This window comes from Megalops cyprinoides, chromosome 20 (assembly GCF_013368585.1).
Source record: "Megalops cyprinoides isolate fMegCyp1 chromosome 20, fMegCyp1.pri, whole genome shotgun sequence".
NCBI lineage: Eukaryota > Metazoa > Chordata > Actinopteri > Elopiformes > Megalopidae > Megalops > Megalops cyprinoides.
The window spans coordinates 27,144,679-27,274,216 of NC_050602.1; the positions used below are offsets into that span (position 1 = coordinate 27,144,679).

Sequence of the window (129,538 nt, forward strand, 5' to 3'; positions counted from 1 at the left end):
CTGGGTCTGAACCGGACTAGCCACAGACTGCTATCTGAACGTGTAAGCACGCCTGTGAATCGGAACTGACACGCGTTGCAGGGCTAATTTAAACTGGGGTTCGAAACAGCTCTTGTCAATCAATTAACCTTTTTGCTTTAGACCACTGTCACAAACGCAAGCCCATGCTGGCTCAGCCTACTGCGCATATCCTGCTATACAGCCTACAGCTTTTCTTCAGATCAACTCTTTTTTCTGTTTCAGGAATTAGTATGGTGGTGTAAGTATTCAAACCTCAATGAACTTGAACTTGCATATGAGACAGTATAAAAAATGGAAGTGATGCAACAGGCATGACGCCGTGGTCCAGCAAACTGAGTAATTGTTTTTAACATACTACAAAATATTACAAAATACTGTAATAATATATGAAAAAGTGTCAATGAAAACATTTGAAAAGTACGGCTGTTAAGCGTGAGAGGCGGCTGTTCTGGATATAAAATGTTAAATTGGAGAACAAGTCTCTCTCGAAATGAGGTTGCACGATTCAGATCAACAGGAAACTCTGCGAAAGAGTGATTCCTGCAACCATGCAGTTAGTTTAGTTCCTCCGCTGTGGCCATTAAAACATGGGCTGTGGCGTGAAAACCGAAGCTTTTTCCGCTGCTGTACATACATGTGAGCGCTCTGTAAAGTCTGGTAAGTTAGCTAAAGTTACGTGACCAGCACACAACTCCCCCATCCAATTTGACATGCAAAACCACGGGGTATCAACGTCTTCTAAACTGAAAGCGGCAGCGTTTATATAATTCAGAAAAGTCACGTCTGCCTTGAATTCGACCCGCTACAGTAGCGTCGGTTCTAATAATGTTGGAACTCCGACACCAAAGTAATCTCGGTGAAAAAAAAACTACAACCTAAACTGAACATGAAAATGGCCAAAATGTCATTTTCAGCCAAAGCTAACTCCATAGCTAGGCTAAATGGATAGTTAGCTAGTAGTCAATGCTGTACCAAGTCCAAAACCAGACACCTGGCTAACGTTAATGTTAGCTGCAAATTAGCTATTGGAGCTAATTTGCGGCCAATTGTCAACTTTAGGCAAGAAAACACCCTTGCTCTACGTAATTCAACAAACGGCAGCTGAGCAAAAGAACTAGTCTGCGAGTCTCATCTTACCGTATATTCAGTGAAAATGAAGCCAACATATGTAAATACACGAGAATATGGCAGAAAAAAAACTTTGTTCTTACATGTCGCGTCTTCCTCCACTGAAGTTTCAGCCTTGCCTGCGAGCGCTTGTGGGTCGACGTGCGGTTGTGGCTTTGCGTTTACTGACACAGCGGAATGGGCGCACACCGCATCATTTCAGCGGAAAATGTCGCTGAATGTCGTTCATTACGGCATCTCTCTTTTATAGCGGAATGAATGGTGCATGCATCAAACCTTCAAACTCTCACACTCAAAACTTCAAACTGATTACGCTCATCTCACTCTTAATGACGCTATTAGGTGGCATGCCAGGGAAAGCAGGCGTAAACAACATTGGAGCGTTACTCTGCGGAACACGCCGTTCAACGCAAACAGCACCGGACTTTCTGGCATTCTGATGTTTCTCTGGGGATTTCACATCGAAATACTTTCCCCATACATTTTTAACGGGAATGAATTGAATTTCATGTTTATAGACACTGTAAGCTAGACTGTTTTTACTTTTAGAAACGAAGCAGTATTTGGCGTTGCAGAATAAGATAAGAATTAAGCTCAGAAACATTCAAGTAATGTGAAGCACTTTTAATCACTGTGTAAATCGGTACAACGTCGATATTTTTTGATACAGATATTAACAAACGCAACCATTAACGGTATTTGTTTTGTTTCAAGGACTGAGTTTCGTTTGCTAAGCTGCAGCGCTGCGTTAAGAAACGGTTTAAACATAAGATTAAGACCTCTGTGAGCTGCAACAACTGCGAAAGTCGCAGCCTAGATGTTGGAGGATGTTGGAGGCTTGACACATGTAACGTTGGATATGTTTGAGAATATAATATTAACATTATTGATTCACATCGGGTGCACTCTCACAGGATCCTAAATTTAAGATCGTCAGTGTAACCCGCTTCATGCTGTAAACGGACCAGCCCTGTCGGTTTCTACTTTTCAGATTATTCCGTTTATCTTGCCGTTTACCTTTAATAGATGTTATCTATGAAATTACAGCAGTTGAGGATAATATAGACACGGCATTATTTCTTGCGTTTCATGTATATTATAGTTTATATATATAGTTAATTGCAATAGAGATGTCACATACACGATTGTGTCTCTGGAAAGGAAAATCGTTTTTCACACGAGCTGTAGTGCATTGCAGTGCAAGAACAAAAACATCACCCATAAGACCAGCCTAATGAGGCCTGTCCTACAAAGGAATGAAATCAGGGGTGGTGCTTGGACATATAAAGCGATATATTCGATATGGCACGAACTGGTGTGTGCTTAGGGTACCCAAAGAATCAATTACCTTTCAGACTGCTTTTAAAACCCTGGTTAACTTCTTGAAAAATACAATTTACAAGAAATCAATGAAGCACACTTTTACAAATTTGAAATAATTTATTTGCTCCTAAGCACATAATATACACACAATTTTTTACATGTATCAATCAGTTTTTTTATATAGTTCTCTTTTGCATAGATGTCAAAATTACAATGTTGAAATGATTAAATCTGAAAAGGGATACAGACTAATGATTTTTCAAATGACCAAATCAAATCTCATATGGATGAGAGACAGTTTAATCAAAAACAAAAACATTTCAAAATAAAGACAAAAACAATCAAACCGTTAAAACTGAAAAGGCAACAGAAACTGGGCTCAGCTTCAAAATCAGAGGCAGCGTGTTAATGAAGTCAAAATAAATTTAAAATAAATACAATTAATTACTAAAAACACTGATATTAACTCCTTGCCCAACAAGACTAGAGCTTTTCTTCCACCTGCTTGGCTGCAGGCACAGATCCTTCCATCACTGGTCCCACAGACTCCTTCTGTACGGTCTCCTGCAGATGCACACATCACATGTACCTGACTGCTGATGTGAGCATTGAGCGCTAATCTCTGACCACAACTATGACAAATACATCATCAAGAAGAAATTTCAATGAGCTGAGAACAACAGGCACAAGGAGCAAAGAATTTCTGACCATAAGAAAGTCATCACACGTCACAAGTGCCGTAATATCAAAAGGTATTGCGTTGTTTATTCATACCACGCTACATTAGCCAATTCCATTCTGGTGGAACGGAAAAATAAAATTAATTATATATAGTATATATAATAATATATACAGTTGAGAAATAGTACAGTACACGTCTGTTCATGTATTCCACAGGGTACTTTGCAGACCTTGATAAACCCTGACCTGCACTAAGTAGATATCCCTCATTCTAAGGAGGTTACTGGCCATGTGATTTCCTCCTGACCAATAAGGTTCTGTGAAATATGCACCTCTCTAACATCCAGCTGCTACCTGCTGTTACCTGAAATCTCTCTCCATACATTTGCATTCATTCAGTAGAGACAGTGTCACACTTTCCATATAAGAGTATATGTTTTTTTTGGTCGAAAACAAAGCACTCACACGGTGTTTGAGGTAGGACAGGTAGGTGTCCCACCCCAAGGTGATGATGTTCACATACAGGACCCGGAACTTGGAGGGCAGGAAGTAGAAGTTGATCATCTGAGCCCCAGGCCAGACGCACCAATCAGCCTACGGGCAAAGACAGAAATGGGCAGCACAGAAACAAACCAAGTACATGAATCTTCCAGAGCAACCAACCCAGGAAAGCCTGACACCACTCACACATGCACAGCTCAATATGATGCACAACCAGAGGTCTGTAGGTTCTAATCTGTATTGTAACTGGATTGTGTACTCATCAAAATGTAACGCACTTTCCCTAGTGACCTTCTTGCCAGGCCACTCTCAGAAGAGAGGTGCCTAATCTCAAGAGTCTTCCTGGTAAATGCATAAAACAAAAACAATAATAATAATCCTATGCCACCCTGCGGTCTTCCCCTAGCTGAGAAGCTTCAACCCCTGCCTCACTTACACTCAGTATCCCCCTGGTGACCCTCGAACCCAGACCGCTGTGAGTGCCCCCTTCAGTTGGGGAACAACAGAAGGTTTTGATATGTTAGACATTAACCTAACAGCTAAAGTTGGACAGTAAGTGTTTTTTTATGAAGGCAAAGGCAGGGTTACCTTGTAAAACTCCCAGAACTTTCCTTTGAATTCCTCCCATCCATCAGACACAGTGTGGCCCTCCATCACACCCATACCTGGAAAAACGCAGGTCTCTCACCCATTTCCAAAAAGTGTGCTCCTATAATCTATGCACATCATAAGACAACTATATCTACTACTGAACCTCCTGTGTGCCTGTTTTTTGTTGTGGCAGAGCAGAAATTAGTGGCTTGTGCGAGTCCTGCGTAAAGCAGGTAGCAGAAGCAGTTTCAGCGCTGACGTCACTCACTGAGACTTAATTAGTTGCCGACGGAGCAAAATTGCTTTTAGCTCAACTGGTAACAGCGTTGGTCATTAGAACTTAGCTGTGCGATGGTTACATGTACATGTGTCCCAGACTCGAACAACAGTTTCTTTAACTGCAATATGGTTGTAAGACTGACTTGTTGATTCTAGCAGACAGGCAGCATTTCACTGTCGGCCAGTGTCCAATGACAGCACTCATATTTAGCACTTAGCGCGTACCCAGGAAGTACCAGGCTCCCATGGTGGGGGATGCAATCAGCTGGTCGAGCAGAACCTTCTTGGTGACGCTGGTTAAAGCCTTGCCGACGTAAATACTGTCCAGCCACAGGTACCAGTAATGCAAGACGGGCCCCATGGAGCATCCGACAGCGAACATGCGACCTGCAGGGGCCACAATATTCACAAGACAAAATACCACGCTTTGCAAACCCAAAAATTCTCAAAACGAACAGCTGAAACACGATTATTACATAAATAACTACTTCTTTCCACAAACATCTTACATCAAAAATCACCCCCAGGCGCATCGCATGTCAGGTTTGCGCATCACCCACGATGGCACGCTCGCTCGCAACTAACCTGTTCGGAACCAGTCATGCTTTTTTTCGGGAAGTCGTCGTTTCTCTCGGGTCTGCTGGATCAGGTCGCCGGCTGCCAGCATACCTCCGCAGCTCACCGTGTTCGTTACAATGAGAAACCTGCCCTTGAACAATGGCCTCCAGTAGCCAGATATCCGGACAAGAAACTCTTTACTCGACCGGGGGATCATTTTACAACTTTTTCACCTACGCAATCAGAAGGAACATCCGTAGCAAATTTGCAATGCAGACTACTGTAGCTACCAGGTTAGCTACCTAGCTAGCAAAATCAAGCGGCAAGGTTGCGCTTATGGCACGAAAGAACATTAAAAATGTCACCAAAAGGAAATTCGACGGACCAACGTGTCAGAGACACAAATCCATTAGTTAGATAGTAAAAGACACCGCTTATTTAGACATCTAACTTAGCTAACGTTACTTAATGACATGACGCCGGTATAAATCCCGGACGTAGTTAGCTGGCTACTGTGTAATTCACACAACCTGTGACCTCTGTAGCATCTCAGAAGGAGCAATCTAACCATCTGAACCGTTAAACAATAGCTAACTTATTCAGCGCAACGCTGGCTACAGACCCGCCGAAACATGCGCTGTTGAACCGTGATCAAAGCTTCCCTCGGTTCGAATTCACTTCACTGATGACGTCCGAAACTCCGTGTCACATGCGCTTCATGTCACGTGATCCAGGTCAAAGGCGACAATCTAGTGGGCGGAAATTCAATTTGCACTGAGCATCAAAATGAAAGTGTCGTCGCAGCAAAACCGCATTTAGGCAAACAGCGATATTTACTTCCCAGACTGAGAATCGTGGCAGGCTGAAGAGACCCAACAGCACGGGTTATGGATTCACGAAATTTCCTTCGGCTAGCCATGTAGCCAACGAGGACTGCACGCACTGTGCGTTTAATCAGATAATTGCATAGCTACGCAGACCTCTTACAACATAAAATTGTTTTGATCATCAGTGTTATAAAACTTCTATATACTGCTACAAAACTTGTCCTAATTGCAAGTTTATTCACCCACGGCGTGCCTCTCCAAGCAGGTTCTTCTGTAACACAGGACATGAATCCGTTTTTGGAACGTAAGCCTACCAACGACTTCTGGGACTTGTAGTTTACAACAACACTGCTAGACATTGACAGTTTGCGGGAACCTCTTTTTGTAGTAGTAAAACCTACTATTACAAAGGAATCACACATGAGTGTTGAACCTGTTTAGTTTTACTCCGTGCAGTATTTCAGTATTGCCTATGCCCAGTTACAAGCATGGCTTTTTAAAATGAAATTACGTAAGTTTCATGTGATTATCAAGAGATGATTAGAGTGCGTCGATCGAACTTACTCAACGCAGCTGCTGACGAAAGCAGGCGTTTGATCTCGTGTTACCTTGCTTGCTGTTTCGCACGCTTGCACGCAGAAGATGCACAGTGAGCAAAGGTTGTTTTTCCTCACAAGGTGGTAAGAAAAAGCAGACAAAGTCTACCTCTATCACCCATGATCAGACACACCCCGTCAGCACTTATGGGAAATGATCGAAGTTTATTGACAAAACAAATCAACTGGAAAAAACTGGAGACCCTGACCCTCCTCCAAAGAACTCATCTAATTTATATCTAATGCCTAATATTTCACCGTAATGACCACTCATGTCTGTACATTCTTTCAGACTGTTTCAACTCTTACCTTTTCATACCAAGTATCCATTTAATGGCCTGACTGAAATGAATATGCACTGAAAGCGTGGTTTGGCAGGTAGAAATCACTGCTGTGTCTGTAGAAACCGTTTCCTTTGGCATTATCACGTTTTTATCACTACTCCTTCGCCATCTCTGCTCTCTTTCCTGCCTTATTTCCCTTCAGATTGTTGCAGGATATGACAGGCAATTAGCCCTTCGGTTAGAAGAGCACTTCTCCTGTCAGACCACTGTCAGATCCTATCAGCCTCGCATGTTAGAAGCCTGTTATGTCATCACTGTAAGTGTGTTCTACCCGAGTCCCTGTCAGCGAGATGGCCTGCAATAGCAGCACAAGGCCCTCTGAGCACTGGGATTTCCAGAAATGGAGTCCCTCAGACCAACAAAGCAGCACCATTGACCTCTGGCATCGTATTAACAGCAATGTACTGACTAGGGCAACACAAATGCATCTTTATTATTTAATAGTGCAGGGGTGAGACCGTACCTAGGGCAAACATTCCCACTGAATGCACCAGGTCCTGACTCTGTAATCATTAAGTATCACATGGCATATGACAAAGAGCTGGGGGTTCTCCAAAATTCCCAACATGGCTGTCTAAACTGGGTCATCGGTTCATCCCCAGTTTCATTGGCTAAATAATAAATCCCTCCCAAGGCACCTCAGCTGATAGGTGATGAGCATTTTGATTGGTGTGCCTCAATCACTTTGGGGCTGCACATTGCAAGTGGTTAAGAATTCCATCCTCACTGTAAAGTTCTTTGTAAATCAGTCCTACCAAAAGGTGCTGCATGAATACTATTCATTACAGTGATTATGTCATAATCAGAACACAATATTCCCGCTGATCAGCAACTGAACCCAGAATTCTTGCTACATGATGAGCTGAAATGTTTCCATGTTGTCTTAGAATTTGTATATGTTATATACATAAGCTGTACACAGCCAGTAAGAAAACCTTGATCCATCTGATCTCCATTCAAGAAATTTCGTTCTTAGCAACAACCAAAAGAACCTCACAATGACAGCAAGCTAAGATGAAGCTGTGACCAGACGAAACTTAAAACAGTTTCTACCAGATTTCCAGATTCTCATCGGATGACAACCTCCTCTTAAAAAGAATTCACAAATTTAGTGGTTTTATTTCATAAATAAGTACTGATTTATTGCTTGCAGGTATGTTAAAGTGTGTATAAATGTAGTTGTCAGTTTAGGTTTGTTAATGAATTAATAAGAAATTGGTAGATAAATATCCCAGGGATGTAAAATCATTTATTTGGCAGGAGCATCTGAGGTCCAAAACTATTAAACAATTTCTTTAAAAAAAAAATGTTTGGATATTAGCATTTTCAATAAGGGACAAAAATAAAAAAGCTGATCATTACAGTGGATCACATCAGAAATGAGATATTGGGCATTTACAAAATGCTGTCTGTATCTGAATAAATTCATCAGTTATGTTGTCTACATGTGTACACTGATACGGGCATGTTGATTTTAACAGCGATATGAAAACAACAGTCAATAGTGATGGATAAGTGCAAAATGTCGCATGAGGAGTTCACCTCGGCCCGTGCTACAGTCCCAGTGCTCGTCAGTAATCATAACTGACAGAGGTGTAAGGTGCCGACGCCCATGTCTCCTTTCAGCAGTAACTTCGGTCCAGTTTCTGTGCAGCTCCAGTGCAGGCATCTGGCTTGGGTCCCTGGAAATGGGTTAACGAGAGTAGATAGCGCCCTCTAGTGTACAGAAGGACTAAAGCAGAAACTTGTCAGAATGAAATAAAACTGAACTCCCTTCTGCATTTTTCTTAGCCCAGCTAGCCAGCCATGTGTCAGGTCTGTCACAGTCTGCCAGCTTTGCATACATGTGAAGACAGCCCCCCCTCTGAGGAAAGTATCCATAGCCCCCCCGATCATAGGATGGAGCTTTGCTTGTTACCCACTACTCCCATATTTAAAGACTGAAGATTTAAAGATTGACTGAACAGGTGGATCCCCGGATGCTTTTGATTGCTTGGCCTTTGTGAATACATTATCTCAGTTTAGGGCATGGATGTCACCAGACCTGTTGTCAGACCTAAGGCACAACTGGTACACTCTCTCTATGCCTCACCATCTTTTACAAAACCTTTCATCACTTTGGAGAACTTTTGTTTCTGAGGGGCAGAAAATAGGCTCCAGTGATATTAACAGGTTCAGAGGTCACCCTCACCCCTGAAACTCACCTTATACAAGCTGCAGACCAGGTTGAAAAGAGATGACATTGCTTTCTGTTGAATGTCATCTGTGTGCTCCTGCAAAGACACACATGTATGCTATTCCATCGTTTGCAATGAAAATAATTGAAGCTGACATTGTGAAACTTTCAAAACCATGTGACAAAGGAGTGCATGGTGCAGTAGACACACTTTAAACTCGGCTCTTCAGGCATGTCAGTTTGAGAAATGCTGGTTTAGGAAACGGGGATGGTACACGGCGGGCCTCCCAGCGTTTAGCGGTCTCTTACCCCGTTGATGGTCACCCAGGGCACGTATTTGTGGGGAGGCTTCAGCGCCCCCGTTTTCTGGGCGTTCGCATGCATCAGCTTGTTCCCCAGGTCCCCCTTCACACACTTCATGATGCTGTCCCACTTTATGGAGGGAGCATACAGCTTCACACACTGCAGGGGCAGAGGTCAAAGGTCAGAGGTTAGACCCGAGAGGGCGGATCAGGGAGGCCGCATGCATGCTTTGTGTGACCGTTAGCAGCTGCACAATTTGCATGTACAAAATAAGATCAGTGTGTCACTGTAGCCGTTCAGCCATTCAAATTTTTATGGGGTTCACGCTGCAATTCATTCATATCTCACTTTGCCTCAGCTGTCCTGTTAAACATTTTCACAGCTGCGAGTCCGTTTCTGCTGTTGCTTTGACTACAGCTCATTGCGATCCTCTCCTTGAGTCCACAGCTGCATTAGTGTATGGTACTTACAGGCTCGCCGGCACTCAGCACGTCAAACGCCGACTCCATGCAGTAGATAATCTGAAAAGCTGCACTGCCCGCACAGTTCAGCACACACGTCTGAGGAAGAGGAGGATGAAAGTGAAAACGGCTTCAGTACAACCAAAAGATAAAATGAAAGCCATCATTTGCACTGAGACATTTGCACTCAGCAGATTTCAGCATGTAAAAGGAGATCTGGCGTTTCTAAATGACACTCAGAGGAGAAATGCGCGCATACACACACACACACACACACACACACACACCTCTTACCTCGATCATGTTCCCCAAACATTCATCCTCCCCATGCTGGCAAGTGAACTTGTACTTCTGCCCATCAAATGTCTCCTGCAGAAAGAGACAAGACAGACTAGACCCGGCAGTCCTTCACTTACAGCAGGTAAAGCGTCCTCTGGGGAAAATACCTTTTAAAAAGCACGGGCTGCGGCGGAGGCGCGGACGCGGCTTACCTGCGCGTTGCCGTAGGGCACGAGCTCCACGGCCATGATGTCCTGCAGCATGTTCCAGGTGGGGAAGAGCTGCTGCGTCAGGAAACCCCTGCAGCCGGGACACAGGCTCTCATAGTACAGCGCCACCTGCACCGACCCGGCGCCGCTGGGCCGGGTGGCGTTACGCTCCGCGCAGTGCAGACCAACCTGGCAACCAGAACAAGACATCCCATTACCGTCACTCACGCTGAACGACTCAACCGGCAAACGCTGACTACGTGTAAAAAAAAAAAAAAAAAACTGGACGGAAACCCCCTTGCTTGCTAATGTGGTCTGTTCTGTCATTACAGACGCGAATGGCTTGGATGGTTTTGAATTTGACAAGTGAAAGATGAATTTTTGAATTGATTCAGCACAACCCTCAAGAGCAAATAAAGTGAAAATTAGACCCATGTTACTTATTATAAGTAATTATTCTCCAAACGTACCACATTTATTCTCCAAACGCACCGCTTTAAAACACTGTCCAAACTTGTAATAATAACGCCAACGCAAAATGGTGTCTATATAGACCGTATTGCTAGTCTTCTCGTTTTAAATGGAGGACTTAAAGGACACGTTTTATACTCAGGTACACAGGGTGCCATTGTTTCCGCAGAATCCAAACAGGAAGGTATTCCATGGCAATGAGATTACCTGCCAGCTTTTGTCGCGGCAACATGCCGGCGAGCTCTAAGAACTTACCCCGCATTCTTCGGCAATCTCGGGAGTCTCACACCACCGCGACGGCGGGTATCCGCAAAACGCCTTTGAGAAGCAATTCTCTACATTCAGGCAGAGCGCAAGGCATGTAAAAACTGCCAACTTCATGTTAACGTACACGACAATACAACGATTTCTCCTCAGTCAGCGAAGGCACTGGTTTTGCGGTGTAAACAGTTCAAAAGTAACTCCTTCACACAGTGCACTTTTCCGGTCCATTCGCTATTATTTGACTTGCGGGAGTCACCACGTGACCATGGAAACCCGACACCCATTTCAGCCCCAGCGATACAACCATCACTTCAAATACATTAAAACCTGCAATATCACAACTTCTGCTTTTCACTGAGTCTGCACATCCTCACGAGATAAGCTGTGTCTGCATCATAAAAGTCACGCGGTGTCATGTTTTGCAGGATGGGGGACGTCGTCATCCTGCAAAGTCGTCATAAATAGCTACAATATGCGCGCATTTTACTGTTGCACGGTGGGACTGCGAGGGCAGACAGCTGACCTGTGGGAGGAAGAACTCGAGTCTGGGGGAGGAATGTTCTGCAACCTAAAGTCCATATCACATGGCTATGAGAAGCAGTCATATTGTTATAACTAATTATATCAGCCCTCATAACAGTTTTATAGACGTCCTTGATTTTATCAATTAGATGCAATACTGGTCTAACAGAAGATTTTGAATCGTTTACAAGGGATGTCAGCTGATGTTCCAACAACTTCTGTTAATGTTGCAAAGTTTTAAAACGTCTGTGTCGGGGTAACTACGGTTGGATTTTTCTTCCCACTTCTCGATTTGTCATTCAGTCGGTTCATGCCAAAATGTGGAGCAAACACAATCCGACCCATCCCTCTTCGGTGATCCACGAGCTCATAAACTCAGAAAACATCTTCGAAGCAAGAGGATTTCCACAGGGACCTATACTTGTTGATGCAGAAGGATGTTTCTGTGTTATGATGCCACACGTGGTCCCGCATCGGGAATGCTCCAGGTTTATGTCCTGATCTGAACTCCCTTTGGGTTGCTCTGCTGCTTTCGGCAGAGGTGAATCTCCGTGTGAACAGGTGTGTTCCTTGGGAGTGAGAAAAGTGTCAAATGACCGAGGAAAACCGACGAGCCCTGCAGAGCAGACATGGTGGCTAATTTGCAGGCCTTTTTGCCACCTGTTAAAATCGTCCTCTGCTGCGAAGGCCGCTCACTGTGCTGCGACGGCCTCTTATGGGCAGGTAAAAGGTTTGATGGCATGGTTCTCGGAAGGTTCTCAGAAGGTCACCGGAAAGCAAGTCTGCCGTACTTCCGCCTTCTAATGCGCGATTCCTGTTTATCAGCATTGCGGATTACTCTCCACATTACAACCTGACGTGGGTCTGGGAAAAGATTAAACATTATCTGACATGATACGAATAACGATTGAAATAGTTTTATATGTATCTGCTTTACTGTTTAACTAACAATTCTTTCTTTCCTGTAGGCATTTTCAATTAGCTCTGATTTCTAAACGCGTGGTAAAGTACCCAGTTACGCAGGTTAATGAGTATGTTGCTGTGAAATCTCGTCAGACCAGACGGAATGGCGACCTTTCTGCCCATTTCACCCTATAAAACTGGCTGTTGCTATGAGACACCGAGGCCGTACATTGGCATTTATTGCTGAAAATACTGGAAGTTGTCTTAAAGAGATTGTTGGCAAAATTTTTTAGCATGCACAATATTGGCATTATACTACTTTAACCACAAAATGGCGCTATCCTGTCATAATATTACAAACGTAAGGTAGTAAACGGCAGGGTCTTAATCCACATGCGAGAAAAAAAGCTCAAGTTAAAACTGTTAGGTTAACATGGTAAAACTGCGTTTTGATATTACTGACCATGCGTGTGGCCTGTTGATAACTCACTGAAGCATTAAAAACTAGACATTTTAAATACAAAACACAGCATATTTTTTCACCATTGCTTTATTTCTTGAAAGTACCTTACAAAACTTTGAGTACCAGTCCGAGACAAACACTGAAGCGAGCTGTACAGTGAAAAAATGCTGCATCTGATGACAGACTGGAAAAAAATATAAAAAATGAAAAATAAAAAAGAAGAATGATCTTAAGTACATAAAGATTGTGCACTCATCAGACCCCATCCGGTCAGACTGGACTGCCCACAGCGCTCCCTCCCAGACTCAAACTGCACGTCTGTGCAGAACAGGCCTTCCCATGCACCCACTGCCTGCTTCCACAGGGGAAAAATCCTCCGCTTTGGAGTCCACAACTCCACCGCAGGCAGCACTACAGATACACCAATGCAGGATTCACCGCAGCCTCAGAAACAATGGGGAGATCTGTGATGGTATACTGTCACATTTTCACTGCAGTATCCTCCAACGGTCAACAGCAATCGCATGGCAGATTATTGAAGATGACAATTCCATCTTCGTTGGAAGTTTTTCTATACAATAAACAATATGCTTACAGGGATTAGATCTGACAGCGAAAGGTAACCACAAAATTGGATCCAAAAGGTGGTTTGAGACACATGACCTCCTGAAGAATTTCAGGAATGAAAATACTGCCACTCAAATCAAACACACTTTCATTTTTATCATGAATAACTTTGCGATGAGGCTGAATCATCTCTGCTCGACTCAGAATATCGGAGAGTAAATTTCAGCACTTTTTCCGAGGTTACAGAAAATACACCTTGATGTTTGACTTTTTTTTTTTGTACAAATCAATCCCATTTTACACATCCCTTTGAGTCAAAGGTCAGGTCTCCTCTGGGTGGCAGAAAGAAGCTGAGCACCACTGCACTGGTGCAGGATGGGATTGCTTACAGAGGAAGTGTGAAAACACTTCATTACAAAATACTTGTTTTCACATACAGTCACAATATCACACATTTCGATATCAAATAGGGCATTAAACAAAACCTTTTTCTTCCACTCTTGCCCGCTGTTCTCTGGATGGGCACAGCTGTCAGACAGCACAGGTTGTGTTGAAGGGAAGGATCTGAGTGAGCTGATACCGGCCTTGCTGTCTGGCAGCGGAAAAGTTATTTTTGTTTGGAAAGCAGCGACACTATCCACTGCCTTTCTGCAACCACAAGGGAGCGCTGTTTCACAGGTATGTCAGCTAAAACCCACACGCTCAGAAAGCTCAGAAAGTAAACGAAAAAAAAAAAAAAGAAAAGAAAAATGAACCAAACAAAGTTTTACTGCTAGGGGTTCCATCCCCCTCTCTAGATGACCTAATGAAAGGGAATGACAGATCGATTTTTAAACATATATTTCTCTATTTGGTTAATTAGAGATTATAAACATACTTATTCTTACTGTACGTAAAAAGATCAAGCTAGCTTATTTAATAGATTCCATTGGGTTATGATGGAAAAAAAAAAATGAGCAAACAAGTCAAGCAAAAAAAAAAAAAATATACAATGAGCTTTTTAAAAAGCCAAATTCAAACAGACTCCATCAGGCACTAAAAGCATCGTCTTTACTTTTCGGATTTGTTCCGTTCACTCAGAGCTCTGTTGCCTATTGTGGGAGTGTTTCTCGCTTGCTACTTCCTCTGAAACCTTTACTTTACCTAAACAAATCATCCAGACTGATACAAAACTAAGCCTGTCTGTAGAAAATCCCTCCACATCAGCAGCTCTCCTGGGGTGTGTCTTTGTGGCAGTGCATTCAGCAGATTTTTACCATGGTAACCAGCCCTCCCAGCATCACCCTCTGTCACAGTGCTGGGGGACCATAGCGACAGTCCAGGTACGCTGTCTGTCTCTTTTACATTTCTGTGCATTTGATTTTGAGCTCACAGTGCACAAAGAGGTCTCATTTCAAGGACTGGGCTCTTGGATAGGGAAAAAAAAATAAACCTTAAAATGTGCGTTTGAAAAATACAGCAAAAAACGGATCAATTTTTCACAGCCTCTATTTTCAATAATCTACACATAATCATGTCTCTCCACTCTGAAGGCTCAGATTCAAGCACAAATTAACTGGAGTGGTTAGTGAGGGGTTAAAGTAGACTTTCTCCTACAGCGAATAGGAGTCCACAGGAGGACTCCACAGGACAGGGAGATAATGTAGGAGCTATAATCAGAGAGGAAATACATTTGGAATCACTTTTCCAAAACTCGACCAAACATGGATCCAGGAATATTACACACAAGAAAACAACAGGAGAACTCCACTAATATAGTGTCATGATTTCAGTATAACACACATCATTTCTAGCACCAAAAACATCCCCGCCCCCCACACTGGACCCCACCCTACACAAGGACATCAGACTTTACACTCAAGTCAGACTATTATATGTGCAAAATCTACACCATCCTGTCAACTCCTACCATGCGGAAGGTAAGCATTTTACCCCTTAAACACTTTAATCTTTAGTTCCACTTATTAAAAAACTACAATTAGTAAAAAAAAAATCTATTGGATTGAAAAAATAATTTTTTCAATCCAGCGGTGGGTTTATATTTTTGCCTCCAACAACAGGCCTGAATCTAGAAGACTTCCAGAACACAGAACTGGAACCCCAAAACTCATCATTCTACACTAATCTGTTCAGCATTGATTATCAGTTTCATGAATGATGTAACATTCTGAATAATTTAGAGTCTTGTACAGATTTTATTTTAAAATGAACCATTACTTGCTATTATCATGTATGATTTGGGGAATTTTAAAGACGCTGATTTAAGTGTAGGACAAAGTTCGTTCCCCTCCTCCAACTGTGCTCTCCAAAGGATATTATCCATGTGTCAGCATTCAGGAGGAGGCTAAACTAAGGATGTGGCAATTTTAGGGTCCAAAATATTTCACTGGTCACAATAATTCCTTCTTCTGGGGTTTCATGTAACATAAGCCTTCCAATGCAAAATCCCAAATACCCTTTTATCTTACAAAATTACCCGCCCCCAACCTCTCACGCACCTGCACACAAACACTTAAAAAAAGCTCAGAGAAGAGACTACGACCACTCCCTCTACTGATTAATGACAGACACTCGGTGCCTGTTTTGGGCAAGCATGGCAGCCCCTCTCCACAAACGGATAAACTCCTGAGAGCTCCACTGGCGATGGTCATGGAAGAGCTGAACAGTCATTGGCCAAAGGCACGTCTGGCAGCTCTGTGATTGGCTGTCGCAGCCCAAAGTGCAAACCCCCACGGCCACGGTCACTGCCACCACAACTTTCCGTCCCAAATCGACACCGCAAGAAAGGCATATCCTAAATCCATCAGAACCAGCCCTCACAACCTGATTTCAGTCCACAGACATGACAGGTTTCTTTAGAACACAAAATATTCATGCCTATTGTCAGTCTTGTGTCAACACTTGCTTTTTTAACGCTTGTTTAGTGAGAACACGGACAGGTCACAGAGAGAACTGCCACAGCAGAGAGACCAGACTGAACAACCCGAATTCCTCTACTCACACTCCAGAGTCAGGAGTGTCACATGACCCTGGCTTCAAGTTTTGATTGGCTGCTCTTTAGCATTTACCTCTACAGCACTGCTCTTGCTGTAGTTCAAGAAGCAGATTTGCAAGAAGATGACAATATAGACAAATCGGTTAATTCTGCTATGCAAAGAAAACTAAAAACTGAGACATATAATACCTCTAACTATACTGAGGAATCTGTTATTTGTAAATATGTATATATACACAAATGTATATATATACACACATACATAACTATGTGTGTGCATATACAACATATACATACACCTTTGACAGTACTAGTAATAAGTGCTTAGATAATAAATTTGAAGGAAAGTTTCCATGCATTCTTTTCAAGAATCTCTTAACACTGCATCCGTGCCAATGGAGCAGGAGCAGTCGGTTGTGTTACATGAAAAGATGTCCTTCATTTGGCTAGCATTAGCTTTACACCATGCAGAAGGTTCCTGGCAGATTTCTCTGAAAGAGCAGGAACAGAAACTAAACACTCTGTTAAAGGCAAATTCCATTCAGCTATCAGATTTCTAAATGCCAGTCAAATTGCCTTTTTGTTGCATACTTGCTGTGTAGTGTTATTTAGTATTTATTGTTTTTAATAACTCTACAGCTCTGTAAATTGGCTTGTGTCAAAAATACTCCATGTGAGGATGAGGAAGCACCCAAAGGAGGAAGAGAGAAGAGGGTCTGCCGAAACCAGCTGGCGGCTGGCTCTGAAAGTCCTGTGGACGGTGACAGGTCAAAGGTCAAAGACAGCAGCAGCTGTCAGAGCTGCTCTGCTCCAGTGCTGTAGGAGCGCTGGTCTGTCACCATGAAGAAACAGGAAAGAGAAGAATAAAAGGAGAAATAAAGGGAGAAAATAAAACGTTCGGGGAGCTTCCTCCTCTTCTGAGATACTGCAGGCATTCCACCCCAGCAGGTGCACAGACACTGTCAGAGGAAGCATCTGTCTGCCGCCCGCCCCGCCCCCACCCACACCCCGCCCCCACGCCAAACCCCCCATCTCCACACCCACGGCCCGACCCGCCCCCACCCACACCCCGCCCCCACACCAAACCCCCATCCCCACATCCACACCCCACCCCCACCCCCGCCCCACCCCCACACCAAACCCGCATACTCACACCCACGCCCCGCCCTTCCCCACGCCCCAACAAAGACGGGGCAGACAACATGTTGCTCTCCCTTTGAGATCTTGGAACGGGCTTCTTCTTCCTCTTCACTCCCTCAAACGGGAAATCTCTTCCAAAGAATTCCTCTGCACCAAACAGTATGCTAACGATACAACAAAACAAACCACCAAAAAAAAGAATAAAAGGAGACTATATCCACAGCAGCTTCATGGCATGAAAAGCTTATGAGGAGTGTGTCTGAAGCGGCTGCTGCCAGCCCTCTCTCCTCATCAGACTCCCACACAGGCAAGGCTGGCAGCTCTAAGGCTCAAAGCAACGGATCTGAGAGAATCTAACAGCCTTCTAAAAACCCACTTCCTAATCCAGAGCTTCCCTACACCCCCAAAACCCGAAACGCCCCCCCCGGGGCCGGGGGCGTACGGGCCGCTCCAGCACGGGCTCCGGGTCTCAGCGTCCCTGTCGACTTGGTGATTGATGTGCGGTGGGTGTTTTGGCACGGAGGGTGTCCCCGTTGGTGGGATCCGGGGGGGGGGGGGGGGGGGGGGGGGCTGGTGTCCCCGCCCCGGTGCTCATCTGTGGTGCTGGCTGAGCACTGGGCTGGTGAGGGTTACATTCAGAGAGTCGTTGTGCTGGACCAGCGATGCGTGGCGATAGTGCAGCACCAGCTCCTTCAGCGAGCCGTACAGGTTGTAGGGCTCGGCGAAGCCGTACCCCGTCGCGGTCTTGTAGATGACGCAGTGCTTGACGTCTCCGTCCACACTGCAAGCACACAGAGGAGGAGAAAAAAAAAACGCTGGCGGAGACACACAGCAACGCGGGCCAGAAAGCTGAAAATCTATAATTTAATTTCATCCAACTTAATCTGAAAAAGGATGAATTATGAACAGCTGCACTGTATAAAACTGACCCAAATAAATGGGTTCCAGGAAAAGTTTTCCTGTGCCAAAAAGCCTTGTGTGGTTGGTGATGGGGAGGAGGGGGCCTTATCTATTCTTGAACTCACTATCCAAAATCAAGTAACACTGACTGCAAAGATACTGCATTCACTGAACAGATGTATATAACATTATGCTCTGTCCCTGCTATTTTATAAGATGATGTCAGCGTCCATTATATATATATATATATATATATATATATATATATATATATATATCTATATATATTCAGGAGGGGACATGGCAGCACAAGCCATCCTCAAATCAAGCAGTGTCTCTCAGACATGAGGTGCATGAGACAGAGGCCTGCACAGCTGTATATCTGCTCTGTAAATACAGCATCTGTGGCTGATTGCATGGAGAGGAGTAGCTGACACTCACACCACGGAGCAGGCGAAACTGCCCTTCTGCGTCTGGCTGTCCCGGATCAGGAAAGTGCCATCACACTTTCCCCTCAGCAGCTCCTCTGCCTGGGCCCGCTTGATGTTCCCCACGTACCAGGTGAGCTCGTTATGATGAGGAAGATCCTCCTCCTCTTCGTCATCCATCAGCGAGTACAGGCTGGGGGAGGGCAGAGAGAGAAAGTTCTCAGCCAAACCCAGTCATGCTGAGCGTTAGGAGAGTGTACCTGCAGCTACCTGCTTCCAACTTCTCCTGCAGCCGCTCAGGTGGGGTAAGAGCCGTATCAGCATGAGTACTTTCAGGTGCGAGACGAACAGGCCTCAAACGACTACATCATTCAGGTGCGAGACGAACAGGCCTCAAACTACTACATCATTCAGGTGCGAGACGAACAGGCCTCAAACTACTACATCATTCAGGGGAGAGGTACAGGCCTCAGAAGCCCTGCACTGAAGGTAGAGCTCATACTCACTCCTCAGCTTCGTTGTTGATGCCCAGCCACTCGTTGATCTTCCTCTGTCTCGTCCCCTTCTGCGTGAGCCACCTGCAGAAGCCCAGAAACCATCAGCACTCATCCCCATAACAAACCCAAACCGTCAGCACTCATCCCCATAACAAACCCAAACCGTCAGAACTCACCCCCATAACAAACCCAAACCATCAGCACTCATCCCCATAACAAACCCAAACCGTCAGCACTCATCCCCATAACAAACCCAAACCGTCAGAACTCACCCCCATAACAAACCCAAACCGTCAGCACTCACCCCCATAACAAACCCAAACCATCAGCACTCATCCCCATAACAAACCCAAACCGTCAGCACTCACCCCCATAACAAACCCAAACCATCAGCACTCATCCCCATTACAGACCATCAGCACACTGAGTTTTGTTAGTATTACAAGTGCTACTCTACACATGTACAAACACACACACACGCACAAAGGGTATAATAATTAAATCATCTTCTGCTCCCCCTCGCGGGATCACTAAAAAACAGACATAATTTTACATGTGTCCGGATAAATCTGCGTTCTGCAGTAAAAACCATTAAAGGGGGATTTCTGAACGCAGTGCCGGGGTGGAGGAACGCAGAGCACAGCTGAGGCTTACACCAGGTACTGCTCGCGGGTCTTCCTCAGCTGCATGAGGTCGGGCTTCAGGCTGTTCATGCGCTTGTCAATCTCGCGGTTCTCGGCCGCCTGCTGCTGCAGGTCCTGCTCCAGCTTCCTCTTGCTGTCGTGGATCTCCGTCACCCGCGACTTCAGCTTCTCCGAGTTGCTCTGGATCCTGAGGGACAGGAAGGGAGGAAAAACTCCACTCATTTCTCAGATACAGAGATCATCCAACACTGATCCTGGCAAACAGAACAGGATGAAACACACACTAAAAAAGTGGAGTAAGAAAATGCTCGGAGCACTGCTGCTGCACCCGTAGGCAAGGTATTTAGCCCACAGTTGCCTCAGAAATCGCAACCTATGTCAGGCTCTGCCGATAAGAGCACCCACTAAACGTCAATAATGTAATGCAATGTAAAGTCGGCGGTGGGAGAGAGGCTTCGTGATGCCCTGCGTGGGCGGAGCACGCTGTCTCTCAGCGTTTCCCAGCATCCCTCTCTGTGTGGGTTGGCTCGCCTTACCTCTGGATCTCCTTGTCGTTTCCTTCCCGCCGGAACTTCTCGATGTACTCCTTGCTGTAGCGCTCCTGCGTCTCACACTGCTCCTCGAAGATCTTGATGGTCTCATTGAAGGCCTCTATGGCCGTGCGCTTCATCTGCAGCTCCTGGGGAGAGGGGTCAGAGGTCACGCAGGCGGTCACACACACAGGCGCTCCTCTGAGGGGTGCGGGGCGCGGGGCGCGGGGCGCGGGGCGCGGGCGTACCTGCGAGGTGCGGGTGTACTCCTCGTACAGGGTGTCGTACTCACGACTCTTCTCCTGGTACTGCTCATGATAAACCTTCAGCTGCTCGCCGACTGCCTCCACATTGTCCTCCTTCACCACCTGGTCCTGAGGACAACCCATCAATCAACCATTCAACCATTTTAATCTACAGCGCTCTCAATAAAGGCTGTGTCACAGAGCACATTACACACACAACACTAAACCAGAAAATCAAACCGGAACAGAAGAAGAAGACAACGACAGTCAACAGACAGACACTGAGCTTTGAGCCCTCATTTTAAAAGGGAAACACGGCGACTCGCGGAGCAGCTGAGGATTGGGGGGGTGAAGGTGTCCCGCAGGTGTGCCCGGCACACCGGTGCCATACCTGCTGGAATCTGGAGATGGGGTAGAGCAGCCGGGTGTCGAGCTTGGCGTTGTACTGTGCCAGGGACTCGTGCCGGTAGTGACTGATCAGGTCCACCACGGACAGGAAGGTGAGCGGCTCAGAGAAGCCATAGCAGCTCCCCCGATGGAAGATCTTTATCAGCTTATTATTCCCCCCCTTCCTGCCACACAGAGAGAGTCACACACAGAGTCAGAGACAGGAGTCACATCACAGAGTCAGTCTGCTCTCTCTCTGCACTGTGCTGATCAGTCTCACCGGTGAATGAGTGTGTCCTATCTGAGAGTGAGTGTGTTATCTCTGCACTGTGCAGGTGTGTCTTACCTGAGAGTGAGTGTGTTATCTCTGCACTGTGCAGGTGTGTCTTACCTGAGAGTCAGTGTGTTATCTCTGCACTGTGCAGGTGTGTTTTACCTGAGAGTGAGTGTGTACTCTCCCTGCACTTTGCTGGAAGCGTCTCGGACCAGGAAGGTGCCGTCAGCCGTGTCTCTCATCTTCTCATTCACTTCCTCTCTGAAACAGATGCGGGAGTCAGAGAGCCGCTCACGCCCGAACACAGAAGCAAACACATTGTCTTTTAGGGAGAGCCACAAGGCTGCAGGCAGTTTTACCTGGAAATGTCCCCCCAGTACCACTCCGCCTCGCTCAGACCACCGCTGTTGCCGTTGGTGACAGGGGGGGTCATGGCCTTGCTCTTGGGGGGCTTTGGAGGGAGAGCTGGGGGGGAGAGTGGAGAGGGGAGGTGACTGACAGCGGGAGTCCCCGACCTCATACACCGCTACACTCTGCTGCAAGCACATGTCAGTCTGTCTGCTGGGTGCAGGATTTCCTCACTCAGCCAAGGTTTAGTTTCATGAAAATGTGCATGTGAAAATGGCCCTCACTGAGGTGTGTGCAGGTACTCACCTGGGGGGGTCTGCTCCTGCTCCCAGACCCTCTCCACCAGCAACCTCTCCACCACCAGAGCTGGCAGCCCAGGCTCCGCCTCCACCCTGACAATCAAACACAGGAACGGAACAGTATGACCAATGGGGTATGGAGGAACTCCAGTGAAGAGAGGCAGGTTATCATGGACAAAAACTCAGCAAAAGGAGAGCCAACACTCGATTATGCAACTCAAGCCAAACTGGGTCAACCGCAAACCCAGCCTAATCACAGCTGACGCATTCACCCGAGGGCAGTGACGATGACGTGTCACCTGACTCCGCCCACCTGGCTACTAGTCACTGTCTTTTTTCCCCTCTTACGCAGGCGTTAAGGCCAGTGTGTGTTTTTTAGGGATTTTCCCAAGCTGTTCTGTTTGCATGCCTTTTTCCAAGCCACAGGAAACCAACTCTGCCTCTCCTGTCAAAACACACCACGAAACCCTGAACCCCTGATCCCCCGAACCCGCGGCCAGGACCAGCATGCACTGGGAGGGGTGCCTCTGACCACAGCTGCCTCTGTGTTCAGAGCCGTTTCCACTCGTAACTCGTTTGATTTTTTCTGTCTCCCGCGGCGGACCGGGACGCACGCACCCGGGCAGGGGCCGAGACGTGAGCAGTGAGTCACTCTCGGGATCAGCTCTCCTCGGCTGGAACTGACGATGCTTTTCCCCTGAGCTTCCCCGTAATGAACCCAGACCCAACCGGTGTGTTTCTCACGGAAAGCTGCATTCCTCAGTGCTTGCTCCGGGAACAGCAGGTCATTATGCAGTGAATCATATTTAACCAGCTCAGCCCGCGTTTCAGTTTTTCACACCCCAGAAAGAGCTGAGCTGATCGAGCGCCGGGACAGAGGGGCTCGTTTCACACAACTTTCTGCTCTGCCACAGAAACCAGCTGCTTCCTGCTCTCCATCCTCAGTCTGCGGCTGGTGATGAGTTTGTAACAGATTTCCTGGGCTGTGATCCTCACCCCTCCTGGCAGCTGTGGGAAATGAAAGGGTTAGCACCAGCAGGACAGGTGCGCACTCACCTGGACACGGATGTGCGGAACAGCAGCGGGCCGAACGTGCGGCCCAGGGTTCGAGCGTCCAGGCCGTTCCTGTCAGAGTCCTGGCACACCTGGCCCAGGTGCTTCAGAAGGTACTGCAGGGTTCGCAGGTTCTGGGGGGGGACGGCGGGGGACTCCAGGACGCAGCGCAGCCGGCTGCCGCTGTCTGCTGCATACTCATCTGTGAGGGACCAGAGGGTTGCAGGGTCAAATCCTGGGTGGGGCAGTGCTGCTGTACAGGTTCTGACCCCATGCCCCTCCAATAACTACCCCACTATATCTACCCTGGGTAGTATTTTACACTCATTCTGTTTTATTCTTTTTTTTGCTGGGCAAATCTTCCGGTTGAGGGAAGCAAACCAGCAATCTTCCGGTTACAAGCTCTTCCCCTCCACCCCCTGCAGTCACACAGGAGCGCTGAAGCGAGAGAAACGCAGCCGCCCGCTACACTCACATGCAGCCAGCGGCTATTCATGGCTCTGCCAGTCACACGGAGAACGTCAGGGAGGCGAGCACTCACTGGAGGATGGGTGCTCCTCCACCTGCCAACTCCGCGGTGCCTGAGGAGTCGCAGCGTGCCTGAGAGCGGTCAGACGAGGCCACCCTGCCCCCACCCGTCCCCGATGGGACGAGGCCAGTGTGTTCTGCCGCTGTGGGCTCTGAGAGACCGTGGGCTGATGACCCAGCCGGGTCTGAGCCTAGGCTACGGGCCTGCACCCGAGACGAGCGCCTTGCTGAGCTGCTGTGGAGCCCTTGACTGGCATTTCAGCTTCTGCACTTGGCAGCTGGAAGTGCTAAAGTGGGGGATTTGGCGCCACCTACCTGCTCCCTGCTGCACTGCAGCCTGCAGCTCCTGGTGGACGGAGGCGGGGATTACAGGGGAGGGCAGGTCCTGCAGGTAACCAATCACGGCCTCTGAGAGAGTCTGGATGTCACATGACCCTCTGTCTGCCCCCAGCAACTCTGTCTCTGTGAGAAAGGGAAGCGTCAGTCAGCCGGCACCTGTGGGCACGGCAGATCCCAGCTCTCCAGCAACCCCTCGAACGGCCCTTTCCAAAAGGCCTTCAGATAGGCCTGACACTGTGCAACCAGACACTCCCCCTGGGTTCTAGCTCGCTGTAAAACCATTTTCAGTCGCTTTTAGCCACCGCAAACGAACAGAGACAGACACTGACAATTTGATGTCCCATCTCTCAGTCATGATGGCTGTGTAGCAGGTATTGAATCCAGCAAATCACTTCTATAAAATGCACAAACTGCAGGCTTTATCTTCCTTTCTGCTCTGTCCTGGACTCACAGGCACAGACTCAAAGCCTGCGTAATCCACCTGCCAGTCAATACAATGCACTTTTACTCACAGCTTACCTGACTGAGTTTACCTGACTGAGCTTACCTGACAGAGGTTAGCTCAGTGGGGTTACCTGACTGGGGGTTACCTGCGTAAGCACGTTATCCACTCACACAGCTGAGTATGCACTGAAGCCCTGTGAGAGGGCACACAGAGGCATGCCGACGCCCTCGCTGAGGGGGGGGGTAGGATCTTACCGCTGTTCGCGGTCTGTCTCTCTGCCCCGGTCCTGTAGAGCGTCTCGCAGTCCAGCCCTGCAGCAGAGAGAGGGGACAGAGTCAGACCCTGGGACACCCTGTGGGCTGCCTGCTTGTTCACACAGCTGCGCTTGTGTGTCTGCATGGGATTACAGCCAAAAAGGAAAAACGCCACCTGAGGGTGACCTGAGCAGCCGTTTACACCTGCCAACCAGGACACTGATTATACCTGCACCATATGGAGCTGTGCTCTAGTCCTAATTTCTGATCACACAGACCCTGAACACCGCTATTATACTGAGAAAGGGTCTGAACTAACCTACAACATCAGTCCTGCTCAGGTCACATTACCGCACCGACATCATTCCACTGTGAGCCGCACACCACATAATAAAGTTTCACATTTGCAGCGCATTACTACAGCTGAAACAGACTGATTTTTTACACCATTTTTTTTCATGCAACATGTTCTTTCCAGATAGGCATTTGGTCTCCTGGGGTCTCAGTAGAGTTGGAGCAGCCAAGCTTTGTCACAGTTTGAAGGAAGCTCTGCTACAAGCCAAATTCCACAGTGCAACAACAGCAATCTAGCCTCCTTTCCAAGAGGTTCAGGCGTCCGCTTCTCAGTAGTGACACAGCTACTGAGAAACTGCTGTGCAAAGTTATTGCTGGCCATATGGTGAGACGGAGACTCAAGCAAACACGGTCAGCTACATCCCAGCAGCAGAACTGGTCCAAACCAACTTCACATTAAGAGCAGCGGTTAACGGTGAGCCATCCCTCATGCTGGATTTAACTGGTTCCCGCGGAGACCGGCAGACGTCCCTGAGAGTGACACCATTGCTGTGTGAGGCTGTAGGTTCATTCAGTCCAGAGTTTCCTCAGCCTCACTCCCAGTGCTCAGAGACAACAGCATCTAAACTGCTGGCTGACAGATTGATGAGCATCAAACACTGTGGGCTTCACAGATAACTGGAGCATGTTCTGGGGGGAGAGAGACAGACCCATCCCGGGTGGGGAGATTCTCCTGTCCTGTCTGCAGATAGCCTGAATCAAAGCTCTGCCTGGCTAACTGCAGCACTGGCCAGGTGGAAGAGATCAGAAAGCCCATCATGGCTTCACTGAAAGAGACCGTTTCACACCCAGAGCCAAAGCCAAGAGAGAATAAGACAGAACCAGTTACCATCGGTGACACAACGAAGCTTCATGAAACCCAGAATGGGTGGAGCTACAGGATGCTGTCAATCACTGACTCCCAACTCTCCAATCAAAGAGACTTTACTCTCCATGGCAACGCACTGTGATTTCAAAATCAGTGATTGACTGACAGCACCACGTATTCTGGAGGTCAGGGAGGCTCACTGTGCAAGCTCTAACACAAGCGCAAAGGTCTGTGCCTGCAGGAAGGCACCTCAAACAGCCAGGCTGAGAGGGACAGAGAGATCAATGCCTGTGCTACAGAAACACCCGAGATGACACCCCCCCCCACCAGCCCTGCCCCACCCTCAGTCAGGCAGACTGCTTTTTGCTTTTTATAGGCAAATATAATGCCAGGTGGGGCCATTTAGATAAGAGAAACACCTGATGCACGGCACTCTGGCACGGAAATTTCGGAGAATCCACAGGTGCTACGTGCTCTTTAAAGCACACGTTTTCACATGGCAACGCTGCTTCTCTCTCTCTTTCCCTCTCTTTCACTCTCACTCTCTCTCTCTCCTTCTCTCTCTTTCACTGTCTCTCTCCCTCTCTCTCTCGTTAACGAGTTGGGCACTAACACGTGGCCTCAGCCTCCAGACTCCTGAGCTGTGCTGCTCCTCACTGCCTTTCAGTGGCTGTGAAAGGCACACCACCTCTCCCACTCACATCGGCAGGGCTGTTATAGGGAGACTGGTGTCTCAGCGTTAAGGTCTGCAACTACACCAACAGAATGTCTGCTCCTCAAGAGGTAAGACTCACTATGTCTGCTGTGAGCACGCAATTCCACAAACGGTAGTGTCTCTCACTGACTGGCTGGCTCCCCCAGCACAAATGCAGTACATTAGTCTTACCACCAGGTGGCAAAAGAGTACTGACAAAAGGGGTCCATCCGTGTAGTCACAGCCCATGAACACTGACTGCAGAGTGAGGCTGACTGTAAGCACAGCACTGACAGCAGAGTGAGGCTGACTGTAAGCACAGCACTGACAGCAGAGTGAGGCTGACTGTAAGCACAGCCGGACTACAGAGTGAGGCTGACTGTAAGCACAGCCGGACTGCAGAGTGAGGCTGACTGTAAGCACAGCCGGACTACAGAGTGAGGCTGACTGTAAGCACAGCACTGACAGCAGAGTGAGGCTGACTGTAAGCACAGCACTGACAGCAGAGTGAGGCTGACTGTAAGCACAGCCGGACAGCAGAGTGAGGCTGACTGTAAGCACAGCCGGACTGCAGAGTGAGGCTGACTGTAAGCACAGCACTGACAGCAGAGTGAGGCTGACTGTAAGCACAGCCGGACTGCAGAGTGAGGCTGACTGTAAGCACAGCACTGACAGCAGAGTGAGGCTGACTGTAAGCACAGCCGGACTACAGAGTGAGGCTGACTGTAAGCACAGCCGGACTACAGAGTGAGGCTGACTGTAAGCACAGCACTGACAGCAGAGTGAGGCTGACTGTAAGCACAGCACTGACAGCAGAGTGAGGCTGACTGTAAGCACAGCCGGACTGCAGAGTGAGGCTGACTGTAAGCACAGCCGGACTGCAGAGTGAGGCTGACTGTAAGCACAGCCGGACTGCAGCCAGCAGCAGCACTGTGCATAAGTATAACATAAATATAATAAGTGGCCCATCCACATCCCAAACCTTCTGAGAGGAGGTAAAAGGCTCCTGAGGAAGGACAGGTAGCAACCCTTATTTCCTTTTTTAAATACTTGCTCGTAGAGGATGGGACACTTCTTCAACTAAACCACATACTCACTCTTGCCAAACACAGCTACCACTTTCTTTTTGTCACCTACAGCCTCAGAGCATTTCCCATCATACCTTGCTTCTCGATGGCCTCTACCAACTTCACCAGCACAGGGGGAGCACACTCTGGGGGGGAAAACTGCTCCGTCAGGTCCAGGACAGAAACGGCTGAAAACAAAAATAAAAAAAACTGGTTACACTTTTCAGCACAGAAGAGATTTAACATCCCACTGAGGATATGAGTAATATCACCATAATTACTGTATCACGCAATACTGAAGGAGGGAGAGCACTATTTGGAAGAAAGTACAGCAATACACTGCTGTATATTATATATTCTATGTCAAGGATGCAGAGTAACTATCTGGTAAAGGACAAATGGAGTAACCACTGATCACAGAGTAACAAAGGTTTCAGAACTGTTCAATTCATGTGCAGAACCCAGAACAAATCAGACAATGAGATTCAGATCAGAACAATAAAAAACAGACCTTCAGTCAGTTTAAAGTTTATCCATTTTGTTTTGGTTTTTTTTTTGGACTGCCCGGCCTCTGTGAGTGTCAGAATGCAAAGAAACAGATTCTAAACTTTTACTGTGCAACTTTTCCACTTCTATTTCAGTCCCCTTGGTGAGGTTTACTGCAAGTCAGACATGGAGGGTAATGGAAAGATTCAAAAACACAACTAAAATAAAATCTAAACTAAAAGTGCGCCTTTAAAAAAGTCTGAGAGGGAAAAGAGAGGCGCTCCCCTCCTTCCCTCCCCCCGCCCCCACCCCCGCCCGCTGCCTTGGCCCCAGCCCATTGCGTGAGTGGAGCACAATGCAGGATTTAATAAAACCCTGAAGCGGCAGAACGCTGCTGGCCGGCCGCCAGGGCCTCCTTTTCGGCCTCGCCACAATGAGCGCGGAGCTGAGCCGCCAGCGCCGCCGCCAGCGCCGGGCCCGACCGCTGCACATTATTCACACCGGAGTTCAGACAAAGCGCCGCGTCAGCACATTCCTCCCCTCCCCGGCGCTGAAACGCAGAGCCCGCTCTCCCTCTGTCTCCGGCAGACTCTCTCTCTCTCTCACTCTCTCTCTCTCTCTCCCTCTCTCCCTCCCTTTCTCTCTCTCTCTCCGTCTCTCTCTCTCCATCTCTCACTGTCTCTCTCCATCTCTGTCTCTCAGTATCTCTCTTTCTCTCTTTCACTCCCTCCCTCACTGTCTCTCCCTCTCCTCCTGCTCCCAGGCTGGGACAGACCCCCCCCCCCCTTCATTTTTAATCTCTGCTGTTTTGGGTACAGTTCTCCCTTCACCCAGACTGCCACGGTCACCCCCTCCGCACTGCTGTAGTGCTGGGTAGAGGAGGCAGACCAGAAAGTTCAAATAATTACTTCTTCTCTGAAGGGCTCTGTTCTGTGAGCTGTGGTTTTCCAAGAAACAGAGAGAAAGTAAAAGGAAAAGAGGAAAAAAAGCCTTTCCCTCCCCCCGCACTCAGCATTCCCCTCCCCCAACCCCTGCCTCTCCGCCTTCAAATCCACAGAACTGATCCTGGAACAGGCACGCAATGTACTCATACGCGCTCACGCACTCTCACACACACACACACACACTCATACACATGCGCACTCACTCACTCACTCACACACTCACTCACACACACACTCACTCACACACACACTCACACACACACTCACACACACACTCACACACACACTCACACACACACTCACACACACACTCACTCACACACACATTCGCACGCACGCACGCGCACACACACATAAGACCTCAAAAATTTCTACTTTCCATATGGTCACATTAAAACGCATAACGACTATCGGTCAACCTTCGTGGCTCCCCTCTGGTACACCTCTCAGGGACAGCCAGCAAAGGACAGGACAGACGAAAACACAATGATCCAACCACTCACACAAAAGCTGTGAAAGATGACAGGATAATAAATAACAATAAGGCTTCTGTGTGTTTAAACCGTAGCCAGCAGCACAAATGGTTCACTGCCAATGGCTCCACTGACCACTAAACAGAAGACAACTGCTTCTGGTCACACTGCACTCCTCTTCTCTTCCGCACAATGCAAGATTTAAGCTTTGCAGATTTTAAGCTTTTCTCTCTAAAATTCTGACCCCACATTTAAGTTTTACAGTGATTTCACTGCTAAAAAGGGAATTTACAACCCTGAGACCAGGAGGAACTCTGACTCATGTTTCCTGTGTTCCAGCACTGAGGGGGTCAGGGACCCTGAAACTGGGCAGTTGTGTTCTGACCTGTGCGAAAGCACATATTGGTTTGCGTGGTGGGGCCGGTCGACACATCGGCCAATAAGCACTTCCCACATTATTGGTTGAGCTGATGTGCCCTCTGTCTCCCAGCAACAGCTCTGCCGCTTTGATGTTCCCTAATGACGGCAGTCAGTGACCCCACTTTGCAGTCTGACCTCCTGGACCAAACCAACAGGCCTGTGGAATTACACACAAAGATATTTTTTACAAAAACATCATGTTGTATTATAGCAATTACAAAGCTAATTTATCAATTAGTTCAAGTAAGAGAAGTGAGAGGCTGAGAGTAACTGGCTGTTTACCTCGTGTGGTGAATGAAGGCACAGTGCTAGCTTTCACCATCTACAGGCTACATAAGTTGCAATTACCTTGCCCCATATGTAGGATAATGGATTCCGCCAGTGACATTACGATGTCAGAGATCACATTTCAGTGTTTTTTTTTCTTTAACATCCCCGTTCCAAATCTGCTCTTTATTTGCAAAACAAAAACCTCAACAAATGGAAAGCAAATTGGATTACAGTCCTTTACTTCCTCTGGTAAGTACTGTAACCTCACGCTCCTGTTTCCTGCGTGTAGCTACAGCAGCGAGAGCTGGCAGCAGGACACCAGCTTCACCAGGCATCTCGCTTTCATTTCTGCCGACCAACAGGCCTACTGAACAGCGATGGACGTTGGATGCACACAGGTTGCCCATTTGCTTGTCCGAGAGCAAACGTCTGCACCCCAGGCTGAACGATCAGGGTCCGTCTGTCTGAACCGATGGAAAAGCCTTTATCTGTGTCTGTGCTGACAGCTGGCAGCGGAACACCACATCGCGTTAGAGGCAGCGAAGGCCACCAAAATGCATCCGACCCAGAAAGCATGATGAAAGGAAGCACAAAAGCCAGCTGATACACCACTGACTGGAACATACGTGGCGGTCGTTTAGGTTTAGTATTTAGCATTAAGCATTTGCATGGCTGTCTTTATTTAGCTTTGATAATCCACCATTACCAGTCCATCGGCAACCTGCGGTGCCCTTCATCATTTTTACCCGACACAGAAAACGCCTCTTACTCCTCACAGGTATCATTAAACACTCAACCGCAGTCACTTCACGGTGCATTTATTCAACCCTCATCCAGCACTGTGCCTCAGCGTGAAAAGCAAAAACCAGCCTCCATCTGCATGCGGCTCCAGCATCAGACAGCCCCGCAGAGTGAGAGGCAGGCCCTCTGAATGAGCTGCCTGCCTGAAACTGTAAGCTGGACAGAGACGTGCTCCTGTGGCAGGTACAGCTGAATGACGTCCACCACCACCAGCATGCCAGCCATTAGCCTGTTACAATACAGAGGGGAGTGTGTGTGAGTGTGTGTAGAGTGGAGTGTGTGTGTGTGTGTGTGTGTGTGTGTGTGTGTAGAGTGGAGTGTGTGTGTGTGTGTGTGTGTGTGTGTGTAGAGTGGAGTGTGTGTGTGTGTGTGTGTAGAGTGGAGTGTGTGTGTGTGTGTGTGTGTGTAGAGTGGAGTGTGTGTGTGTGTTGAGTGGAGTGTGTGTGTGTAGCTCCAGTCCCCCCCTGTAGCTGTAGGCTTGCTGAAAAGCTGAGAGTGTACGGCCACTCAGAGTGTGTGAATGCACACACACCTCCAAATCCTCCCATGCTAATGTCCCTCTCACTGCCTTTCTGGAGATGGAGGGAGGTGTTTCAGGGCCTTCATTTACCCAAGCAATACCCCCATCCCCCCCCCACACACACACACACACACACACACACACACACACACACACACACACACACACACACACACACACACACACACACACACACACACACACACACACACACACACACAGTGAACGCCCTGCCCTGTGCTCTGGGTTTCGTGAGAAGGAATACGACTTTCTGGAAAAGCAGCTGCAGCCCTGAAGTCATCCTGGCTTTTTGGAAAAGGAACCAACCAATCATTTCCCGCTCACCGCGGCCAAGGCCGTCTGCCTCTTGGCAGGCCTGCAACTGAACATGTCCTGGGAAGCGGCGAATGGGAGCTGAGTCATGTGACCCGGGCAGCCAGCTCCATTCACGCTACGCTGGGCAGGTCTGAAGCTCTGCTCTGCTTCCAGAACCCGCTGCGGGAACGCAGTCACAAGGTAAACACGTCCCATCTGCGAAAGTAGCTCCTCTGTGATTTATGCAGCTCTCGTCGCCTAAATACAAGTTGTCACATATCAGATGCAGACTGAGACGTCTTTCAGGGGCTAGACTGCCATGCTGCAGCCAGTTAAAGCTGATCTGGAAAGCAAGGCAAGCACAGCATAGCAATTACTGTTCTTTTATAGGCTATTTAGTTTTACTATAATTCTTCCTTTCTGACAAACCCCATTTAGGCTCAGTCCAAGAGCTTTGGAGACGTGGTACTAATGTTCCAGACAGCTGGCTGCTCGTGCTGGATTAATTAATATCTTCTGTGTGAGCACCAGGCATTTGGGAGCACAAAGCGTATTAATGAAAAAAGTCCCAATGCACACAAAGGAGAACAAAGCTGCATTCCGTTTCCTGTCTACCCGGTATTGTGACATCACACAGTGGCAGAAATGCATTCCACAGGTGAGACTCTACCACCGGGACAGTAAGCAGGGTAGCAGACCAGCCTAGCAGACCTGCACCCCCTTCCACAGCCTTCCCCTCAGTCTTGGCAGAGATTCTGAAAAACCAAGCGAACTCGTTCAGTAAACGATGGTGGAATTCTGACTTCGTTTCACCAGAGAAGAGGTAAGGAGGGAGGGAGAGAGCAGAGGATCAACCAGACTGGCAAAACAGAGGGACAGAAGTGAGGGCAAGGAAAGCTGGAGGTTTGATTCCTCACTGGAGGGGCATACTACTTCCATACCCTCAAGCACGCCAAAACTTCACCGAGAAAATATCCACCTGTACAAGCAGGCCATGTGCATGACATGAGCAAGGTAAAGCTGCTCTGTATGAGGGAGTCCGAACCTCAAAACTCTCACCAGCTTCCTGGCCACGGGTATGGATCAGACACAGGGAGTGGTGTCTAACACCAGGGAGACGAAGACAAGGCAACATTTCAGCCCACAGGGGTCTGGTCAGTCATCCACCCATCCGATATCCTGGCGGAACAAAATACTGTCTCATCTGTGACTCCTAATAAACACTGGCACACGCAGCCAGACTCCACAGTGACTGCTAATCCTCCACTCGGCCCCTGCACCGTCCCATGGACGTGCACATGATCACCTGCGATCACGACCGAGCTGCTGGTCCCAGCCTGACCTCATCCCGTCTGCGTGCCGGGGCCGTCCCAAGCCCTCAGCCTCCCGCTTCCCACCCACTCTCCCTGTGTGGCCAACCGGCCGCTGTGCTGTGGGAGTTTGCCTGCTTGGTAAACATGCTTCGCAAACAAAAACTCTCACCACAGCCTTTCAACACAGACCTGCGGTACAGCGGAGGGGAGAAACAAGTGGACCACCCACCCAAACACTGAGTCAATGACAGACGGAGTCCAACAGCCTGCAGCATGAAGCGAAACCCTGCTAAATGACCCCAGCGCACGTCCAAGGCTCGTCCACGGACCGAGAAATCTACAGGAGGAAAAAAACGCAACCTCTCCCTCCTCACGCAGCCCACAGATCTCGGACGGAAAAGACACACAGGAGCTATAACGGGCACGGCCTCCCCCGCCCGGCGCCGAATTCTTCGAAAGCGATCCCCTGGTAAGGCACTGGGAACTCGTTCAAGAGGCCTCCTCTTTCTGAGAAGAGCGGAGTGCGAATGCTTTACAGCTGCCGGGAGACGGTGTGTGGGGGGAGGGGGGGGGGCGGTTCACAGGGCTGCGAAGCCACGGTTCATTTCCACAGGCATGAAAGCATGAGGCCAGTGAGAGAAGCTGGAACCTGGCTCAGCACTGCAGGGTTTACGGTGAGACTGATCCCCTCCCTCCACTGCCGCTGTCCTCAGACAGTTACACCTCACATCCATTTTTCATACCGTACGGGCGGCTTTGAAGGAAATCACTGCATTACACATGCTATCCCATAATGCACCTCTAACTCCTCTTGCCGTGTGACAGGCCAATGGATGTGACTCAGACACTGAATTACTGCTCTGATTCTTTATGGTACCATCACACAACACACAAATGACCACTGTGGCTACCCACAGGCCCTTGTTCCGTATTAAATGTGAACACGCTTCTACAAACCTGTAGTTCAGATCACCTGAACACCTGAACTGAACACTACCTTGGACAATGTAGCCACACAGCTGCTAGGAAGTCTACACAAGACGTATTAAAGTTATAATCTTGATAAATGGAACATCCAACCAAACCACCTTCCCAGTACTACAGCACAACTCTTGACTGAAAACGTACTTTAACGGTTCTATGTTTTCCAGAGGGGTTTCAGTCCTCCTTGGGAGACACGGCAGGCAGAAAATGGACCTTTATCTCTCTCCCTCTGCGCAATCCCCCTCACCCTAACGGCACGCGCTCTCTGAGCAGATGCAGAACAGGTGAGATTTTCGTTCCGCCGTGGAGAGTTTGGTCTTGGAGAGGCGCGGAGCTGGCTGCCTGCTCCCCCACCCCTCCTCTACGGGGAATGAATAGATGGCAAATATTGGAGCAGAGTCACATGACCGGGGAGGAACGTGCCACTTCAGCAGGAGACCCTGTACCTGATATACAAGCCCTTTCTGCAGACCAAGCCTCCGAGCCAGCCATGATTTACCGTTTCCTTAAGGGTGCATGGGGGAGGGGGGGGGGTTAAGGACAAACATAAAAAGGAGCAAAGAAGAGGGAGGGCAAAGGACACCATTGGGGGGGGGGGGGGGGGGTTGAGATGGAGGTGGAGGTGTGGGGAGAGCTGTGGAACATCCCATAACAGCAGAATTACTTAAGTGAATGCTACTCATTAGCTACACAACAATGACAGTTTCAAACGTCAATAAACATGTAAGGTGATATCACTGGGAAGAAATTTTCAGCAACAGCAGAAACTGTTCAGTTCATCACACCTGAACCTTCTACACCTATCCTGCAGGAGCACCTCTCTGAGGTCAGACACGTCTGAGCCCTGTAATACCTGCCCACAGGTCAGCTCACAGCCGTGCCTGAGCCCTGTAGTACCTGCCCACAGGTCAGCTCACAGCCGTGCCTGAGCCCTGTAGTACCTGCCCACAGGTCAGCTCACAGCTGACCGCAGACACCAGCAGCTGTCTGGGGAACACCGGCGGGGTTACACTGAGGTCAGAGCTAAAGTGCAGACCTCAGCAAGTCAGGTGGGACAGACAAGAACAGACAGAGAAGAGAAGGGGCATGCACTCAGACTCAGACATGCGTCCATAACTCAGAAGTGCAAGGCCATTTATTAAAATTACCCAATTAATTTTTTTAAGGCGTATTTGACATCTGAGGTTCTCTTTCTTCCCCAAATTGTCATTTTGAGTAACGTCTGGGGGATATTTTAACATCCACCAAAAAAAAAAAAAAAAACTGCCCACTGACTTCCACACGTCTTGTCATTTCCTCTAAAAATAAACAAGTCCATAATTTTCTGAAATTCCCACTAATTAGGGGGATAAACACCCTGCTGGCTGTCACCCAGAAACACGCACCGTTTGGGCTGGTCTCCCAGCGCTGGCGGAGGCAGCTGGAGTCTGCGGAAAAGCAGCGCTGCAGAGCAGAGCAGCACAGGCCTTGAGAGGGAACAGCGTGGCCAAAAACGCCGTGTGTCAGAGGAGACGAGAACGCCTTGTTCTTGGACACACCGTTCTGAAACTTTGGAAAGATAGCACTCACTGTATTGACGCTCAAGCCCAACCCCATAATGTTCTGCTAACGTTCTCCAAATGCTCACAATTTAAAAAGCTCTGCACACCGGACAGCTGCTGCACTGTGACCAAACGGTGGGCTTTTTCCTTTGCATTTTCCCCAAATTTTTTTAACTCGGCTACTGTAATTGCCAGTTGTAAGTTATGCTTTTCATGTTGTGACTGCCATCTGCATATCAGGCTCGCCTCACTACGATATCTGCACTTGGCGGAAGGCCAGTCTGAGGCAAATACAATCCACTGACAGTCACAGTAGGTGTACATGTGTCTCTTTCACACTACAGGTCCCAGAGTGCACCAGGAAACAGATGATGTCAGTGGACAGGAGCACCCCACTTGCAGGCACCTTAAAGAGTCGCAGGGTCCCAGAAGCTGACGAGGGAACCCTGTTTGGGCTATTTTGGGCTATCCACTCCTAACACTGATGGAAGAGAGCCGATTTGCTCTGCCACTGGGGGCTCCCGGGTGCTGCTGGCATTTGGCACGGCTGGACCAGCCACAGCCACAGGGTTCAGCCTGCTCTGTGAACTAATGCTTTACCTGTCTGAGCCACTCCGGAGCCCGGGTGGGAAGTTTTCAGAAATTTAACATTTTCGTGAAGCATGATACAAGTCGCTATATAGTTACATAAATAGTAGCTGTGTTACTGTACTTCATAAGACATAATCTACTACAGGTTGGGACAACTACAAAAAACAAACTGAAGTGAGACACAGAGGTCACATGGCTGGAGGGTGGAGTCAGAACCCTACCTTGCTGTGCAGGGGGCGGAGCCGGCCTGGGAACTGCTGGGAGGGGCCTCTGGAGACGTGGCTGACTGGACGGCAGTGACATCATCGCGGGCCCCACGTACTGGACGTATGTCCCGGGGAAGTCCCCCCTCTGCTTGGTACGCTCGTTGACCCCCGTGATCCAGCCCACCCTCTCAGGGTGCTGCTCATCCCCCTCCGGCACCCCCAGGGCCAGCAGCGACGCCTTGCTGACCATTAGCACGTCCCCCGGCTGCACGTCAATGTCCTCCTCCCAGTCCCTGCTGTAGGCGTATAGCGCCCGGTATTGGAAGCCCTCCGCGGCCATTCCTCAGATTACGCAGCGGCTGCCAGCAGTGGTAACGGAGGTAACGGAGAAAGGTAACGGAGGGAGGAAGGAGATGCTGAGGGTTACGGCCTCCCAGGGCGGAGTCAGGGCTGAGGATTCTCACTGGACAGGTCACGCCGAAGCCGTCACCCGAGACAGAGGTGCATGGCCGTGTGAAGGCGTGGCCGTGGCGCGGGGGGGAGGGATGGGGAGGGGGTGAGGACAGGGGGCGCAGACGGGCAGCCCGCTCAGTCCTGGCCTGTGTTGGCGAAGTGAAGCACCTTCCTCAGCTTAAATCCCCTGTTTAACCAAACGATGGAGCAGAGGGACCACGTTGGCAACATGCTCTTCACAGCAGCCAGAGATGCACTGTGGGGGGGGGGGGGCACTGAACCAGAGGGGGGGTCCGCTTCTGTCTGAAGGTGGGGCCGGAAATGCTGCTCACTCCTCCTGAGGGAGGCGCTCACGTCACACACCTGCGAAGCTCTCAAGCGGCACTACCTGCAGAAAACAGGGCCAAAAGGAAAAAGCCATTCATTTCCTCAGCACACAGTCTGATCCAGTATGACCTACACACTGTCCCTCACACACTCACACAGCTGGGCTATGCACTCTACAGAGGTAATTCGGGTTAAATACCAGGTCAAGAACACAGTGCAGTTTTCCAACCAGGATTCAAGCCAGCAATCTCCCCTAACCACAACCCCTCCTGTCTAACATTATGTTTTAGTATCTTCAACAGAGAACAACAGACTGTTGATTCAATTGAGGACAGTGCCCTCCTTCCTGGCCTCCAGGAATATGTTCATAAACACACAGACACACACACACACACCAGGGCTCTACAATAAACACAGGGTCACCCTTGTCTCTGGTGAGGAGCATAAAGAAGTACAAAAATAGTGTGTCAGTATGAGGCATTTCAGGCCAATGAGAGTCAGAAACAATGAGGGATTCAGTGCGATATTAAAACCCTTTACATTCCAACTTCAAAAGGCCTCCCTCGTGCTGATACCAGATTAGCACAGTTCAGCCAGACTCCTACGTACTGAACACACTTCCCTGTTCTCACAGACAAAGCATATTTTAGTCTGTATATGTTTTAAAAATATATGCAAGAACAGCAAGCGCCCCAGGAAATAATATAGTCAGGAGAATAGTAACTATAAAATATAAACTATATAATATTATTAACTACATTAACTCCGCGCGCGCACGCGCACACACACACACACACACACACACACACACACACACACACACACACACTCAGCTCATGCACAACTCCAGTGAAACTGCAGTGGTGAAAGCACTGGACATGATCTTATTACGACTTTGAATTTCTCTCATGAAATCTCTGCTCTTCTGGACTTGCGTAACTGTGAGAGTTGGAAATACACATATTTTACCCAATGCCAAACGTGCTGAAATGCAGCCACAGTCTGCAGACTGGGAAGCAAAGAGAGACCCGCACAGCAGAGACGTGCGAGACCAGAGGGTCCCAGGCCACAGAGCCGGTTTTTTCAGAGGGGCCGACTTTTCTACTCATTCGTTACAGGAATATCTAGACGTTTTTAGCACAGCCCTCTTCAGGACCTCCATTTGCAGAGCCCACAGGCCTGTCAGAGATGGCGCCAAAGACATCCTCCATTTCATTTAGGAGACAGGATACTGAACATGATAATCTGCAGGCTCTGTGACCCGGGCTTTTCCTGGGGAAAAGGAAGAGGCCAGGAGCAAAAAAAGGCCCCCCTATCTCTGGAAGAGCAAGACAGAACGCCAGGATGGCTGGGCCATGCAACAGAATCATTCTGTTTAGTTGCAAAACCTTTGGCATGTATATTTACTTCAGATGTCCTTTTGAAACACCAATACATTAGTATTCTATGGGGCTCCTAATGTAAACCAGCAGGGCTGGAACGCATGACTTTTACACACATGCAAACCGCAGGGCAGTGCAGAACAGCTGCCGTTAGCCCCAGGTTTATGATGCAGAATAATCCCATTAATATTCTCCACTGTCCCTCTTAATATTGCATCCATTAAACCTGGCATGCTGAAAAAGATGAAAAAGAAATGATTTATGAAAAGATACTGTCCCAGGAAAATATCCAGGGAAACTCAAACTAAACTTAGTAAAAAGAGAAACACAGAAAAAAAAGAGAATCTCAGCCTCTTCCTTATCTCATCACTACAACCATTCAAAGCCACAAATTATGAGCTTCCTGCCTCTTCTCTCTCTGCCATAGATCCCAAACCCCAGGGAGCTGGAGAGACTCAACAGGAAATGGCGCTCTCCGACCATCCCAATGAACCCATCCACGGATTCACACTGACCAGGCTCAACGTCACCAGGAGAGCAGGCACTGATAAGCTCTGCCTCTGAGGTCCACGCGTTTCCAACAACCTCTCACATCACAGATGACCGTCACCCCTGAAACAGCTGCCCCCCACCTGCAAACCGATGATTCGGGACACAATATGGGATGAGCCGTGAGCATCGACGGAGGCGAGCCCTGACGTTACGAAACGCAGCAGACATGTTGGTCTTCAGCTGCGGATTCAGCGGATGGGGCTGCCAGCACAGCGCTGCTCTGGCCTTCGACCTTCTACAACAGGTACCCGTGTGGGATTTCCCTGGTCTGATCTTAGTAAGAGGAGAAGGAGCAGGGTGAAAAAAAAAAGAACGCTCACAGCTGAAATCCGAGCACCAAAATGGAGATGCGTGTCAGGGATGCTCGGACCGGAGGCGCTGCACCCAAAGCCGCCATTCCACTGGAGGCGGAGGGAGCCGGGAGGACGCAAGCCCCCGTCTTTAAAGCTCTTTCCACACGTTAAGAAGAGTGTGGTTTTGCATGCAAGCTGATGAGTCACGGAAACAAGATCGCCTGAGTTTCACAGGGTAAATCTGCCCACGCAATAATTCAAAATTCAAGCAAAAATATCAATAATCCACTTTGACCTTTAGAATGCTGACTGAGCGCCCTTTCCCTGTCTGTGTTTGGAAGGAGTGTATTCTTCCACCCACAAACCCCCACTCAGGGTATCTCCACCGGGGACTTGGGGTGCCTCTGCCATCTCCAAAATTCACCCGCACCCCTCCGCTCTCTCCCCCACCTTCCTAACGTGACATCGCTCGCGAGGACGGACCAATGGCGGCACGCTCAGAGAGCCCCGTCCGAAAGAACAGACAGGAGTTTGCAGTAATAACACTCCTGATAACAACCATCCACAGAGAAGGCATTTCAGAGGGCAACACTCACCCCACCCCCGGGCACAGGGAAAACCGGACCGGCACACCACTGCGGGCTCACAGTTCCAGCAGCCTCCGTCCGGAAGAGGAAAAAAAAAAGGGCGGCCGTGGACACGTGGCTCTGGCATGCCCAACCACAGCCCGCAATCCTCACGCCATACCCCCCTGCCGCCCGCACCCCCCTCTCCCGAAAAAAAAGCCATTTCTTTGCCTCTTCCCTTTTTTCCGTTTATTTAAACTCCTCCACCTCGCTGCAGACAGAAAGCTCCTGAGCGCTCTGTGCTTGCTCGCTGATGTCATGGTCTTCTTGTGAAAAAAAAAAGAAAAATGTCACCAAAACTACTGTTACTACAACTTAACAAGATAATTATCATCAACATTCCAGCCTGCTGCAGTGAATGAAGCCTGCTGTCTGGGGTACCAGCTGGCATTTTCGTCGGTCACCCCTTTTTTCTACTTTCCCAGTTTGGACGGAGCACTTTCTTCACCGGTGTATCCACACAGACCAAAAAAAAAAAGAGAGAATTTTGAAAAATAAATAAATAAAAGCAGGAAAGTCACTGTTGCTAGAGAGAGGGGAAGCTAAGCGGTCTCCTGGATTCCTATTGGCTAACATGCGATCATGTGTTCAGGAGTCACCAGAGTAGCTCCAACAAATCAAAGAAATGTTCTAATATTAGAAAATGTATCTAGGCAGTGATCAAGCGTCTGACCTCATAACTCCACCTTCTTTACACATCAATTACTCCCACCTCAGAGAGCACGTGAATTCTTTTAATTTTCATGACAATGTTAAATATGAACATTATATCATTATATCACATGCACAAATAGGTCCTTTAATTTTTTTTCTCAAAATTTATGAAAACTCTATTGGAAATCATTCTTTACCATTTGACTTTATATAGTTGATTATATTCATATTGTGAAGAAAAAAAAACAATCATTTAACAAAAAATGTGCAAACCCTGTTTAATAGGTTTCCTTTGGCAGACTCTTGTATGCCAGACCAGGGAAGTCCCTGCAACCCCTTCCTGTCAGAGGTAAAAATGAGCCGGTGTAAAGGTAATAATACTTCAGTGCAGCTTCCTTTTTCTGCATGTCATCAGTTTTTATGCAGAGGCCACAGGCTTGACACCTGAATCTTCCAACATGCTGAGGAGTTGCATCCAACACAAATGATCCATCTCTGAACACAGAGTGCATAAGGGGAAAAAAGTGCACCACACCATCAAGCATAACTGTATTCGGAAATAAAGTCCTGCACGCTGTCCTCAAGCAATGTACTGCATGCAAACTCCTGAATGCACGATGAGGAATTCCAACTGTCATTTGTCTCTGATAAATGCTGAATCTAACTCACTGTACATCCTTATAATGAGCTTTTTAATATACTTCTTCGACGATTGTTCAATGAACAAACAAAACTAGTGCATTATTTTAAATTTCTTGAAAACAAAATAACCTTATAAAATTAAGTCCTTTGCCCAGAAGTTGCAAAGCACTATAGGCTTGGAACTATGTATCCATACAAAAAAAAAAAAAAACCTTATGGTACAAAAAAAAATAATGATGATGCTTTCTGCAAATGCATAGAGACATGTGGGGACAGTCTGTCTCACCGTCTCCAGGGACCAGAAGCAGATTGCTCTAATTACCCAGTGCTTTCATTTCCTGGGCCTAAATAATGCAGCTCATCAGCTGTTTGCAGGCCTGGGCCAGCCTGTAGGGCAGACTCCAGTCCATCTTGAATGCCAGGTGTTTCCTGAAACCTGCAGCAATCTACAGGAGTGACACGGTCTGCATATCCTCGGTACCTCCGTGGAGCCCCACGCCAGGTTTTAAAAATTATGCAGGGTCCTTACGCAATGACATTTGTGTCCATCGCCACTAGAGTAAGACGCTATCTTAGCGACAGTCGCGGAAGTTCACTTTTTCGTCCAGAGATTCACAAACAGCATAAACTAAGTTCAGCTACTTATGTACAGTACAGTAAATAACTAACTTCTGCGCGTTTGTAATGTTCTCAAAAGTTGCAAAATGGGAGCGACTAAAACGTAAATTATTTTATGTAGCCAGCTAGCTATCTAGCTACTAAGAAATTATGTTAGTGTGTACATTCGCTAACCAGCAAACCATTATAATGGAAAAAACATGCATACATTAAAATTCTTCTAACCCCGAACATTATAGCTATACTAACAGCTATTTTACCAGAATGCGGATCGACTAGGATCGCTTACCATCTGACTCACCTCACCTCATCCCGACTAGTTAACCTTAACTAATAGCCACTCACCCGAAATCGGAGGCGAGATTGAGATTTCTCAGCAGTCACGAATAGGTGAAATAGTTAATCTAGGATTTTATATTAATTTAGGGTGTGTGTGATTTTATATATATTAGTATGTATACATATAGTTGTAGTACATACAGTTATAGTATAATCTAGTTTATATTACTCAAGTATATTAAAATATTTATATGAAAAGCCAAATGAACACTCTTTGCTAGTAAGAACTCGTACTAGCACAATACTAGGAAAGATTATCTTAGTAACTAGCTATATGCAATTCATAGTGGCGTCTTTACAGCGATCAAGTGCGCTCACTTGCTAGATTGCAAACGATTTAACGCTGCGTTTTGCTGACGAGTGCAGTTAGCTAGCATCCGAGCAGCTGACCAAGTATTAAGTCCCAGCTAACTAGCTAAGGGAGAAGTTACTGGCTGGCAAAGAAAATATTTTTCGAGTCCCCATATATCTTGCAATGCAATCGTGCAAAAACAAGCGTGCAACTTTCTAACAAGCTAACATTAGTGCTTCGTAGCTAAAGATGCTGTGATCGCCAACTAAATTTGCGCAGACGCTGGTGAGTTATCCACAAAGTGGCGACCTGCAGATCTGTCGACAGCTGTTAGCAAGATAACCAGGTATTGACTACATGTGACGCAACTCAGAAGTTGGAGTAACGTCTGCAAACTAAGATCGCTAACTAGCGATATGCACAGCTCTGCACACATTTGTAACGTCAGCTAGTTTGCTCGCTAGCTCTTCCACCATTTTACAGTTCGGTGACATTACTGTAGAAATTTGCAAAGAACTTTTAAAAACTCACCCGCAAAAACTTTCTCCAGATTTCCCGAAGTGACGAGGGACCAACTCGCGCTGGCGAAAACCTAAAAACTAAATTTCCTTGCAAGGAAATCTCTTGTTGTGCACACATGAAACGGTTCTTTTCCTTTTCCTCGTTTCTGTCCGGTGCGCTCCCTCTTTCTCTTTATCTCTCGCCCCGCACATACCTCTCCTCTCCCAGCTCAGCCATGTTCCAGCCCCGCACAGAGGCGGGGGAAGAGAAACGCACGCGTGGGACCGGGCCCTCACGGAAACACACGAGCAAAGCCGGAAAAAAACGGAACTGTTACTGCTTGGGAAACGTGTGCCGTGGACTGTAGAAAGTTGTAGCGATTTTATTTAGTTTTTAAGGAAAAGGTTTAAGGAAAGGTTGAGATTAGAGAGAAAAAAAACAACTACCATAAGTCAGAAAGTTGGCAAAATACAGATGAAGATTTTTTTGTACACGTAAACTAAACTCACTTTTATGCTATTTTGAGTTGCAGCACTCGAAGGAAAACGGAGCTAGATACAAACCTGATAATCTCCGCAGACATGTTTGTTCATTAAAACAATTTTTAAATTGTCAATAAAATTTACTTTTCTTGAACAAACTATTTAAGAAAAAATGTTTAATTTATAGATATTAAGTACGTTAAGCTATAAATAAGTAAGTAGGCTAATGCTAAAGGTAAATTTCTTCCATATGATCACTACCCCCACCGCTCCCTCTCTAACCCTCATGATCTGTTGGCAGTCACACCTTAGACCCTTCTTCATTATAAGAACTGGAGTGCCCAGGAACCTTCGGCCAAACGATTTTAAGCCTGTGTGTTTCTGTCCGTGCTCCGCTGGGATATTCCGGAGCTACTCGAAGTCTCACACATGTCGCAACCGCTACATTATCGGGGCTATTGTCCGCAGCTTTCGTATTTGATATATGTTGTCTTCTTTATTCAAAAGGCATGGTGTGGTAATGTGGGTTGATAGTAAAGGAAATTATTGAGATGAAAACAGCTCTTGGGAAACTAATATTCACCATAAAACTCTAAAAATCTATAAGCAGACATTACAATATTAATATAGGCTAATTATGCAGACCGGACCTGTAATGTGATATTAATCTTGGAATATCATAAAGATTTTTAAAACTAAATTAGTAACTTCATTGGGCAAAGCCATGCGTGTGGTGGCGCTAGGTGCTGACGGTTTTGTCCACAAGGGGTCAGTGCAGGAGCGAGGTAGAGGCCAGGGAGACGGTCACAGTAAGCAAGAAAAGGATTGAACTAAATAAAGTGTTTCCTTTAAACACAGCTTGACTGTTTCTCTCTGCTTAATAATATACCTAGCGGGTTACCCATTGTGGTAACCGGCTGAGACATATCCTTTTACTTAGTTCGCTCTGAAAACGTTACAGCAAGCGTACATATTCCACTTTCAGTAAGCACTACATTTTAAGCTCTTCCCTGGATCAGAGATCTTCATCTTATTGAGCTTCTGATAAAAAAAAAGTGTGCAAACTGAGCCAGTTCCGAGATAGGAAAGGACCGGGATGGCCAATTTTGGCAGTTTCAACCCTGAAGAACAATCCCCTTTGACTACAAGTTTAGAACAGAGTGAGGACACTTTAAAGACCAGTTCAGCAGACGAGCTGGAATATACGAGGCACTATGATCGATTTTCCCTCTGGAATTCAGTGTGTCTGAAGGCAGTGCTCAGCGGGTCTGCTTGAAAGAGAGGAATTCTTATTTATCAGTCTGTCAAAGACAACTCTCATGAGAATAAGATGGAAATGGGGAAAAAAACAGCACTCAACTTATCAAACACCATCTGCAAATAATTTATTGTTCACAAAGACTGTTAGAGAACAAATTAGAAAACCCCTACATCCTCACAACAGCCTGGAGTAGGAATAAAGCTGGTCGACCTGTGAGATCTGCAACTGAAGGAATGAGTGACAAACTCCAAAATGTACATTTTCTCAGTTACACTCAGTCTCCCCCTAAAACAAGAAACAAGCCACTGTGCTTTGTGTTAAAAATGTGCAGAAATCCAGTTTATCTAATCTTGTCATCTATAACACAGGATGGAACTTACTGGTGAATACTGATGTGTGCAATAAACACACAGAACTTTGAGAACCAAACGAGTTGCTATAAAGGAGCAGGAGATAATTCAGATAAACCGTGATGAACCGTGATCTGTGATGCAGTGATGGCTCTGAAAGGAACCTTACTGGTCAGAAATTGTCCATATTCCCATATCATTCCCCAATCGCACACACCCAGCTCCGTGCCCAAAAACAAACAGGCCAAAAGAGCGTAAAAAAACAAACCAAAAAAAAACGGCGATTCAGACGTGAGAAGTGAATTTGCAGTGACACAGTTAAAATGGAAATGAATGAAGTGTCCACAGTGACATGACTCCACGGCAACAGCTTGCAGAAGCAGCAAGTTTGAGTGTGTTTTTTGTCTGGCCCTGGTCATGGTAAAACAGAATTAGCAGCTTAAATGACCCAAACGAACAGCAAGCTCAGGTGAAACACACCTGCCCCCACAACCAGAGCTGGGAAACAGGGTTCAGGGTACGAGGATGAGGGGAGCACACAGGTGTGCTTATACACAAGCGACACACTGACTACTGCAGGCTGGGTGACTGTCCCAGAATGCTGTGCAGTCAAGTATTACACACACTGGTGCCATGCAGTTTGAATAAAACAGACTTTCCAAAACTGAAAACTAAAAGAAAAAAAAAACACAAATACAATGATTAATGACAATGTCTTTGGGGGAAAAAAAATTGCTTCTGGTCCAATAGTCAGATGCAGAAATTGCTGTACAAGAACCACACTGCAGGATACATTTTATGAAGTGGAATCACGAAGGAACAAAAAAGCTATTTTTTAGGATTGTTTACAGAAGCTCTTGCTTCATTACTAACAGTGTAAACACTTTCTAATGTTACAGTCAGTGAGTTCATCAGACCCTCTGTACACCTCCATCCCACAGTCCAACTAAATTCCAGTGTCTTTCGTTTTTTGAAGTGTTCAGTGTACTTTTTGATATTTGGCCAATCCATTTAAAAACCTCAATAAACGCCTAATGGACTTCAGTCTTGCTGACCAGATGTAAATTAGGCTGGTGAACACTGCGCTCTGAACTGAGACAACGCATGTGCAAACGCCAAGCGCTCAGAAGCGGCGGCTGCTTCACCTGCTCATTTGGCACACAATCTGTTACTGTACTGAGGGACGAGCAGGTGTCACGCAAGGCAGGCCCAACATGTAACGGCAGGCCCAGAGATCACAAAAACTGCACTGGTGCTTATTTTCAGAGAACGTTCTAAGGCTGAATAAAATGGAGTGCTGATGCCCTGACAGGCGTCCTGCTTAAAGACTTTGGTCCCCTCTCTCCTCACCCGGGGTCCGTTTCACACTCTCGCTCAGACCAGCAGGGTCAGCAGGGCTACTCAGAGCATCACGTCAAGTTTAGTCAGATTACAAGGCACAAAAACACTACAACAAATCAGCAACCATTTGAAAATATCACCAGGGAAACGCACGTACAGTACAAAGACGCACACGTCGATCGCTTTCAAGTAATACACAGAGAGAGCGGGGGTAAACTGTGAGCAGTAAACTGCTCTTGGAGGGGGGGGGTCAGAGGACAGGGAGGGGTACACAGACGAGATGACATGGGCAGCTAACTTCAGGAAGGCAACAAATCAGTGTTTTTAAAAGATTCTACATCATGTTTGAGTATGAACACCATCAAGTTATTGGTGCAAAAGCACAGATCATGCCAAAAGAAATCATCTTACTTTAAACTCCTACACTTGCACTGGCATTAACTGAGGGTATTACTGCTCTAGATTATTACTAATGCATTAGTCAACATAAATGATATTAATTTTACAACAAGTGTCATACTCCAGTGAGAGACTGAGCTGAAATGGATGTTCTGTAGACCCTCTTTCCTCCACAGTAAGTCTTTCGGAAATTCTTGGTAAATGTATTTCTCATTTTGAGAGTGGGATAGAGGACAAGAGGCAACACATTTAATTTTTTAGGGTTTTACCCCTGACAAATACAGGCAAAACCTTCTGAAGCAAGCTCGACCCTGCAACATCTGGAACCAAGAATGGATGTAAAACACTGACCCACTGAAACACTGAACATGTGTCCATAGTTACCCAGCGCAATATCCTAACAAAAACCCTGTTTTTAGCACAAAAACATGAAGGTAAACTACCAGAGGTATGCTTTTAAAGGAGACAGTATAGTACTGCTGAAAAGCATTTGTGAGGCAGAGATACCTTTCAGTGTACACAACTGTATCGTTTAAAAAAAATAATAAAGTAGTCAGCACTCCCTGCAAAAATATGGAGCCCTTCCAGAATTAAAAGGAATAAATGCTAAAATCTAAAGTTTACATTTGGTTTCATTAAAATCATTTAGCCCTGTCTGAATACCTCTGTCTAAGACCTAGATCATCTGCAGAGTTCTCAAAAGATATGCGGTGTCCACTCCCAGAGCAAACCTTACCAGGAGCTACTGTATTTACAAAGTATTTACATATTAGACTGAGTCAAGCTTAACTCCTCCCCCCCATGCAAGCTCAGCAGAAATGCTCCATCATCGTACTCACAAATGCACCTCTCAGCCAAACCTTTCAGTCTGAGGTGAGACCACCGCAGTAACTGAAAACTTCACCTGCTTGACCCAGTCAAACGCATTCAACATACATTATTGGAAATTAAACTGTCAGAGCTGGAGAAATTAAAACAAAATTTGTTTCCCTTAGGGGCCGTAAAATGCATCTAAAAACGCTTTCATCCTGTGGAGTGTAACACTACGGAAGCGGATGCATTCCTATGACTTTCTTCCTTTGAGTTTCCTCCGAAACTCCGCCTGTATCCACTCGCACTGCCCCTTTGGTTCTGTGGGCCACGCCCCTGTCCTGCCGGCCAGCTCTGAGCAGCTCCCCGGGGGGAGTGGTCACTCCCGTTTGGTCACTCCCCCATCTTAGTCAGTGCCGCCCTCAGGGTCTGGTCTCTGATTGGCTCACTGCTGCTCCCCCTGCTCCTCGGAACCGGACCCCTGCAGGGTGATTCGGGGTGGGGCCGCGCCCCTCCCCTCAGCTTCCGCATGCCGCTGGGGCCACGCAGCCGTGATCCACGCCGCCCTGAACAAGTGCCGCCTGCTGTGGGCGGGGACGGGGGCGGGGCTTCCCGACACATCAAAGCTGGCCTCCTGCACCGCCTCCTGCTTCCTGAAGGAGTCGCGGCGCTCTGTCAGGTCCCGCCTCCTCACCACCACGGGGGACACGCCCCCACACGCCCCCTCGCCCTCTGAGTCAGCCCGCGCTCCGCCCCTCTCCCTGCGCCTGGGGGCAGGGCTCGGCTCGCTCGCCGCCTCCGCGCTGCAGGACCGCGCCGTGTGCCGCCAGGTCGCCGGGGGCGACGGCGTCCGGCCGTGGAAGGAGCGGGCAGCTCTGGGGGGCGACGGGGGGGCAGGGGACGGGGTGCAAGCCAGCGGGGAGGGGGGGATGTTGCCGGCGGACTTGCAGCGGGCTGCGCGGGAGAAGCGCTGGCTGCTCAGCTTGGACCCCAGGCCCTGCAGGGTGCTGGGTCGCGCCCGTGCCGCGGGGGAGCTCGGAGAGCTCGAACACGGCGATGAGCTCAGCGGGGAGCTGGTATCTGCGAGCACAGCAGAGATCACAGCGTCACTAAACTGCAGCGTTAATCACCACTCTTTACAGCAAAGGAGGAAGCCTGAGTCTCTGATTCTCTTAAAGCGAGGGATGCAGATTGTTCCTCCTATAATGAGCAAAATCAACTTCAAACAAAACAAACAAATGCACAATCTATAACACTTGTTGGTCTGTTTATTCATCTTAATATTAAAAGTATATTTGTTCAACCAAATATGTACAGAACAGAGTCTACTCTACTTGCTGTCAGTGGGTCAAAAGCCGTGCTGTTTAAAACCTTTTACATCCAGCAGCACAACCTGGATGAATACTGGGCACTAGATACTGTATGCCAATATTTTAATTAGTGACACTAACATGTACGGTAGTGCATGTACTTAATGACCTCCCATAGTTTTCTGGGCTATTTAGTTTAAAACTAGCACAGGTTGACTTGTGGTAGTGCTTGGAAAGTGTTGTGCTCACACTCTGGTCTGAGAGTGTTGTTAGCCTGGCCTGACACTGTTGCTCATTCAGCTTGGATGGACACACTTCTATTCTCTTGAGCTGGAAGTCCTTCTGTATAAGAGCATCTGTTAAATGCATGTGATGTGATGTAATGTGATGTAATGTCGTGTAATGCAGTGTAATTTAATGTAGTGTAGGGTAGTGTAATGTAATGGGTATTAGTGAGCGGGCTCTGTGGAGGAGATACTGACCCCAGGGGTGGTCGGGGGCGGGGCTGAGGCAGGGTGTGGGGGGTCCCGGGGAGGCGCTGGGGGTGGGGGAACCCGGGCTGCTCTCGCTGGAGGACAGGGAGTGGCGTAGGCTGGAGGAGACGCCGCGGCTCGTCTGAGATACGCTGCTCTGCTTTGACAGCCTCTTCAGCATGCTGCGGCGCCGGCTGAGGGGTCACATGACCACATTAACACAGCAGTCACATGACCACGTTACCACAGCGGTCACATGACCATGTTAACACAGCATCTGCCTTTGCAAAACCACACCTCATAGACCCTCCTGTTCTCAAACTCTCTCCTCAAATGAGCTTTTCCACTGATGTGTGGGGACCTTTATCAGGGCCACAGTGTGTGTGGGATGCTTTGTGACACCTCCCTCTGTCTCTGTCAGTGAAAGACACAGCACAGACTCGAACCCAGGTCTCGGCTGTAACACTCAGCCAGTGCTCACTACAGCTGACACACTAGGGAGTCTCAACTCCGAGACACCTAAAACAATGTCAGAGCAGATGCGTGATGACATCTGACACCTGATTAATTAAATAATTAAAAAAAAGGACAATATAGAGACATATTTAGCTTTTTTACTTGCAACAATATGAACCTTGTAATAACCTTGTGTTAAGACAATGATGGGGAGTGGTAAATTTTCATAGGATCTCTCAGGATCTGTCTGAGATCAGACGAATGTGCCAGTTCTGCTGTAAGGCAGTGGGATGTGGCTCCCTCTGGATCCGGTCCGTTCCGGTTCCCACCTGTCCTGGCCGTCCCTCTTCCTGTTCTTCTTGCTGCGGCGCGCCATCTTGCCCCGGCCGCTGCTCTTCCGGGCGGGGCCCACCCTGATGGACGTGTTCTCCAGCGCGGTCGTCTGCAGCGTCACCTTATTGCCACTCTGTGGGGAGGAGAGACAGCCTCAGACTCCACCCCCCTCTGCGGAACACGAACCCAGAGCGGCTGGATTATACCTGTCCCGCGGCTGCGGCGCTCACCTTCAGCAGCAGCTCCACCACCTCGGTGTGGACCAGCCCGCGCACCGACTCCCCATTCACGTGGGTGATGAGGTCACCCTCCCTCAGTCCCGCCTCGTGGGCGGGGCTGCCCTCCTCCACACGCTGCAACACATCCAATAGCAATTTCAGAGGGGCGGAGCATCGCAGAACTGGCAGAGCGCATGGAATCTCGTTAAAAAAAAAAGAGCGCTTAGATGGGTCTGCTGCTGGTGTGCTGGCTGGAGCGGGGTGGGGTGGTGGCTGGGACGGGGTTGGGAGTGTGTGTGTGTGTGTGTGTGTGTGTATGTGTGTGTGTGCGCGTGTATGTGTGTGTGTGTGTGTGTGTGTGTGTGTGCGTGTGTATGTGTATGAGTGTGTGTGCGTATGTGTGTGTGTGTGTGTGTGTGTGTGCGCGTGACGGGTTTGTCGGGCAGCGCTCACCGAAACCATGTGGTGCACGGTGTAGACGTCGCTCTCTCCCATGTAGACGCGGATGGCGCGCAGCGTGAAGCCGTACTTCCTCCCCGAGCTGTGGATGACTATGGGTGGGCGGAGCCTGCTGACGCCGAGGGAGGGGTCTCGGCTGGGGGAGGAGTCCCGGGAGGAGGGGTTGGAGGAGAGGGAGTGTGCGTAGGCGGAGCCTGGAGGACTGCCCCCCATGTCATCTGTGTGGATTTATGAGGAGAAACGTCACTGAAAGTTACCAGCAATGGAAACCTGCTTACCAAGAACTACAGAGCTAACTAGAAAAGGAGTTACACTCTCATTTTACACCACAGCTGGAGTGCTATAATGACCGGGTTGGAGCTCCATGGAAACCTCTGTAACTGTGAGGATCAGGGCTCTTAACCGAAAGGTTGCTGGTTCATGTTCTCTGCTGGGGCACTGCTGTTCTGGGTTAAGTCAATGAAGGGTAGAACTGTCTCGGTAAAGATCCAGCTGTATAAACGGGTAAAACTGTAATCTACTGTATGTAAGTCACTCTGGATAACAGCATCTACTGAATGACAACAATGTAACGTGTCTAAATTTGTTTCCATTGTTTCTACAGAAAGCTGCAGAGACCTGAGCCAGGCAAATCTACCTGATGTCACAATGAGTGACAGGGCGGTGGCAGAGGCAGATTTGGGGACCCTTCCTCTGGACGGACCCCCGGCTTTTTCGGGTGTCTCCAGCTGGTGACCCATGCGGCGGAGACCCCCCTGGTCCCGGGTCCGGGAGCGTTTGGACCCCATGCTGTTGCTGCGGAGCCGAATCCTCTGAAAGCTGGGCACCACTGCTGCAAGGTGCAACCAATCACAAGCCAGCTCAGCATCACTAACCCCAGAGCACAACCAATCACAAACCAGCTCAGCATCACTGACCCCAGGGCAGTACTGACATGCACACAATTCACTCAGTGCTGTTAATGTCTTAATATTTCAATAGTCAAGACTTATTCCTGTCACAAATCTTGTGCATTTTGTCCCTCAGTTATTTTTGCTCCTTGCTTGCTATTTTTCATTGTTTGCGTACTGTCATGGCTTGTTAGTCATTGCCACTGCTACCACTGCTACTACAGCTACTCCATCTCCTAAGAAATTAACTATAATCAGTAAATCAGCCTAAAAAATAAACTTTAATCACAACAACAGTAAGACAAATTTTGGAGACTGTCTTGACTGAACAGAATTGCTCTTCAGCATTTCTGATTCATCTCTTTATTTTTAGTGATGAAGAGTCCGGCAGGCCTTCCTCACCCTCGTCCTCAGTGGAGACAGTGAAGCGCGGCATGGCCTCCAGGCTGTGGGGGGCGCTGTGTGTCAGCTGGCTGCTGTCCCTCTCGCGCCGCGAGCAGCTGGACAAGGCCCTGGGCCGCAGGCTGGAAGAAAGACGAGGCAGAGGTGTCACAGAAGAGGCCAGGTGGGACACAGCGAGATACACAGGTACCCTGGGAGCTGGGCAGGTGGAGGTGTTGCTGGCACTGCACATGCATACTCAAGCACGAAACTCAACCTGATCAGCTTTAGCAAAAAGGCTCAGCTGTACAACTGATGAGATGCTCAATGAGACGCTGTATACAGAACACTATGGCGCTTCGGATAAAGGAATCTGTTAAGCTATTACTGTTACTATTACTAGAAGCTCATACTGTTATGCATAGAAATCCTTATAAAATCATGAGAGAGTCTGTAAAAATGTATTTTTCTTTATACAGATGATTGGCAGCTCCACCCTGAGCAGTTGAGCCAGATGAGCAGGTTACCCAGAATGCATTGCGACCAGCTGCTGAGAGACAGCTCCCCCTGCCCTCCTCACCTTCCCTTCTCCCTCTGCTGCGCCTCCTCGTCCCCGCCTCCCTCCCGCGGCCCCTCCCTGTCCCAGCGCTCGTCCTTCTCCTCGCTGCGGCTGCGCTCTGTGGAGGACTGGCTCAGGTTCGAGGGCGTGGCCAGGTGCTCGGAACTGCTGTACACCTGGTGCAGAGAGAGGAGCTGCATCAGTCGAAGCCTCCGAAGACAGCACCGCAGAGCAGGTGGCAGAAAGCCAGCGCAGGACTGCAGCACCGGGCCCAGTCTCACTGCTGCTGAGTGCAGCGCCTCTGAATGCACTTCCACACAGTTATCCACACACACTCCATCCACACTCCTCCGTCCATCCACGGGAATGCAGCGCCACATCAAACAACACGCCCACGAATCTCATCACACTTTATTCAGCCTGTGAACACTTACTTCCCACAGGGGCCAGGACAGCAGAATCCCTGGCCATATTCCAACACACACAGAGGACCCACCTCTTCAGACTGCATCTCGGTTCCACTTAAATCCCCACCCACTAGCACCTGCTACTTGCATTACTTGTATTACTTGTATTACTTGCCACTTATTTTCCTACAGAATTCATCATGTGTTATGCCTATTGTGATCTAATGACATTGTGATATATGGTAGTGCATGTACTTGACTTCTCATAGTGTCTCGGCTGACTGGTGTCATGTTAGCACAGGTTAACTTGTGGTCGTGTTTGAATGGTGGTGTGCCCACAATCACTGGTCTAGGAGTGTTGTTAGCCTGGTCTGACACTGTTGCTTGTTTAACTTGGACAGATACACTTCTGTTCTCTTGTGGTGAAAATAACTCTGGATAAGAGTGTCTGGCAAATAAATGTAATGTCATGTAATGTAACGCATAGTGATGTAAGGTAATGTTATGTATTGTGATGTGATGTAATGCGATACTTCTGGAAGCCACTGTTCACCGCTGCCCATCCCATACCTTGCTGAAGCGGTTTGACCAAGATGACCAGGATGACAGCTGGCTGAGCTCGAGAGAAGACCCTTCATCGTTGGTTTCATCGTCTTCGTCGGAGCCCAGATGGTGGTAACGTTCTGAGCGAGCTGAGGACCACAGCGACACAGCAGAGTCAGACTCCAGCAGTGCGCACACACACACACACACACACACACACAGACACACACACACACAGACACACACAGACACACACACACACACACACACACGACTTGGGAGGGGAAGGGCGCTACCTACTGTCGAAATAGCTGGTGTCATCCTCAGCCTCGAGCTGTGGAACAAACTCCGCTTTCTGGCGAAGCAGGCCGTTCCAGTCCAGGCCCAGGAAAAAGAGGTGCTGCTTCACCTCAGCAGCGCCCCCTAGAGGGTGGAGGAGAGACATGCAGAGCGAGAACAAGGGAGTCAAACATCAAAAACCCTGAACTCAACATCAAAACGGGTAAATAAATGAACGGTTCTTGCGTAAATTGTAAATCTTGCCACAAAAAAAGGCATTATATCCGAGCTTAAAACCGAGTGTCAGCTGATGGGGGCTGATACATTTAATGACCAGCAGAGGACACCAGAGGCTTTTTACTCCGTCTTTCACTATTTTGCTTTGGGCAGATAAAAAGCTCTTACTGTTTCTCCACCTTTACACTGAAGAGTGCTGAAGTGTTTGCACACTTGGAATAAAAGAAACATGACGGTCTTTACAACAGTGGCTAGTAGAATGTTGCATGTGTGTACAGCAGTGCTCGGGGGTGAGGTTTGGGGTGTTTGCCTGCTCGGGGGGGTTGGGGTTAGACCTGTCCCAAGGTGTGCTCGGGGGTGAGGTTTGGGGCGTTTGCCTGCTCGGGGGGGTTGGGGTTGGGGTTAGACCTGTCCCAAGGTGTGCTCGGGGGTGAGGTTTGGGGCGTTTGCCTGCTTGGGGGGGTTGGGGTTGGGGTTAGACCTGTCTCAAGGCGTGCTCGGGGGTGAGGTTTGCGGCGTTTGCCTGCTCAGGAGTGGGTGTTTTCGCGGGGATGGGGGGGGGGGCACACCTGTCCCGAGGCGCTCCAGTGGACTCTGCCTCAGCAACCGGGTGATCAGGTCCTGAGTGTCAGACGGCAGAGCGTCGTCCTCCTCCGGCCACGCGATGTCGTCTGTGCCGCACACACACACACACACACACACGCACGCACACACGCACACACATACACACACATACACACACATACACAGATACACTGTCACTCATTACACTCCAGACCCTGGACATTGATACCTATCTAACATCTTCTTACCTATCTAACGTTATCTTATGAAGCTTTTGTGCTGTAAATAGCAAAGATTCACAACCTAATTCTGTATTTTTGCCATGCTTTCATCTTATTTTCAGCTTATTTCAGCTTTCCTTTGCCAAGTACCCCCCCGCCCCCCCAACCCTCCCAGCGATCCTGAATAAACTCCGACAACCAGTATAAACGTTCTCATGAGATATAACATCTCTTTGTGGGGGGTGTCCTGTGGCAGCCCATGCAAACACGCAACCCATAAAACATACCCAACAAAACAAAGGGACTTCCCTCATGCAGCAGCTACTTCACTCTGTCTCTGAGGATGAGACCACAGAGTTCCTCAAACACAGTCATGCCTGTGGCTTTCAGATGGGTCGGCGGACTCCCATCATTAGCGGACCTCAACGTAAAGGCGTTTTTTACCCGGGCTCATTAAGTACCCTCAGAGAGCCCTGAGAAACGAACAGAGGTCACTGTTGTGCTTAACCTCCATCAGTGGCTAGTGGCTGGAACGGCTATCAGCCGTGTGTGGCTATGACCTGTGTGTGGCTATGACCTGTGAGTGGCTAGCAGTGTTCCTGCAGATAATCACGCACAGTGGCTGCAGTTAATGCAGTTGATGTCTTACCGCTGACCACCTGCCCGAAGAGCTCCTCGGGTGTGTCTCCGAAGAAGGGCACGCAGCCCACCAGGAACTCGTACAGGATGACGCCCATGGCCCACCAGTCCACCGGCTTGCCGTAGCCCTGGCGCAGGATCACCTCCGGGGCGATGTACTCCGGCGTCCCGTACACCTGAGGGACACGTGACACAGAGTGGAACTGTAGTCACAGGGCTGCGTTTCCATCAGGGACCGTTTAATCCAGCACAATATTTTCCATTGGCTGTTAGCAGCCCCGCTTGTGCAGTCGGCTCTGAAGATTTCTCACCAGCTATAACACTTTCAGGGCTTTTGCTGTAACCGTGGTCACAGGAGGTGACGCCTGACACATTAACAGCCCCCTCAGTACAGCCAGGTGAGCAGGTGGGGGGGGGGGGGCAGCAGTCCTACCTGTTTGTCCACAAACTCCCTGGTGTCCTTCTCCACGTGCCCCTCGTACAGGTTGTTGGTCATGTTCATCAGGCCGATCTTAGACAGACCGAAGTCCGTCAGCTTGATGTGACCCATGGAGGTGATCAGCAAGCTGGGCAGAGAGCAGAAGAGAAGGGGTTCATAAGGGGGAGGCTGTGGGGGGGTGGGCAGAATGAGACTCCACCCACACGGAACTGCACAGCGATTCTCCACCAGCTTCTGGGAGGAAGCCTCCTCCTGTGTGAGGCAGCCGTGGTCTGAACGCACTTGTCGGGTTTGAGGTCCCTGTGCACGATGCCGTAGCTGTGCAGGTACTCCAGCGCCAGCACCGTCTCTGCAAAGTACATCCTGGCCATGTCCACAGGCAGGGGGCCCATGTTCTTCAGCAGGGTCGCACAGTCGCCCCCTGCAGGCCGGGAGGACAGACAGACAGACAGTGTGATATGCTGTGATGATCCCTACACATGACATCATATTCTGTGGTCCAGGTGAGCTTCCTCTCTCTTCTGCATCTTCATGTAAGACTCTGTACTAAAGCAACTTCAAAGAATGAAAAAACACAGCAGAATAAACACATGCAATCCATACTCCGGCGAAAAGGCATCTGGAACGTGGAGCTAAAACCACAGGTGCATGCCTTTAAGAATCAGTGACAAATGCGCCCATTTCAGTGCCTGTCTGGTTTGTTCAGTTATCCCAAGGGCTCAAGTGGAAATAATGCACTCTTCCAGCTGACTCAGGATCAGCTGTGAGCTCTGGCAGACACACACGCTGATGGGGGCTGTGCCAGTGGCGGCTGATCTGAGAGCAGGCTCTGTGCACCTCACCTTCCACGTACTCCATGACCATGCAGAGGTGGCGGCGCGTCTCGAAGGAGCAGAACATGCTGACGACGAAGGGGTTCTCGGCGAAGGTGAGGATGTCCCGCTCCACGAAGGCCTGCTGGATCTGGTTCCGCAGGATCAGGTTGTGCCGGTTGATCTTCTTCATGGCGAAGCGCTGCCGGGTCTCCTGGTGCCGCACCAGGTACACCGCCCTGTCGCCACGGAAACCGCCATGCAGCACACATTGCATTATGTTACATTATTGTCCTTTAGCAGACACTCTTATCCAGGGCAACTTACACAGGTTTCAGTTTTACATGTTACCCATTTATACACATGGATTTCTACTGAGTCAACTGTAGGATAAGTACCTTTCCTAAAAGTACAGCAGCAGTGCCCCAGTGGGGAATCGAACCTACAATCTTTTGTTTACGAGCCCTGCTCTTTACCACTATGCCACACTGCTGCCCACTCCTAGGCAATGCACACAGCTCTCAGACGCAGGACAGAGCCCGCATCCACCCCCACCCCCATCCCCACCCCTCTGTCCCACACTCACCCGTATGCCCCGTTGCTGATCAGCTTGATGGTCTCGAAGTCGCCTTCCTCCGCCTTCCTGCGGGACGGGGTGCTCGTCGACCTGCTCTGCTGCAGCAAGGGACAGACCGTCCACACCGGGTCACTCTCCAAACACCTCCATCATTCCAAAGCTCACATTCATCCAGTGATAACATTCCTCACAGAGAGTGAGATGCATTACATTACATTACTATCACTATTATCATTATTATCATTTAGCAGATGCTCTTACCCAGAGCGACTTACACAGGCTACAGTTTTATCCGTTTACACAGCTGGATATTTACTGAGGCTGACGCCCCCAGCACCTGCATCTCCCAAACTGGGCATACCCAGCACAGTCTCAGGCGGGTGGGCAGATGGCCCCCAGCAGCACCAGCACAGCAGAGGAATGGTCACAGTGCGGTTCAGGAAACAGCAGCCTGCACCACACCCTGCTGTTTCACAGAGCAACACAAGGGGGCGTGCTCTCTAATCCCCATAATGTCATTCTTTAATGAGATTCACACTGTGCAGTGGTTAGAGCTCTCACCAGGGGACAGCCTTTGTCTAAATCTGTAAATGTCCTCATAAATTATAAACTGTAGGGCTTCCATGTGACTGGCGGGGGCTCTGCCAAAGGGTGTTCACTCACCTCAGAGTCGTCCGTTTCTGCTGCTGGGGTGAGATCAGAGTCATGCTGTTCCAGCTGAACCATTTCTGTAAGGACAGGGAGGAGGGAGGTGTGTCAGAATCTCTCTGTGTGCTGCAGTGATCTCAGAGAAGCATCAGATAAAGACTCCGCAGTAATAAGTCAAAGCAAGTAATTGATCTCTTTTTTATTTTCATGCGCAACTAAAATCCTAAAATCACCGCAGGGTGCTGAGAGCAGAGTGAGTGAGGAGGGAACCCTGGCTGACGCCCCCACCCCTAACGCAGCGCGCTGAAGCGGTTCTGTCGCTGTGCTGTGTACTCCGCGTTGTTTGGGGATGACGCAGCTCCGTTCCGTCTGGCAGGCGCTTCTCTGCCCGCACTCGGAACAAGCAGCCTAACTGGCTCAGCCAGGCGGGAGCCATGGTAACTGCATTTCAAATGGGCTGCACACAGCCCTGTTCAGAACGAATCCGTGAGGGAGAGTCCCAGCTCCGTCTGTCGCCTGGAGACTGCAGTACAGAGCACACACGCTCTCCTCTGCATTTTCGGCATAGCCTGGCTCTGAATCACTCCTGCTGAAAGCCACAGAGCAGCAGTGACTCAGGTCTCTCTCTGCTGCCTCAGTCTGAGCTTACATTGTGAGGAGCCAGTACTGACCGCAAAGAATTCTGGGAAAGGTCAGCGGTCAGGAGAGGGGTGCATAGGGACATTATGTTGCCAGAGAAAGACGTCATTGGGGTGGCTCAGTGCTTTATGCTACTTCCTGGGTTGATTTAAAGGGTTTCAGTTGAGGTGAGGTGTTCTCTGTGCTGACAAGCTCTGAGTGCTCACTTCAGAAACAGCTGAGACATTAGGTTTTTCCAGCTAAAGCATACAGAGAGATGGTTGATCTGAGGCACAGAGGGGGAGAGAGAGAGAGAGAGAGAGAGAGAGAGAGAGAGAGAGAGAGAGAGAGAGAGAGAGAGAGAGAGAGAGGGAGGGAGGGAGGGAGGGAGGGAGGGAGGGGGAGAGAGAGAGAGGGAGGGAGGGAGGGAGGGAGGGGGAGAGAGAGAGAGAGAGACAGAGAGAGAGAGAGAGAGACAGAGAGAGAGGGAGAGAGAGAGAGAGAGAGAGAGAGAGGGAGGGAGAGAGAGAGAGAGAGAGGGAGAGAGAGAGAGAGACGCCTCTGCACTTTTTGGGATCTGAGGTCGCACCTTCCAGGGGGTCCCGCGTCAGACCCAGCTGGCCGATGATGTAACGGGGGATGTCGGTCTTGATGCCCTGGCCAGCTTTGGCATGACCCTCCGCAGCCTCCAGAAGGTGGTAGAACTCTTCCGGGTCAAACTCCTGACAGATACATATCAATCACGTGTCACTTTGAGGGCCAAACGATGAAAAACCAGGAACGATGTAACAGTGACCCCATAATCAATTTACTCAGAAACAGCACAAAGACAGCAGACTGCATTCAGGGCCTAATCATACATCAGAGCTGTCTGTCTGACAGTGATGGACACCGTTCTGACCCAAACACAGATCTCTGTCTGGACATGATCTCATCCTGAAATAGATTCTTGTTTGGATGAAGATGTTTTTTTGTTTTTTGGGACTACAATTTCAACATGCACATTTTTATTTTCCTTCTACTTAATGTTGATCCCTGGGTTTGTCGCCAGATGACATATCCGGATGCGCGCCTATCTAAATAATAAAGCTTTTTTCCGGAATAACATCCTCAGTGTCTCCAGGGTCGAGCTGACATCATGAGAGTACAGCCAGCCTCACGTCCATGCCTGACGTGCAACAAAGTGAGTCACAAAGCGCTTCACAGCACCCCCCCTTTCCCCCCACACCCCCCAAAACGTTTCTCACCAGACACTCGAGGAGCCTGGCTGGCCGGGAGATGACTATGAGGATCTTCTTCACCAGCTGCTTGATGACGGTCACCTCCTCACTCTCCGAGCGCTCGAATGCCTGTCCAACAAAGCGAGGAAAGGGGTCTGATATGAATCAAATAAAAACACGAAAAAATTCATACTGCGAACTCCAAAACACACGATGACGATAATCAACCCAGAGACATTTCACTGTGTGCGATTCCGCATTTGCCAGCTGAGAGCACTTGATGCGTTGTCGTTAGTTACCATGTGCACCTCACAGGACCAGTCTGCGTTGCAACACCTCCTGTTTCAACACTCTCCCTGTGGCAATCCAGTTTCGTAAGAAGCAGAGAACAATCTGGTCAGTTTCACCTGGAGGCCGAGGGCCCTTTTAATTACTGCGGCACACCGCTGTCACGGCCAGAGCAAAGACAACGAGAGCACAGCGCAAACCCTGATCCTGAGCTACATGGCTTCACAACGAGTGGAATCAAACGATATATTAGATAGAAACGTTGCAGACATTTATTTTATAAAAAAACATGGACATACACTTAGAAATGTAATACACAAACACAGAGATAGACATAGACAAACTTCATTTCTGCATTTCACCAGGGCAACCTACTTATTGAGGATTTGTTTCTAGCTGTTACATGGACGGATTTTTACAGATGTAATTCAGACAGACTTCATTCAAAGGGAAGAATGGCAGTGAACCTCCAACCCTCTGATTTCACAGGTCATCTGAAGCGCTTTCTGCAGATTAATATTGCATGCGTGTGCATGGTGTGTGCGTGACACCTCCTTGTCTTACAGAGGAGTGTTTTCAGTGAGTTCTAAAATAACAGCATAATGTGCTGGATCCCTGATGTCACAGACAGTACTGCAGCACTGCTGGCCTGAAGGCAGTCAGACCTGGGGGAAGGGTGCCCTGCCGGCTCTGTATCTTGTGCATTTAAAATGGCTGTATTTTGAGTATTTTAATGGGTCACAATCACACCGATGCTACGCAAGATCAACAGCAATGCTGAAGTTAAACCCTGGGATTCCTGCATTAAGCTCAGACACACGCCTTGTGTGATGAGTGACCTTCTGGAAAAATAACAAGCAGAACACTGTGGGCCGGGGGGTGGAGGGGGGGGGGGACGGAAAAAGACATGATATACAAAGCCACAAACGCAGACGTCAAATCTACTTTCCGTCTCTTTGAAAAACAGAAACATTCCGACGCGCAGACCTAGCACACTCCGGGGCAGTGGAACGTCTCAGGTCTGCAGTGGAGACAGTCTGGATCACTCTGATACTGCGACTCAGTCAACATTACGAGAACGTTTTTGAGAACGGGTTTGTACTGTGTGTTCTCGTGGTTGGGAACGACATCCAAACCAGAACCCCCCTAGGGTGGGGGTAACACAGCGCCTCAGAGGCCGCCTACGACTGCTCTCTGAAGCATTATCAGCTCTGCATCTCACGGGCGCGGCCTGACAGCAACTGCTGCTCTGTGCTCAAAACTCAGCTAAAGGTTTCGTGGAAAAAGCCGTTATGTGTTCACACCTGAACTCCAGGGCAGGTGCGGGGTCACAGAGTGCCGCAGGGTGGCCTCCAGCCCGTCCACACTGGGCTCCACGCTGAGGGAAGAGCTCTGTGCATTTACTGCCGCTGTTGCAAAACTTCTTCCCCTGTTTGTTCAGCGGGTCTCACTAGAGGAACCTCGACCGGCGCTGAAAGTCACTGCAATTACAGCGTGACACACACGCCCTCCTGCCCTTACAAAATCACCATCAGCGTGAAATTCTGCTCACTGCAGACATACAGGAGCAGTGTGTGAGATGCGTTCTTACAAAATCGACCACTGCAATGTGGAGCTCTGATTGGTCTTGCCCCATGGGCTTGTGAACACTGATTGGTCTTGCCCCATGGGCTTGTGAGCTCTGATTGGTCTTGCCACATAAGCTTGTGAACTCTGATTGGTCTTTCCACATAGGCTTGGCTACTTTCCTTCTGCCTGGATGAACCCAAAACACACTGTATTACTACACAGCATAGGGATTTGCAGTAGGCCACAGTGGTCTGAAGATTAATGAATAGCATGCTTTCTACACTACGAGCAAGATGTTCAGATTATCCAAGCTGCTCCAGTGTTTGTTCAACCATTACCCTTCAATGCAGTAAAATGGCTGCACTTCCACAAGAGCAAATATATGTGTGTGGATTAGAGAAACGGGTAAACACAGAGATCTGTTACAGCATGTATGACAGCTGTGAGCATTCCTACTCACACTGATCCTAGACCACTATTCAAAGAGGAGAAAAATGTGGCACTTGACACTTCTGGATTGGAAAGTCACCTTTACTGGGAACAGAGTCTGTCACACACAGACAGACACACACATACACACGTTCCACACCTTTAATGCAAACACACACACACACACACGCAGTACCACACCTTTCGCCCAAACACACACACACACACACACACACACACACACACACACGCACAGCTCCGCACCTCGTGTAGCAGCTTGTCCAGTTTGTCCTGCAGCTCCAGGAAGTAGCGCGAGGTGACCAGGCCCTTGCGGGACTTGTCCAGGCAGTCACGGGCGAGCTCCACCAGCTGGTGCTGGATGAAGCCCAGCACGCCGTCCGCCAAGGGGACCGCACTGTCCGGGGAGCACTGTGTCAAAATCTCCTGCAGCCGCTCCTCCATCTGCACTGTGGCCTGCAGGGGGCGGCAGTGAGGCAATCTCACCCATTATAAAAACACACTGAAGTCACACCAATAAAACCTGAGAAACACTATAGGTTTACTTGGAAGAGTTTTTATCTGAGAAACACACCACAGCCTTCAAGTATAGCCCTCTCACAGTTAGTCAATGTTGCAGAACTCCTGGCCTTTGTGTAAAAATCTGACAAAAACAAATGAAAATACTGCAAAAGACTGGAAAAATTCATTTTTGTGACAAGAATTTCAAGATAACAACATTTAGAGTTACCTCCTTTTTTAAGCCAGTTGAAAGCCTACCTTGGGAAACCTCTCTCTGTACACATGATTCATCATGATGACCTCATTGTCAAACGAGCTGCTTGTCCGACCAGGGCTACAACAGGAGAGCAAGCCTGAAGTTAGAGTTCTGCAGAAAACCTCACACCACCTTTATTTTTGGAGTGTGCCGCACAGACACATCGTTCATGATCTAAATGTGATCTTTTATCTTATAAAAAACGAAACTAAAGACTGAGAAATAATCCTCCTGAAAGCTGAGGACACGCAGCCCTCCAGGAAGTGAGGCTGACACCTCTGTGTGAGGCGATGCACCAGAATCTAAAACAAAATCAGCACACAAAAGCACGCTGACCCTGGACCTTCTGCTCGCTAAAACCAAACCCATTATGTCTGTGCTGCAAAGGAGTTTATTTGGTTGCATAAATTTAATTCCCCAGGCTGATCTGCAGCAGCTGACCGTGTTTCGACCACACTGGCGCAGGAGCATGTGACCGACCGCACCGTGTGACAGACACTGAAACACTTTCCCGGGGCCGCCGGCGAGGGTTCCGGCTGGGCGTGAGTGTAAAGCTGGAACTGCAGGGTGACATGCTACCTCTGTGTAGCAGCTGATGCCCTTTACGCGGAGGAGGAGAGTGGAACAACTGTAACTGACGCTGAGGAGGAGAGTGGAACAACTGTAACTGACGCTGAGGAGGAGAGTGGAATAACTGTAACTGACGCGGAGGAGGAGAGTGTAACAGCTGTAACTGACACTGAGGAGTGGAATAGCTGTAACTGACGGGCGGCTTTTATCTGCTGCTGCGAACGCTCAGACGCAAGACACATCCTGAGACTCACACCCACCTGCTGCAGCCTGCAGCACATTTCCACCCCACCCCCGCACCTTGCCCCCCCCCCAACGCTGCACGCTGCACTCTGCAGAGACAGACCTGGGGTTCGCACCGCACCGCACCCCCCCCCCCCCCCCTTCCCCCCAGCACAGACCGTTACTCTGAGCTCTCCTTCTCAAACCCACACAAGCTCTCAGCGCAGAACCTTCTAGATCTCGGCTCCGGGGGCTGCCCACAAGGGCATCCCTGTTGCTGCTGCTGCCGGATGAAAGGAGCAGTGTCTGGCCTGGCAAACAGCTGGCGGGGAAATGGGTGATGAGGCCAAACACAGGACCCACACGCCCGCTCTTATCTGATCATTCCAGCGCTCTGTGCTCACAGCACTGCCACACAGACGCTCCAATGCCCCCTGTCAGCACAGGCCCTGAGTACTGCTCTGCGCTCAGGGGGTCACTTCCACACCACATCAGTTAAGACGTGTTCGCTTTTAACCTCTTCTCCTTCGACTTGAGTTAAATAAATATTTACTACTGGAAGAAGTTTCAGAGTCTGAGTTCAGGACCTGAGGGGACCATCCCTTACAGGAGGTCAAAGCTGACCCCACCTCAGTATTTACACCAAGATCCTCTTACCTGAATCCCTGACTGTCACAGAAAGGTGATTTTGGGATCAAAATGCTTCCTTACGCAGCTACCAGTTTAGAACTTAACACCTCCAATTGCACCCTGAGGGGCGTGGTCAGGGGGTAGCTGATGTCATGGGTCGTGACCCCCAGGGCCCACGGCTACAGAGCAGAAAATGAAAAGCACACCAGCACACTGCAACGTCGGGTTTCAGAGGCGAGGAGAGGCCCTGTTTCAGGGTGAGAGGGTGTGGTGGGTGTGGCAGGTACCTGAGGCTGCGGGATCGGGGGCGCAGGGGGGCGGGAGGCCGCGCCTCCTCGTCCTGCACGCTCTCCGTGCTGCGGAACTGCTTGAAGAGGAAGTGCAGCTCCTCCGGGGTGGGCTGGGACGGCAGCTGGGACAGCAGCTCCTGAGAGGACGACGAGGACTGCAAAACAAAACCCACCAATCAGGTTTCACAACAGTGGCGGTTCCTGGTCCCACCGGGCGGTGGTGCAGCACAGGGGTTAAGGGACTGAACTTGCACCCAGACTGCTGTAAGGAGGCTTCCTAGGGCCTGTGACTGGATCTACACCCCACCAGCTGCTGCTCTCTCCTCATACACCAGCAGGAGGTGGTTTACAGCCAAACAGAAGAGGTGCAGCTGTCTGCCTGCAAACATCACACAGACCTGTAAAACTATCAGCCAAGTCAAAAACAGATCACCAATCTCTACATTCCCATTGTGCTAGCAGGTAAAAATGTCATTTTCTCCCTGAATTCCAGTTGTGCTGACTGATCATTACAGGCCTATCACGGTAGGGAATTTTATCTTCCAAGTGAGTTAAGATTCCAAAGCTGTGGATTTAAAAACACTGTCACATTCTCTTGACTATTATCAGCATGTTACACAGGGCCAGCTCATAACCTGTGTCTCGCTAGCTCTGGTTATTGCTCTGGGGCTTGGCATTAGGGTTGGGTCATATCAACGATTTCCTGTCGTCACACTGTTCTGGAATGGAAAACAGTCTACAACGAAAAACACTGTGATACACAATGATATCATCATTAAAAAGGGAGGGGGGGGGGGGGTAGAGACTTAAGGTAAAAACATTCAACTTTCCATCATCACTACACTACTGTACTTAGACTGAAAAGACATCAACTTCAGAGAACCAACCAGGCTGATAGGTAAGAGTTCCTAAGAAGTTGCAGTTGTGGGGATTTTATCACCAGCGCAGTCCAATCTCCAATATCCAAACTCATGTAATCAGGGTCACTCACAACACCCCAACAGGTACACTTTCCACACTCCTGCCTCTTCCTTATCATGGCACAGCCACCTCCCAGTGCACTCCTGCCTGTGTTTCTCTCAGATCATGCTGTACTTGGAAACAGACCAGGAGGAGCACACGACTGAGAAATGTCCTTTAAACTCGTCAGTGACGGACAGGTTCATACACCCAGAGACCGCTACAGCTGCGCCTCCTAATCCACTCTCTACTGACCCACTTAAAACCAAACTTAAATCCACCACTGACACTGTAGCAACAGGTCAAAATGCACGAGACCATGGACATATCAGGGAAAAGCGCTGGATCTGGAAGTTTATATTAGTTTCGCATTAACAGCCAGTCTCAGGCAGAGGCTGCAGCACAGACGCTGAAATCATGTCAGGTTTTCACTGACGGTTCTGGGCTGTTCCGTTTCACACGACAGGTGACACGCAGACACTGGAACATCTCAGGTGACGGACATTACCTCTCGGCTCGGACTGAAACCGAAGAGGATGGTGATGGAGAGACACAATGGAGAAGCCGGCAGCCCTGGGGGGGGGAACACGAGACTGCTCGGCGCGCATAAAGGCGTCTCTGACAGCGTGAATGGCGCTTTGTTCGGGACGCTCCAGCATGTGACCCGCAGTCGCTCGTCCTGCTTTAGCGTGCTGAGCTGCCACAGAGCCACAACACGCCTGCTCCTCCCTCACCTCCATCTCCGACCGAGAAAAACAACCCACAAATCATCTGAGAGTCACAGCTGCTGCTTTAATCTCCCTGTGCTGCAGGGACGATGACATCAGCACTTCCTTTTAGACAGGAGAAAAATAAACAAAACCTCCTCCTGTTAGACAGAGTTTGAGAAAATGGAGAGGAGAAACTCAGATCGCGCCCCATCCCCTTCCTCACCGAAACCCTGGCCGCTGCAGCTGAAACTCACATCTCACCCTTTCCAGCCTCCCCCAGATTCTCTCATACAGGTGAAAATAAGAAGCTCCGGAGGGGTTAGAGTAACTGTAGTCATCGCTTCCCTCTTATTTGTTAAAGTCATTATTTAGTGATGACCCTAATAACCCATTCATTTTTTACCACTGAGCCACATAATAGGAATACTGAGGCTCCAGGCTGTGGAGCTGCCCGTTGCCAAGAAAGATGGTTCAATAACCACACAACCGTGCCTCTACCACAGTTTCTTAAACCTGGAGGCCCCTGTAACAGAGAACACTGTGACTTCTGAGAGGGACAGGAGGGACCGACTTACCGACACGGTAGAGCTGGGCGGATTGGTGCCATAGCCGGACGAGGGGAGGGACGCCAGCGACCACCTTCGTCCCTCGGCTCTGAGGAAGACACCAAGGAAGGCCATCTTCAGCGAGTTACACTTTACAGCATCACTCTCAGCCTCTACCTTTAAACCCCTGACTTTCACTGTTATTGTGACAGCCTCCACAACAAGGTCCTATCAGACACCAGAAACTGACAACCGACCTGAACCGGGAGCCAACTGCTGAAAAGCCTTTAACCAGAACCTTTTATGAGCGTCACTGGGCAGTTTAGGAAAGTCCAAGCACACTCACACTCAGTGGAATATCATGCCTTTCGGGAACATAACAGGATGGAGGGAGAAAAAATGGATGAAAAAATAACAAAGGAAGGAAGATGAGTTACCTGTCTGTGCGAGCCACTTGGCTACGGCCGCGTTCGGGAGGCAGAGCAGAGAGGAAAGAATGAGGACCGCAAACAATAAGTCAGGAGCTTTAACGGCAAGATACAGCTGGCAAGCCATCCATTTATAGCCATACTCCCAGACACTAATAAATCACCTTGAGAAGCTCCTGTAAGTACTCATCCTCTCCCTCCCGTGATTAAAAAAAAAAAAAAAAACACTGAAAAAATTTCCACCGCAACAACAGCACATACTTAGCTCTCTATCTATATTGATATTAAATGCATTTGCCTACATGAGCTACTAATGGTAATTCTAATTAAAGAACAAATTAATGCGGCTTGTTTGTGACCTGGATCGTAGCTATTAAGCAAAGGCTGATTATCAAAGCTGTAAAGAGTTTTATTGTTTGTCCCTTTCACTGTTTGATTTGAAAACTACAAGCAGCACTGGAACATAATCAGCCATCCAGCTGTGGTTAAACACAGAGGCCCAGGCCACGTGTCCCACTCGACAGCGGTGACACTTTTTAGCCTTTTTAGTCATTTAATCCATTCACAGTGGAGATGCAGCATAACAACTTTAATAAAAGTACCCAAAGTTAACAAAAACCATTTACCATGACTTTTGATTTGTATCAGCTGCAAATTAAGTCAGCAAATTAAAAAGACTCTGCATGGTAGCACAGCAGCAGTAACTGAAGAACGCTGTTTAAAAGAGTTCAGAACACACTGCTTTATGCAAAATTTTTCTTTTTATGATCATCCTGTGGCAAGTGGGTGATAAGTACATTCTAAAACCAGCTGCCACACTTGACAAGTAATATTTTTTCAGACTCTTCCCCTGTAAACATAACCCTCAAACCCAGTACTTCGAATCGTCAAGTATCAACATGTTTTATTTCTCTTTTCCCCTGTGACGTCCTTGCAACCCTGTCTCTGCAAGCAGGCAGGAGGAGTCACGGTTGCTTTGACTCGAGGGGATGTGACAGTGAGACCATGCCTCAGTGGGAGTGTCACTGTGCAGGGGCCTGTTCATGAGGTGCCTCTATAAATCCACTTTATGCAGTTCTACTGAAAACACATCACTGCAATAACCATGCAGTCACTGAGCTGTATTAGCAGAGATATCGTCACCCACTATGAGATATTATTAGAGAAAACTGTTATAATGACTTGTCTCTAACAGGAAGGTGGTAGAAACCACTAGATTATCGCTTAAAAAACACCTAAACAGGACACCTTAACAGTACACTATAATCAGAACACTTCATATAACACATTCCAGTCATTGCTAAGTGCATACTGTCTGTTCTCAGGATCTGTGTTTTCTGAGTGCAGATGACAATTCAAGTCCTCCACCTCAATCAAACACGCACGTCTGAGCTGTACAGACTGACAGTTTCTCAGGCAGAGAGGCAGAGACGTGCCCTGCACAGTCTGAGCCCGGGGCAGCCCTGCACAGGAGAGTTTGGCTGCATTCCCGGGAGACTCCACAGGACAAATAAGCAGCAGAATGTGTCCTACCTGCGAGCGAAGGGGAAGCTGACGGCCGCGCTGGCAGGAGCATTCCTGGGGCTGTCCAGGGGACTGCTAGCTGCTGAAAAACACGCACACACGTGCACACACGCACACACACATGCACACACAGACACACACATATGCACGCGCGCACACACACACACACACACACACACACACACGCACATACGCACATACGCACATGAGTGACTAGCCTGGTATCATTTAAGAAAAACATTTCTGACATTTTCTGCAAATGGCTCAAAGTTATCTTTGAGTAATCAGTTGTCAGCTGCTAAACATATGTTGACACATCTGTAGACTTTAAAAGGAGCCTGGTGTCTGTGCTGGCGTGGGAAATACAACTCATTCATCAGTGAGACAAAAAGAGTCTGATTATTGAATATCAAGGGCAAAGAATGTGCAAACCTTCACAAGCACATGTGGCATAGCACACCTGTCTCCAGGCAGCCCGCTTAGTACTGTGCATTACAGTAGGCATTTGCTGATCTCTATAATGCACATATGCATCAGTGTAATATCCAGGTCGACTGATATACAGATCAGAGGATCTGCATGGCTTCCATTGCAAACCAATGACAGCGAAGCAGCTGGCTGGAAGTCTTTCACAGAATGATTACCACTTACTACAAAGGAAAAAGGCTTAGAATAACCCCAGAAACAACCCACAAAAGCAGACTGGATATATTTCCAACTCGGAACATGGAAACAAGGGGTATGACTTCCTTTATGAGATACTCTAGCAGTCAGTCTGTAACCAGATACCTGACTGTGGTATGGATGAGATGAGGAGGAGAGAGACTCATCTCAGATGGAAAGGCAGGAATAAACGGCAGACTAATGTAATGCTGCCAAGAGCAGCGAAGTGACTCGTGTTAAACACTGGTATTAATAAACTGAGTGAAAACGGGACGTGCGATTGGCTAGATTTCCTGCCCACTACCTGCCAATGAGGGCATGCACATATATGCATGCGCTCAGTATGCTGACTTCTCTCGGTGGGTAGAATTTGGGAAGTGGACGCTCTCAGAGCTAAATGTCACCTACATCTGTTCCCACAGTGGCTGTCACGGTGTGTCTCTACACTGACTCCCCAGAGAGGATCTGATAGGCACACAGTCATTGGCTTTTTGGTGACAGACCGACTGGGCCACACCAAGGATGAGGGAAAGGGAGGCGAGAGATTGGGCCTTACCTGGAGCCAGCAGGAGGGGGGAGAGAGGCCTCGGGAGGGTGGGGGACGAAGTCCCCACAACCAGACTCCTCCTCTTGTTGCTACGGCAACTGTAAAGTGCATGAAAAATTAACCATGAAAATGTACACAAACACAAGCACTGAATACTTCTGTTTGGTGTCCCGGGGCGGACAGCTTCAATGTCACACCTGCAGAATCGTAACAATTGACAGGTGGCAAAAAAAGGCATTTGCACTTTTCAGTCTGTCTATTCATTCATGGTTTCACTCTGAAACTACAAAGAATTTTATTATTAATAATTTAATAAATAAAGCCCATCCATCTGGCTCAATGAAGAACACACAGACTTATTGTTCACAAGGCATGTGCCCTGTTCATTTCAAAATTGAATGTAGCTGAAAGGACTGACAGAATTTATCGGAATAGATAAAATCTTTTCAATTCCATGAAAATGGAGAATAATGGGACTTTTATTTTGCTTTCTTCTTAAATCCATTTCTTTGGCACTTCGAGGTGCACTGCTCCAGACTAAATGTGATTCACTGGTAGGATCATTGTGGATTTTCACTCTAAACCAAAAGGTGCAAGCTTCAACAAGGATCAACCCTAAAACCCGAATTAAAATAAAAGTGTCAACATTTCAAAAATATTATAAGTGCCTCTGCGAAATTACCTTGACAGAGACTGTTTTCTGTCACTTAAGTGCAACCACACCCGGCATTATAATAAGAATATGCCAGGATAAACTGTCTTCCAGTGCACGTAATTTCAGTGTTCTGGTTTCCCCAGTTACTGGCTCTGTTGTGCAACCCTCGAGGCGTAGGACCCTTAATTTCCTCTTTCTCTAGGTTATCATTTGCAAACAGCTCATACATCTCAAAGCACAGTGCTCCTCTCAGAGCTCAAAGCACGTGAAATCTGTGTCCGTGGCGACGTACCACGATCGGAGAAACAGAAGAGGATATTTCTGGGTATCAATTTAATAATTGTTTTCCCTATTCATAGTTACGAGTGCAATAAAAGAATAATTGCGAGAGGAATAATTGACTCCAAAACGATTTGAATGATCTGAAATTCTGACACGTTCACACCTCAGTCAACACACGGAAAAATGTTTTCATCACAACCGCAGACACACTGATCAGCTCAAGTCGCCAAATGCAAACATAAACACGCAATCCACCCGAGGGCAGAAGTAACCCAGCACAGTGATTCACGGCCACGCTTCCTCACGGCACTGGGGATTTTATGATTCCAGAAATGGCACGGATATTCCCCGCGTTGCCCCATCTGCTAAAAATTCTGAGGTCATACACGTGACCGTATAAAGCATACAGCTGCAACGGTGTGTATACAATGACACGAAGCATTTGCATGTGGAAAGTCATCAGTGTCCATGCGCTTCCCATACTGACTGTTTTTCCGCCCTGGCCCTGCGGACCTGCCGCGGGACCCTCCGGCGGTTCTGTTGGCTCCACCCGTTTTCGGACCGTGGAAACACCACCAAGTGTGACGTCATGATGGTGACTGTCGTTTCCGAAATAAGTGACTGATACAACCTATCAGGTATGGCGTTTGGTACATACTACGCCACAATAATTTAATCTGCAAACTGTAAGATAAACAGAGATATTAGCTTCTACATAGTCTGTTGAAAGTTATTGATTAGGCTACATAAACTTCTGATTTTCAACCAGAAATTAAAACATAACGTTCACTTCAAACTCGATACAATTAGCTGTTTGTATGTCTTACAGATTTACGGTTAATCAAAGACCAAGAAGATATTTGATCGCCCAGCTCAGGCACCTAAGACTCGGTCAAAGTGAGAAATATATAACTTAAACACCGTGATACCAACGTTGGCGATGGCCACGTTTTCTGAAAACATTCAGCCGCAAAAACAGGGCGGATACGAAAGCACACGAACGACCGAACAAGGGCAGTTCCCACACCATATCAAACAACTAAACAATCAAGAGCAAACCCGGAATAAAACATTTCTAAAATGACGGTCTTACATTACATATGCACTGTTATAACTCTGGATCTTAAAAACTGTGCATAACCTCTGGAAGAGGAAGATAAACCTTCTGGTGACTCCGGCTGGCTAGACTCGCTAAGAGATCTTATAACGATAGTTCAAACTTGCTAATATCTTTTGACTCAGTTTAGCAGTTGATCGGCAAGTCAAATTTGCAAGAATATTTAATGACACCTGCTTGGTAGTAGTCTTTATCAACAGGGTTAATATATAATGTTTAATTAAAACGAAACTAAAGGATCTATCTAATTTTCAGGCCAGTTCTTACGGGTTAACTCGGCATAGCCTGTTGCTCAAACCTGCTGATCAAGTTAAGAGAATAAGCTACCCAGTTAATAACTTAAAAATTTTACCTTTTTGATCGCTTTAGCATAGCTCCCGTCACAAACTGAGTTTTGTAACTGGGTAATACCGTCCAGTAATTTGGGTCAGACATGATGAGTTTCTTTGAGCGCAATGCAGCAGTAGTTTCGGTCCAAAAAGAGGATAATTTGTTTGTCTTCCCAGCAGCTAGTCAATAGCTTGTAGCTAATGATACCGAGACAGGCATGGAAGCGCACAGGGAAGCCGAAAGCAGGCGCACTGGCCCGGGTAGTCCTCTCCAAACTCCATCGCCGTGGTAAAACTGTCGCAAGTTAGCCACACCAATGGCGTCATCGCTTTACTTTTGCCGGCGGCTCATCCAGGCTTCCTACAGTATGATAAACGAAAGGTTGTGTGCTTCATCATGCTAATATAGCATCACATCGCAGTAAATTTCGAAGGTTTCCTTCTTTAGTTAACGACGCCAGGAACTCGAGTGACGAACGCGGTGTGCGTCGCCGGAGCGTACCACTGCCCGAGGGAGGCGGCGAAACCCGCTGTCACAGATCGGGAGTCTTAAATTACGCGTCATTCATCCCACATTCATACAGTAGTACTTTCTACACTCATACAAGGAAACAGTACTTTGATTCATATTAGCAAACTAAGTAATGTTCACGTAAACTGAATTATCACAAGCAGCATGCAAGCATACCCCGCATTCACTAATAATAAAATTATGTATACACTCTCTCATAACACTTTGGTGACTACTATCCTAAACTGACAGCCACACATCTGTGTGTGTCTTACTGTTTAACTGTCAGTTTAGTGTGTGTGTGTATAAATATGTTTAATATTGTATGTTAATCACTACAGGGCTGGAAGAGGCACTTGATACAATATCTCCCCCTTCTGGACAGTCCGCTGTACTGCATGTGGGAGGCCAAGGCCTGTCACCTTTCAACAGAGCACGGCTGGAGTGACCTGTCAAGAAAAACAATGACAAATTTCCCGCAAATAATTGATTAGTGTATATTTTCTGGGATGCAGGTGTGTTGCGTAAGAATTTGTCTATCTACAGGAGCCTAAACACAAAAGACAACCGGTTTATTTTTGGATTCTGGATGCGTTAGAGTGGGATGATAATCCTGAGGCTGCAAACAAGTGTACAGTATTGAAGTGATTTAGGGGCATTTAGCATCTTTAGGAAGTTGTCATAATGAAACAATTGCAGTTCTCTGCGGTTGTGTTTTGAAACAGTCCCCAGTTAAACCATACCGCAATGTGCCTCCTCTCGCGTTATGAAGAACTGAACCGAGCTTATTCATAAACAAGATAAAGAACCAAGTGTACTCACATGCTGCCTCTCCGGGGTAAGCTGAGTTCCTTCTGCAAATTAAAAAGAGGCATTATGCATCACCACATCCTGTCGGTACTCACTGCAGAACAAAACTGCCATTACGCTATCCGAGGTCTCCACTAGATGGCACTGTGGTAACTGTAGATTTTGTCACCCCAGATGAACGTACGCTATCCTATCAAACGTCATGGGGCAAAGGTAGTGCATAAATACATAAAACACGTCGGTATTCTAAGAAATTAAAAGAGTGTTGATCCACCTTTGGCCTAAATGGCTACTTCATTGCGTCGCGTAGACGCAATTAAGTCTGGTAATTGTCTGGTAGCAAGCAGACAGCAAAGCAGTACTACACTCCATTCTTCCTTTAAAACATTTGTAGGATCCACGACTGAATTCATCCCTAATTATGCTCTGTCGGGCTGAGGTTGGTGATCTTAGCTGGCCACGGTCGTTGCATTTATATTTAGCCTACATATATTCATTTGGCAGACTATTTTATCCAAAGCGACTTATAAGTGAGATTACTCTCTTAAGACCACGCATAGTCACACCCATTTTCCAGCACACAGATGGGATGTCTCAGAGTAAAACGCGAAAGCACTGTCCGTTAAAATTTGAAGTGACAGCAAGCTCTCAAAATCATGTTTTATCCTGTCTCATATTTATTTAAAATCTCATATATATTTAAATCATACAGATATTTACCTGTATCTTCCACTATGAACACAATAACAAAATACCTCTTCAACCCACGCTGTTGTCACAGCGGCTGTCAAATTAATTCGCACACATCTAATTAAAATTTCGTATGTACGTCAACCTCTCGAATTAAAATGAGCATAAAATAATTAATGTGCCAATAAATGACTAAGTGACGTTTACACGTCATTTTAGTTGGCAGACGCGAATACACAGGGAGCCCAGCAGTGAGTGTAAGTGGGAGTATTTCTCCTATGCTGGCAGCAGCGACACTGACGGATTTGCAGTTCTGACGGAACTGTGCACCTTTTTGGCTAGGACAGCCGTGTACTGAATTACTGAGAATGGTCACATTTTCTCTCATTTCAAATGAGAGTGTTTTTTTTTTTGTATTAGCAAATAAGATCCAAGAATCCTTGGTTGGAATATCATACGCAAGCATGTACCCTAGCAGCTGACCTTCACAAGAAAGATTTATGAATACTTAGCGCTTCCAACAAAATACTTCCCTGCTTTTTTTAATAAGTAGGAAGACCCTTAAGCTAGTTAAGACCTGTAATATTAGGGAGGGAGGAGATACACAGGTAGTGAACAATGCCTCTTGTTTTCCGACATCAATTAGGCTACAGTTTTTTTCTTCACGGTTTAGAATGCACTTAAATATGTTGAAATAATAATACCATGCAGTCTACGACAATTATCTCAAATTTAAGTCAAAACAAAGAGACACCAGGTTCCGTTACACAGCCTGCACAGTAGCATGCACATTCAGGGGACATTCAGATGCAGTTACCAGGGATGCCCTCGCCGGATCGTCCCAAACCATGTGAAACCGTGTCAAGATGTTTGACAAAATTCACCCGACACGAAACCCAGGAGGTACGTTCATGAAATATTATATAATTTAAACCCATCATTAGACAATATTTTTACGCTATTTTCCCTCCGTCTGGTGCTGCTGCAACGCATAGGGTAATGTTCACGTAACCATTTCGTGAATAATATATTTGTTCCGTTAATTGTTCCCTATAATGATCACAAACGGTTAGCTTGTTCATGGAACGTGCCCCTGAATGGGTTATACAGCATATTTTACCTGCAATCCACGGCGTCTCAGGATGTTTGGCTCATCCATTACGAATAACACGACGGAAATTACAGCGGTTCCTGGTGTATCCCTCTTTAATTCAGTTCATATCGAGTCCTGTTATTAATGGTTTTGGTACCAGTCGCACTTCGGTTGCCACTCTCAGGCGTAACAACGACCGATTCCGCTGTCTGTAAATAGCGTGCAACTTTGTCATCTGATCGGACTGCATATGAATGAACAGGGTCCGCAGTTTTCGAGAAACGGGTCGGTGCGGACGGGAGTGAGGGGCGTTTCGACGAGGCTGCGTGCACGCAACTAAACTTTCGGCTCTAATACGGCGTGAAACGGCAGTTTTCGTCACGACTCGGTTGGTACACGCAATCATTTGAGTAGTATCAGACTTGCTACCGGTTTTAAGTAGTCTCCTACTCGCCTCCAAAAACAGTAATCACGAGTGTTATGTAATTGCAAGACTCACAAACCGGCTGCAGATGAGAAGCTTCCATTGAAAGTGCTTTATTAAAACACATTCTATCACATTATCAACAACAACAAAGGAAGCCGTGAAGGTTTCCAGATTCACAACATCCCAGCAGATGAAATGCTTCAATTAAACCATCACGCACACCTTATTAAAATGTCAAATTAAATGTTAAAAATGTTTCTGTCATACTTGTCTGTGCAATAACCAATCCAACTGTCACTGAACTCAAACTTAAATACATACTTAAAATAATTTATCGGGATCGCAACGTTCATTTTACGTTAGAGGCCTGCGGTTTAACCCTGCACATTTTTATCCATGCAGATAAGTGGTATAACTGCACCCACACCCACAAACAAGGACGCTGAGTGGCTAGTTGTATAGGCTGGCTGCAATCAGCCACTGTTGCATTTTGGGTGTAACAACCTTATAGCCTATAGCTATCTAGTTACATTACATTTTTGTCATTTAGCATATGCTCTTATCCAGAGCAACGCACATGGGTTACAATTTTTACATGTTATCCATTTATAGAGCTGGATGTTTACTGAGGCAATTGTGGGTGAGGTACCATGCCCAAGGGTACAGCAGCGGTGCCCCAGCAGGGAACGGAACCCTTGCCAGCCCTCCTCATTACCACTACTGCTGCCAGTTACCTATCTGTCTGACTGTCTGTATGTCTAAAGTCATCATCATCATTACTACTTCCGCTGAGTATGGGGCTTCCATTGCAATTGGCAAATGACCTTAAATTTACATTGTACAGAAGTGTCTGGCTTATTGGGTGCACCAGGTTTGTTTGCTTTAAACCTTTGCTCATGACTGGAAGCTGTTAAGTTTCCAAATTAGTAATAGTACTCATTAGTGCACCTACTAATACAGTGAAAAAGCACCCTTTTCATCTGGTGGTAAAGAGGCAACCTACTTTCCTTCTGATTGACAGATTATTGGTAGTGAAACGACTGTCAGCCAGCCATCTGGGTCCAGTCCAAACAGAGGATTAGGGGCACATAGTTCTGTGGAAAGTTCTTCGACTCATACAGGGCAGCTTTTGGAAGCGTATGAAGGTAATGACAAATTATGCAAGTAAACAGCCATGGGAAAGCTCTACCGAGGTCCTGATCTTGGATACGGCTTCAGAAATTGTGTAAATGTGGAAAAGGTGTGTGCCACACAGTGGAGGCAATTACCGGTGAGTCCGCAAAGCAATTAGATAACAAAACAACTCCCACATACATACACACACAGGCATGCATACACACACACACAGAGGCACGCACACACACGCACACACACACAAAAGCATGCATACACACACAAACACACACACACAGGCATGCATACACACACACACACACACACACACACACACAGAGGCACGCACACACGCACACACACGCACACACACACACACACACACACACACACACACAAGCATGCATACACACACAAACACACACACACAGGCATGCATACACACACACACACACACACACACACACACACACACACAAATATACACCATCTCCTGCAGCTGTAGTCATGTGGAAAAGGGATTTGTTTTTGCCAGACTCGAAGTGGCACTGCAAAATTTCTTCCTAACAATGGCCATCTCTCATGACGCCACACAAAGCTGGCATTGATGAGGCCCGACAGCGTGAGTGGCCCTTTGTCTGAGAGTAACCTGTGGTGCTGGATCCGGATACAGACCCCCTCTGAAGAACAGACTAATGTTTCATTACATTACTGTCATTTAGCAGACCCTCTTATCCAGAGCGACTTACAATTTTATCTGTTTATACAGCTAGATATTTACTGAGGCAATTGTACAGGCCAGGGTACAGCAGCAGTGCCCCAGCAAGGAATCGAACCAGCAACCTTTCAGTTATGAGCCCTGCCCCCTTACCACTTCACGGCTGTTGACAGGAGGGGACTGTGTGTGTGTGTGTGTGTGTGAGTGTGTGTGTGTGTGTGTGCGTGTGTGTGTGTGTGTGTGTGTGTGTCGGGAGATGACTGTGGATCTGTCCTGAACATTTTCTGATGCATGGATGAGGTTTATAAATTACGGTTTAATCTACATATCACATGGCAGAGGTTATGCAGGCTTAGGTTATGGAGCAGGCGGGCTGACCTCACTCATTAAGGCTCCAGAGCAGTCGCTAATTTCATTTGGTCTCCTTTTGATTCTCTGTGGCAATGATTCCCTTCTCCGGAAGCCTGAATAAGCCTCCTCTTTGTTTCGTCATCTTCTTCCTCATCATGGGGCGAACCGCTGAGTCGCCCACCCCCCCTCCCCCGTCCTGTCATGCTCCGTTATCTTGGTATGAATGAATTGACGTTTGGCAAATTGACTTAGAAATGTGTTTTTGCAAAGCAATTCCAGATGGATGAGATTTTTTAAATCAAAGTCTTACGAAGAAATGGATGAAACTTGAAAGTCCTTGAAAAGCAACATAAATAATCACCGCCACTAGAGGGACTCAGATAGTTGTTTTTGTTCATTTTTCGAGTACGGAGTTGTTTTTTTCCTTTGTAGATAAGAGTTGCTTGACGACTTCTTATGGTATAGCCGTTTTATCTCATTAAAGTGCTTCTTTGTGGGGAAAAAAGTGTTTGGTTGGACACATCAGAAAAACAAAAAATTATGTCAAACCAGAAACCTTTCTGGTGTTTCACATAGTTGGTGATTGTTTTAACTCAATGATAAAACTAGACTTTTTGTTAAAAAGCTGTTCATGTAAGTTTATGTATTTATTTATTATCCAAATTTTATTTTTATTTTTATTACTATATTATATTAGCAGAGATTATAGTGCTACCTGGTCTTATTGGTCTGGGTAAGAGTGGCAATTGTAAGAGGAGACAAATGATCCAAGCCTATTCCTCATAGGATACATAATTCCCTAATATTTATGCTGTGAAGCAGCTTGACATGCAAGTCTATCCGAAGAAGAGGGTTGTTAAACGCTGGTCTTTTTACCACAAGGCACTTCTTTAAGTCAAACAGAGGGCCGATGGGTAAATAAAGGTTTTTTTTTTTTTAAAGATCAGGCACTGTGGATATCCAGGTAGACATTCTGGCTATGCTATGCAAATTGCTATGCATATCTTTATCCACAATCAATTGTTCTAGGTGTGTTTAAAAAGAAATGTTATACAACATCTGTCACACTAATGCCACCTCATACCAAACTCTAACACTGTAACCATAGACACTGGCGACCTGTGTGGAATGCAGCGGCTCTCACTCCGCAGGTGAGGCCGGGGAGGGGCTACCTGCTGTAGGTCATGTGCAGGTAATGAGAGGGCTGCTCATGCATCTAAAAAATAGCAGCTTCCTTTCTCAAACCTGACCGTGTTAGCTTTAGCATGTTAATCAACACGTCACTCCGTCTGAGTCACAGCGGGAGACCTGTCACAGACTCTCCTGCGAGAAGGAGTCCACACGCAGCACGGGATCTGGCCAGCATTCGCACAAAGGCCAGGAAACCTCGCGTGCTCGCTTCTGTTTTGTTTTGCTCCTGAGCTCGCAGCGGGACGCTTCCTTCGGCCAAAAGGGGCGGGAAGGTGCGCGGCCTAACTTTTATAATGCGGCGGAAAATATTTGTGTAGCTTGCCCTGTGACAGCAGGCCAGCGGCAGTCGTGAGGTCTGCTTTCAGCGATCAGCCGGGCGTTGGGAAAGCCGGTGCGGGAGAGGAGAAGGTCAGCCGCGCTGCGAATGACACGGCAAGCACGTAAACCTGGGTGGACCCAGAGCCATAAATACTCAGTGTACAGATTTCGCAGTGATAGTGCCTTCAAACAGGCGGCCACACAGAGTCTCAAAGTCTCCGCTTTCAGGGTGTGTGTGTGTGTGTGTGTGTGGGGGGGGGGGGGGTTGCTGGGAAATCACTGAGGTGCTTACTCATAGCTCACCCCTACAGTGAGTATTACAGCTCTCAGGAATACAAAGTGTAAGAACTGTCTTATTCACAATGACAAAGCTGTAAACCACTTTACATCCCACCTACTGCACACAGTTACTTCGGCCCTCAGTTATGTGTTTGTCCTGAAGAGTGAATGATAGTGAGATGTGGGCAAAAGGTCAAGGCAAAGCCAGGTAACCACTTTATGACCCATCTCCTGCCTGTCAGGCAGACGATAATGTGGCTAACATCCACAGAATGATGTCATGAGGACTTCTGATAAATTAGAACCAATCAGAACTGGTTAAAAGCGTCCAGGCAGTATTTGTTGAGCAGACACAGTGAACGGGTCTCAGTGTTAATGATTTATACATGAGCTCTGATCAACATGTTTGGAGAGAGTTAATCTGTAAATTACAGTTTTTTATCAACAAACTATATACTCAGGAGTCACATGGGGCATCCTTGGTGATATACTGAAAGTGAGTAGCATTTTTTGGCTTTTCATGTCATTGAGGACATCACTGTTTTTGAATGTGTGTCAGTATATTAGTGTGTATCAGTGTATCAGGTTGTGAAAAGGGAAATTATACCTTTCAGATATTACTGTTTATTCTGACTGGTAGTTTCACTAATCAGAGGAGGCAATTGCTGCTTTGTTGCTCAGATAGAATGACTGTAAAAACAACACGTTTCCCTAGCTACGATAAAAACATGTATGCCATACGGTTGATATATGTATTTAAAATTTATGTACATATGCAGAGAGGGTGCAGTCCAGATATTCCAGAATTACTGATGGGGTATTCCCTAGAGTAGCCTAGATAAAGAATGTCATAGGGTTAGCCAGTGAAGGGCGTGGCCAGTCGGTGTATAAATGAAAACATTCCTGGAATTTCATTCATAACATCCGACCTAGAGTACGCGCACACACTTACGCACATATCAGGGCCTGCGTTCTCCTCAGACACTCTGGTCATGCGGAGTTGTGTCGGTCTGCGGTTCCTCCTTACCTGTGCGGTGCTGTTCTGTGGTTCTGGCCCGGCGGACTCCAGGCCACACCTGGGTGAGGACGGGACACAGGGGAGTGATCAGCTGGAGGCTGTGAAGCGGGCCATCCTGGAGTTGCTGCGGATCGAGGGCCCCCCGTGGGAGACCCGGGAGGAGGTGTCCGAGCAGGAGCTGAGGAAGATGCGCCTCCTGTATCAGGAGGAGCTGCGGAGGCTCCAGGGGAACTCCAGCCAGCCCACAGAGCTCCGGGACTCCTCCGTCAGTAACCCCAGCACGCTTCTCCCAGCGCAGGGTAAGCTCTCTGCACTCTGAACAATTCGCAGCATGAAACTAAAGAACCACTAACTACACACTGTTATTAAAAACTGCCTTTTATGTCACTTTCCTTTTCTCTTTCTCTTTGAGAGACTTATTTTAAGAAAATCATGTGATCATAGATTTGTTTTTTTATTTTCACATTATTACATTATTTTATTACACTATTGATATTATTCTCATGAACTTCTGCTGATATTATTAATTTTCAAATAACCAGTTATTTACTAAATATTCAATTATGTATTGGTGATTCCTGTACCTTGTCTTTTCATTGCCTGGCCTCACATGTATACAGACTATGTGTTGGCTTCATTGGTGCTCACCAATGTCAGCCAATCAAAATTGCTTCCAAATTGCATCCAATTGTTTATTGGATGATGCTGTGTAGCTGAGTTCTTTGGAATATTACACACAGGCGAATGAGCACCAGTAAAAGTCTCTGGCCTGATAAACAGACACCAAGGAAAGGTCACAAAGTGTCACTAAAACACTGATTAATGAAAGCGTGGTGAGGCCAACCAAACCCTTTCACTGTGAGTTTGCTCTTATCCTGGCTCACAGCACAGTAAGTTCTGTTTTAATGAACTGCCATGGAAATAGACTGTTATTGTGCTATGTCACCTGCGCTGCGTCATGCCTCAACTCTGCTGTAGCTGGTTTCTATGGATCACATGAAGGGTGAAGGACAGGTGAAAGATGCAATCAGGTGCAATCTGACGGCACTTTGTCTTCCAGGATATCCAGGGTTGTTCTTTAAAAACGACAGTGAAAATGTTTGGTTTAATGGGGCAAAGCGTTTATCTTTCTGCTTCACAAAGGCCACATATGCTGTGTGCATTTCATCCATTTAGCCAGCTGGTTATTTAGTTTTTACTTTCATATATTAAACCACATTAAACCACATTTTTCAGATAAGACTTTCTCTTTTTGAATGAGAAGAAGAACATAATTAAGGCAACAGTAATGACGGCTTTTGTCCTATGTAAGGAAGCCAGATAAAGCAGGGAGTAGCAGCAGATAACAGCGCTCTTGGTGTCCCCCCAGTGACGGCGGTGCTGACGGCCAGGGTGCGGGCGTCTGGGCGCGGGGTGCGGACGGAGAGCTTCAGGGCCACGTTCCGCAGGAGCCAGGTGATCAGGAAGGAGCTGGACCTGGTGCGTGCGGAGCTGCGGGTCCGCAGACGGCTCCTCTCCGGGCCTCCCTCCGGCTGGGCCGAGCCCCCACTGCAGCTGCACGTCAAGGTGCAGGAGACGGGCGGCTGGAGCACCCCGATGCTGGGGAGTCCGGTCCCCACAAACACCTCAGACTCCGCCAGCTGGACGCTGGACGTCAGAGCTGTCACTGAGCAGTGGAGGGCAGGAGCAAGCGCCCCGCTGGTGCTGGACGTGGAGTTTGTGAGGGGAACGGGGCGACGTGTTTGGGCTGCCCCGGAGATCTCCTTGGAGGTTGAAACACGGGATGCCGGACGGGAGCAAGGGGGGAGACGGCACCCCCGATCGGCAGGGGACAGGGAGGAGGGGTGTGAGAGGGAGGACAGGTGCTGTCGGAGGTCCATGCTGGTCTCCTTCAAGGACATCGGCTGGTCGGACTGGGTGGTGGCCCCCGAAAGCTACACCATGTACTTCTGCGACGGAACCTGTCCCCACAACTACAAGCCGGCCGGCATGCACACGCAGGTGAAGTCCCGGCTGCACCACATGACCAAGGGGGCCACACCGCGGCCCTGCTGCGTGCCGGCGGCCTACGAGCCCATGGTGCTTATGCACCACGACAGCCGTGGCAAGCTCACCATCACCCCCTTCAACAACATGATTGTCAGCAAGTGCCACTGCGCCTGAGCCGTCTCCCCTGGCGACGGCGGGCGCAGGGGGACTCCTTTGTCATTTTGGGTTCATTTTTACGGCCAGGTTGTCGTCGATGGTGAGAACGAGGCGTCGAAGTGAAGCAGTAGCCAGCTGGAACTGGGACAGTCATTCTCTTACTCACACATTTTGGGTGTAAACCAACCAAATTTTGTTTTTTAATACTTGATTTGTTGTTTCCAAAATGTATTTTGATTTTCTATAGCAGGTGGTTATGGAGTAGTGACTTGACTTACTGTCTTGGAGACTCAAATTTTTTTGGGATCATTATCATGGATGAAACTATTTATCCCACTGGTATATTTCAAGGGGTCGGTTCTGTGGAAGTTTGTGTATTAATTTAACTGAATTATTTATTGTGGTTTATTGCCTGTTTTTGCCCGGAAGCATACATACATTTAAGCAGTATAACTTTTTTTTACTTGTGTTATCGTTTAAGGAATTTTGTACCTTTTTGTGACCATTTGTTTTTACTGTATTTGTGAAGGAGAAAAGAAAATAATAATAAAATTACAGTAATTAAACTTGGTCATTGAGTCAAAAAGATAAAAATTACAATACAGATTCAGGCAGAACCTACAAGAGAAATCATTTTAAAATAAAAAAAGTTATAAAGCGTTTTCCAAAGGGATTTCCTTCTTTTTCAAGAGTAAATTTGATAATTACAATTATAAGACATTTCTGCATAAAAAGAAGAAATTACTGTTCTGCATAATTTTAAAAAAGCTTCCATTTTATCAGTGAAAACCTTGTATTCCGTGTGACGGTCATTTTGAGGTTTCAAAAAATGGGAATAAAAGATAAAACCCTTTAGAAACGCAGGCAAAAGCACATTCTCTGCTTACATTGCCGTAAGCACACTCTGCTCTCCACTTGCGGCTCCATGAAAGTGTCGACCTAAAGGTGGTAACACAACTATAATCTATATGTGAGAGCTATAATCACACCTGATTCAGCCTCTCAGACATTTGGCTGCTGATTAGAAAGCAGTTGAATTATTTAACTTTCCAATTACAGCATACAGGCAGAAACCAGTCATTTCCTGTAAAACGGGCAAATCCACACGTGCCTCTGTCGTGGAGGAGGTAGACTTTCATATCCAGCCCCCTCCCCCTCCCCCCCTCCCCCCAAATACAACAATGAAACGCTCGGGAATGTTATCATTCTGAAAGCATAATCTTATCAGATTTTTTTTAAAAATGTCTGTTCTTTCAAATATCCTGTGCCTGCACAAAGAATAATGTCCTTAACTGACCAACTAAAACACATTTGTTCAGACAAATTACTCTTAAAAACCGGGGCCAGAAAGTAACTCAAATCTAAATGTTCACATACAGAAAGTTGAATTCTATTAATTTCCTTTCATATAAAACAATTCAACAAATCCTATGTATAAGCATGTAAAAAATCAACTGAGTACAATCAACTTTCCCTGGTTTGTTTCAGTCAGATAGATAGTACAGTAGCACATTCCGAAATTTCCACCAGGTGACTTCTTCTCACAGTAGATCCTCTGTGGAGATAAAATGCCCAGGGTCAGGTTACACCACACAGGACAGAGTTTATCCTTGAAGCTGTCTGTACAGAAGCCTTGACCAGGTAGCCAGTGGCACACGGAAAAGCTGCAGGACAAAGGTTTCTGAAATTTAATCTTCAAAGAAAACCTGACAGCTCAGATATGTTTCCTTGCTGCGTGACACACGAGGACACTTAGCGTGTCCAAGATCACATTTTACACAAGCCAAGACTCTAAACTCAAGAGCAAAAAGACAAAAAGGTTCAAAGATGAGTTAAAAATTATCTTAGATTGGCATCATAGTTGTCTTATGTTTTTTCTGTTCCAAGGAAGCTGCTCTGATTGTCACAGTTTTTGGAAGTACTGGAAATGTTACTATAAAACAGGTTTTAATTTTGTGTGACTAATTTTCATACCCTGAATGCATCTTGGGGATATAAAGGAGGATAAAGGATGCAGACAAACTGTTAAGCTTCATCAACAATTTAGATCAAAATGATTGTCATAAAAAAATAAAATACTAACGAAAAAATGAGAGTGCACTTACACTGAGACAAAACATCATGGCATCAGTGCAGGAGAAAGAAAATGAGCATTCAAACATGCAGACAGGATACCAGAGTGGCCTGTCTTCAAACTATAAAGCAAAAACTAATGCATTAATGTATACATAATCACCAACTTTACAAAAATTACAGAAGAAAACATTACAAATGATTTCCTCCATAGGAAAAATATACTATGAAATAAAAACTACGAAATAACACAAATGGAATTATGCAGTGACCAAAAAATGTTAAACAAATCAAAACTATTTCACATTTTAGATTCTTCAAAGTAGCAAAACATTTTTTGGAAAGAAATTTATACACACGCATCAACCTCACTAATTATATTTGTCTAAGAAACACATTTCAAGCATTAATCATAAGTCTTTAGATGAAAATAGAATGCATGTTTGTTATTATCTTAATCAGGTGTGTCCAAATATTTGACTGGTACTATATTTACAGAATATATTTTTAGCTCAATAAAACATTTAAAATATCCAAATTATCGCTGGTTTTGTATTGCAATATATCTCTGATTTGTGAAATATACTTGTATATTTTAATTATATTTGCAATACATACTTGGGATGAACAACGTATTTCTCAATATATTACAATATATTTTACTTCTATATGAATTACCATACTTCTCTGGCCCAGAGAGATAGATGATGATTCCACAGAGCAATGAGATGATGTAAAGTCTTGTAAATAAGTTATTACGTAAATCATTATTGAAAATAAGTTATCATTCATTATATTATTCATTATATTAAATTGTTAGATTGTTGTTAAACTGTCACTGATATTGCTCTAAGTAGCATTGGATTACATGCACTAAGCATTTAGTAAGCGGTTTTATATCAGACCTGCAATAGCAATACCTGCAACAGAACTTTAATGGCAATGAATCTTATCGATTCCTGGATTAGTTTCTCGGCTAAAATGCTCTACTCACTACTAGAGAGAGAAGAGAGAATGTGGTGTGAGCCGTCTTAAATTTTGCTGTTTTAAATTTAACCCACAGCTAGTAACTTGTTTCCAGGTAAAGATAACCTTCCATAATTCTCAAAGAATGCCCAGACAATTTTACACCATTTTTCTATACTTTTTTATGCAATTTATAACTTATTTATGCAATTTAATTTTATCTTAGCTATGATTTAGAATAAGTCCATCAGAAATGGATTAAATTAAATTCCATTCCATTGCACGTATTTAGCAAACACTCTTATCCAGAGCAACTTCCAGCACAAGAAAACAGAATCGTATCCATTAATTTCCGTGTGGAAAATAGATCCTGTATATTGGTTAAATAATATATGTGTTTAATAACTGAATGGCTTTTTAAATGTATTTTATATTTACACTTTATATTTTATTTAGTTTATTGCTGTTCTTTGACAGCCTGTGGTCTGTCCTCTGCATTGGCCTGAATGGCACATACGCGGTCCAAAAGCCAGTGCAGTTTCAGAATAATCCAACGCACGGCCACTTCTTTACAGCATTCTTGAGAAGATTTTTTTGTTACGTCAGTTTGCTTTATGTTCACATTTCATTTCACTTTTGGGTATAAATTTATCTTTGATATGGTGTGGTTAATTCAGAGATTTTGTCAGAATTCCACAGTTCATGTTTCTATGGTACGCAATGTTAAGTATCTTTTTTGTTAAGTAGCCTATATCTTTTTGTAAGAACCCTGTTCAAGTCCGTGGGTCAGTTATTAGATAAGAGAAGAACGATCCCTTCAGAATGGTAATCTGGAGGGGTGTCGACACCCCGGTTACATAGATGTTCCCGGACGGTTTTTAGGATGGAGCCAAAGGTAGGCCAGCTCATTGCGGAATCCTTACACAATCCTCGCTATCAGTGGTAACTCCGCTCGGCGGTCTGTGCCGCCGGACTCGGCAGATGTGGTGCAAGGCGTGACCGGCCAGGTGTCTCTGTACAATGTAAACGACACTGCAGATTACCGCCGCTGGCACGGACAAAAGCAAGAAATTCCAGCGCTACAGCAGAAATACACACAGAGGTCCGGTCACCTGCCCGGGTTCCGTGTACATTAGTGCGCCCAAAGTACATCCTCTTTGTCTGCCCCGTCAAACGCCGATGGTAAAGTCCTTAATCATTCCGTACATCCCCTCCGTCTCCAGCGCCAGGGCCTGATGGTAAAGTCCTCAATCTTCCTCCTTGAAAGGTCTTGTTGCCACCCAAAGCAAACGATCTCATGCCATCGGACCTCAACATCATTGTTTGGGTTTAGCTGACGCGGGATGTTTTCGCATTTTGTAACCCAGGATACGATTGAATGTTTAATATTTAATGGCTAATAAATGTGTCTGTCCCTGTCAGACATACCGCGTGGGTCACATGGGGGCTCTTTCTGCATTAGAGGTCAAAGGTCAGGGGTCAGTGGAGAAACTGCAGGTGAAACCCTTTCCATTAACACAGATGCGTTACGCTCTATATGTGAGGCGACAGTGAATGTATAAATTTGGCACAGCTGCTGCCTGCCTGCTGTGATAATTAGCATGGACAATGTGGTGGAGTCCATGATCAGGCTTTCACTGCTGGAACAGCTCTGCCCTTTTAGCCGTCAATGCACATACAAGGCAGCCGTGTGGTGTGGTGGTAGGGACCAGGGCTCGTAACCAGAAGGTTGCTGGTTCGATTCCATGCTGGTACATCATGGCTGTACCCTTGGGCAAGGTACTTAACCCAGAATTGCCTCAGTAAATGTCCAAATAAATATATAAATAGATAACATATAAAACTGTAGATGAAACTATAACCCATGCAAATCACTCTGGATAAGAGCATCCGCTAAGCAATTAATGTTACTGAATATGAAGAGGCACAAAGGTGGCTGGGTCTGACACCCCACACATAAGCAGACAGGCTCGGGTGGGCATTTCCCACACAAGGGCCAGGGAATTTTTGGGAGGAATCTTTGCTGTAAATGACGATGTCATTTGAGTCATTTTATGATTCCCGTTCCCCAAGCTAAACCTATGCTCAACAGAAGTTAGGGATTGGGCAATGTCAAATATTGATCTAGTGTCCTGATTGCAGAAACGCAAAACAGACCTGAACAGCACAAATCACTGTGCTCTGCACTGAGATTTCATTAATTTACTAATGAATCAGGATGAAAAATATCATCACCACCAAATAACTAAAAGAAACAGCATATCTTTCTATCAAATATGAATAAATAAATAAATAAATAAAACAGAAGATTGTCACATTCAGTAGCAACCCTTTCCTGTCCATTACAGTAGATACTGAAATGTGATAGTACAATAGATTATTGTGGTGCTAGAGTAAAGAGAAACTGTAGTACTTTTATCTGGACATAGCTGGTTTGCAATGCCTTAACTCATTGATTGTTCCACTCAAATGGTACCACGTACATTTGTTTCATAGAACCAGAATAATTGTTTCAACACACACAGCTATTAGCCGGGAATCCCTCACCATCGGTGATCAGATGCTGCTATGTTTCTCTGAAGATTTCATTCCTCTCTTACAAACTCAGCTAACGCCATAACCATTTCCTGTTGTTTGGTTAGAGTATAGCTGTGAGCGCAGGCAGACTCTGCCCCCCTGGAAACAGTGCATGCGGTGGTATTGCAATGCACGGAAAGATGAGAGCATCTGAGCTCTGTGTGGTCAGTGCAGGTACTGCTGCTCTGTGCAGAATGACTCAGGTGACGTTTACCACAGTTGACTTGGATTTGGTTGAACAATCAACCCAGGCAATCCAAACAATCAATCACAGAGTCAAGCCCTGTTTGCTTCAGCTATTTCTGCCACTTGTGCATTAGAAAGAACAGACAGCCTGTTCCCGACACCTGCCGCAACCCTGACCAAGCCCCTATCAACCACCTCTGAGAAGCTGTACATTATCGTGACCACAACCACAACCACGACCACGACCATGACCGTGACCATGACCGTGACCCTTCATTCAAGCATTCCACTGCTTAAGGGGAGACTGGTTATCACATAGCACACCCCACTCCCCAATGAGCGCATAACTGATGTTTACCTGTTGTTTAGTGGTTGAACATGAAGAAGTATCTGCCATGCAGAAATATAAATATCAGACAGAAAAGAAAATGTTAAATGTTTAGTCAAGAAAAAAAAATCTTTCCCAGTTTATCCTTTACTTCCCCTACTATCGATTCTTTGGCTTGTCTGACCTTTGACTCCTGATTCTAGTCACTGTCATTTTTACTTCTCATTTAGCATTTAACTGTAATTATGATCATAGTTACATGGTTATATTTCAATGTTCTGCAGGTATCAGTATCGATATCAAGCGACGCGGAAATGGGGGCTGTCGGAGGAAACGGGCTTCACTGAATCATCCTATCAGTGTCAGTGCTTTTAGAGCGCCCCCCTCAGTTCTACTAAGCAGGAGTAGTTTCCCACAGTCCGAATAAAACGCAGCGTGAGGGACATTTTGCTATACTTTAACACACTATTCGCTTAATTACCCTGCTGTGCCCGAAGGCCCACCATTTGCTTTAAAATTTCTGTTACAAGCATTGCATTGTGTTCAGTTTGCCTCGGTTAATCCACTTGTAATCTTTAATAACATAGTGGTGATGGCAATACCGGCAATAGATTTGTGGGATGCAGGATCAGAGAAAAGTGTATCTAGAAAAATACAGAGATATCTACTGATGCTAAACAAATGCGGGCGAACTGAGGCGCGAATGCGGCTGCGCCTGGCGAGATCTTTTATGGAAGAAGTTATGGATGTTAGCCCTTTATGTTTCCCGTGGAGGAAGGTTAAAACATTAATGGTGGAGTGCATTTTTTTCTTCTGTTAAATGCAGGTACGATTGTTGAGGAATAGTTTTATCCCAGTGCAACCGTTGCTTGCAGCCAGTATTACGCGCACATACGGCATGCTGCCTTGGTTGCTCGCGACTTTCATCCTCTGCTGAATGGAGCTTCTCTAAAAGTGTTTTTCTTTATCACCGAACCAAAAGCTTCGTGGAAGACAGAGATCCAGTATTTTCTCATTTACGTTCACCATATAAATGACAGGTGCGAATTACGGTACAGTCGGCTGCAGCCCAGCGCAGCTGCGCCGGTAGTGAATTAATCCTTTGGAAATGTGGCTCACGACCTTGTTTTACCGTGACTGCCGCTATGGAAGAATGCGTCGCGGTACCTCTCTTTGAAATGCTGTTTGTGTGTCGGCCTTTAAAGCCAGACGGAGGGTTTGCATGGTCTGTTGGATTGAGGGGTCATCGTCGCATTGTTCCGTTTATCCATAATAACCCGTAGCTACCCTTTCAGAAAACAGCATTTCTGTGTTCACACTCTGCTGCCGTTTTAACCAGCAGCAAAGACCACGTTTGGCTGCATCTTGTCAGCAGATGTGGTAATATTCAATTCTAAGTGTATGTTTCTGAATTATTTTTATTTTTAATCATAATAAATTGTACAAGGTTTACAGCTAACATTGTTCTGAAAACGTATTCCTTCTAAAACGATTTCAATATTAAGAAACAATTGACTTAATTCTGTAGAAGCTCCAGTTTGAACGTCTATCTCATTTTTTATTGACTCATGTCGCGAGGTCAATTGTTCCTTCAGTCTGCATTAAAAAGCAACTTTTGTAGAAAATAAATACTCTCCAATAGTTATGTTTACGACACAGGCGCAGTTTTATATTCAGAGGAGCCTGTGTCCTTTGGGATGGGACGCCCTCTGGTGGCTGAAGGCCCTGTGGCCGTGCGCGCTCCTGCTCGCCGCTGTTCGTTGGCAGAGTAATTCTGCAGACTGTACCGAGCACTAGCGCGCAAAGTGTTAAATATTTACGTATGTCGCCTCCGGCTTGTTCACTGACTGTAATTTATGCGCCATTCTTAAAAAATAGCCTACCTGCAGCTCTGTGTCTCGGACTAGAATTGCTGAATATAGTTTTTATTACCCCGGACTGAACCACAATAAACAAATGCGACTTGCATGCACAGTATAGCCGACTCTTTTTAAAACTCTGTTTAAATGTTACAGTTGATCGAACTTTGAAATTCACAACTGAAAAATGTCAACTATATAAATATATAAACTGTATTATTAATACAGCTCCTTGCTTTGTCATAGCACAAGCTTTGCTGTCTAATGTTTGAGTGCAGTGGTTAAGGATCTAATGTCTTATCCCTGCAACATTTCCATAAAGAAAGATCTCCACAGACTCCAGCAGGCACACTGCGGGTCTGGACTGCACAGCTGTAAAGCTGACCAAACACATCTGGGGGCTCAGTAGGTCCCAGGTTATGCAAACTACAGTAAAGGTAAGTCATTATTCTGTGGAGGAGCTTTCTTCTCAGGAAGTGAGTGCCTGCCTTTATCAGCTAAGAGCATTAGACGCATTGGAATGCCAATCCTATTGGTGGCCAAACTGCTGGATTGGGGGCAAATTCACAAGCAAAAAAAATCCATAAGGCAGTCAGCAGGTGCTCTTGGGTAAAAAAAGCGCCCAGTGCGCCTGCCAGGTAATATATTAATGACTGAGTAATTTTTTTCATGTTTCTTATGTTCTAGTCAGTGCACACCAATCGAGCAATAGCTGCGCCTAGATAACAGACTCTGACCTTTCCTTAAATTGTTTTTGGTTGTGGAAGTTCAAGACAACACCAGCTACCAAACCACTTACCTCTATCCACGCACAAGCTTGATCACCAGAGGAGTGTAATATGCTGTACTGTTCACTGACCTGTAAAAGAGAAGGTTTAGCACATATGGGAAAAAATGTTTAAGAAACACATTCTGTCTTCTGATAGAGGAAATTCACTGATAACAACACATGGCTGGAACATCCAGATTAGGTGAAATGTGCTCATCAAACCTCATCAAACAGCCCCCTCAGATGGAACACAGACCAGCTCATATCAAGGTATCCACAGTCAGGGTTTGGAGACACACTAAATTGCATATTATTTAGAAAGGCCACACCCTACATCTGCTCAACAAATGAATATGAACACTCAAACACCCTTTCACGAGATTTATTAATCTGACAGAATACAAATAATGAACCTTTTTAAGTGAGAAGGCTTGTTTTCTTTTCATATCCTTTCTGCAAAACCAATTGATTATGCCACTGCTCTAGACAGGACTGGCCTTTCTGGCCCACACAAGCTCTAGCTCAGAGCATCGGAAAAGATGGAGCTGGCCCTACCCGTGGACAGTACCATCATGTTACTGTGGTTATAGGGGCGGAGGTGGGGGCCCTGGGCTCTGACCTGAAGCTGACCCTCGCTGGGAAAACAATGCCGAGCCAGGTTGTCAGACAGTGGGATATTTTGTGGCTTGTCTGTTTTGCCTTTATATAGTCATTTCACTCATGGAGGACATCAGTGTTTTTTTTTCCAGCCCCAGACTCTGCACTACAGCGCAATCCCGTAACAGCCACCCCACGCGCCTCGCCCCGCGCTTCCTCCCTTTTTCTGTGGTTTCCTTGGTTACTTTGCGGTTCTTTTATCTCTACCTATTCGAAAGGCTGGTGAAACTGCACAGTGTTTTCAGAAAGCTTTCAATGCGTGCTGCTCAATACTTCAAGGTTAAACATCTTAGTCCTTGTGTCTCTCCTAAGAAAAAGTCCTTGATTTTTTTAATTAGCTGCGGACATTTCGCTATTCATCTATTTGCGGTTCGGGCAAAGCTGAAAAGTGGTAATAGGTATTGCAGAGAACCTGAGCACTGTGCCTGTGCGTTTTATTCTACACAGTGCTCTCGGAATACGTGTTTTCAGGTAATTTTTACACTTCACTGACATAACAAATGTGTGATGAACCATACGAAACAGGAAAGAAACGCCTCAGAAGCTACCTCATTACACGTGCTGCTGAATTCTGCTGGCAACAATTTTGAGTTGTTAAAACAACACTGTAGTCACACAGCTAATCACAGACATGAACTGCATCATTTATTTCGCCGCGGTGCAAAATCCCATTGCACTTGCCCTGGTTTTCGCCCACATGCGAGAAGCCCGTGGAGCGGGGAGCGCGCTGGAGGATGCGGGCGTTCCAGATGCGCGTGTTGACGACGCCCCCGCGCAGGGACGTGGGCACGCTGCGTCTCATTGAGGAAAGAGGAGGAGAGCAGCAAAATATGGCGACCTCAAACAATCCGCGAAAATTCAGCGAGAAAATCGCTTTACATAACCAGAAACAGGCAGAGGAGACGGCGGCGTTTGAAGAGGTGATGAAAGACCTGAGCATTACCAGAGCGGCGCGGGTAAGCATGTCTGTTTTTAAGCTGTTCTTCATACGTGCAGAATGCGCACCAGACACCCGTACTGTGGCCGGAGAGGTAGCTAGCTGGCTACTACAACAATAACAAAGGTCCATCAGCGCAAGCATTAATTGATAGGTATGGTTAGGAGCGAGATGAGAATTTAAAATGTTGGTGGTCTGTCAGTGGATCACGGTCCCAACGTTCACTAGCTCCTGAATTAATTCAGCTACCAGGGGAAAGACTATGCTGCACTTGGTTGCAGAGGGAACAGCGTGTTTATATGTTTGACAGTTCGCCCCAGAATAATAACAGGTTTAGGATTTGTTTCCCACTTGAGCCACACACTTTAAACGTTTCTGGATTAATTATCATCAGTTGTCCTGTGTCCGGTTAAGACCTGGATTTGAAAGAAACGCCTATTTTCGCTTGCAAGTAGCTAGCTGTCTTGCTAAAGGAGGAAAAATATGTCTATGTGTCAGGTGGTAGTGGCTGGCTAGCTAGGTCGTAGAACGTTTGGCACAGTCAAGTAAAATCTAGCTAATTGTAAACGTTGTCCAGTGTTTACAACGTTAGTTTTTACGATACGATCGCTAAGATTGGTGCGGAAACAAATGTTTGGGATTTTTTGTCTTGCTAGCTGATCTGCCGTTTGAACGCTGATTCCTGCATTAGGGTCAATTTGAGTACGAAGTGTGTTTTTGTTTTTGGTGCATGAAGAAATCGCGCTGTTCGAAAGGGGCGGGTTCTGACAAGACGGATCGAGATCGCACGCATAGGGACCGAGGAGTCAGACAGAGGTGCCGAAAAAGCAGGATTTTAAACGAACTGATTTAATTTTGGCTTCAGCGATATTGGTTCAGTTTTTTTGCGTGTTATACTTGTTACATGTACATTTTACCAAGGGTAATTCCTATGGGGAAACACATCAGGCATGCGTATTCGTTATAAATTCATTTCGGCTCCGATTGTTAATTGAAAAAAAATATTTCTTTCATTGGATAAGCACCTGGTAACAACCCAATTTTTGTTATTCTTACTTGCTCAGAGATAAACGATGGCGTTTTGTGAGAATATGAGGGATACCTCCGATAATTCTTGGCAGCCAAAGTTGATGCTCATATTCTGGCATTGAAGCTATCCATCTGGTTAGCCCACATACTGTCTTTTCCGTGTTTTGAGATATAGCCTATATTTAATCGTTTCTAATCATATAGTATCTATGTTGATATTTTTCTAAAACAAAATAGGCACATTAAATCAGTTGTTCTAGCTATGCTCTCGAGCAGATTATAAATTCAAAATTAACCGAAACCTCTTAGTTAATCCCCTAAATGCAGTGTTTTATTTAATCCGTTTACTCAGTAAAAGCTAAGGTCTGAAATGAATAAATGGATGTTTATGACTAAAGTGCTATACTGCAAGACTACAGAAGGCTAAAAACAGCATCCATCCCCTTGCGGACTGCTTGCCCCCCCCCCCCCCCCCTGCGGACTGAAATAACGAATCCTGTCTGTCCCTGTGGTAGGCAATGGCAGAGACCGTTTGTTATGAATGAATACGCCCCTGGTCAACATTCGCATTACCTTTTACGGTACGTCTCCGGGACACTTTAATGAATATCGCCAAACTTTCTCATGAAAACATATGACCCAAAACATATGGGCAACAGCGAAATGTATAGATCTGTCGTTCCCTATTTAACCTGGGAAGTGAGTGCGGTGGAAAATGAGAAAGATATGACAGGGCAACAACGAGAAGCCTAGTCCTGCATTCCGTCTCTTCGGCTGCGCGGTGCCCCATTCAGAACCGGCGCAGCGCCATCGCAGAAGGATGAATGAATCTGAGTTCGGTCAAATGACGTGGCGCGATATCCCGTGGCCACGGGAGGCTGTCTGACAGCGCGAGGGGGGTGAATGAGCTGCACTCGAACGAGCACACATACACACACACACACACACACACACACACACACACACACACACACACACACTCACACACACACACACACACACACACTCTCTCACACACACACACACACACACACTCTCTCACACACACACACACACACACACACACACACACACACACACACACTCTCTCACACACACACACACACACACACACACACACACACACACACACACTCTCTCACACACACACACACACACACACTCTCTCTCACACACACACACACACACACACACACACACACACACACACACTCACACACACGCACACTCTCTCACACACACACACACACACAAACACACAAACACACACACACACACACACACACACACTCTCTCACACACACACACACACACACACACACACACACAAACACACTAACACACACACACACACACACACTCACTCACTCACTCACACACACACACACACACACACACACACACACACACACACACACACACACACTCTCTCACACACACACACACACACTCACTCTCTCTGCAGTACCGAGCTTAGGCTTCTCCGCCACGCTCTTGTAATGGTCCCCTGTGCTGTAGCAGAGGATATCAAAGCTTCAGCAAGTCTTTCGCGGTACAGTTAGGTATCACGTGATTTTGGATGGCGTTCCCCTGGGCATCTTTATGAACTTACTTTTGTGTGTCGTATTTTACTGGTTATTTTTGTGTGGGTTGGCGATGGGGGAATTGAGCTTGTAACCATAAGGTTGCTGGTTCACATCCCCAGCGGAACACTGCTATTGAACCGTTGAGGACGGCGTTTTACCTGAGTTGTTCCAATATAATATTCAGGTGTATAAATGGAGAGATATATTAAAATGTCAGATATGTAAGTTGCCTTGGATAATGTATAAGACTAATTTGTTGATATTATTGTGGTAAGTTTATTTTTGCAACATTACATTGCTCTGTCCTTAATTTGCTTTAGGGGAAGACCCATTCATAGGAACGGATGAATAAAAACAAATGAATATCTTTCAAAAATGCTTTGGAAGGAGGTAGATGCTCTGAATAGGGAAATTGTTTAATTCTTGATGCTCTTTTTACTCTTTGTCATCCTGTGATTTTGCAGCTATATTGAGCTTGTGTCCCGCAGACCCCGCCGACGTGACGTTTCATGTTTGTCTGTGTTCCTCGTCTGCAGCTGCAGCTGCAGAAGACGCAGTATCTGCAGCTGGGGCAGAATCGTGGACAGTACTATGGAGGTTCACTGCCGAATGTCAATCAGATTGGAAACAGCACTACTGACCTGCCTTTTCAGGTAATGACTTTCTTCTGCCTGATCAGATTCACTGCAGTACATTTGTCTAGTTATTGCAGTAACTTCCTGTCACATTTGGAAAATATTATATTTAATAAAGAGAAACTCTTCAAACTGTTTGGACCCCAGATTCCACATAACAAATTTAAGTAAGTTTTATGTTTTTTGATTCTCACACAATTTTGATGATTACAGCAGACAATGCAGTTACATAATTTCTGGGCCTTTCGATTCCCTGGTCCTCTGTCAGAGTTTTGTGAAGTTAGTGTAATCTCAGGTCATCATTGTGATTGAGTTTCATGGAAGTGGGTTGTTCCTTCCGTATCATGTGTTGTTTTGATTGTGATTTTTGTGTAAGTAAATCTGAACTGAACTGATTTTTTTTACTCAATGTATCTGGATTTGTGGTAAGCCCCGGCTGGGTTTCCCAGCTGTCCCCTGTGTTTTGTTTGTGGTTTTCTGTCTTTTAACTCCCTTTCAGACTCCCTTTCAGAACTCAGGCCTGGACACAAGTCGAACGACTCGGCACCACGGCTTGGTGGACCGGGTCTACCGGGACCGGAACCGCATCACATCCCCTCACCGCAGACCCCTCTCAGTGGACAAACACGGCCGCCAGATATCCTTTCTCCAAATCAAGCTTTACAATCTCTATACATGGCTGCATTTGAGAACCTTCCCTAGATGGGTGGATCTGCTGTTGGTTTTCACACTGTCTGTGCAGCAAGCCGAGTGATATGATTTAGAGACCAAGGTGCCCAGCCAGAGGAGCTCACGGCACTGCTGCTCAGACTCTAGCAGGTGATGTCACTTCCTGTGCATGCTGCTGAGGTCTCCTGGTTGCGTTATAGAGGGCTCTGTGCTTGATCTTAGGTGTTACAGGGTGTTGTCTGTGGGAGACATGTTGGGTTTGTGTCAGGGGAAGGCTGTTTTGTCCATCGTGTGCTTCGGCAGGAAGAAGCTTTACAATGAAAACTAAGTTAGGTGTTTTGTGAGGGTCCTGGTGAATGGAAAATTGCAGGCTGTCTGCAGTTTTTCCTACGTTTTCCCTGTGTTTAAAATTGGGTCAGTACAACATGGAGCGCTGCAAGGAGAAAATATTTTCAAAGAGTTAATGAGGTTGGGACATTACGTGAGGCAGCCATTAAGTGGGTTTTTTTCTATAATTGGATTGCCCTAGAAACAAGTGCATTTCCACTCTGAAGCATTGTTTTGACTGAAATATTAATCTGATTGTCGGTGGAGTGTGGTTTCAGGGGCTGGTATTTCCAACTGCTGCAGTGATTTGTCTTTAATTTAAATGAACAAATTTAAGCAAGTAGTAGATTCGTCTGCAGCATTCTCCACAGGGGCTTTGCTGCTGAGATCAATGAGTGACGTAATGCAAGAACCAAAGCCAGAACTGAGCTGCCAGTCAAGCTCCATTCATAAAATTGTACTGTGGGAGCCAGCCAATCAGCCAGCCAGACCGTCAGCCAATCAGTCATTCCGGCCGGCAGCCTCCTCTCGGGCTGCTTCCGCCATTTATAATTAAACATGTAAAACTTGCATGAATGTATTTCTCAGGATAAACTGCCACAATGGTTACAGTCAATGCCCTCTTAAGTTATTTATAGATTTTTTGCATATATAAATATAGAAATATTCACAGCCCCATATGAAATCTGGAGACTTTGTGCCTGGCTGACTGACTGACTTTACAACGCTGAAATGTGATTGGTCAGAAAGCAGCTCCTGCCTTATTTGTTGGCCTTAACTTTAGTGCCACATTGACAGCTGTCCCTATGGAGCGGTGTATCTGTCACCTCCACCGGATACCAGCTGGCGGAGGTGAGTAGGCCGACCCTTAGGACCCCACCCAGCTGTTTAGGACAGCTTGGCAAACACCTCACAGCACCAGGGGTTTGCTTCTTCTGAAATTTTGGGCTGTCTTATTTATAGTACCTCTTTGTTATTAATCCTTTAAACATCCTTTAGAACAGCTGTGTGTGGTCACTCTGACTGCAAATAAGATTATAGCCTGTGAATATCTGCAGATGTCAAAAAATTACGCTGAAACAGATGATGAACGTGAAATAGAGATGGACGTGACATTAGCATTAAGTTTAGACTTGTTTTATTTTGTTGAAAGCTGGAAACCCAAGAGACATTCCCTTCACAAGGGATTATGGGCACTGTGGCATTTTCAGGGCGGTGAGAAATAATGGTAATCCAGTACAGTAGCTGTAGACCAGCTGCAGAGCTGTGTTGATGTAGCTTTTTCAAGCCAGCTAGCTAACTCATCACATGTAGCTTCCTCCTCTCCCGTTAGAAGCTTAGTGTGGGTGCGCTCAGTGACAGCCACTGTTTACCTAGCTGCTTCTGTTGCTATAAGCTGTATGCTTATGCATCTGTTACCAAGTTAACAGAACGGCACAGCTCACTGAAAGCGTTTCTGAAGTTAAACACATTAGGTTTCTGTACCCCTCTCTCATCCTGCAGGACCAATTCGGACTCAGCTCTGCACCAGAGTGCCATGAACCCCGCCCCTCAGGACAGCTTCAGTGGAGGATCGCAGGACCTGCAGCCCAAACGAGGTACCTTCTGACCTCTGACCCCTGACCCACAGACCTGTAGGTCACTTTTACTGAAGGCACTGTGAACCAGACGCGTCTCCACAACAAACAGACCCTGAAAGTGTGTTGGCCAAATCCACATGGGAGACAGTGATTTGGCCTGTAGCCCAGACAATTCAAGAGGTGGTAGGAACATTTCTCCAGATAATTACTGTAGCGAAAAAAGATTTTCCAGTGCTTATCCCCGGCTGGGTGGCATACTCCTGTTCACATGCTCTCCACAGCAACCCTCCCCAGCTGTGAACCAGGTCATTCCTAGATCCTTTTTTTGTTGTTGCGGTCTCAGAAGTGCAAGCATTGGGACTTCTGCTTTCCCCATAAGCCACTAAGCCACTGCAGACACTTGTGGAGGGATGTTTCTCACTTACTTAAAATCAAATGCAGGGTTGGGTAGGTGTAGCGCTGTCAGCATCAGGAAGTGCTGGGACCGCTGTTCTTTTGTAAGCTCTAGCAATTTATTAGTACAAGGAAATGGATTTCAGTGTGTTTGGAATTAGGTAGTTTGGTGCTCAAGAGAATGGTTTTGTTGCATTTTTATGAAATATTCACCGGAGTCCATGAATGTACTTGGTTTAATCAGCTGTGAAGGGTTCCCTTTGGCCTTCGAGCTTTGAATTTCAAAGATGCAGGTGGGAGTGAGGTGTGTTCAGTCCGGTAAGGGGCTGGAGTCCGTCTGGATGCGCGAGGAGGAGATGCAGGGCAAAGACAGAGGGGAGCTGAGAGCGAAATGCAGAGCGATGGAGGAGGTGCTGTACAGGAAACGGGAGGGACCGGGGCCTCCTCCCTGCAGCTCCCTGCAGCTCCCTGCTCTCAGGATCTCCCTCGGGAAGAGTTCTTTATTTAAATGTTTTTTTTTTTTTTTAGTATTTAATTGCTCAGTCAAATGTCTGCTTTTGTTGATAGATGGGTGCTGCATGGCCTAACGCTCTCTGCCTCTCATTGCCTATACTTACCGTCTCTTTCCACTCGCTTTGGTGTTGCCTCTCTCCACCTTTCTTTTTAACTCTCCTTGTCATCTCTTGTTGTCTGCACCCCCCCCCCCCCAGTACTCCTCCTCACTGTGCCTGGGACAGAAGGGGCTGGATCAGAGGCAGATAAAGATGGGCAGAAGCAGATCTGGGACAGCAAAAAGGTACCAGAAACCTCTGCGGGCCCGGCTCCTGTGTATCCTTTATTGAGTGGCTGTGAAATGTCTGCAGTTTCCCTCACCAGACGGCTCTGCTTATCTTTCAGAATGTGCCATCCAGGCCCAAACCCTGCAAGGTGCCAGGGATCAAGTGAGTGTTTATAAACTTTCCCATGTGACTGCTAAGCCCAGCCCCCCTGGGGGCGGAGCCACAGCTGAGTACCGCATTCCATTCAGAACACTTTCTGATATAACTCAGTCAGGCATACCTTAAAACCTCTTCAGCAGAGGTCAGGGGAAGGGTCAGCATTTTTGGATCTCACTGTAGTATAATGTGGCGATATTATGTTAGGTATCTGTATATTTCTGTTACGACAGACAGTAAATAAATATAAAAAGCCACATTTTTTCCTCATCTAGGGTCTTTCTTTGCAGTTGTTGTTTTGCCTTTCATAGTTCTGTTAGATGTTTTCACTTACAGAACCCTTGAGGGGGCGTGTGCAGTACAGTAACCCCCAATTATGATATTATGTTTATGTGAAAATAAGATTCAATTCCCCACAATCCATTTTATAACAGGGTTTCCATGACTACGTCCTGTCGGTATCAAAATGACTACTACTCTTCATGGCAACTAGGAGTCTGTGTTACATGAATTATGTTGAAAGTTGAAATTGTATTCATGGATTATTTTGCTTGTAATGCAGATTTTTTTCTCTCTCCTCAGTATATTTCCGTCGCCTGACCAGGAGATGACCACGTCGCTGATCCCGGCCGCACACAACACAGGCGGGTCCCTGCCTGACCTCACCAACATCCAGTTCCCCCCCCCGCTGCCCACCCCGCTGGACCCCGAGGACCAGGCCGCCTGCCCCGCCCTCAGCGGCTGCAACAGCACCGGCAACCTGGCCTCCAACCTCACTCACCTGGGCATCACCTCCTCCAGCCAGGGTAAGGCCCTGCCCGCAGCCACGCCCCTGTCACGCCCCTCTCACGCTGCTGAAGGAGCACTGCCCTGAGCACACAGTGACAGTCCGTTTCCCATGAGTCTGTGCTCCAGTCTGGGCGTGGTGCAGCGTGCCGCCCACCCCAGGCTCTGACAGGATGCACTCTCTCTGTGTCCCTGCCGCAGGTGCGGCCCCTGCCCCGCCTGCACTCACAGTGACAGCTCAGCGCAGGCCTCAGGACATGGTCCCGCTGTCCCTGGATGCCGACGCCCGACGCCACCCCCCCCTGCAGCAGCTGTCCCCCACGCTGTCCCCCCCCCTCACTATCGCTCAGGTGAGGGGCTGCTGCTCGTCTGCCGTCATTGTGGCTTTAATTGCTTTCCTTTTTATTCTGTTTTATTTTTACCTGTGGCAAATAATGACGCGACTTTCCAATGCTAACAATGCTGTTAAAAGAGAAAAAAATGAACTTGTTTTCCTGATGAAAAATGTGTTTGTAGTTGCGGAAATCAGAAACGAGCCTTGGTGATCTGTTTCATTAGAAGAAAAATGTATGTTGAATCGCGTGTAGGTTGTAGTAGAATTTGGAGCAGATCCTGTTTGGTGACCTACTTAATTTCAGCCAGTTTCATGAAGTGTTTTAAATGTATTTTCTCCAGATTTTGAGGGTATCGGGTTTATGATAAATGCTGGGCCCTCTGCCAATATGTGTGACACTATATGTGTTACTTCATTTGTGTCCAAAAGCATTTTATGGACATTTTATTTTCGTCACGTTTGCCCTTTTTTTAAGCACATTGGACTCCCCTGCCACCCCTGAGATTAGTCCACCTGAAATGCCAGCGGCAGACCAGTGAGTGACTCCAGTTTTTGTTTTTGCAGGCTTTGACGATGGATCCACTGACCCTGGAACAGCAGCTCTCTCAGTACCCATTCTTCTGCCCGCCCACGTCACAGGCCCAGGATCAGCGGACGTCTCAGCAGCCCAACCCGAGCGCTCGGCCGGCCCGGTTGGTCCAGCTGCCCCCCCTGTCTGTGACGCCTCCCTCCACACTACCCCAGTCCCCCCCAGGCAGCCAGGCGCAGACGTCGGCCATCAGCATGGACATGAACTCGGTAAGCTCCTGCCCTGCTTCCAGCACGGCCAGTCTTATCTGATCGCAAAACAATGGCCACGTTTTTCCAGAACATTCCTCACCCTCCAGTCCTGAGAAATCACGTGAGGAGGTTTTTTTTCAAAGCTCCTGTAAGTTTGGCAGGAAACCACCCCCCCTCCCCACACACACACACACACCACCCAAATGGATCCAGACTTAAAATGTAGAAGCCAGTGCACCCAAAGAAGTGATACACATTTGCATCCCTAAATTGCATATTAACTTAGGCTCTGTTGGGGCCTCTGAAGTGATCTTTTCTTTGGTGCTCTTTGGTGCTCTGCCATGATCACCAGAATCAGTTAGAATCAGGTTAGAACCTGCATCAAATGGTTGGTTTTGATGTTTGTTGGTGTCCCAGTGATAGCAGACTGTCGTGAGAAACTCTCCGGTTGATTTCCTTGGGCTGGAATGAGCCTCACCTGAGTGAAGTATGTCTGTGGATGCTTAGGCAGGAATGACGTTGGTCGCTGTGCTTTTTTTGAAAGATGCTCCGTTCTTTGGATTGAATGTGAATGTTAGCAGAAGAAAGCTGTTCTCGCTGCCTGTTTCCGATGAAATGTTTTTCCCTCTTTCTGAATAACACAGTATAATCCAAGAATATAAGGGTGGAAATGCGTTTGGTAATTACAGAAAAGAATACCACTGTGCCTTACTGTTGGTATTGTACCTTTGTATATGTCTGTATTTTATATTTTAGAGTTGTGGAACAAATATTAGAAAATGAATCCAAGGGAAATTGGTTGGACTTACCAAATATGGACTGAATACCTAACACTAACTGATGTTGGCAGTGCCTGGTGTGTCCAACCAGATGCTCCCCTGGGTTTGTGTGTTTTTTGGAGAGGAACGCTCTGATCCCTTCGTGCGCTGAACCTCTGTGTGATTTTGCTGGTGGCAGAAGAGGGGATGTTAGTCACTGAGAGCAGATGAGTGTTTGAGTTTCCCTGGGCTTCTCGGGGTGGGTCACGGCACCGCCTGGCTGGAGCAGATGATTCGTTCCTCTGTGTGCTGAGAAGGAGGCGGTATGACTGGGACCTCGGGTCAGGGATCTGCGGGGCTCACCGACTCCGCTCTGTTCGGCTGCAGACCCGTTCTACTGTGGACTGCAGCAAGGGGCATTTTGCCTGTCCCTTTTGCCCTAATCTGCTCTTATTTATATGTTTGTACTGCCCTTACTGCCCTAGTCCTTCAGATAAGGACTGCAGGCACCTCGCATGGCCCAGTGTCCCTATCACTGCACTGGGGCCTCTACTGCCCTCTATTGACAAAACTGCAGGTTTTCCCAGCAGGTCTCCCACTCAGGTACAAACCAATCCCAGCCTTGCTTGTGCTGCAGTTATTTGGTAGAAGATGGCTTTTATTGCTGGCTGTCTCCTGATCAGAACAGTTGCACAGGTGTGCGATTTCTGCATTGGTCCAACACGACAGCGGTTGCAAGTAATATAAATTATGGTGGTTAAAATGGGTCTCCATCATGGGGCTATGTGAGACAGAGAAGCAGATGCATAGAATTGCTCTTCGGTGTGAGGAAATCTATGCAGGTTTATAGTCCTGAGTTAGAATTCAAATTGCTACAGAAATTTGAATTGTTAATTTCATGGATATTAGTGTTTTTCTTTTGGTTTCACATGTTTCTGTTTTTTGCTGTTGAGAGATTTAAAGAGCATCGTGCGTTGCGGAATTTATTATTATTTTATTGGGGAAGTCATTTTTTCTACCAACACTGTCACCCTTTGTCGAGCTTTCCCTCCATATCTGTGTCTTTATCTCTCATACTGTCTGTCCCTCTCTCTCTCTCTCTCTCTCCGTGTCTCCCTCTGTCCCTCTCCTTTCTGTCTTTCTCTCTCGCAAAGACAGAAAGGAGTTTTAATTAAGCATGGTGATGCCTCTCATAAACCTCAGAGGAGACTCAGGGTGGTTTCCGGTCTGTGTTTATGTGTGGTGACACATCAGACGGTTGAAGCTAGTTCCCTGAGCTGGTGAAGAGTCAGTTCTGAATACGCTGGGTCACATGGTACTCCGTGCTCATAGTGAGTGGTTGTGGTGAATGGTGCCATTGAAGTGGTAAGTTCTGTGTAGGTGTGTTTCTGTCCTTCAACCATGCACACAGCTGTGTCTCAGATGTCCCTCCTGGGCCCCCTTACTTGGTTGACTGTAATATGATCCTGCACTGGCCTCTTCCCTCCCCGCAGTTCCGCAGTAGGGCGGGCTCCTCTGCCAATCAGTCTCCTACATCTCCAGTGTCCAACCAAGGATTCTCGCCTGGAGGCTCGCCTCAAGTAAGGGCGTGAACCCCCCCCCCCCCACCCGCTGCTCTGTGTTTCCGATTGGTCGTATTCCAAGCTGGGTGTGGCCCCCCTGGCAGCGGGGCGGCGACACCGCAGTGCGGCCAATCTCTGCGCTCCGTCTGCTGCTCTGTGTGTGTGTGTGTGTGTATCCGTAGCTCCGCCCCCTGTCAGACGCCGGCTCGGCTGCTCTGTGGATGTGTCTGTAGGGCTTCTGTGGATCTCTTTGTTTTTGTGGTTTTGGTCTACTGTGCGTCTGCTGTGGAGCCATGTCAGATCCTCGATCTCTGTGATTCGCTGTTTGTGAATTAAAGAGCAAACTATAATTAAGAGTGCTCCATCTCAGCAGTCAGATGACCAGATTGCTGCTCAATCCCTTGGATTCTTTTATTATACAGGAAGAAGTATCCGAAGACATTTAAGTCTTGATTTAGACGTGTATTTGAGCATTACTTGATTAGTTCACACAGTGTGCTGGTGACATTTTTTCTTTACCATGTGCTGTTATGCTGAAATTATTGTGCAAAACACAGCGGATAAGATTGACCTGGCCATTAACTCCCAACATGCAATATTGCTTGAAAATGGTAACGTTGAGCATAAGATTGCATGTGTTTTTATTTGGGCTTTTTGGTGTGTTTTTGAGTGGTGTAATCTTACATTTTTTGGACATTTTACATGCCAGAGTAATAGAGCAGATTTTAGAAATATTGGTCATGTTTGATGGCAGTATATTGAGAGTGGTGTTACATTAAGACAATATGGCAAAGGGTTAGAGAAAGAATTTTAGAGCCATTTAAGTTCATTTAGAAACTGTAGTGGTGGAACTGGCTTGTGAAATGCTCCCTTTGCGCTGTGTGTGTGTGTGTGTGTGTGTGTGTGTGTGTGTGAGAGAGAGAGAGGGAGAGAGAATTTTCAGGACATATTTCCCTGGAGATAATCATAGTATTATAGGTTCTTTTTGACAAAGGCTTCAGTTGCCTGTGGTACCAATAGATTTTGATTTGTTGCTTTAAACTTACTTGACATTTTGTAATTATTAAATTCTCTCTGAGGAAATCAGCGACGGTCAGGCAAAATTCCTGTTGGGAGCCTTTATTTGAGTGAACACCTGTTGCCTGCGTCAGCATAACCCCCTGCAGTCTATGTGGGGATGTTAAAACGCTTCACTGTCCACCAGTGGAAAATTACCTTTGGCTCCACCAAAACAAAGTCATCAGTTAAAAGACAAGATATAAACATCTCTCTTCCAGTCTGGTCTTTACAAACTTGAAATTACATGAGGAAACGGAACAGTTCCAGAAATAAATGACTATTATAAATGATTAGCAGAATGAATAAATACACAATGGTACAGGCTACCTGTTGGGAATAGTAATAAACATTCCAAAAATAAGTGGTATTAACAGAAGTGTGGTGACAGTCTTGGACACTTGCTGTGCTTGTGTTCTAGCACACATCCATATTGGGCAGTGTCTATGGCGACCCCTTCTATGACCAACAGCTGGCCTCCCGACAGACCAACGCCCTCTCACATCAGGTGAGTGACTTCAGCCCCAGGACCCTGACCTGCTGAAAGCTGTCTTAGATCGTTCCACGGGGAAGCTAAACCCAGGGGAAGTTCCTGGCTTAAATGTGCCAGCTGTTTAAGAATTTGTCTCACCTGGGCTGTTTGTCTGGTGAGGATTTGTTACGTTAGATTTATTTAGCAGACGCTCTTATCCAAACAACATCCAGTGCAACAGAACATAAGTGTATCCGTCCGAGTTAAATGAACAACATTGTCAGACCAGACTACTAACACTCTGAGACCAGTGAGTGTGAGCACAACATTCAAAAACTGGCAGAGGGTAACTTTTGCTTCCTGAAGTTAAACAGCTTAGAAAAATAAGGGAAGGTTTGTTGCATCAAACCAAACGCTGGCATTGGAGTTAGTTTTCCATTTTTCCCCGTTTTCTGTGGAATAGCATTTGAAACAGCAGCTGTTAGGTTTGCAGTAGTGTCCGCCTCGTGCAGGCCAGTTTGAGCTTCGTTAGCGAGGTGTGTGTTAGTGAGGTGATGGTGTGTGTTAGTGACGTGTTTTTCTGTCTCCCAGCTGGAGCAGTTCAACATGATGGAGAACCCCATCAGCTCCAGCAGCCTCTACAGCCAGGGCTCCACCCTCAACTACTCACAGGCAGCCATGATGGGTCTGACCGGGAGTCACGGCAACCTGCAGGACTCCCAGCAGCTGGGATACAGTAACCATGGCAACATCCCCAACATCATCCTCACAGGTAGGGTACCAGCTGCACTGAGGAGTGGCTATCTCCAGGGATAACATACCCTTCCTTTGCCAGTCAACCCAGGTCATGTAGGGCCACATGAATGTTTTTTCGAACAGGCATTTAAGCACCTGGCTCCAGCAGTCAATGTGTAGACGGCGTCTTGATTGAAGCCGTTGAGCTGCTGTGCCCTGCTGTGTGAACGTGCCGTGTGTGAGAGCGTGCCACAGCATGAACCATAGCTGTCTTTGCTGGGTTTGAGTTGGTCTAAGTCACTGTAATGTGATCTGCCTGTATAAACCACACACATTTCCATAGCTCCTTCAATCACACAACCACTCCTTTTTCTGCACTGACTTCTCTTCAGTGGGAGTTGTATAATTTTTAAGATGTTTGATCACATTAATGTGATCACATGTGCTTGCCCCCCCCCCCCCCCCCCCCAGCTGTGTTTACCCATCATTCTCTGCTGTGTTTCAGTGACGGGCGAGTCCCCCCCCAGCCTGTCAAAGGAGCTCTCCAGCTCGCTGTCGGCAGACGTCAGCTTCGATGCGGACTCCCAGTTCCCGCTGGACGAGCTGAAGATTGACCCCCTCACCCTGGACGGACTGCACATGCTCAACGACCCGGACATGGTCCTCGCCGACGCCGCCACGGAGGACACGTTTCGGATGGACCGCCTGTAGGGGGGGGGCAGCCAAGCGAACTGGCCCGGAGGAGGAGTGGGGGCTGGGGGCTAGGGAGAGGGAGGCGGACCCTTCCCCAAAATCCCTTCACCCATTACCCACCCAGGGCACTGAAGAATGAGCTGTTACCACCCTGACTGGGTCAGAGATGTGCTACAGATTACCAAAAAAAAAAAAAAAGAAAAAAGAGATTTAAAAAGGGGAAAAAGGCAATGAGGGGAGTGATTGTGCGTGTGGTTCCACCCTGCGAATCCGGCTCTCTGCTCGGTCCCGGCCCGGGGTCAGCGAATCCGGCTCTCTGCTCGGTCCCGGCCCGGGGTCAGCGAATCCGGCTCTCTGCTCGGTCCCGGCCCGGGGTCAGCGAATCCGGCTCTCTGCTCGGTCCCGGCCGGGGTCAGCGAATCCGGCTCTCTGCTCGGTCCCGGCCCGGGGTCAGCGAATCCGGCTCTCTGCTCGGTCCCGGCCCGGGGTCAGCGAATCCGGCTCTCTGCTCGGTCCCGGCCCCCCGGTGGGGGTCAGCCCACAGCATCCAGCATGCCCGCTCTCCAGACCTTCCTACCAAAATACGCTTTGGGTTGTTGTTTTTTTTTTTTTTTTGTCTTTTACCGATGGGTTAGTAGTGAAAACGGGGGCTACAACACTATTTAATATATTTTTCTAGTTGATGTTAAAAAGAAAAGTCTGAAGTTCTGGGTTTCCATCACCCCTTTCCATGTTTTATTTCATTTTTTAAATTGAAATCCACATTGTCACAAATGCTTTAATGACATCTTATTTATTTATTTTGTGGTGACCATAATTTTTGTCTGCTAATCAGCATTCACTGCCTGCCAAACGCGAATTCCGTTTCAGTCACAGCACCTATTTAAATTATGTTTTGTTTTCATTGGAACATGCATCAGCACTGGCCAAGATTTCAGTTCTGATTGAGAGCAGTGCTCCTTCACACATTCAGGACCCAGCAGTAACATCTGTCTTGTTGCACTGAAGGGCAGCCAATGAAAACTTTGGATTGCCCTTTTTCTGTTTTTTAACACATTCTTACAAATGTACGTTTGTATGCTGCATGTGTACATGAACCTCTCAGAATCAGTGGGGCTATCATGATTTGTAAGTGACTCATTGATTCAAGCCAATCCTCGAATTTTGCTGTACAGATCAAAGCCCCCCTCATTGGTACCTCCATGGCAACACATAGTGGCTCCACCTATTGTAGGGTTCATGAAACTTCTCCAGTCATTGCTAAGTTCTGGGTATCTCAGACAAGTGGACAGCTGTTAATGTTGGGTCCTGCCATGCTGTGTTATTATTTGAAATATGTGTCGTCTGTTACACTTTGGTTAGAAGGGTATCACTAGCTTGTTCATGTTTGCAACATAGCTAACACTACACATGTGGACATTGAATCTAACTGCTTTAGCATAACATTCCTGAACACAATATGTAAGCGAGTACTGAACCTTTTACATTTTACACATTATTGGCAAAATTCTGTGAGAAGAAAATCCACGTGGCTCCAAGATGTCACTTGGTGCTTTGGACAGGTAGCCATAACGGTTAGATTTAGTTCCCCATATAGGCATTCCTGAAGCTAAAATGAATCCCCATATTCATCTAAGGACTTTTAAGGAGACGTGGGAATCCCCGCAGACACCAGTTTGAGCTAATCACTGTGATCGCTTCATTTTGCCTTTACAATGAATGAGATGCTGTTTTCATGTTGCTTGACTCTGAAGGTCAAGTTTGATTCTTACTAAGCTCTCCAGCTTTCTCCTCTCTGCTTTAAAAGCATATGAAACTTTGGTAAAGCAGTGCAGTGCTTGATATGGCTCTGTGTTTGGCTCAGATGTGTTGTAGACCCTTGGTCAGTGCCGTGCCTGTGGCGTTCTGGGAGACAGGTGCGGCTATGGGGAAGTTACTGCATTCGTAATGTTTGCTTATATATGTAAGTCTGACAAATTTTACAGGTGGTGTTTTCCTTGTGTACCCAGTCCAGTGTGACTGTACAGAAAGGCCTAACAGCACAGTTTTGTTTTTGGACCATAACACGCAAGTGGTGATAAAAGTCGAGAGTGATGTTTATGCTGGATTTTTTTTCAGCTTATTTAACCACTCCACTGACCCCTGCTGATGTGGAATTGTAGTTGAGGAGATCTGGGTTTTGCTTACTGTAGATGAACAGCTGATGTCTATGCAAAACCCTTGAACAGTTGAACAATATACACAAACCCTTCATGTGTTGCAAACCCTTAATTGAGGGCATATAGCTAGAAATTTTTGAGCACAATTGCAGTGTTTATTTTTTAATTGCGCAATTTGGGTTGCATTCTTTTGGTTACAGGCATTTTTGGTATATTTTTTGCAGCACATATAGTATTTCCCCCCAAAAAAGCAGGAAATATTTGAATGCATATTTATATTATCTGCATCTATGTCTTTATGTGATTAGGAGGGTCATAATTTGCCTTTGTTAGGTACAGGAAGTTGGTTTAAGTCTGTGTTGCACTCCTGCGGGGGGAGGAAAGAGTGTGCTCGCCACCTGCAGTTGGTTCGTGTCTGTCTCTTCGTTGTGGCAGTGTAGTTGTGCTGATGATGCAGAACGTATTGTGGTACAGCTTCCCAGAACGCTGCGTATAAACCACGCAAACTCAACAACTGGATCCGTCACGCTGGACCAACGCCCTTTATCTAAACCTCTTTTTTTATAATTTATTGATTCGTACTTTTACAAATTGAAAGGGATTTGGCTCACGATGGTGTCGTCTGTGCTGTAATCTGTGGTTCCTTCGGTCTGTGGTTCTTTTCGTTTAGTTTCTGTGTTTCGTATCGTTTTCCTACCTGCTGAAAGAGTCCCTTTGGCATGGTATCTCTTCGGAGGTCATGGCAGCTGCGGTGTCAGAGTGTTTAGAGTATTTACACTCGGTGTTCTTCGCCCTTTTTCTCAAAGTGTACCCGTTTCACCGTGTGAATCCCCGTCATTGTCAGTGTGCACTGTGCCAGTTTTAATCCTCTAGTTTGCTTTGCACTTTACTTGTGACTTTATGGACTTTATGGCATTGAAACCTGGGACTGTTTAACCCCTCGTCAGCGACTGTTATGTGTACTGGGCCTCTTTCTCCCACCATTTGTCATACCTGCCTTCTACTCTTAAAAAAAACAAAACTAACTAACAAAAAAAGAAATGTATATTTTTTAAAAAATATGTGTATATTCTATGTGATAGAGTTCATTTTTGTACTCAAACAGCTTCACTTCTTTAGCCTTGCCAATCATTTTCAACTAATCTAGATTTAGATGTATTAAATGTATTGTGCTTTGAGTCATTTCTCAGTGCAGAGATGGAAAAGGACTTTTGCACACCTGCGGTTTGACCCACTGTTCCGTTACCTGTCGATGTTTTACATGCCGACTACCTGCCAGGTGATTGTTCAGAATCTTTTGGTTGTTTGTGTTGGAGAGTCTGAGATACCGATGGAGAGACTTCATTGACCACATTCTGAATGGAGCTTTTGTGTTCTGTCAGTCACTGGCTTATGAACCAATCACAACTCTAAATCAAAACACTATGGTTGGTTCAGGTCAGTCAGTCACCTCTAGCTAATGTGTCTGGCTGAAAGCAGTCATTTTTGGGTTCATGAAGTTTCTCTCTCCCATCTCTAGCCGGTGGCCCAGCTCTCCCCTGTCTCTTTAAATGACAGCTGAGGACGAGAAGACAAGCGGCTCACGCTGGACTGACGTTATTCCAAAAAAAAAATCTGCCAACACTCCAGTAGTCTACTCCTGTGTGGTTTGCCAAACATCAGACATCAGCGCCAGCCTCTGCACCAACGCTCATTCTGCGGCTGTTTGCCAGCGGTTATGCATGCAGCCTAAGACAGCATGGATGTTAGCATACAGCTTACACATCTCGTGATTGTGACGGCATCCTGTCCCACAGTACATGCAGCTTTCTCGCTTAGCTAGTTTCGCAAAGGATTGCGCCTCATGTCCTTGAAAAACGTGCCCACAAGCACGTTGCATGCACGGGAGTCCTCTATGCAAAGAGGTAAATGTAAGGGAAAACCACTAACTACCACTAAATATACTCTAACTAATGCTGTATATTTCTCTTGCTACTTGCTGTATACTTTTTTAACTTTGAAAAATATTACTGTCATTGCAACATGTTCACAACCCGTACAGTCACTGAAATAAAGACTTATATGGAATATGCTACTTTGAAGAGTAGGTTTGGGTTTTTAAAACCACTTTGACCTTAATATTACCTAATTGGTACAGGTGATGCTTCATTGTTAACTGCTGAACATTTTTGTATTAGTCAGTCAATCAAATATTAGTTAATTTAGCGCTTTTACTTTAACAAAGGAATTGTCATAGAGCACACTGGATAGACAAAAATGTGAGTTATTGGAGATATGTTAAATGGCAAGAGTTCTGAGACATGCATGAAACCAGTCATGCTCAGATCCTGCATCTGTGCCCTGAGTTTACCGCTTTTCTATTCTTCACTGTCAGTATGAACATGCTCTGTTGTTTGAGATGTGAGTGGAGGTGTGTATGAAGAACAGTTAGGGAATGTGAGAGGCAGATTCTCGGTTTACCGAGAGTGGGTTTTGCAGTGCTTTAGGGCCATACTACAGGATCTTTTGTATTTCATAACGTGTGTGTTTTTAAAATATTGTTTAAAATTCTTGCGCATGTAAGGGTGTGGCTGCATTATTTTCAAAAGGGATGATTGTACAACCAAACAAATACACTACAGACACTATGTGCGTGTTTGTGTATGGGTAAATATACACACGTATATACAGGTATATATGGAATGCACACACACACATACACAAATATATATTGATGTGTATGTATATGTGTATATATATATGTGTGTGTGTGTGTGTGTGTGTGTGTGTGCATCTGCGTGTGCATAAGGAGGTGCAGATGAAAGAGATGAACTGAAAAGATGAAATCTTGTAACTACAGCTGATTCAGCATCTGTAAGTGTTCATCAGCTTTGTCAATTTCCCCTTAACCAAATCCATTATGTATTTATTTTTTTAAATATGAGAGTGGAAAGAATTTCATGGAGCTGTAGGAGCAGCAGAGCACAGGTCAGTATTCACAGCTGCAGGTTACTGAGGAGAGGGGTGTGCTTGCGTCTCCCCGGGGGTTTAGGGGAGATAGAGTGAAGGGCTGTCCGTGGGACAGGTGTTTGTGTTTTTGTGCTGACTCTTATTTCTGATTGCATTTGCAATGGTTTGCAACGTTTGCTGTCTGTTTTTCCAAGGGGAGCAGACCATGTCATAAATGAGCGCTACTTGGTGAATTATTCATTTTTCCCTTGTTTAATTAATTGTACTGGTCCCAGACGCAGTGTGTACTGACCCGTATGTTAACTTGGCAAACATGCTGATTAGAAAAGAATAGCAAGCAGTGATGTGAGTCTTCATAGATAGATATTTATACACAATATATAGATGATTAGTACATGTATATTTTTCAATTATCCCCTGTCTTCAATATTAATAGCTCTCACAAAAAAATATTTGTATGCACTTTATATCCCCACCGATGTTTGCTGAGATTATCTGTAATCTGTAATCTCTGACATAGATTTCTCTTTTGTTTTCAGAAAGACTGCACTTGAACAGTCTTTATAACATCTGCATGTGTACAATATTACTGCATTCACTAACAGTTATGGGAAAAAGTGAAGGGACGTTCTACATAGTTTGTAAAACTGAATTCTCATTTCAGATGTGAGCATCAGGGTTGGCTTCTGACGATCGCTGTATACTGACTCAGAATCTGCTGTGAAATACAGGTCACCTGTTTCGTAGATGTGTCTCTGTCCTTCGGCTTTTTAAGCATTTCTGTGTGTGCAGAGAGGAGCATAACTTCATCATAACTGCTTATTAGCCTGTTCAGTGAAGTAGGTGTCACTTCACCTTGAAATACTCCAAAACAACAGAATGGTTTTCAAAGAAAAATAAAATATATCCCTGTTCTGGGGAAATTAAATGTGACCATTAATTATGCAACATTGTGGGTAACACAGCTCAGTTTGGATGTAAAAGAAGAATGTCTGGATGTATTCATCTTATATATTATGCTGTTTTGTCTGTTATGCAAAAGTTTAAAAACACACATACATGTGTGGGTGTGTGTGTGTGTGTGTGTGCATAAATTTAAGAATACTTTTCTTACCTTCTGTTGTTTAAAATGCCAGTGTATATCGCAATTGTGAGACTTCTGTACAACTGTTTTTTTTTCCTTTTCAAAGCAAAAAAGGCCAAATATGAGAGGAAAAGCGGGGTGAACTTAAACCCCTCTGCAATATTCAATACGAATGACAGAGAAACTCATTATCCTCGATGGTAGAACCAGATCAGACCCAAAAAGAGAAATGTCTGGGGAATGGAGTCTCCAGCGGCCCCTTCAGAAGAGAAAGGATGATGATTCCGTTTGGGACAAACTCCCTTTTTGCATTGCAGTCTCAGGCAATGCTTCTCGTGGTGTAGATCTCTCCAAAACAGACCCCCCTGCATTGCCTGGGCAGCCCTCCATCAGTAGAGCTTTCTCTGTACTCGGGAGACACCAGCATGCACGTCGTCAGTGGAGTCTCATCTTTGACCCTTTCAGAGCTGCAAAGTGGTTTGGCTTCTTGACATTATGGCTGAACATTTGCTTTATACCAAATATTTATTTCATGGCTGTAGGGAAAGATTCATCACTTGAAAAACACAGTGGAGCAGATGTGAGACTCACACATATCGACTGAGAGAACAGTCACATGCACGCAGGAAAATTGGAGACGGATATTTTAGACAGCCTGGCTGAGCCAAGAAATGCTTAAGATGCCCCCCTGCAGGTGTGGTCCATGGGAGAAATGCAGAGGAATACCGGTGTATGTTTACCTGTGGAAGGGGATCGGGGTGGCATCTTATGTCACTTAAGAGTTGGCCTAATATTTCATCACCCAACTGTGAGGGTTGGCTGGTGTTGTCTTGGTCATACATTTTCCCCATATGAAGCTGTACAGCCTCTGAGTAAGCCCTTCAGTGAAGCCAAAGCTAGAACTGACCCTTTAATTTGGTGGACAGTATTTGATTGTTGTACTATTTGGCTGCATGTACATGTAAACTAAATCGTCTAAATTCAAGTACATGTTCTGAGATTTTAGGGTTGGGACAGCTGAACTTTCCTTTTCTTGTCTTGTTTTTCCCTGCCTGTCAGGTAAATGTGAAATGTGTGTTCGTGTTTTTTTTTTCTGTTTACCTGTGAATGACAGTGAAGCTACAAAGCTGACCGTGAATTGTTTACACGTAGAACAGGAGAATATTTAAGGAGTATAATCTGCTATAATTGTATATTTTATTTCTCTGCTACTACACAGCCTTGCCTTTTGCATAAAAAATAATATATGACCACTTGTGATTGACTTTTCTATTTCGCTGGATAGCGAGAGAATATCTCTTTGCATGGAGTCTCATTCTGAAAAGACCCCATAATTCTTCAAGGTTTGGTGTGATATTTTTTGCCTTAAGCAAATATTTGTAACCTGCTCTGACTAGGTAACCTCTCCCATATGCTAGCGAACTGTTGTGAGCACCTTGTAAAATGCTAAAATGTTCCCCCAAAAATGGCCCTGTGGAAAAAAAATCATATATATTTTAAAATATTTATGAAGTTTGTTACTGTAGTGACAAAATGTGTATAAAAAATTTCAGATGAACTGAACTGAAATGGGAAGCACCATAGATGTGAAACGGCATCGACTCCTCTGCTTTGAGTGATAAATGTTACTGACCTGTTCACACAATGGCAGCTAAATTGTAAGAAAGTTTTATTTTTCTGAGAAATAGTGAAATGTTGCATGTGCATTTGACTCCATTGTCAAAACACTACATCTCCAATTCACAACAGCAGAACACAGTTTATTCTAGTTCCAAAAAAAATATATGCAATCCTTAACATTCAGCAACTCGGCTCCGCAATCCATGGTAGTTTTGTTGAGCTGGCCCTTTAAAAATGAACGGATTAAATCTGGTCTTGTTTGCTGTGTTTTTATATATGAAAAGCAATTGAAAATGGAGGAGCAAAAATCAAACGTGGGCTAAATGTCTGTGCTGAGAGCTGCTGTGAAAGCTTCTACTGAAATAGTACCTGATGTGTTTTTCTTGTGTGAAGGCTTCTGTCTTTGTATCTTTGCATTACTATTTGTAAATGAAATGTAATAAAAAAATAAAGAAAAACAATCCAACAAGCACAGCAGCTTTGTTTTAGCAGGGTATGTTTTACATGGTTAGCTCCACTAATGTTTTTCGGAGTGGATGTGTAGTTTAACCATTCTGACTGACCTGATACTCTCAGGCCTCTTTATGGCCAAGGCAAAAGGGGAAAACAGCCAAAAGGTGCCTCCATGACACCTCCTTTTTACCTTGTGGAAGCATGAAATTTATTGGTAAAAGTAGCTTGAAAAATTCTTATCCATTAAATTGAGAAGGGTTTTTGTCCTCCTTCCAACCTACATATTTTATAAAATTGGAATGTCCATAACACATTTTGGTTTTATTTCTGTGTGGTCGACAACCGATTGGCAGCTACAATGTGATGTTCTAAAACCAGTCATTTCTGTACCTGCGTTCAAGAAGGTAGTGTGGTGCAACTTGTATGAATGGACTCTGCAAGATTCGCCCCTTTTGTAAGTTCTTGAAAGTCCAGCAGAGGGCGGTGTATCCCTGCGGCCCTGCACAAGAGTACGGTGCGAGTTTACGGAGAACAAAGCCCGTATGGAGAAGTACTGATCACATATGAGTAACATGAAAATATAACGTCAAAAACCTGCTCATTAAATGTGTATGTTGTAGAATATAACATATATATATATATAAGGATTATGTGTTTTTGAGTAATGATTTAAAAAGTAAAGTTAGTTGCACTGAATTGCCGGAGCCTTTGAGGAGGACAAGGATAGGCTATTTTGTCGGGTTTAAGAAAAACCGTAGCTATATGGCAACATTTTCTTGCTTGTAAAACAAACGTCACAATGTTTTTAAATCTAAAATCAAAGCACTGTTGTGGTAGTTCTGAATTTCGAGAGGCAACTGTAGGCTACCTATAGTTCGTAGCGCAAATTTCGTAAAGGGGTTTACGTTTTTGACCACCATTTCTACCTAATCTACAGTATTCTGGTTATCTCCTTTTGAAGATGGATTTCTCAGATGCATCGTCCTAAATAGCCTACCCTCAAAGATTTCCTTTGTTGGAAAAACTGCCATTGTGGTTAGGCAATTAACTACGCCGGGAAATGATAGAAATAATTTGTAAAGTCTAGCTGTCTCATCCATATCCATTAAGTGTAAGAACTGGCGTCGCAGAACGCCGCTAAATTTTATTTTGACATTGGTTACCTACATACACAGTGCGTTTGCAAAATGAAACCCCAGCCAGTAGAACGCATATGACCGCAGGTTGTTTAACTGAGCTACCCTACCGCCTCACGCTACTGTCCATATACCGGAGGTCAGCGCACGCCGCACACTGACAGATGTCTACGTGATGATGTCATGAGTGACGCCACGACGTCTTGCGTGCTGTCATTCCCAGCATGCATCGCGCAGGGCATATTGCTCCAGTTTATTTCAGGGAGCTGTTGAGTTTGGCGAGCGCCCGGAGAGGCAGTCAAACACAACCGCAATCGGAGCTCCATCTTCCGGGGATATACACTTACAAACAAATGAACAGAAAAGCACCATAGAAAAAAAAACATGCGGCTTCAACTCCGAGCACATCTCCCAAAAGGCCAGTGAGTGTCTACCAAGTCACCCACCCCGTCTCTTCGGAGGATTCCCCCCTCCCCCGCCCGCCGACCCGCACCGACCAGGCAATGACAGCGGCCTCGGCAACCCCGCAGCAGATGAGAGACCGGCTGCTGCAGGCCATCGATAGCCACAGCAATGTGAGTAGCCGATGGGCCTGCCTCTGCTAGCATTAGCCGCTCGGTCCGTCACTTCCTGTTGCTAGCTAAACTATATCAACACATAACTAGGCAACTATCCATAACCAGCCATCACGATAGCTAGCCAGCAGCTAGCAGGCTAGCGAGTTAGCTAGCTGTGTAGCCCAGAGAGATCCTGCATCTATACGGGTACACACACGCACGCACTGCCGCCGGCCTCCCATAATTTTATGTTAGGGTTAGCTCCATGAAGTTCCTGGGGAGACTACGGTGCCAGACAGCGCAGCTGACCCCCTACAGCTTCCTGATTAAAAGCTTTTGACAGTTTGTGGCCTGCGCTGCAAGTTGCGCGTTGGTTTGTTAGCTAATAGTTAGCCACTATCTGTGCTCCTTAGTTTTGTAGCCCGTTGTCAAGTCCATGCTATTTGGCCAGAAGCCACAACAACAATATATTTGCTCTCATTGACATGTCGGCTATAATTATGGCTATGCCGTTTTAGCTAGCTAGCTCGCAGTGCAGATGGACAGGTACAAGTTTGTGTAGTTATTGCGGTGGGTTATCCTCTTAATTTACACCAGTTTGGCACACGCTAGCGAAGTAATCCACACCATGTATCTAAATAACCGGCTAACTCGCTTCGAGGTGGTTCTCCTAATGACATGTCGCATGTGAGCAAAGGGGCAAGCTAAAGTAAGCTAGCCAAGTTCACTCTCAAACACTACACACGCATGGAAAGCTGGGTAATGAAAGGTGTATTTGGTATTAATCAGCGTTCTTTAACCATTGGCTAGCTGTCTGGTTTCTATTCAAACAACAAGATAACTCGTGAACTACTCGTAAGGTAAGAACTTAGCTAGCCACATACCAAGCTGTGTAGTTAGTCCATTAGCCAGCTAAATGTCTTTACAGTAGCTTGCTGGCTGTCTTTCTAACCACATATAGCAAGGGATTAAATTGTTTGCTAGAATTGGCTATTTAGCTAGCTAGTCATCTACCGGAACCTTGACCTCCGCTTCGTCACATGGCCTCAGTTAGGTAGCTAATTGGTATCTAACTAGTAGGGTTTAACATTTAACGATAGCTGGCTAGCTAGCTACTTCTGTTCGGTAACCACTGCTGGGAGTCGTTAGCTGGCTAAATGCTAAGTGAGTCAGGTAGCTAGCTAGCGGTTTAACAGTCTCACCACCCTCCTAACTTTTTAAAGTAACAGTTAGCCACATTAAACTTTTTGCATCGAGATCGACGCGTTCAAACCCGGCGAGCGTTCATACGAGAGCCCGAGGCTGCGGCCCAGTAGATGGAGTTTATTTGCTAATTAGCCAGGAAACGGACAGGAGTGCTTTTCTTTACGGCCTAGCTGGCTAACTAGTCTCGCTAAACTTTAAACTTTTTTGTACTCGTTGTACAAGTTCGAAGCTTTCGTCGACATACAGTTTTTAGATCTAGGTTGCTATACTTCTTTGACCAAGAAATGTTCCCCTTTTTCAATGGCAGAGTAATAAAAATGTCCAGTACAGCAGCCAGGGAAGCGGCTAACTAGCTGATGACAGACATCTCAGCTGCTAGCTGCTAGCTTTGTGCTGGGGAACCCTAGCTAGCCGGTTAGCTAATTCTAAATGTGTAACAAGTGTAGTTTCTGTCAAAAAGAATGAAGCAAAAAGTTTGCCACCTACGTTGGTAGCAAGGCACTTTGGTGATGTTTTGCTCATCATTACATTAATCCCCGGTTTGTCGAATTTTCTATTTTCTGCAATAACTTATTGAAATGCATATACGAGATTTTTTGTTGTAACTTTAAGCAGTGGTGCTTTTAAGGGGGAATGTTTTGGGATTGCCATTTAAGGCGATGCGTTTGGTAAAGGTGTCGTGCGTGGAGCTCTCCTATTGACATGGGTATCTGTTCATTAACTTTCACACGGGGACCCGTGGCCTACTTGAAGTGAATCAGCTTTATAAGGTAACAAATATAATCAAAACAAAATATTATTCGACACGTTTGTTTGTGGGGAGGTTGCTTGGAAAGGTTTCGAACGCCTCAAATAGACGCGTTGGCAGTCGTCCTGAGGTTTGTGAAAGTAATCGTATCGGCTCCTCTTATTTGTCTTTATAACAGACTTTTATTTAAGTGTGTAAAATAAAAGATGTAAAAAGTACAGTTGCTGTTTACCTACAAAGGTACGTTTGCACACTTTCGGGAAGACGACTTGTAGACCGTTTCCTCGGCGTTCGCTCATTTCTCGCTCAGCACGACCAAACCCAAAACGGGATTTTCAGCACGTAAACCCGGTTACAATTACACAGGTTTTCAGGGGGTTTCCTTTGAAAGTGATCTTCCGGCTAGCTTTCATATCAATATTTATCTGATGTCAACACTACTGATCGCACCAAGTATGTGCTGCAGTACACAGCTAATTTAAAATAACCCTCACATACCATTTTGTGTTGGTTTAAGTCTAAGTGTGAAATTTGTTTAGCAAAAGAGCAGACCCACAGGCCAGAAAATGACACATCTTACATTGATTCATTTAAACCGCATATGAGGATCATTCTTACTAACCTCTTCAAAAAGTTCAATAGAGGGATCACTCAGATGGCACTCGGTGAAATAGTCTTGATACTTGAGTGAGTAAACTAACGGAGCCCCACTGTAGACGCCTCCTGTTGTCTTAATTCTGAGTTGACTTGATACCTAAATCCCTGGTTGAAGCAGTGCTGTTTTCATTGGGAAATTCCTGCAGTGCAGGTATCCTCTTAGTAACAGAAGCTGGACTATTCCATTTTAGTTTAGTGTTTTAGTTCAGTGTGTAAATCTTGCCTGAATGACATGTCTGTTCCCCTGGCATGGCTCTGTCATGGTTCTCTTGCTGAACAAGTTTTGCGTGCGGGGAGGCCTGCTGGGCTGTTTCAGAAGGCTGAGCTGTCTCATAGTTATTGCATGTGTGTGTGTGTCTGATGGCAGTGAATAGTATACATGAAGTAGTTATGGACAGATACGGGAGAAGCTGGGTAAAATGGTGGTCTGGTGGGCAGGGGAGAGTGACAGCTTGTTACTCTGCTGTGACATGTTTGTTTGAGGCTGTACTGTTCATTGCAGGGTGAGGGGTTTACATCGTATTTTATGTTATAATTCATAAGTTTTAAGTTAACTCATGGTAGTTCAAGTAGGTCTATATTTTGAACAGCAACTCGTTGGGGTAAAGAAAAAGAACTATTAATAGGCGAGGTAAATAAAAATATAAAATTATTTAACAAAACCCACCCCAGCACAGTTCATCCAGAGTACCCCTGATGACATTCCAAGTGCCCCCAGATTTACGATTACCCCACTGTGGGACGTGCACGCTAAACCAGTCAGCACACAACTGTGCGTTTGTTGCATAATAGCTCGTCTCCCTTGGAAACCCTTATACCGTAAATACCGGTGAAGGTGTGCCCAAAAAAGACGTGCACAAATGCATGCACACACACACACACCTACTGCAACATACAAGGACTTTGACTTAGCATGTTGCCGAGATATAGAAAGAGTTATTACGGGGGGTCTTTGGCACTCAGTCTGTATATTTATTTTGGTTTTATTCACCTACCTGTGAGAGGGTTTCTGTCCTTCTTGAAGAATTGCAGTGTTTGCTTCAGCTTGATTGCTGAAGGTTTTGAGCCTTGGAGTTACTGGTTAGCATGAAGAGACAGGTATGTGAGTGCTGGTGTTGACTGTAGGAAGCAGGAACATGACACCCTGTGACCTAGAGACAAGGCAAAGCCTTTCTCAGAAACGTGCAGTAGGAAGCAAGTGCTTCCTTTGCAGGCAAAGGGGAAAAAAGTGTGTCCCTGTTTTGAATGTCAATCTGAAGAGTTGCTCTCAACTTGTGCCGGTAGAGCTGTTGCTTATCAGTCTCAGTAATTTGAACCACTGCCCTTGATAGTAAAGAGCCGTAGTTGAAACCAGGGCAGTAGTGGTTTCTTGCCATTTGAATTCTAGCCGTTGATGATTGATTCTTTATTACATGTTTGAGAATAATCTTTTTTTTTCTGAACTTTGCCATGGCAATTTGAGTGCTGAGTTCGACCTGTAGTTCTGTGTTTTGCAAAATACTCCCAAAAAAGGAAACAAAGAGATGTATGTTGAGTCAGTAGAGGTCAAAGGTCAGTTGAGGACTGCTGTGTGACTCTGTCTCTCTGTGCGAGTCTGTGCGCGTGCATATATGATATGAGGTGTATTAGTAGTCTGAAGGCCACCAGCTGTCCTGGGCTGCAGTGGTTCAGGTAAACCTGGCCTGTGTAAGAAACGTCAGAATGAGTTCAGGTGTTTTTCCTCTGCCCGTGGGAGAGCTGTGCACCCACTGCACCTGCTCCGGACTGCAGCTCACCTCTGCATAGCTCCACACTGCACCTGCCCTCTATTCCATGTATAGTGAATGTTTGACTACACTGATGCGGTGTACGTTTGTGATGTAAGTGCACTACATCAGTTGTGACTCTTGTGCATTGTGAACGTGCCGAGCTCTGTAGAGAGTCCTGGCAGTGCAGTCTGACGTGTTTCAGTGTGAGTCATAGAGGGGTCTCCTATGATGTGCTTAAAATCTGTAAGTGCTCCTTTTATACAGAGCTGCTGTAGAGGAAAGTTGGCTTCGGGGAAACTGTTCTCTGTTGGCTCTTATGTGTGCACTCTGCTTCTAGCAGTCTTGCGTGTCTGGGACTATTTGGCTCATATAAGTGGCAGATTCTTTAAAACAGAGTTTTAATGAAGGGCAGAAATGGGAGTTTGTTACTCAGTTACTCAGAAATGTCCCCAAGTAGCCATGTTCTAAGTTCAGAACAAAATGTATTTGGTCTGCTCAGTATTTTTTATAATCCTTTATGAAATAAAATAAAAATTACATGCCTCATTAATTATTTGAAAGTCACCATTTGAACTGGTGATGCTGAGCAAGCTGTTAAGCTACAAACATAATCATCTTAATATTAATTTTAATCTCAGTAATAATTTTCAAACACATGGCATGAATTATATTTGAGTGTGTCTGATAATGGATGCTGTTGTGTGGTCTCTGTTTACATCTATTTCCATGATGTGATGCCCTGGTAGGTCTCAGTTGTTTATGGGATGGCAGACGGTGCCGCTGTGGAATGTGCAGTTTCTCAGCTGCATGCATTTCCCTGGTCTTAAGACTATCATAAGACTCATAATGGCGGCATATTTCATCTTCAGAAAGCATCTCTCTTTTTCCTGCCATCACGGCTGGCATCCCGGCACAACTACGCCACTTTTCTCAAAATATTTTGTGTGTCTGGACGCCTTGGCAATTAGCAGGAGATAAGAGAGACACTATTCAAATACTAACAGCTTTTTTTCCATCAGTTATTTGCACTCCGTTGAGTCTGGTATTACATGTTGTCAGTGAGCTCAAAGCAATCAGGCAGATTGCATGATTCTTACAAGCACAGATTTTAGTAGAAATGATTCTGTCCCAGTGTTTTGATCACTCTGTGCAATTGATTCTTTTATTTCTTAGAACACTGTCTTTGCTAGTCTGAATTTTGTTCTCCAACTTGATGCAACTTCACCCAAGTGTTCGTAGTTCTTACTGTGTTTTTATGCTTTACTTCAAAGACTACTTAGACACTTCAACATGCACTAATAACACTTGGAGAAGTTTATAGACATTATTGTATCTGTAGTTGTACTCATGAAATTTAAAGGCATATGCCTTTGTTTCTGTCTTATCATTCATAACAATTTCCTCAATTTTGCCAAAAAATGTTTACCATCATATTTTAGTGAATTCACATCAAAGCTATAACCTAAATAAGGGGTACAGCTGGGAGACTCTGGGTTGTGTCGTTACAGCAGGGCTAAAATTGGGGGCCCTTGTGGTGACCCCTCACAGCTGAGAGTGAGAGTGATCTTCCTGAAGGGTCAGAAAGAGGCTCACCTCACATGGGTCAGGCATATGTTCTCTATGAGTTTGAGTTCAACTATATAAGCATAAGCATAAGCATAAGCCAGATAAGTACTATACAGTGGCTTTATCATAACAGGTTTTTAGATATTTTCTGCAAATGTAAGTGCTTTCATAGGTTTAATGATTATATCCCATTTCATTAAACTGCAGAACATTTGAGTGCCTGTGGTGTTGTGGCAGGTGATTGGTCAAACCAGACAGTGTAAGTGAAAGGTGATAGGTTACACCTGACAGTTTCAGAGCGCAAGGTAACTGAAATGGGCCTGCTCTTCTCAAGCCGCACAGCGCTGTACGAGCGTTTCCCACACAGTCATGAATGGCTCCGTTTGTGCAGCAGTGGCTGAAGTGTGTATTTTTAGCATTCGTGCTGTCACTGATGAGAGACTCTGAAATGGAGGCTCTACCACCTGCTTGACTCTGTAAGGTCTGCAGAGAGACACAGGGCTCTGAGCCCCTCCTGTGAATGCTCAGTCCTCCTTCACACCCGGGCTCTGAGCCCCTCCTGTGAATGCTCAGTCCTCCTTCACACCCGGGCTCTGAGCCCCTCCTGTGAATGCTCAGTCTCCTTCACACCCGGGCTCTGAGCCCCTCCTGTGAATGCTCAGTCTCCTTCACACCCGGGCTCTGAGCCCCTCCTGTGAATGCTCAGTCTCCTTCACACCCGGGCTCTGAGCCCCTCCTGTGAATGCTCAGTCCTCCTTCACAACCCCCCTCACACACCTTCAGTCATTTCAGGATGTGTGATTGCTGTTATTAGAAACTCACTAACAGAGTAGTTTTTGCTTAATGACTTTTCCACACAAATGAAGTGAATTGAATGAAATAATAAAAAGTGGCCCACCCACGGCTGTCTGTCTGTCTGTCTGTCTCTCTCTGTGTCTGTGAGTTCAGTTGAGTGTGTCAGGTCCCAGTTCATTATCAAACAGATTTTCAGCAGTTCCTTTTCAAAAAAACATATAGCAATAAAATCAGTGTAATTATGCTAAAAAAAGTGTCTGTGCATTTCATTCTGATTCTGAATATCCTGCTCACATATCCATTTGGGGTGGTGCCAGAGTTTTTGCTTTATGAATATTTTAAATAAATAATTCACTGAATTTGTTTACTGCCAAATTTGATTCACACACTGGAGTGAGGCTTATTCTCTGCTGATTCGTGTAAATGGCTTGATGTCAATGAAAAATTTGCATCCATGTAGATTAGTGTGCTTTTCCTCCCTGATGCTTTTGTACGGCTGCATCTGACGTGAGTGTACTGTGCCTGCATCGCTTTATTAGATGGAAATTGTCCTGTCAGTGAGCTTTTAGTGAAGACACTCTGATTCTGACCTGCAGCAGTATGTCTGTATGAGAACTTGAAAAACTGTTCCGTTTCTGCCTGCATTATGATCTTTGTGAATTCGAGCTGAAGTGTTTCATGTGTTTGGTTTATATGTAGCAGTTGTGACGGCACTGTAATGTTGGTTCGGCTGTTTGTAACTCTGACGGTTCAGCTCTTCCTGTGTTAACGGTCTCTCACTCTCTTGTGGTTTGTTCGTTTTGCTTCCAGCAGATCCGCAACATGGTGGCTGTCTTAGAGGTGATTTCCAGCTTGGAAAAGTACCCCATCACCAAAGAAGCACTGGAGGTAAGATGCAGTGCGGAGCACGGTCACAGATATTAGGAGCAGTGCACATTTTTTTATTTTTGTTCCTTAATTTTCTCTTTTTAACCCTGTCAGGAAACGCGATTGGGGAAGCTGATTAATGACGTGAGGAAGAAGACGAAGGATGAAGACCTTGCCAAACGTGCCAAGAAGCTTCTGCGGAACTGGCAGAAGCTCATCGAGCCGGGTCAGCCTGAGGCCACGCCCAGGGGGGCGGGGGGAGCTCTGGGCTCAGCCAATGGCGGCGCTCACCCGTGCCGGGCGGACGCCACCCCCCCTGCGCTCTCCCCGGCGGGAAAGCCGGCCCCCGAGCTGAAGAGCAGGAACGACGTGCACAACACCTACTCGCCCAAGGCGGAGAAATCGAGCAGCCGCAAGCGCAAGGGCGAGGCACGGGACACCGGCGTGCCACCCAAAATCCCCAAAACCGCCGCCTACGAGCACACGCACAACTCCACCCCTCCGCCCACCAACGGCATCGGGGGCAGTCCGGAGACGCCCCCCGTGCCGCCGGAGGCGGACGGCTTCCTGCCGCCGGAGCGGGGCCGGCCGGAGCACCTGGAGAACGACAAGCACGGCAGGATCCCCATCAACGCAGTGCGGCCGCACCCCAGCTCCCCCGGGCTCCGCCCGCCCTCCACGTCCTCCCTGCTAAAGACTGCCGTCCTGCAGCAGCACGCCAAAATGGAGGAGGCGGGGGGAGGGGGGCCGTACCAGCCCCGGAGCCCCCGCTGTGCCTCCTTCAGCCCCCGCAGCAGCAAGCCAGAGGCGGCGGCCAGGTCTCCCACCAGCTACGCGCCCAAAGGGACTCTGCCGAGCCCGTGCGCAAGCTCGCGGCTGGCAGACGGCTCCACCCGCGTTCCCTCGCCCTCCGCGTCGCCGGGGCGGGACGGGCACGGAGACTCCGCCCCCCAGCACAGCGCTGGCACGCCACCTGCCCCGCCCCTGCACCAGGGCTCCCCGCACGCATCGGAGTGCGCAGAGGCGCTCGGGCGGGGCCTGCCCTCCGAGGCCAGGCCGGAGAGCGACGGTGCCACCTCTGGCTCGGAGGGCAAGAGGCGGAAGAAAAAGTACCGGCCCAGGGACTACACGGTGAACCTGGGCGGCCAGGCGGTGGAGGAGAGGACCAAACCGGTGCGCTTAAAAGAGCGCAGGCTGACCTTTGACCCCGTGACGGGGCAGATCAAGCCCCTCACTCACAAGGAGTCGTACCAGGAGGAGGAGCCTCCTGGGCCGGTGCTGCCGGAGCCTCGGACAGAGCCCCCGCCCGGAGCCCCCCTCCCCAGCCCCTTCCAGCAGACCAACTGGAAGGAGCTCTCCAGGAACGAGATCATCCAGTTCTACCTGAACCTGCAGAGCAACGTGCTCACCTCGTCGGGGGCGCAGACCCCCGGCGCGCACTTTTTCATGACCGAGTACCTGAAACGGGAGGAGCACAACATCAAAGAGGCCAGAAAGACGCACGTTCTGGTCCCGGACAGCTCTGGGGCGGACCTGCCGGGCGTCAGCCGTGAGCTGACGCCCGACGACCTCCACAGGATAAGTAATGAGCACTGGGCGGGCGTCAACGGCTGCTATGACACCAAGGGCAACTGGTACGACTGGACGCAGTGCATATCCTTAGACCCTCATGGGGACGAGAGCAAACTCAGTATCCTGCCGTACGTCTGCCTGGACTGACGACCCGCTCAACCTTCCCGCTTTCCTCTCCGCTGAAGGAGGAGCAGGTTTGTGGGCGGGGCCCAGCATGGAGGAGAGGGCGGGGCTGCTGATGCTCTCCCCGTCACCCCCCCAGTGAGGGGGGGGGGCCTCTTTCTTCCAGGGGCCGGAGGGGCTGATCTGTTGAATTCTTCCAGCTAAATTATCGTAGGAAAGAGAGGGCCCTGTGTGGAGAGCCATTCCCAGCCAGGGAGCGCAGGGCTGGGATGAGGGCTACCTGGCCCCCCCACGGCCAGTGGCCAGGCGTATCCGTGGAGATGCTGAAAGGTTAAATGTTAAAGCACGGTCCGCCGCAGGTAAGGGTTGACCTTGTCCAGAACGTGAAAGACGAGATCTCGCGTGGCCGTTACAAACAGCTTTACATGGCACAAAAAATAAATAAAATTTCCTTCTCATGTATGCATCTTATTTATTTGACTTTATTTTTCTTTGTTTTGGAAATTTACAAAAACAAGACGTGCAAAAACTGTAGAGCTGTTGTTTGCATCACACTTTCTGTTTGAAGAGGCATACCCATGTTTTGCACATGTTCTTTCTCACAATCAATGGGTTGGCTAATGTGGTAGCTCCCAGCATTCCACGCTGCATCCCACCACCCCTGACCTTTCACCTTTCAACTTTCTCATGACCTTCCTCATGTGATGCCATGCATCTCCACACCAAATTCTCACTACTCTCAAAATGAGAATCTGCAAAAAGAGTCTATTTTTAAACACAAAAGAACATGTATTTTTTAAATCTGCCTTTTTTCCTTCTGATTGGTAGATACTGTATGATGAAAGGTTCTTCCTTCTCTGCCCGTTTCCCCTTCCTTCCTGGCCAGGAAAACAGGACAAACGAATGAAATGGTTCAAAATGGCCGAACAGAGGGTGCTACTACATTGCAACTATTGTACTGTGAGAACAAGAAAACTAAAAAGTTTGTATGCTGGAATTATACTTGTTACCATTCCTTTAGATATTGTTTGCCTTATGGAAATCCATCACGACACAATTTTTTTGTTGCAAAATTAAAAAGAGCCTTAGTGAATGTACAGGAATTAGACTTCTGTGTCCAGTTGGTCCAGAAGGGAATAACTTTGCTATTTGGTCCTTTTTACATGGACGCGTTGTGATATAAATGTGTAAATAAAAAAAAAATGCACAAAATCTTTGCCCGTTTGTATGTCAATACACGTTTCCCACAGTCCAATTCGAGCCTTCCCTCGTGGCTCTGAACCCTCTTTCACAGGTGCAGACGCGGTGTTTGTCGTACTGTAATGGTGATGTGATGCACTCTCTGCGGATATACTACACTCTTGCTCCCTAAGCCCTTAAATCCTTCACAGTGTCCTTATCTCAGAACCTTGAGATCAAAGAGCTCAAATCTCACTGTCCTTGTAAAGTCATGAACGGTTGCCCAAAGAAAATATTTGCCGAAAAGTGGTTTTATTATTTTTGCCTTTACAGTGAGTGTAAAACACTTTGTAAGTAAAATCAAGCTATTGAATTTGCAATTTGGTGTAGTGAGAAATTGCCAATAAGGCCTGTCTCTGACTATTGTAACAAAAGTAAAACTTGCATATGCCTTAAAATATAATGGATAAAATACTTTAAGTAAGAACTCCTATTTGACATGGCCTTCCAGTGAACTTTCTTTGACCAAATGAACTGTATCTGTTTAGTTCCTAAAAATCAGAACTGCAGGGTCGGTTGTTTTTCTCGCAGCACGTGCTCTGCTGTGATGGTTGCAGGTGGCGCAGATCTCAGACCTGCCTGGAGTCAGCGAACGCGTGTCAGCTGATGGAGCCGCTTTTGTCGGCCCTGGAGTAGCGTTTCACCCCGGACCCTTACGACAGTGAAAATGTGTTCTCATTTAAAGCTGATTTAACAGCGTAGTGCTGCTTACTGCTCCATGGCCCCGGGAATACTGTTTCAGCTCGAGTTCATTTCTGCAAGCAACTGGCTGTTGTCTCTGGTGCATCATTGTTCTCGCAGAACGGTTTGCACCACTAATAATTCAATAAAGTATTAATATTAGCGGCAATAATGAATTGGAGAACCAAATTTCATAACCCTTGATCTAATTCATTTCTGTAAAGGCTGAAAATTTTGCTCTTATCCAAGAAAGGATTAAGAAATCCTATAAGTAAATTGATTTTGCATTGGAGCAATTATGCAAAGCTATCTTAAAATAGAAATTATTAAACGA

At 46.6% G+C, this 129,538-nt stretch overlaps 7 protein-coding genes across 16 annotated transcripts; 3 read left to right on the forward strand and 4 right to left on the reverse strand.

The window, feature by feature from the left end:
• Nucleotides 1–2,853: 2,853 nt before the first annotated feature.
• On the reverse strand, nucleotides 2,854–5,770 carry mpv17l2 (MPV17 mitochondrial inner membrane protein like 2). Its single transcript, XM_036553924.1, has 5 exons — nucleotides 5,110–5,770; nucleotides 4,750–4,911; nucleotides 4,243–4,319; nucleotides 3,619–3,747; nucleotides 2,854–3,036 (listed from the first exon to the last, which is right to left on the reverse strand). The coding sequence occupies exons 1-5, from the start codon at nucleotides 5,297–5,299 to the stop codon at nucleotides 2,956–2,958; spliced, it is 639 nt and encodes a 212-aa protein (XP_036409817.1). The 5' UTR covers nucleotides 5,300–5,770; the 3' UTR covers nucleotides 2,854–2,955.
• A 2,315-nt stretch (nucleotides 5,771–8,085) lies between these two features.
• On the reverse strand, nucleotides 8,086–11,267 carry LOC118795453 (gamma-interferon-inducible lysosomal thiol reductase-like). Its single transcript, XM_036553923.1, has 7 exons — nucleotides 11,004–11,267; nucleotides 10,281–10,466; nucleotides 10,084–10,158; nucleotides 9,799–9,888; nucleotides 9,335–9,487; nucleotides 9,054–9,122; nucleotides 8,086–8,531 (listed from the first exon to the last, which is right to left on the reverse strand). Exons 1-7 carry the CDS (start codon nucleotides 11,127–11,129, stop codon nucleotides 8,472–8,474), a joined length of 759 nt encoding a protein of 252 aa, XP_036409816.1. The 5' UTR covers nucleotides 11,130–11,267; the 3' UTR covers nucleotides 8,086–8,471.
• A 6,902-nt stretch (nucleotides 11,268–18,169) lies between these two features.
• LOC118795451 (phosphatidylinositol 3-kinase regulatory subunit gamma-like) lies at nucleotides 18,170–37,247 on the reverse strand. The gene is made up of 15 exons (XM_036553921.1): nucleotides 36,576–37,247; nucleotides 27,792–27,884; nucleotides 24,774–24,830; nucleotides 24,051–24,197; nucleotides 23,211–23,409; nucleotides 22,162–22,247; nucleotides 21,867–21,972; nucleotides 21,670–21,768; nucleotides 21,238–21,418; nucleotides 20,850–20,975; nucleotides 20,608–20,750; nucleotides 20,082–20,258; nucleotides 19,437–19,508; nucleotides 18,944–19,123; nucleotides 18,170–18,383 (listed from the first exon to the last, which is right to left on the reverse strand). The coding sequence occupies exons 1-15, from the start codon at nucleotides 36,898–36,900 to the stop codon at nucleotides 18,194–18,196; spliced, it is 2,181 nt and encodes a 726-aa protein (XP_036409814.1). The 5' UTR covers nucleotides 36,901–37,247; the 3' UTR covers nucleotides 18,170–18,193.
• Nucleotides 37,248–45,103: 7,856 nt separating this feature from the next.
• On the reverse strand, nucleotides 45,104–76,106 carry LOC118795450 (microtubule-associated serine/threonine-protein kinase 3-like). 7 transcript variants are annotated; one of them, XM_036553917.1, is made up of 28 exons: nucleotides 75,830–76,106; nucleotides 74,032–74,063; nucleotides 70,325–70,413; nucleotides 69,115–69,187; nucleotides 67,591–67,611; nucleotides 67,184–67,262; nucleotides 64,936–65,093; nucleotides 63,229–63,304; nucleotides 62,716–62,925; nucleotides 60,193–60,294; nucleotides 59,535–59,667; nucleotides 58,343–58,407; nucleotides 57,689–57,777; nucleotides 57,133–57,341; nucleotides 56,573–56,711; nucleotides 56,285–56,417; nucleotides 55,862–56,027; nucleotides 54,997–55,098; nucleotides 54,212–54,334; nucleotides 53,939–54,060; nucleotides 52,983–53,137; nucleotides 52,424–52,545; nucleotides 51,769–51,963; nucleotides 51,126–51,349; nucleotides 50,685–50,807; nucleotides 50,451–50,587; nucleotides 49,675–49,859; nucleotides 45,104–48,962 (listed from the first exon to the last, which is right to left on the reverse strand). In XM_036553917.1, exons 1-28 carry the CDS (start codon nucleotides 75,866–75,868, stop codon nucleotides 48,328–48,330), a joined length of 3,936 nt encoding a protein of 1,311 aa, XP_036409810.1. In that variant the 5' UTR covers nucleotides 75,869–76,106; the 3' UTR covers nucleotides 45,104–48,327. The 7 variants fall into 7 exon arrangements, with proteins under 7 accessions (XP_036409810.1, XP_036409809.1, XP_036409808.1 ...); XM_036553916.1 differs by lacking the exons at nucleotides 74,032–74,063; nucleotides 75,830–76,106 and adding an exon at nucleotides 72,722–73,160 and having other exon boundaries at nucleotides 69,115–69,184; XM_036553915.1 differs by lacking the exons at nucleotides 74,032–74,063; nucleotides 75,830–76,106 and adding an exon at nucleotides 72,722–73,160 and having other exon boundaries at nucleotides 57,689–57,774.
• Nucleotides 76,107–81,191: 5,085 nt separating this feature from the next.
• Nucleotides 81,192–83,424, forward strand: LOC118795438 (growth/differentiation factor 15-like). Its single transcript, XM_036553900.1, has 2 exons — nucleotides 81,192–81,516; nucleotides 82,587–83,424. Exons 1-2 carry the CDS (start codon nucleotides 81,192–81,194, stop codon nucleotides 83,378–83,380), a joined length of 1,119 nt encoding a protein of 372 aa, XP_036409793.1. The 3' UTR covers nucleotides 83,381–83,424.
• Nucleotides 83,425–93,585: 10,161 nt separating this feature from the next.
• On the forward strand, nucleotides 93,586–110,426 carry LOC118795645 (CREB-regulated transcription coactivator 1-like). 4 transcript variants are annotated; one of them, XM_036554273.1, is made up of 14 exons: nucleotides 93,586–93,733; nucleotides 96,866–96,982; nucleotides 97,464–97,601; nucleotides 98,751–98,812; nucleotides 99,464–99,558; nucleotides 100,644–100,729; nucleotides 100,831–100,874; nucleotides 101,451–101,674; nucleotides 101,856–102,004; nucleotides 102,553–102,786; nucleotides 105,020–105,106; nucleotides 106,566–106,652; nucleotides 107,208–107,388; nucleotides 107,857–110,426. In XM_036554273.1, the coding sequence occupies exons 1-14, from the start codon at nucleotides 93,608–93,610 to the stop codon at nucleotides 108,060–108,062; spliced, it is 1,836 nt and encodes a 611-aa protein (XP_036410166.1). In that variant the 5' UTR covers nucleotides 93,586–93,607; the 3' UTR covers nucleotides 108,063–110,426. The 4 variants fall into 4 exon arrangements, with proteins under 4 accessions (XP_036410166.1, XP_036410168.1, XP_036410167.1 ...); XM_036554275.1 differs by having other exon boundaries at nucleotides 101,886–102,004; XM_036554274.1 differs by having other exon boundaries at nucleotides 97,476–97,601.
• A 7,276-nt stretch (nucleotides 110,427–117,702) lies between these two features.
• Nucleotides 117,703–128,450, forward strand: crsp7 (cofactor required for Sp1 transcriptional activation, subunit 7). The gene is made up of 3 exons (XM_036554403.1): nucleotides 117,703–118,020; nucleotides 125,536–125,610; nucleotides 125,704–128,450. Exons 1-3 carry the CDS (start codon nucleotides 117,949–117,951, stop codon nucleotides 127,306–127,308), a joined length of 1,752 nt encoding a protein of 583 aa, XP_036410296.1. The 5' UTR covers nucleotides 117,703–117,948; the 3' UTR covers nucleotides 127,309–128,450.
• Nucleotides 128,451–129,538: the final 1,088 nt, after the last annotated feature.

Coding starts and splice junctions, on each gene's coding strand:
- LOC118795645 (XM_036554273.1), top strand. CDS start 93,608: ATGGCGACCTCAAACAATCCGCGAAAATTCAGCGAGAAAATCGCTTTA. Junction 102,787..105,019: donor TCAGCATGGACATGAACTCG/GTAAGCTCCTGC, acceptor CCCTCCCCGCAG/TTCCGCAGTAGGGCGGGCTC. Junction 106,653..107,207: donor CCAACGCCCTCTCACATCAG/GTGAGTGACTTC, acceptor TCTGTCTCCCAG/CTGGAGCAGTTCAACATGAT.
- LOC118795450 (XM_036553913.1), bottom strand. CDS start 72,804: ATGTCTGACCCAAATTACTGGACGGTATTACCCAGTTACAAAACTCAG. Junction 69,188..70,324: donor CCCCCTCCTGCTGGCTCCAG/GTAAGGCCCAAT, acceptor CGTGTTTTTCAG/CAGCTAGCAGTCCCCTGGAC. Junction 57,778..58,342: donor CAGAAACGGACGACTCTGAG/GTGAGTGAACAC, acceptor CCCTTGCTGCAG/CAGAGCAGGTCGACGAGCAC.
- mpv17l2 (XM_036553924.1), bottom strand. CDS start 5,299: ATGATCCCCCGGTCGAGTAAAGAGTTTCTTGTCCGGATATCTGGCTAC. Junction 3,748..4,242: donor AGTTCTGGGAGTTTTACAAG/GTAACCCTGCCT, acceptor CTTTGCCCGTAG/GCTGATTGGTGCGTCTGGCC. Junction 3,037..3,618: donor TGTCCTACCTCAAACACCGT/GTGAGTGCTTTG, acceptor GTGCATCTGCAG/GAGACCGTACAGAAGGAGTC.
- LOC118795451 (XM_036553921.1), bottom strand. CDS start 36,900: ATGGCCGCGGAGGGCTTCCAATACCGGGCGCTATACGCCTACAGCAGG. Junction 27,885..36,575: donor TCCGCCCCCTGCACAGCAAG/GTAGGGTTCTGA, acceptor TTTTGTTTTCAG/CCGTTTCTGTCCTGGACCTG. Junction 18,384..18,943: donor AGTTTCGCCTGCTCCGTGGT/GTGAGTGTCAGC, acceptor GTGTGCTTGCAG/TGTGGACGGAGACGTCAAGC.
- LOC118795438 (XM_036553900.1), top strand. CDS start 81,192: ATGCGGAGTTGTGTCGGTCTGCGGTTCCTCCTTACCTGTGCGGTGCTG. Junction 81,517..82,586: donor CACGCTTCTCCCAGCGCAGG/GTAAGCTCTCTG, acceptor GTGTCCCCCCAG/TGACGGCGGTGCTGACGGCC.
- LOC118795453 (XM_036553923.1), bottom strand. CDS start 11,129: ATGAAGTTGGCAGTTTTTACATGCCTTGCGCTCTGCCTGAATGTAGAG. Junction 9,889..10,083: donor GTTTGGGGAACATGATCGAG/GTAAGAGGTGTG, acceptor CCTCTTCCTCAG/ACGTGTGTGCTGAACTGTGC. Junction 8,532..9,053: donor TGGTCTGCAGCTTGTATAAG/GTGAGTTTCAGG, acceptor ACCCATTTCCAG/GGACCCAAGCCAGATGCCTG.
- crsp7 (XM_036554403.1), top strand. CDS start 117,949: ATGACAGCGGCCTCGGCAACCCCGCAGCAGATGAGAGACCGGCTGCTG. Junction 118,021..125,535: donor CCATCGATAGCCACAGCAAT/GTGAGTAGCCGA, acceptor TGCTTCCAGCAG/ATCCGCAACATGGTGGCTGT. Junction 125,611..125,703: donor TCACCAAAGAAGCACTGGAG/GTAAGATGCAGT, acceptor TAACCCTGTCAG/GAAACGCGATTGGGGAAGCT.